At 38.6% G+C, this 106,301-nt stretch overlaps 7 protein-coding genes across 9 annotated transcripts in view; 4 read left to right on the top strand and 3 right to left on the bottom strand.

The window, feature by feature from the left end:
• dysf (dysfusion) overlaps window positions 1-5,371 on the bottom strand; it is a 25,425-nt gene extending 20,054 nt beyond the window's left edge. Inside the window, exons 1-2 of the mRNA XM_068297264.1 lie at window positions 5,279-5,371; window positions 2,924-3,334 (exon numbers count right to left, since the gene is read on the bottom strand). Coding sequence (XP_068153365.1) covers window positions 2,924-3,300 — 377 coding nt within the window. The 5' untranslated portion in view covers window positions 3,301-3,334; window positions 5,279-5,371. The remainder of the gene's footprint in view (window positions 1-2,923; window positions 3,335-5,278) is intronic.
• A 12,178-nt stretch (window positions 5,372-17,549) lies between these two features.
• On the top strand, window positions 17,550-37,182 carry Cipc (Clock interacting protein circadian). The gene is made up of 3 exons (XM_068297371.1): window positions 17,550-18,231; window positions 31,198-31,459; window positions 35,697-37,182. Exons 2-3 carry the CDS (start codon window positions 31,207-31,209, stop codon window positions 36,374-36,376), a joined length of 933 nt encoding a protein of 310 aa, XP_068153472.1. The 5' UTR covers window positions 17,550-18,231; window positions 31,198-31,206; the 3' UTR covers window positions 36,377-37,182.
• On the top strand, window positions 33,433-34,702 carry LOC137582719 (myosin heavy chain, clone 203). Its single transcript, XM_068297370.1, has one exon. It carries the CDS (start codon window positions 33,509-33,511, stop codon window positions 34,613-34,615), a length of 1,107 nt encoding a protein of 368 aa, XP_068153471.1. The 5' UTR covers window positions 33,433-33,508; the 3' UTR covers window positions 34,616-34,702.
• A 6-nt stretch (window positions 37,183-37,188) lies between the features above and the next one.
• LOC137582721 (thioredoxin-like protein 1) lies at window positions 37,189-38,704 on the bottom strand. Its single transcript, XM_068297372.1, has 3 exons — window positions 37,974-38,704; window positions 37,629-37,912; window positions 37,189-37,566 (listed from the first exon to the last, which is right to left on the bottom strand). The coding sequence occupies exons 1-3, from the start codon at window positions 38,337-38,339 to the stop codon at window positions 37,356-37,358; spliced, it is 861 nt and encodes a 286-aa protein (XP_068153473.1). The 5' UTR covers window positions 38,340-38,704; the 3' UTR covers window positions 37,189-37,355.
• An 86-nt stretch (window positions 38,705-38,790) lies between these two features.
• LOC137582136 (nuclear RNA export factor 2-like) lies at window positions 38,791-41,553 on the top strand. Its single transcript, XM_068296580.1, has 2 exons — window positions 38,791-41,349; window positions 41,418-41,553. Exon 1 carries the CDS (start codon window positions 38,791-38,793, stop codon window positions 41,344-41,346), a length of 2,556 nt encoding a protein of 851 aa, XP_068152681.1. The 3' UTR covers window positions 41,347-41,349; window positions 41,418-41,553.
• A 27-nt stretch (window positions 41,554-41,580) lies between these two features.
• tara (taranis) lies at window positions 41,581-105,006 on the top strand. 3 transcript variants are annotated; one of them, XM_068296910.1, is made up of 2 exons: window positions 41,581-41,601; window positions 101,462-105,006. In XM_068296910.1, the coding sequence occupies exons 1-2, from the start codon at window positions 41,596-41,598 to the stop codon at window positions 104,318-104,320; spliced, it is 2,865 nt and encodes a 954-aa protein (XP_068153011.1). In that variant the 5' UTR covers window positions 41,581-41,595; the 3' UTR covers window positions 104,321-105,006. The 3 variants fall into 3 exon arrangements, with proteins under 3 accessions (XP_068153011.1, XP_068153009.1, XP_068153010.1); XM_068296908.1 differs by lacking the exon at window positions 41,581-41,601 and adding an exon at window positions 70,767-71,203; XM_068296909.1 differs by lacking the exon at window positions 41,581-41,601 and adding an exon at window positions 88,473-88,993.
• Window positions 44,817-48,953, bottom strand: LOC137582762 (glucose dehydrogenase [FAD, quinone]). The gene is made up of 4 exons (XM_068297431.1): window positions 48,701-48,953; window positions 45,602-46,808; window positions 45,251-45,537; window positions 44,817-45,182 (listed from the first exon to the last, which is right to left on the bottom strand). The coding sequence occupies exons 2-4, from the start codon at window positions 46,794-46,796 to the stop codon at window positions 44,817-44,819; spliced, it is 1,848 nt and encodes a 615-aa protein (XP_068153532.1). The 5' UTR covers window positions 46,797-46,808; window positions 48,701-48,953.
• Window positions 105,007-106,301: the final 1,295 nt, after the last annotated feature.

The raw sequence follows: 106,301 nt of genomic DNA, 5'->3' as shown, positions 1-106,301 counted from the left end.
TCAAAGCAAGATAATATCGCATTTTTTATAACTTTTAGTTGCTGTTACAGTCAACGGTTTAGCATTATTTTCTCTCAGTGTTGTTGATACACATTTCTCGCTGATCTAGTGCAACAGAATTCACCTGAACTATTGGCTGCTGCACTATATATTTCTATGAACGAAGTAAATATTACTTTGCCGCCCGGCATTGGCATTCTGTGTTTCTTTTGCTGCCCCCGTTCCCCCCTCGATGTCCGTTGTATGGCATATACAGAATGTGTTAATGAAATTAGCAGCATAAAATGCTGCTGTTGCTGTTGATGATGATGAGAGGCTGCAATGTTACAGATACAGATACAGATACGAATACGAAATGTGTATCTGCGGCCAATGCTAATTGCCAAAATTAACACCATAGTTCAGTCAGTTCGGACAGCATTCAACCATATTCAACAATACGCAACGGTTTCGGTTAGTTTCACTTAAGAAAAAGAAAAGAAAAGAAAAAAATGAAGAGTTTTCTCAGTGCCCTTTTGCCTGACTTGGTGGCTTTTCCTTGACTTTGCTTTTACATATTGGTATTAGATCTTTCTTCCTATTTGAACTGGTTCGCGGTTTCTTGTTGATTTTTAGTTTGGTTATTGACTCGCTGCCTGCCTGTTGGCTACCTGCCGGTACCTGGTATATGTGTTAAAATTTTCTTGGTTTTAATTAGTGTAATTTATTATTTAGAGCATATTGATATAGTTTTCGTTGTTTAACGGTTCGGCCGTTGGTGCCCAAGGTGGGAGAGCGTGTTGTTGGTATTTGTGGTTTACTTAACGCCAAGCCAAGAAAATATTTATAGAAATCGTTGGGTTTTCTTCTTCTTTTACTATTTAAACATTACAGTGTTTGTGTGTCTGTGTGAGTGTGCGTAAGTTTGTGTGTAGAGGCTGACAAAGCGCGTGCTCAGAAGAAGAAAAAAATTAGAGTAAAGCGCGCGCGTGTTTGCCTTTTTAACAATTAACTTAACTTTTTTGGGGGGAAAAGAAAGATCCAACATTTTTTTTTTGTTCATTTCAAAGAAATATTTCAGATGCTAATTGAAAAAGCTTCATCGCTAGCCCTTGGGTCTATATAAAAGAAATCTTTTGACATGAATGAAGTTAAGTTTTCATTGGATTTTGTGTAAGAATCAAAAGCCATTTTTCATTCATGTTAATTTTCATTATGCTTTCGAAAGTGGTTTCCAGTTTAAACATGAAATGATTAGACTTTGCCCCTTAAAGTATGCAATAGGCGGGAAAAGTGTTTATTGTTTTCAAGAAATATCAAACTTTTCGTATGCCTTGCAACCTGTAAGCAATGTTTGCTTCAAAAATTTATGTTCAATTTCTTCATGTTTTTAAAAGTATGCTTATTGCATACTTTTGGGGTTAAATATTTCCTAATTTCACAGCAATAGATCCGCCACTGGCTAGATTATTGTGTAGTTTCTTATTTTATCTGGTTTACATATATGTATCTAAGAAAATTAATCCATTAAAGAACTTAAATGTTATACTCCAAAAAGAGAAAGGTTCAGAAAAGATATTTAATCAAACTGAATGGAACTCGTTTGATGGGGCCAATCAGGAAAATACCAGCGACTCCAAGCTTCTTGTGCAATTGCATCCTTGTGTGGAGTAGAGGTTTGTCTAGAAAGGATTTTACTTTTACTTATTAAAATTATAAAAATTAAACATCCTCGTTTCATAGGCTAACAAAAAGATAATAAGTGATCATCAACTGTCTTTGAAAAGAAGTGACGACGTCATCTAAATGATCTCATCACATAATGATATTATCTTAAAAGTTTCAAATAAAATGCTTCTGCTTCTGCTTATTTGTCACTTTACTGTGGCCTCTAGCTCTTGTCATTAGTTTCGCTCTAAATTTCCTAAAAAGTGGACTTCCGTTGGACCCAACACCCACCAGAAAGGAATAGCAACCAACCAAGAAGAGCCAACCCGACACAATCTTCACCCACACAGAAAAGACATACCAAAAAAGACGAACAGGAAAAAAATACTGGAGAAAAGAACAAAGAGCAAAGCCATCAACAACATCACACGTGAGTTTTACACATTTCAGAAGCAACGGCAGCCAGCCAAAAGATGTGCCTAACTTTTGGCATCGTTGTCTGTTTGTCCCGGAGACGCCTTTTTTGTTTTTTTTTTTTTTTGTTTCTGCTGTTGTCTCGTTTTTTGCGGGTCCATCGTGGTTGTGGTGGTGCTTGGAGGTTGGTGGCTGTTGTCGTCGCGATTGGCAATGTGGTAATGTCAATCGCGCACTGTGCGGGTTTAACTTATGGCAAAACATTTGAAGCACTAATTAATTGGAGCTAAATAAAATGGCACAGCATCTCTTTGGGTAGCAGTTAGCTAGCATTCTGTCTTCTACTGCTTTTTTCTCGGTTTTTTGGTTTGGCTAAGCGAATTGGCGCTGTGGGTACGCATGGCAGAGCGACAAATGGACAGACAACTTAAAGATTACGAGAGCCAGATAAATGCGAACTACAAGTTGCCAATACAAGAGGCCATTAAAACCGGCAGCAGAGCTGAGCCGAGAGTCAAGAATGAAACGAAACAAAACGACGAAAACGAATTCAAAATAAAACCAAAACATTTCAAGAAAAAAAGAGAAGAAGGAGTCAAATGAAAAAGAAAAGAAAACAGAAATCCCTGCTCAGAAATTGAAAGGAGCTAAAAGACACATACCTATGTACATATGTGTGTGTGTGTGGACGTACGGTTAAGTGAGAACTTGGTCTCGTATTTCAAATTCGAATTGACAAATTGAAATTAAAAGTTTGCATGTTTTGCGCAGTTTTTGATGCGTACTATGGGCCAAGAATAAAATGGGGAGGGGGAGGGGGCAGACGGTTGGTTGATAAGGTCTGTAGGCGCTAAGAACTTACCTTGTAAACATGCCGGCTGTCTGTTGCTGACTCGCCTGTTGCTGCTGCTGCTGTTGTTGTTGCTGATGTTGCTGCTGTTGTTGCTGCTGCTGCTGTTGCTGCTGCTGTTGCTGATGAGGTGCCGGCAAATGTTGTTGCTGTGACAATGTTGGCGATTCAATTTGTTGAAAATTATGATGCGTATGTTGTAAATGTTGTAAATGATGATGTTGTTGCTGATGTTGTTGCTGATGTTGCTGCTGTTGCTGTAAATGTTGCTGTTGCAATTGCAATACATGATGATGTTGCTGCTGCTGCTGTTGTTGTTGTTGCTGTTGCAGGGCATGGACTGGCGGTCCAGTTACCTTATCTAGGCCACGTTTATTATCCGCATACATTTTTGCACGTGCTCAAATATTTGGTCAAATGATTCTAACAAAAAAAAATGATAGAAGTTATACAAATGATGACACTGCCATTTTTGGATGTCTATAATGTGTTTTGTCACGTCTGTTTGCCCATCATAAATAATAACAAATATCAATCAGTATATAGATCTTAATGAAAGTCTGCAGACTCTTTTACTTATTTGCTAATGAAACGAAACAACACCAACAACTGTTGATTAGTTTCATTTTCAAGGCAGAAAATAGCCCAAAAATTTGTGTATATTGTTTTGAAGAAAAGCCACTGAGGAATAGAAATAGGATAGAGGTTAACGATAGAGATGGATATATAGTCTGAGGCGGAGAGTGACTCTAAAGAACTGATTTGCATTGTTATCTACAGACTATTTGAACAATTGATCTGTTGAAATACCCCTTTCCTTGATGAATTGGCAGTTTGTGTGTATGTATGAGTGTTTGATTGCATAAGCGGGGGAAAAAAATGATTTATGACATTATGATTTTCTGATTTCGGCTTTGGGTTAACTCCGGCTACACACACACAAGTAAACCAGAGGTTAATGAAATGCCTTACGTCCATAAGACGTATGTACTTACAAACTACTCAAGGGTAACCATATATAACCATGTGTCGATAATATTTGATCTAATGATGTAACAAAATTTGACTAAAAACAATAATAACTTGAAAAATTGTTATTGTATGGTTTAATTGTTTAGTTTCAATTGGCAAAGTCAAAAGCAAATAACTCAAAGTTAAAAGAATTTAAGTACATTTTTTTTATAGAGAAGGAAGCCACAAGAAAATCAACTAAATGAAATTACTTGGTAATCAATTTGGTAGAATATTTTCTTTGTGTTAGTGGAAAACCATGCATTTTTTGTAGTTCATAAGAAATCTACTTAAAATTTTTATGTTTTCTCAAAGCAAAAGATAAAAATATAACCAATTGAAAACAAAAATTAAAATTTTTGCATTAGAAACGAACTTTTATTTAAATATTTCTTATATTTTGTGAAATGTTTCTCTCAAATAATTTGCTTTTAAAGGGAATTCGTTTTCCTAATAGTTAAGTTTAATCTCACTTGAAATGTTCTAAGGAAAAATTAACTACCAAATGATCTCTAAAGTTAAATAAATAAAGTCGGGTTTATATCTCATAAAAGTTTATATATATTAGTTGCTAAGGAGTAACTTTTAATTCAGTTTTTCTAAATCCATTCAATTCTAGGAGATTCCTAGCTTAACCTAGTTCAAAAAGTTTCCAAACAAAAACTATCACTTTCCTTTAAGGTCTAAGAAGAAGAAGATATGAAAAAGGTTTTCTATAGCACTTGGGCTGGCGCCAAGAGAAAAATCTCAATACACTTTCAATGAGTTCTTCTTTTCTTTATTTATTTTTTATAGTATATGTACACAATGTTTACTCATTCAAATGCAACAATTGAAATTAGTTTTGTAAATGAATTTCAAATTTTCTACTTCAATATTTACTACCGGCTATGGCAGTGGATGGATGGATGGATGGTTCGGCCATCTTTGGTTGACTCTGGTTGACTCGTTGGCTCGTTGGGGTTTGTTGCAACTCATTGTCAAGTGAACTTATCATCACAGAGTGAAAAATTTGTTCGAGTTGACGTTTGGAGGGCCATCGACTTGATGCTCGAATTTGTTTGGAGTTGTTTGAATAGGGACCACCAAAAAGTCATTGAATGAAATGAAGAACGCCCGAGATCTACATTTACAGACATTCATACATACAAACATATAATGATTTCAGTATATAGTTTTTTTGGGCTTCTCTTCCTCCCCCCTCTTATAATGTTTTTCTTGTGGAGTCTACAGAGTTTTTTATTCATGGCTTGGGCTTTTAAGTATTTTGTTATTTGATTTCTATCAAAAGTTAATCATAAAATTGGGGTGCGGGTGCAGAAAACTAAAACCTTGGTGGCTTTGGGCTTAGCTTACCTTTTTGCTTTTTATACTTTATACAAAGATTTCATTTGCGATATCCATTTGATAATTTATTGAAATTAATATTACTTATTATCTTGACACAATGCTTTGACACTTTGTTGTATAACTTTTCTTGGCTTGAACTTGTAAGCGGTTTTTCTTTTCTTATTTTTTTTTTTTTTTTTGTTGCACAATACTAAAATGATTTTATTATAATGAATAATTACTATATATATGTATTTGTAATTTGTTGTTGGATTTCTTGTTTTGCATATTCAACACTGGAGATTTATGACCGGAGGCTTAATTCGTAAATTTTCCTTTATATTATTTGTCGAAACTAAAATTTGCAAATCAAATCGACTTGGCCCAATGACGCACACATTATCCACTTAATGGGGTTATCTGAATTAGATTCAGAACCAGAATCATTATCATCACTTAAACTCAAAACTCTCACTCGCGTATCCGAACACCGACGGCTTAATGGTATTTCTTTTTTTTCACTCTTTGGGCTATAATACGTATTATATTGTATTGTGTATTTTGGGCCTTATGGCAAATCCAATCCGTTTTATTTTTATGTAGATCGTCCGTACGTTGTTCGTGTGTGTAGGCAACAACCGTGTTGAATGCGCGCGTGCACCTTTCTGTGCGGATCACCGAAGCGACACAGAAGCAACAAACTTGATTTCGAAACAGGTAAGGTAGTTTTCGTTCAGTTTCAGAGTCGGCTCTGGCCTAGGCTAAGGCTAAAAGCCGGCCTCTGTCATGGTATTTGTATTCATGAGTCAGTGTGTGTGAGTATCTGATGTTATGGTATTTGTTTGACTCACCCAATGCGGTGAATGATCGTACACCAACAGAAATAACAGTTGACTTTCTATCAGCATAATATTACTATTTGATCGTTCTCTTTTCTTATACAAGGGGTAGTTTTATACCCGACAATTCCCTTAATTCCGATAATTCGTTATAGAAATCTATTTCTACATCTACAAATGATCTAATTCTTTGGGTTTTAGTTGTGTAATCAAAATATTAACTGTAAGAAATCGAAAGGATATAAAAAATGGTAAACAATTATGATTGATAAGTCTTAGAGGGTTAATAAAAGTAATTTTCAAAGAGGTTTCTAGTGAATTCTCCCCAAAATGGGTTCCACAAGCCGATCTTCAATGTATTGAGACTTAGTTCTCTAGTTTTTCTTGCAGTGTATACGCTTGATCATGCTCAGGTACTCACAAGCCACTTAACACACACTCTGACTTGTAGCAACCAGTTGACCAATCATTTTGTAGACGCCCCTTTCAGACACACACACACATACACCTACTAACAAACACACTATGAGTGTTGGTGTGTTTCTCATTAGCTCTTAATCTATTCAAATTAGCCATAAATCAATTAAAGCCGTTAAAAATTGTAATGTTTACATTAACTACTAAAATAAAAATCCCATATTATTCATCGAATAAAATTATTGTTAGATAAAATCTTTTAGCCATTATATTTACGTTCTTTTAGTTTTACTTAGTTATTTATTATTATACACTATGGAGATGCCAAGGCTTTTGCCATGAGTTGGCAACTCTATTCAAGTACCGTTTAAGTTAAGCTTTATGATTGTATCTGTGTTTTTGAGTGTGCGTGTGTATCTGTGCGTGTTTGTGTGTGTCTGTGTGTGTGTGTGTGTGTTGGCCTGCTTGCTGATTGGTCAGCATTCGTTAAGCTGTGTTAAACAGGAAAAATATATATTTACAATTTTTCTACTATTTTCTTGGCGTTTTTCTTGTCTTGTTTGACGAGCCAATGAGATAAAGTATTTTCACTTTTGTCAGTGTGTGTGAGTGTGTGTATGAGTGCGTGTGTGTAAGCTTATCTGTGAGATTGTTTTTTTATTATATTTATTGGTGTTCATTTTAATTACCATTAATTGGCTCATTAAGTTTTATGACTGGTAACTGATAACTTTTTAATGTTTGAAATTTTGCTATTTAATTATATGAAACAATAGATTTGCTCATTATGGAACTGTGTAATATATGATATTAGCAAAATGTGGCAAATCTCGTAATTGAAATGATGATGTCATTCATACTTCAATATCACATGATATGAATCATCTATGCGGCAGCTACTTGTTGAACTTTTCCCATATCCTTGAAAAAGAAAAGGGACATTTGACCTCTTGAGTCAAGAGCGTATTAGAACCGATTTTATACCAGAGAGCCGGGGCTAACTTCGACTGCCCCCTAGTTCTTATACCCTTGCAAGTTTATTTTGTTAATCTTTTCTTAACTATTTTGATCGTCTGTGTGAAAAAAGGTGTTTTTTCACGAAAGAACACCCTACAATCTTAGGCTGGAGAAATCCGGGAATGTATCGCGTCATTTTATCGTATGTTTATAAGACAGCTTTATAATAAATATAGTTTTCCGATTTTGATAAAATTCGGCACAGTTATTAAAATGTTTATAAAACTAACAAATTTTAATTATTATGACAATAGCTTAGAAAATAACAAAGTCATTTGTATGGGAGCTATATCATATAGTGGCCCGATTCAACTGAATCCGAGATATACAAACTGTGCAGTATTTATATACAAGCTTACATACATACATATGTACAAGCTCTTATGGTCTAAGAGGAGTTAACGTTGCGGAGTTACGACTGACATGGCTATATGAACTCGTTTGTTCCTGCTGATCAAGAATATATACACTTTATATGGTCGAAGAGGTTTATTTCTATGGGTTGCACACTTTTGACCACTTGAGAGTACAAATGGTCAAAATATTTTAAGTACAGTAGAATCCGGTTATAACGATGCTGAAGGGACCAACGATTTTCGTTGTTATATCCGGAAAACGTACTAACAGGAGGCTCTTTCATATAAGTTTGTCTTGGGACCAACCAAACACTCATAGAACTTTAGTCGCTATAACCGGACGGACGTTATAACCGGATTCTACTGTATTGTGATTATACAGTGACGGCTAAGAATTTAATACTATTGAACTTAAATGCTAGTTTTCTCTCTCAAAAGTAATTCTTGGTATTCTTGGCTTTCGCCTATTTTCCGTTTGGTGCATTTTTATGCAAGATTAATCCATTTAGGCCGCTCAGTTATCTAGCACACTTTATCAACATCCTTAATCTTCTATTGAGACACCTATGAGTCCTTTGGCAGAAATTATAGACCTAGTTGAACTTAACTGAACTGGTATTCAATCCAACCTGGATTCTTGTATTCATATAGAAGGTTACAGAACGATATTATAAATAGCATTGCGTCGATAAATGGATTGAGTTTTGTTTATCTACTTAATAAAAATTAAGTATGATGATGATTGTTGAAACCAAATAAAAGTAATGATGGTTTTTATGTCAAATCCACTTGTGTAATTTCTTAAAAAATAATTGACAATAAACCCTAAAAAAATATATTTATGTTGCGCAGTCCTCGGTAGATGAGTTGTCTAAATGGCCCAGCCTTCAGAAATCAACTGAACAACGAGGATCCTGGTTCGAATCCAAGGCTAGTGTATGGATGTAGTTTTTGTCTAACAATAAGCGGAAGGCCTTAGCTGCCAGTGCTTGTAAACAATATTAGGTTAGTAGTTTACAACTATATCCTATACTTAAAATAATAATAGTATTTATATTGCAGTAGATTATTAGATGATTGAAGTTAAATATTCTGTCCCTTTGAGGCTGAAATCTTGTTCTACCTTTATTTTTAAAGCCAAATTAGTCGAGTTTAATAAGTTATGAACTTAGATTCAGGAGCATCATGTTCGAGTACAATGAGGTTCTATGCGTTCGATATCCTATTCAAAAAATCTCCTGATTGATTCAATTGACATCTTTAGGATCTTTTTAGGGTACATATATTTTGTATTCATTCAATTTGTAAGCTGTCTTTTATATAATGCAAATTAGTAGACACCTAAGCCATAAACCAAATCGTATGAACAGAAAAACAAATACTGATCACGACTGCCCCCGAAAAATTTTGTTGTTACTACGTTCCTGAAACAGTAGTCCCAGAAAAATATCGAAATAACTAAAGAAAACAATGTCAATGACTTTAAAACAGGACTCGCGTGTCTTTCTCTCTTTTTTTTTGTTTTTTTGGGTATTTTATTTATTTGTTTTTTTAGAATTTGAGCTAGCAGACAATTTTTATGGATTATAATATTGGATTTTCATGAAATAAATAAATTAGCATTAAAAACCCAAATCGTGCAATTGAACAGAAGAAACGAGCAAGAGCTAAGCTATATGCAGGGAATATTTAATTAATCAAAAGAGGATCAATGATGGGCTAATTTGAATGGCGTTTCGGTACATGGAATACAAATGATGAACAAAAATCGCAACACTCCAAGTGAGAAGATTAGTGTTGGTAGCGGGAAATAAAAGTACACACTAAACTAGTTACTGACCAAAAGAAATGATGAGTCATTTACCCATATAAAAGGCCAATAATCGGACGCTCTTTGAACTTGTGTTGAGTCGCCGTTGCAAACGATAGTCGCGTGGCTCAGAAGCGAGTCACCCAAAAAGCGAATGACATGAGTCAAGCACCACGTCTGGCCTATTAGATGACAACATGAATATTAACTAGCAAGAGAAAAGAAAATTTCGGGTGTGGGGGAAACAAGGGATCACACTCCAAACAACTCACCGTTGCAGCGGAAGTCAGGCAGCAGCAGCACGCGCCTCGTTCTGAATTACCTTTTGATTTAACCGATTTCGATCTGACCATTAACGGACATACAAATATATCTATAAGTATATGTACATATGTGTGTTTATATGTACGACTAGTTAATTGCTATGCTGGTTTGTAAAACAAAAAAGATATCACGCCTCTTGCATTTGCTCTCAAGTCTTGAGTCGTCCCTTGTTGTCTTGCATACATGTTGATCCACATTTTTGGCCATGGGCAATCCCACGCCTATAAAAAACACAAACAGATCCCGCCCCGATGCGACCAACACCACCTCCACCACAGCACGAGTCAAATGTCGTATTTCATTAGGCTCAACTCATGTTAACGCAGCGGTGGGGCTCTGGTCCTCAATTCTCTCAATCCTTTATAGAATTGTAAACACCAAACACCAGTTCAATGCGCCCCAGAATTGAATTACATGAAAATGCTCGGTGCGTTGCGGAAATCGTACAAACTGGTCATGAAAAATGCATCAACGGCTGGCCGGCCGGCCGGCAGACTATAAAAACGTTGAGTTCCAGACGACGTCGACGACGACGACGACGACGCAGGCGACGACAACCGAAACGACAATACCCACAACACTTGGACTTGCGTTTGGCCAAAAGGGAGAATGAGGAGGAAGAGGAGCTCACCTAAGCCTAGTCCTAGTTTCCTTGCATGGGTGATGAAAATGTACGACTTTTGGCCCTAGGCGCTAAATGAGTTTATAGAAAATATTTCAAAGTTTTTATGCTTCTTAAAGGAATGCCTTAACTAGTTTCAATTTTTTCAATTTTATACTTTTGCCAAATTAATATTTACATATATATATTTTTTTTAAAGACTGCAAATGTCTTTTAGTTAACAATACAAGTGTGACTAATTGTAGTACGTTAACTAACCCTGAAGATCAATAAATGTTCAAAACTATCATTGGCCTGGTTTCAAGCCGCTAAATTGGCTAAAAAGACGCACTTTAGAAAGCAACGTTACCAAAGAATTGTCTAAGTTGGTATCGTCTTGTTCTATTTATCAATTCGATATTGATATTTGGTTTAAATTTTCTGATTTGCAATATTTTAGAGAAGCTCTTTCAATAAGGGTATTCAATATGCCATAAGGATCGTTTTGAAATGGACATCCTTTATACAATATTTAGTTACAGTTTCACACACAAACACACACCCAGATAGCTAGCCCTGGTCTGGTCCCGTACAGACGCCCTGGGGGCTCTCAAACTTGACCAAGACAATCTCAACAGAAACTCAAACTTCTTACCGACGACGATGACGACGACCAGCCGTCTAGGTGGTGTTAGGCCTGGGCTGAAATCAATCGATTCGACATTATTATTAATTTTTCATAACTTCTGCGGCGGCCAGCGGCTTTCCGCCCTGTTTCTGTTTCTGTGTGTGCAATATGGCGCCCCCTAAAAAGCCAAGCATCAACTTTAACTCCAACGCGACTCCATGCCCCCATGTGAAACTAATCTATTTGAGCGGCTAGACCAACAAGAAAACCGAAATGGGGGAGAAAAAAAAAAAGGGCCGCCTAGTCAGGCCGAATCATCTTATCCTGTTCCTGCACCGCCTGCATCCGTTCCCATTCTCTGCTCTTTGAGTCAGCCAGTTTCGACCTGGTAGTCTCTCTCTCGTAAGCGTGTTATCTGCTATCGCTGCGCTTTGATCTTTTACCGCTTCTGCTTTGCATAATAAATTCGCTATCGATGAAAACTAACTTGCTGCAGCCAGGTCTGATCTGCCAGGCAGTCAGGGATTTCCCTGGCAATTTGTTTGCAGCTTCAGAGCTCCAGAGCCAATCCTCAGCTTCAACTCTATCCGCCATTGGCCATGGGCTGTTTAATTCGATTGCCTTCGCGATTTCGGCATTTTATTACAATAGCATAATTTTTTACTATGCTTAATGAGTTCTGCTTTGATTAGTTTTTCATATTATTGTTGCCTGATCTTCGTTTTGCCTGTGTTTTTTTTTGCGCTTTTGTATTTCTTTTCTTACTTATACTTTGCTGGGGGCGCATTTGTTGTTGTTATTGTTGTCTGTTGGGTGTCTCAATCTCACTGACTGTGTGACGGAGCTGGAGTTTGGGGTAAGACGGTTTCAGATTACTTCGAGTTGTTAGCCGATTGGCTTATTGAAATGTGTTCATTAAGTTTATTGATATTGGCACTTTTATTGCAATAACTGATTGAAAATATTATATGTTAAATTTGATTTTAAATTGTCACCATGAATTCTTAATTGAATGGTTTATTTGAAAGTATTTTAAATTAATATTAAAACTAAAACTATGCTGATTAATAATTAATTTTTTAACTCAGTATTTGTGAAAATCTTTTACAATCATACTAAAAGAAGTTTTATTTTTACCATATATAATGTTGGATATGTTTAAATGTATATACTTAATCTGATACAATGTCCTTTTTACAAAAAATCGATTTCTTCCTTTTTTACTGTATTCTACTCTCTCGCCATAAGTTTTCATCATTCAAATTAAGCCGCCCAACTTTGAAAGACAAAAAGCTTTTTGCTTTGAAGTCGTCTCATCTCTCATATCAGTCAGTAGTCGTAAGCAAGTAAAAGCTATAAACAAAGCTCAGCTTATTAGAAAAAGCTCTACTTTAAACTGAGCGCGCAATTCGAATGTGATAATGCTTCAATTTCTAGAAATATGATCGAATGGATATAAATTTATTTCAGATAACGCAAATAGACCTAAAATTTTTGGCACTGAGTCTTAATTTATATTTAGATTTATCATGGGGTTAAAATTGTATTAAATTGTTGTTGTTTTCTTTGCCAATGTCAATAAACATCAACTTGTTGCTGATGTGTTGATGTTGTGCTAATACCCATAACCAAAAAAAAACACTAAAGAACAAAGTTTTTAAACCAAATTTATAAAGAAATAGTGGCAAATTTTCAAAACGTATCCAATAAATTTTCATTAAACATTCTTAGAAATGTGGGATATATAGATATATCTCTCTCTTATTAAATAACTTTAGCTAGTTCCTCACAAAAAAAAGAAAGGCATATCTCACATCTTTCTTTTACTGTCGTGTGTAATTCCTCAGGTGCGTGTTGTGTTATTTTTTTAAAAAGACGCGCTATCAAATCGCGAGTATCAACATTTGATGTATGTATTTTATATGTTTAATAAATGTATATATACATATATATGTTTTTTAAGTATAGCTGCTGGTGGTCCCCATTGGCGTCACTCGCGTGTTCTTTGTGTGCTTCCTTCCCCTTCGCATTGTTGTTGGTCTATATAAATGCGGCGCGTGGCTGTTCTGTTTGGACCGCCTTCTATATTTATGTGCTATATTTTATGTATGTATGTATGTATGTGTTTTACGCATGTGACTATATTATATTTTTGGCCAACTTCTACTTGGCCATCTTCTTCTTTATCATTCCGCAAGGGGCCTTGACATTGCGCGCATGTGTGAGTGCCTGCAATGACAAAAACCAAAAAAAAAAAAAAAAAAAACAACCAACAAAATTTTAAAAAAATAAATAAAAGTCACACAAAAAATAAAAACAAAACAAAGAAAAGAGCAAAGCAAAAAAAAAGTGCTGGCACATGCTGAGAAAAAACCGGTAATATTGTATATAACAACAACAAGAACAACAACAGTCATATTCAGTAATCGTATCCGTTGAATGTTTGTTTTTATTGTTGTTGTTGTCGTTGGTGGTTTGCATGTGTTACATACGCGACGTGATGCGGACACCTCAGAGCTGATATTTCTAAAAATAAAAATCAAAAATATCTATTGATAACTTAGCACGAGCGTGTCGCCACTTGCCGGCGACTCATTCAGTTGAGACAAAAACAAAAGAAAAAAAAAGCAGGAACAAAAATATTATCAATATCAAACCACAATAATAATAACAACAACAACGTTAGAATAAACCTCTTTACCACTTCCCTTGCCAAAAATTGTTTCGCTTGAAAGGGCATAAATAGTTCAATGTGTGTTAATGTGTGTGTGTGTGTGTAGGTTAGTGTGTCAAATTTGGGTTTTTCTAACATCCCCAGAGTGTGTGCTATCTGAAATATAACTATATATATATGTATTTAAAGGTCGTTCGGGGTTTTCCAACAATTTGTAATGTGTTTTGATATGAAAGAAAGTTATTTCTAAAGGCTTATGACTTTACCTGATCAATTTAGTAGTGAGTAAACTGAAACGAAATACAATTCCAAAATTTAGAGGCTAAAACACAGACTAAAAGTCAAATGAATTAAATAACATATTAAGTGAATCAAATTTAATCAAATACACAATCGAATCGAACACAAAAATTTGGTTAGGAACAAGTTTCATTAAGGAATTGATTCGAAATTGTCATTTCCCTACATTCAAACGACTGAATCAATTTTATGGCTGAAACACACCTTAAAATTGAAAATACATTTAATGATTACTTATTATTTTTAATTTTATAAATGTTTTAAAACTTGGCAGTACTGATAATAATTATGATTATATTACGCATACGCCGCATGGTACACTATTATTATGAAATTTCTTCGGTTTGGTGTGTTTATCAGTTCTTGGTACAACAAGAAGAAATCGAATTCTTGGAAATTCTTCTTTGGTTTGATTCGTTTGCCCATTGTATTTATTAAGTATACGTCATGTAGCAGAACTTGTAGCATTTGAATTTCGTGGAAATCTTAACAAATCAATTAACTCTTTCCTGTTTTCGCATACATTTGGCTAGAGTTTCCGTGGTCCAAATTGTTTGGGGAAAATAAAGTTGGCCATATAGACAGATGTTTGATTACGCACTTTATTTTTATGATCGTGTCGAAACTGTTATGTTTTGACGTAAATGGGGTGACGAACCACACCCCAGTTATAATTGTGTCTGTGTGTGTGTGTGTGTGTGTGAGTGTTTCTGATGTGCGGTTTGTTATGTGTACATATGGCAATTAAAAGACATTGCAAGGCAGCTCAGTTTTTATTAGACATTTGCTGTTTCAACCTCTCACACACGTGTCGGCAATTGTAATTGAAAAGAGAACAAAAACACAAAACAACAACAAAACAAACAAATGCAACAAACAAAAAAAAAAATGCTGTCTAACTTGACTGCCCCCAAGGAAAGAAAGATGAGGGAAAAAAATAAAAAGAAACAACAACTAAAACATACACCCACGAGCCCATTAAAATCACACATAGCCAGCACCCCCAGCCCCCTCACAATATCCCCCCATTTCCCCTCTCAAACACACTGGCTCCCCAACCATGTCTGTTTAGTGTCGACTCATGTGTGTGTTATGCTAATTTCTCTTTTATTGTTTTCGCTACGCTTTTTTGTTTTACTTTTTTTTTATTTCCTTTTTCATTTCTTTTTTTCTGTTGTTTGATACCCTCGAAAATAGTGTACGTCTACCTTTGGTGCACATGGTCAAGGAAACATCCTTTCACTATTTGTCAGTTTGGTTTCCTCTTGAACTATGCATATTTGTAAGTAGCTTCGACATCCCAACGTTTGTAGATTAGAACTAGAATATAGAATATCTGAAACTTCAAAGGAAAGATTCATCTGTAGGGTATAGAAACTTTGATGCTTTTGCCATAGTTGGCCCCTGGCATTTTGATTTTTATCTTTTACTCTTTTTGTGGGGGGGTTTTTTTGTTGTTGTTGTTGTTGGTTTGCCTTTGGTTTTATGGCAATGCTGCCATTCTGAGTATGTAAAAACCCAGACAGTCAACGTCATTTGAACCAAGCCAGACGGCAACAACAACAACGACAACAACAACAACCAGCACAACTAGCACAGAAAAACGACGACAATGACCGTAACAGGAAATCAGACATCGTTCTCTTTCTCTCGTTGCCACATTTTCAAAATTAGCCGAGGCCACCTTCACCTGCCAAAGGGCATTGAGATTGCCTTTTCATTATAGCCGCATCTACTTGTTTCTTTTCTGTTTGGCCAAAATATTTCACCCCTCTCAAGCACACACAAACACACAGACATTAACACACAAACACATAAAATGGGAAAAGGCATGGCATTGCGAGGCGAGGCAAGGCAAGGAAAGCAATCGGCCGTAACAAAATTTCCGACACGTGCGACAAAATTGCCTGGCCCCCAAATTCAAGGCAATTGAGGGGGTTGGGCGGCGGTAGACAAGGAACTTGGGCAAACAAAAAAAAGCTTAAATAGAATTAGGTACATTTAAAGCTTTGTTTTTTTGTCTTGTTTTGCTTTTTTCAAATAATGTTGCCGCAACATGATGCGCAAGTCGACGGCTACATATTAGCCGGGGACTTAACGTTGGCGTTGGCATTGCCGGTTGCCCATTTCAAATGTGTGTCAAATATGTCTCTGAAGTTTATCCGTCTGTCTATAAATAGCTAACTACCATTTATGCTTCAACTGTTTCGTTTGCAGTTTCTGCCAAGATAAATATGACCAAAAAAACCAAAAAATGTAGATAAGGGTCTTCAGTATACGTCAAGAGCAGAAAATTTTAAATACGGCGATAAGATTTAAATGCGAGCAAAGGTCAAGTGTTTGGTTAAGCGCAAAAAATATAAACTATTTTTGGCATACGCTTAATTAAGATAAAATATATATAAATAGAATGAAGCAAAAGTGTATAAAATGCAATATATACTAAGCATTCACTCGGGCACACATGGTCCGATCGTATAGGATCATTAAGTTTTATAAGAAATTCAGATTTCAAACATATTTTTGGCTTCTTCAAATCTTTAATATTTTTTCTTAACATTTATAAATGTAGAAAAGCAAAACTTTACTTAGAGTTAAAAATATTATATCTATATGATGGCTTTTCTATTTCAGAGTAAGTGTAAAAGAAATAATCATATTTGAATTAATAATCTGCATTTAGATAAGTTATTGAAAGGCATTAATGGACATCCTTGGCGGAAAGGTGAGGGATAAAACATTTGTTTGTTTATGTTTTTTTTGTCTTTTTTGCCATGGTTCTAAAGATAAACATCGTTTTTTGAAATTGCAATGGTTAAAATGGAATATTTTAGCCAAATCATCTCTAGGACTTAATAATCCTTTCTTTGGCACTACGGGTTCAGTTCAGCTTGATAAAATAAACGTATCAAATTCAAAAATAAAATAAACAAGATAATTTCAAGTAAATATTAAAATTTTAGACGTCGGCGGAAACTGAAGCTTATCTTTTACATCTTTGATTGAAACCTATAGCAAATCTGTGTATATCTTTCATAAATTTATTGAAATCTCTGTCTTTGTTGCCTTAATTGGAGGATTTGATTAAACTTTAATTGCCAAAAAATTTAAGTATAAGTTCTCACGATACTTTCTTTATGATCAAATTGAATTTGCCGCATTTGTGAGGTGGCCTTTGGCTGCTTGTGTTGCTCAGCTGGTTTGTATACATGTATACATTACCCATACATGTGCAAACTGATGTTGCCTGATGAGAGACTTTGTCGTCATTGGGGTTTGCCATTTAAACGACGCTCAACTAGCAACTCGCTTTCATTCCGCTTTGTGCCGTCGAACAAGTCACATCGCAGAGCTCTCTCTCTCTCTCTCTCTATATATCTCTACCCTTGCCGGTTTCTGTTACGGTTCAGAAAAGAAAAACGGAAATCGTGAAAATTTCGTGTGCGGAAAGCTCTTCACGTTCAGTTTTACGTACTTTTGGTTCGTGTTCGTTTACGTGTGTTTGACATTGTATGTTGCTCGTGTTGTCTGTGTTATATATGTACCTAAGTAAGTGTGTTTATATCTAGTCGCTGTTGCTGTGGAACTTGCTCTTGCTTTTGTCGTGGTTGTTGTTGTTGTAGCGGTCCCACGCGCAACGAAAGCGAAAGTTTTTCGTTTTGTTTGCGCGCGTGTTGCCATTTGCTAGGTCTATGATTGTGCTCACACACACACACACACACATACAAACACACAGACAGTCGGCAACACACACGTTTTACCTAGAATAGATTAAAACAATAACAAAATCCGCGGCAAAAAGAAAGCGTGCGAAAAAACAAAATAACAATAACAACAATAATAAAGATAGAAAATATATATTGCTCATTAGTTTCAATGAGCTTGCAGTAAAATCCAAAAGAAAAACCCGTGTATGTGTTTATGCTGCCAGTGATTTTATTCACCAATTGTTTATTTTTGCATCGAAGAAGTTCTAAAAACCAGAAACAGCAACAGAAACATTCCAAATCTTAGGTAAGTGTACGCCCACTTAATTTACCCGTACGCCGCGCCTTGGCTCGGCCATTGTTGCCATAAATCTTTGAGGCATTAGCATCTAACACTTATGTGCGGCACGTGGCAAGGCATAAAAAATTGCATTTGACAGGCGACTTCCGATTTGGAGAGCTTTCCGCTTTCCTCGTGCGTTCTTTCTTGCTATCTAAGTCTTGCTCTCGCGTTGTTCTCTTACTCTCTCTGTCTCTCTCTCTCTCTGTTGTGTGAGATGCTGTGGCAGCGGGTGACTCCTGCTCTACAGAGCTACAGCTTCGCGTACCTCTACGCTCAAGGACGAATTTAGGTCAGGACAGTGACGCATTGCATGCGCCCTTTGGCCTTTGCTTTGTATGACCCTGCAATTGCATCAACTGCCTAGCCAGCTGTGCCACACGGCGTATGCGCAATATTGATTTTGTTTACATTAGAAAATTAAATGAATGACTTCAGGAAGTTGTCAAATTATGTTGCAACCTTGATGTCATATAAAAGTGCAAAGGAGGCAGGCACACACTGTATAAAATAAACTAATTCAAAACTTTAAAGGGTCTAAAGAAACAATAATTCCTTATAATTAATAATTCTTAATTTGATTTACTTATGCATTATGCATCTCTCAGAATGTTTCTAGATGTTACGGTAACAATTCTTTCATTCTCCTTTTTGTTATTGTTTCATTTCATTTTAATTTCTTTTGTTTACCACTAAAAACACAAAAAAAAAAAATGACCCACACACATAGTTATTCCTAGAACATGTTTATGGCGACTGTTTTTATATTTCTCAATGAAATTTTCAGCCCAGATGCCCAGAAAACAGAGCGTGGGAATAAAACAAACAGCTGATTTTCTTGCTTGTTGTTGTGGTTTAGTTACGAATTTTATAACTAAACCAAAAATTTAGTCAGCATATGCTAAAGAAGTTCATTGAACGCACATGTCGTATACGTAATATTTGCTATCATTGCATTAAAAGAACGTATTTGGATGTATATTTGTATGGGCACACAGGAAATGGCACTCGTATATATAAAGAGATATATATGTACATATATACAACCATATTTAAGCTGAAAGCGCGTGTGGCTACCACCAACACACACACACACACACACACTATTTAGGAACCCATAAGCCATTGCCATTACCATTGCCGGCATTCGGTGTCGATGCCGTTGCCGCGTTGCCGCCCCATTCATGACACCCCATGACGCCCCATAATCATAGATTTATCATTTTTACTCGAACGCTCGGGCGCGCGTTTCGCATTAAAACTTCGAGCTCAGCAAATAATGAAAGCACAAGGGCTAACCTTGGATATACCATAGTTTTTATACTCTTACTATTTCAGAGATTAATTTGCTTAACAAAATTATCTGAAATCAAGAATAAATAAGTCTTAAGTGTATTAATCGCTAAAGACTGCCTAAATTATTGCTTTGAAAGTTTAAAATAAATAAACACAAAGTCTTAATAGCTCGAAATTGGTTTCTTTGCTAACTTTTCTGTTATTGTTTTTACTGTGGCTTTGTGGCTTTTCATGTCGAATGCACCCGGAACAAGATATGACTAAGAAAGAGACCTTTTTGCTTGACAACTTTTAAGCGGAAACTCACTTCCTGCTTTTGGCATGGCCAAGTTTTCTCTAAAACTAATACGCCCCGTTGGCCAGCAGGGTGAATGGAAAATAAAAACACAGCCCTACCATATAAACAAAAAGCAGCGAAGCGTTGCTGATACGTTGATCGACGACGACGACGCAAGTTTTTTTTTTTGCCCCAATTGTGGACATAAGAGAGCGCGCGCAGCTTGGTCGGCAGCAACACGTGCGTCGTTAATTCAATAAAAACAACAAGAGCAGGCCATGCACACACACACACACTCACACACACACCACTCAAAACACACAAGCACACCCTCTCATGGAGGTCTATACTAAGGAAGAGGAAAAAGTAGAGACAGTAGCATAAAAATTCATTAACGGCATGTGAGCTTATTCTTTTTTTCTTTTCTTTTTCGCTGTTGTTTGTGAGTTTTTGTTAGCCGACTCTCTCTCTCTCCCTCTCTCTCTCTGCCTCGGCATCCCAGTTAATCTGCTCACTCACTCTCTGATTTCGAATTCGGGGAATTTGACAAGCTACACTAATAAAGGTTGCTCTCCAATATACAATAGAAAATATACAAATCAAATTAAAATAGCAAAACCTTAACAAAAAAAAACATTTCAGAGTATAAACAAAATGGATTTCGATCAAAGGATCATTTTTTCAGTGAACGAAATCATTCATAAAAATGACTTTTCAAAAAATATGGAATAAATATTTTAAGAAATGTTTATAACGTTGTTTTATAATTTGCAATCTGTCGGAGTTATGACAATTAACAAATTAACAGTTACATAAATAGTATTATAACATTAAATTATAAAGTAAATTAGTTACAAAAGTATAACAAATATTTTAAAATTCATTAGATCTTAATTTTCAGCAGTTTGAATGTATTATAAAGCTTACATTAAAGCCATTAATCTTAAAAGATTTTCAATATATATAATTTATTTTTAAGCTTTTCAATTTTCTAACTATTTTATTCTTTCAATTAGCTTCAATAATGTAAAGTAGATTTATACATAATTTAAATTTGTATTTTTGGGCTTTAAAATTTAGATTCAATTTGTTAGAATTTTCAGGAACAAATCGTTTGAATAGATAAAAAATAATTTATACATAGAAAGGACAAAAGCAATTGAGAAACCGCTTAATCTTATGTCTTGGTTTGATGTACTAGAAATATGGCCAAACTTTTTGCTAATCGTTTTTTCTTCGAGTGTCACACACACACACACATACATACTTTTTCTCACAATCTGCTGTTTTTCTCTTCTTTTGTCTCTTGCTTTTTTCTCACTGATCTATGTGTTTGTGTGTGTGTGTGTGTGTGTGTGTGCCGTTGTCTGGGTCTGCTCGTGCCGCCAAGTGGGGTCTGGGTCTGAGGCTAACATTTAATGTGAACGATTGAATGACAGTCTTTTAATTTATGCAGGCAACTACAAAATTAATTCTCTCTCATTCCTCTTCCTTCTACCTTCACCCTCTGTCCCCTTATCGATATATTTTGCTCAGAGTCTCTTTCTCTCTCTCCCTCTCTCTCCTCTATCTCTTCTTTTTTCATTGTCGTTTTAGGTTTTTGTTTATTTTTTATTTTTCTTTGTATATATTGCCTTCAGCGCACACGTGTATGCGGCTGTATTAGTGTCTCTGTTTGTGTGTGAATCTGTCTGTGTGTGTGTGTTTGTGTGTGTTAGCCTATTTTAAAATGTAACCGAAAGCCAAATGGTAGCTACTGCTAAAACCCATTAAACTTAAATGCGAAACACGAGACGTGGGCCAAACACAAAGCGAATTGCAATAAAAAAACCAACAACTGTATAAATTGGCTAATTTTCAACAGCATAATTAATTTTCTTAATCGTTTATTGAGGGTCTGGGATAGAGAGGGGAATGGGTCGATCCGAGGGATTCCCAGCGATAAATTTACTTGATTGTGGGTGTAAGAATGTCGAAGAAAATCCAAATTCAAATCCCTTTTATGGCTCAAATCGGATATTATAAGCAAATGCCAAACCATTTCCGGCAAACAAATTACTTTTACCATGGAAAAGGACTGGAAACCATTCAAAAATAGCAAAAGTTTCCAAGAATTGAGAGAAACTAAGTAATCAATTTTCATTTTCCATTTCAAGTAAAGTAGGCAAATGGCAATAATTGCTGAAATAAAAAGGTAAAGAGGATAACGAGATCAGTATGTAGATAAAAGAAGGAAAATTTTGATTTAAATGTGTATTAAGAACTGATGTATAGGAATTTTCATTATCTATTTCTAAGGAAAGTGTACTTAAATTAAGAAATGCAAGCCACTCTTGAGAGATTAATCATGTAAAACGATTTCCTGGGAAACTATTAATAAATCTTGAACTAAGTTGAATTAACCCAGGTTCATATAAACGATTAAAAATCAAACACAGAATAGTCTCCTTTAAAAGGACATACTATTTATTCCAATTAGACCATCTCCTCAATGAATTGTCACTTTCTGCGGAGGAAGGGAGAGAGTGGTAGAGCAAACAGTACATGGCAATCCACTTAAGCTACCTCTTGTTAGGCGAACTTCCCCCCTCAGACCCTTGACTAGTTAACATAAAACTCAAACTCGGCTAATTGCTGACCCAATAACACAATGCCACACGATAGGGCGATAAATATATATGTATATATATACACACTTATGTACATATACATATACACACTGTAAATTAATGCACGCGCGTGTATTTATCGATGTTGTGCGGTGTGTTAGTCCATGATGTGGAAATACTTGCAAGTTCAATGTACACACACTCACACACTCACAACTTATACATTTTTGAGTGTGTGTGTGTGTTTATGTGTGTCTCTTCTTTCTTGTCTACATAAAAGTGTCACACACGTGTGCCATCATTTTGCCTTGTCAAGTAGAAACAATCGCTGTTATTGTTGTTGTCTTGTTACTAATTTTATGACCACATTAGCGAATTATTATTATTGTTGTTTTTTTTTTTTTTTGGTTTTTGCTAGCCATTCGCACCCATATAGAGCTACGAGTTGATTTGCTTTGAGTTTGAGTTGAGTCTAGGCAAACATAAATTAAACAAACACATGACAGAAAAGAGCAAACAGCCATAAGCACACGCGTCTGACCTCTTCTTCTTTGGCCAAGTCATCTGTTTCCCTTTGACCATATTGTTGGTGTGTAACTTGAACTAAATGCCAATATGTCTGTGTGTTTGTATGTATGTATGTGTTTCGGCCTTGTTCAAACGGATGGATCTGTTCTTCATTTCTCGGCTTACTTACTCACATGTAGGTACGAGTATATATATGTATGTATGTATATATCGCATTCATAATGATGGTGGTGATGACTTATCAACACACGCGCAGAATAATTTCATTTGTCGCCGTTGCCGTTGCCGTCGTCGCCTTTGCCGTCATTTGCTTACTTTGCTCTTTCTCTTTTCTTCTTTTTTGCTTCCCTCCCTACCCATTTTTTTTGTTAATAATAATAATACTCGAATTTATGGTTTAACGTTTTTCATTGTTATAGTTTGAAGTTCTTTTTTGCATTCGATTTCTTTGAATTTGAGCCACTTTGAAGTGTGACGACATGTGTTCGGTCTGTGAGAACTTGATCGTCGATTTGTATATTTACATTAGGTAACATCATGCAAACAATTTCTTGATAATTCTATTTCATTATATATATATTCAGCTTTTCAAATCAAATCGATGGATACATATGTATAAACACAAAGTTCTACTTATATAAAGTAAATGGACACCATTTAATATAATAAAAAACACATGTTCTAGAGTTTAGTAGAAAAAGGAATTTCAAACAATTTTCTCACTCACTTTACTCATGCGATTTTAGTAGTTAATTTTATGACTAACTCTCTCATTACTCATATCAAAACTTCTGAAACTATTCAGCAAATTAAGGCATATCTAAAAGTGCAACTAATTAATTTACACTGACTGAAATTAACTTATGCGATACCCTGCAATGAATGGTAACTATTTATAACTTACTTTATTTATAGCATTTTTGTTTTTCTGAAATATTATGGGAAGTAAATAGCAAAATGCCATTCAAATTGTATTGTACATATTTTTGTTTGTGTTTTCTTTCGTTTTATGACATCTAATTGTTGTCATCTTGTCCCACTTGTCCCCCCTATCCTAGACCCTAGCACCTTTTGTTGCGGAAACGTGCGACTAAGTTGGCAAATGACTAAATGGCATGAAATATTGAATAGGCATGGTGCACGCGCCAACACATTTTGTAGAAATTTTTTGTGGTTTTTGTTGTTTTGTTTTGTACACTGAAATCAGTTTTTGTTTACCACTTATTTAACAATTTGATTGGAACAATTGTGCACAATAACAATAGATCTAATTGTTAAGGTGAGCGTTTGGTTTCGTGAAACGTGTATCATGTATACGCCCCATACGCCATGGTCATAATCAACACGTGCCAGTTATTTCCACATAATTTATATCGAAACGAATTAATTATTATACACGTTAATAGTTGGGCGTCGCATTTTATGATGTGTCAATTAAATGAGCTAAATAAAAGTGATTATGCCATGGAAATGGAAATTTAACCTACATGCCTCATAAAATTTAGAACATTAATTCTAATCAAATCATAAAAATCAACTAATGTCAATGAGAGTTTGAAAGTCAACCAATTTACATAGTCTATAGATTGTTTTGCCTATATCTTATACAAAATTTGTATTTGTATAATTCGAAAAACACAACATCCATCAATTAGCAACACATTTTATACCAATTCACATTTATCTTTTATGGCTTTGGCAAACTTGTTTGGCTTTATTCTTTAATATAAACAATGCGGTTCTTTCTTTATTTAGTTGTTATTTCTTCGATTTTTATTGCACTTTAAAAATATCAAAACGTTTAGCTAATTTCGATTGTTTGATTGGCGCCACATGCCAGCTCAAAAGATTGTCTTGTGTAACATTTCGATTCTTGAATACCGATTGTAAAACAAAATAAATGCATTAAAGATTAGCTGAAATGTGTGGTAGGCAAATCAGTTTGACTTTTATTAGAAAATGGTATCTAATCGGGCTTTAAAATATTCATCATTAAATTTAATGTTGGTCTTAAAGAGCAGCTGTCGCAGAAACGTTAAGACTTTAGGCCACATGTTAAAAGCAGAGTACACAGTTTGCCTCAAGTCCATAAAAAGTTTTCAATCTTGCTAAATATTAAAGTTACAAATAAACTAACTTTATGAAGTGTTAATGTTAATGTTAAAGGAAAATTTTGCGTCTGCCTAATGGAATTATAGTAAAAGTTTTGCTACCAAATGGAATTATAGGTAAACTTTAGCTAGTTGAAGGAATTATGGTTTTGACACGTGAAATGAAAAACAAAATGTATTCAAAAATGAAAAAAACAGAAACTAAAGAAGACATTTTTCATTAGCATTATTATTATTATTTCTTGATTTTTGTCTGTTATAAATGCGTGCGGATTAAATAAAGATTAGACGAGGATTATATTCTAAGCTTGGCAACATTTCTTTTATGTCTCTGTCAATTGCTCTTTGGACCCAGTCGAAGGTCTTTTGTGTGTTGGTGATCATGATGATGTGGCCCATATGTGTGTGAGTGAGTGTTGTTTCTCTTCGTTTTTTTTTTTGCAACGTAATTAAATACAACGAGATGCTGTCAAATATGGTTAAGAATATTCCTCCACTTCTTCAAGTTTATTTGATTTCTGTTCTTTCCCTCTTTTCCGTTTCGTGCTTTTCTATTTATTTCTTTTTGGTGCTCATCATTTGGCACACGTGTCGCTCATTTAATGCTTTTCGCTTGGCTTTTATTTGCTTTCCTCACATTTTTGACATCATAAATTTTTTATCGCTTCGATGGCCGCAAACTATCCTGAAATCGACATCATTATTATCATCATCATTATCATCATTATCGCATGGGCAGTAAGTGTCGTTTGGTGGGTCTTTCTATGGTCCGGTCTCTGGGGTTCTCTGATGGTGTGATCTGGTTTGGTTGGGTCTGGCCTGGTCTGTATGCACCACCGAGCCCCTTTTGGCACGTTTTTGCAACTATTGCCATATCTAAATACTAAATAATGACGCATGTTCATTATGAATGTGTGTGAGTAAATATTTTTTCTTTTGCCTTTTTTGTTGAATTTTTTGTTTCGACTCACTTAATTTCTATATTAGTTGTTGTTGCTTTTGACCGCCTTTCATGCGCATGTGCTCAGATAACAAGAAAATTAGCACTGTTTTGCCATTGTCATTGTCTGGCACTGCCGTCGGCAACATTGGCAGAACTAAGCAAGTTTCGAACTAACTGCAAATAGGAAATAAACATTACGATATTTTTTTGTCGACTATTGAATACTCTACAACTTTTTTATAAAAACAAAAGGAAATTGTTGACTATAAGCAGGTCAACTTCCTAGTAAAACTTAAATTTAAACACAAATTCCTTTGTCCACCAACAACTTTGTTATCAAATATCTGTAAGAGTTTAACTATTTCTCAGACGGACCAAAATTTTTACTTTAAATCAATGTTAATTGTTACTTTACCATAAATTGGAAATCAATTTTGGTTTATTAGCAATGGAAGATTTATACTAACAAACACTTTAAAAACTTTTTAACAGTTAAGTTCTTCTGGTTAATAAAAAGTGGAAAACTTTATAGCCAACAGTCGTATATAAAGAAGTCCATGGGTATATCTATTGAATGGTTGCTCAATACTTATTTAAAAAATAAATAATATTTTATGGAAATTTCCACCTTATCTATTGTTTCTGGATCTTCTTCTGGGACTGGCCCTTATATTTATTAATCACTAATATGCCCATCAACTAAATGTTAAAGGGTATTCACACTAAAATATAATGCAAACATCAAGCAAATTGTAAACAAGTCTTGTAAGACAAAATAAAAAGCTTTTTCTACATATGCAATGGAAAGTTTTATCATATATTTGTTTATATATTTTTTTTATACATTCGCTGAATTTCAAACTAAATTATTGTGTCTCTGGTTAGCAGCGACGGCGCGTGTAAACTTGTTAGATAAGGTACAAGAAAGCAAAAGTCGGACATCAATGACACATGCTTATACAAATAGAGTGAGAGAGGGCGAGAGAGAGATGGAGAGTGGATTGTTAACAAGAGATTAGGTGTCAAATGTGACTATGAGATGAAATATTTAAAAAAAAAAAAACTCAGAGGCGAGTTGTCTAGTGCAAACTTTGCCCAGTTTAATCATTCGTAAGCAAACTATTTCTGTAATCAGGAATACTAGTGTTAAAATTCTGGGAATTATAAATAAGTAAGTGTATAATGATTTCTGATTGTGTTTTGTCCGATTTCTGTGTATGCACACGCAACACTGCGAATATTAAGTATACGCCTTATTGGTCGTACTTAATACTAAGTTGCTCCTTTATGAAGCTCATAAAAACATGAAAATGCTTAAATAATTCAAAGCTGGAGGTTTTCTGCGAAAAGGGCAGAGTTTTCTTTAGTTTTTTTAAGGAAAAACATTTAAACAAATGAGTCTCAAGTGCAATATAAAACGTTTTTCATGTGTGAAGTGGGTTTTATACACACGCAAAAGACAAAAGTTAGCCAAGGCGACGACGTGTCAGCCTTTTGTATGCATTAGTGGGTATACGTGTGTGTTAGTGTGTCTGTGTGGGTTGTCAGAGACCATTTTAGAACCCGCAGCGTCAAATCAACTTCATAACGACGACGCCTTCAACAAACAAAGCAAACATGAAAAACGATTCATTTAGCCAGTTGAGTGAGTTCCTTCAACTTACTTATTTTCTGCAACAATGTTGACAAAAAAAACAAAACAAAAATCAAAACATCAATACTGTCATTTTGAGTGTGTGTGTGTGTTGTTTTGTGGCCAGCGGATATGATACTTTTATATATATATGTGTCTGTATGTACATACTTACTTGATATATGGAAACGCCCCGACAATTTCAGAATTTCATTCGTCTTCCGCTTTTGTGTCAAAAGTCAATGCCGGTCTTCTTTTCTTTGTCTCAATCTCTTGCTTTCTCAGTGTCTATTTGTCTCTGTCTGTCTATGACCCTCCACCTCCGCCACCACTTTGGTGGGTTCTCTTTGACAGCTGTCGTGTTGCTTGTTGCGTGTCATGTTAAAACAATTATTGGCTAATTTGTACGCACGCAGCAAGAAATCTCATCAAAGTTTCTTTTGATTGGTTTGACCTCAAAAAGCCTCAAAAAGCCTAACAATGCCACAGGTTGCCTTTTGTCGCAAAAACGTGCCACAAATTGTTTTACATAGATTTGATTGTCAACAGAGCACACAAGATGTACAATGAATAATTTAGTCCTGGCCAAATTAATTATAAATCGTACCTGAATTAAAGAATTTTGATAGATTTGCTTTAGCCACTTACTGGCAAAAATATATTAAAGATTTACCAAAAGCTAGCTTACTTTAGTCCAACGTATAAATTGTTTATTAAAATATTATTCTTGATCATATTTCCTTAGTGTTCATATGACCATTCATATTTATATCCATTTCATTTATTTATGGCATTTTGTAACTTCATATTCGCTAGCCTAGTCCTTCTTGCTGCTGCCTGCCCTCCTGCTGGAGGATATTTTTCGGGTATATCTCATATCCCAACGCCCTCACACTCTCCCAAATAAGGATGGCGCGTGCACAACAAAATATGCCTTAGAGGTCATTTCGTTACGCACTACGGTTTTATTTCCATTTTGTGCTTTTCCTCACCCTCTCTCTCTCTCTCTCTCTCTCTCTCTTTGGTTTCTCTAGCCTAGCTGATGGTGATGGCTGTTGGTTGTCGGTCATGAGACTCCCCTTGGTATGCTAGATGACGGCATAAATAATAAAATGTAATTTCAAACGCATACATATTGACACATTGACAACAATTCTTGTTGGCAACCTGGACATTTCGATCGAGTCAGTGGCAAAGTGTGTCTGTCGTGAGGGGGGCGAAGTGTGTGGGCAGATGAAATATCCGCTTAGTTGCCATAAGGCATTTTAAACGAAAATGCCGTAAATTTTGTAGGCCACAGCATTTTAGGCATTTCATCATCATAAGGTTCTTGCTCGCGTCGTGCCACTTCGTCATCATCACCATCGACCTCATCCTTATCATCATCATCGTCGTCGTCGCGCAGCACTTTCCAAATGTAATTACACTCAAGAGATACACGTGCCGTCAACAACATTGTTGTTTTTGTTGCCGCTGCTGCTGCTTCAGAGGGCGTTTTCAATTTGAATTTATCTGCCCGGCTGACTGGCTGGCTGGCTGCTTGTCAGTGAGCCTTGAAGGGCTCATCTGCATGACATTCCAACCAACAACCATTTGTTGTCTATCAATATTTTTGCAGGCGTCACTTGGCTCACTTTAACTTTATTTACCTTTGCGAACAGCAATTGCTGTTGCCGCCTGTTGTGTTGCTCATTGCCATGGTATTAGTGAGGATTTGGAGCATGGTTAATGAGCTTCAGCTTGGGATTTGGTCTCAGCTTAAGCCCTGTGTCCCATCTCAATACTTGAACAACATGTTGCTGACAAATGTTTCGACTAAATTCTCATTTTTTTAAGTAACCTGACAATAGGTATTAACCTTGTTCAATTAGCTTAAGCTCAGATTTATATGTATAACCTGATACCATACACAATTGTGTCAGACAAGATCTCTATGTTTAAATAACGATATTTTTCTCTATCTTAGAGCTTATAGTGATATCTTCTAAACGGATGTCTAAATTCTCATGCTGATATTCTCGTAACTTGTTTTTTTTTGCTTCCATTAATTGCCGTACAAATTGATCGTATTAACTGCTGCTTAAGTGTCTTTTATTAATTAGGGGAGAGGGCCCAGTTATGACCCGGGTTTTGAAAAACCTCAAAATTTTTTCTACAGTTCCGGAAAATTAAAAATTAAGAAGTTTAACATTTAAATAGTAACCAAACGCAACTTTTTTCCAAAGAATGTATGTTTATTTGAGTTACTCAAAAAATTTTGGAACAGGTTTAATGTGGATAACTTTTTTTAGGCCGAAAAAAAAGTGGCCCAGTTATGACTCACCTTAAGAAATTCACTAAAAATAAGAAAATATGAAAGGAAAATCACACCAATTGTTGTGATTTAATGGTTTACTTATTATGAAGGCCTTCAAAGACAAAAATAATGAAAAACACAAATTAACATTGACTTAAACTATATAAAGTTTTTTAATTCCCAAACATTACTTAATTTGTGTTTTTACCAAATGAAACAATCCCGCACCTTCCCGCTCGAGATCTTCCAGAATATTTTCGGACAAACTGGTCTCATTAAGTAAATTTCCTTTCCTTGTTTTTATACAACAACAAAAATGTTTGAATTTGACAATTTTACATAATCCTATTGCAAAAAAAATATGGGACATAACTGGGCACCCCAGCTGAGTCATAACCGGGCCTTTTCATAGTTTAAAGTTTATATGTATATTTTTTATAGACACTACATAATCACATAAATCCTTATAGGATCACAAAATATACGGCAAATAGAATATTTTAATGCATTACACTCACATTTTCACTGTTAATTTTACAAAATTTTGGTACTTTGAAAAAAATCAAAAAAACTTTTTCGCACGATTTTCAACACGATGTTTGGTACGCATATATACAATACGATATTAACGTTGGGGTCTGTCCAAAAACTGCAGAACGTCTAACAAACATGATTTACAGGGCTCAAACTGTCATTCAATACTGCATTTCAAAAATATTTGAGAATGTCACAACTGGGCCTGAGTCACAACTGGGCCCTCTCCCCTACCTTTCATTTGATTATCTAACCTTTTGCAACTTTTTGATAATTAATATTATTGACAATAAGTTTTTGCACTATAAACTTGATTCTCCTCGCTCATCTGTCGATGCAAACCACCAATACAATATAATACTTGTGTTTGCCTCGTGCAAAACATATAAATCCAGTTTATGACTCTTCAAATATAAAATCGGTCATCAAATTTTACTAAATGTCGTCATCTTCAGACCATGCAAAGGCTTTTTGCAACCATCGACCCGCCCGGCCTGCCCCATGATGCGAGTTAAATGAACTCGTAAGAATTTTATCTTCTATATTGTTCACTTTTACAGTAAACACCCAAATATACCACACGTGTGCATTAAATCGTTTAATCAATTAATCAATCTGACGGCTAATTAATTTTGCATTTTAATCACATTTATTTCAATTTTTAATTGTGCTCAATTTTGTGGGTTTACTTTGTTTTCTCTTGCAGTTAACCAAAATGGCACCCACCATATGCTCGGATAAGAAACAATTGCGTGTGACGGGTCTTAAGGAGGCAAGACGACATCATGGCGTTGTTTCAACGAACAGTGCAAGCACCTCGTCATTGTCATCATCATCATCAACAACAACAACATCATCATCATCAACAACAACAACAACAGCATCATCATCGTCGTCGATGTCGTCCTCATCGCCAGCCAGAGCAGCTGCCAATAGAGCAGTACAAGCCAGCTCAGTGCTTAGACATGGTAAGTAAAAAAAAAAAGCTTTAACTCATGATATACACTGTGAGAAAAACATAGATAGAAAACTAATTGTCTTTTGATTCATTTTAAGATATTAAAATTGTCATTAACAAATTTCAAATTCATATAAACTTAAATTATTTTGAAAAAAGAACCTATTCTCTATCTCATTTTGATTTTGTATTTGTTTAGTGTCGATACAGACAGTTTTCACTCTTTTGCGGGAGCACGTTGCGTATACGTAACGCAGACAGATAGATTGGAGCGCTTGAGTTTTTCATTTTAAGCTACCCTTTTTTCTCCATTTTGGTTTCGGTTTGGTTCTTTTTTTTTTTTTTTTTTTTTTTTGGTTGTTCCTATCACGTTACCTGGTCATGTTTAATTAATTTATGTAAACTTGGCCACATCCATCACTTGTCCCTTACACCCTTCCGTTTAACACATTCTCACCTTGTCTTGCCTTCTCCTTTTTCCAAAATTCTCACGTGACCCTATGGCTTATGATGTGTGTGTGTGTGTGTGTGTTTCTGGTTACTTCACGTGTTGTTGACTTCAATGTTATTTTTTGGGTGGCGTTTGTTTTAAATGTGTAGTACCCTGATATTTTGCACGCGACTTTATTGTGTTATGCCACCAATTTGCGTCAGCAGGGCCACAAACACAGACTCCCCTTCTTGGGTACCCCTTTTTGCCGTTGTGTAAGACGATGAAGCGCAGCATTATTTGGGGAAGGCTGAAGGAAGGACGAGAAACACGAGCAGAGGACAATTTCTTCTTCCCTGTTTGGTTTTTTATATAAGCGATCAAAGGCCGCTTGACTAGATTCAGACAGGAGAAGTCAATGGGGAAAACCAGGAAATATTTCACAGAACCAAAAATTGTGAAATTATATTGTGGTTATTGCCCTTCGCCATTGACCAGGTCCGTTTGAAGGTGGAAATTTAATAAAGATTAAGTTGTAATTTAAGGCCAAAGTCCCTAGCCAGTCGTTGAGTTCAAATAACCAGATTTGTTTTAGTTTACCTTGCTTTTTATTTCCATTTAGTAATCCGTCCCTGGTGATGACAAAAAAACGTGCCATTTTGTCACATTTTCGGCTCTCATTTCGGTCTTATTTATTTTCTTTGTTTTGTTTTGTTTTTTGTCAAGTTGACTTTTTATTTAGGGCAAGTGTGAAACTCATTCAAAGCAAAAATTTTGCATATGGGCCAGAATTTCGTGTACATATTGCACAAACAATTGTGGTAAATGATGACTGTTCTGTCTGTCGCTGTGGCTGCGGCTGCTTACTGTAATTAAGCATAACTAGTGACTAATTCGTTTGGGGAACCGTCCCAGCCACGTGTGCTTACATCGAGGCCACAAAACCCAGACCCCAGATCCGCGCCCTAACACCTGCCTCCCAGCCCCCCGTTTTGGGGGGCCACACCCTAGTTAGCAGTTGTGAAATAAACAAAATGCAATGCCAAACAATAGCAACAACATTGAGATAAACGTAACGTAGACATAGACAAGTGCATGTGCCGCCTGCATCTAGCTCTCTGACGTTTACACGGTTCTCGTTCTCAGTTCTGTTGCCTTGCATAAGGCAGGAAATAAGTAACAGAAATAACAAAAACAAAATGAAAAATTAAACATTTCCGCATTATTGAATAAAAGTTTCGCTTCTCTCACACATTTTGCACATGTCAGAAACATGCGTTCAATTTTGTTAGATCAACTTGAATGTTTTACCTATAACGAGCTATGGCTAATCGAAAGTTATAGAATATAAATAGAAGCCCTAGAAATAGCATTTCTGTAATTCCAACTCTCTTAGTCAGTTTATTTTTATATCCTTTAACGTAATAAGCTAAAATTGTGTTTCTTATGTTGAAAAATCCTTGAATTTCTTTTCTGGGAGACTGATTTTTAAAGCTATTTTAGTTCACATCAAGTCTAATAACTATATAATTTGCCTTTCAGAACTTGTCAAATTAAAATATTACATTTCTTGTTATACATATGTGAAATAAAATTTAGGTCATTTATTTTCTAAAATTTAGTATAAGAATGCTTGCACCTCTTGATGATTCTAAAGATAATCTCTTGGAGAGATTGGGTGACTGTGCCAGTTTGCCTTTGCATCGCATTGATCTAATCAAACGGACTCTGCGATGTCGTAAAATTGAAATCTTTGACTATGAAGAGGATGTGAGTTTCTCGGCCGAGGAAGAAGAGGGCGAAGGGTTGACATTCACCACAGAAGATGCCACCGATGATGAGGAAAGAGCTCAAAAAGTGGTGAAAGAGATTGATTGCCTAATACATCGTATTGAGCTTATACAATTGGCCATTAAAAAACGTCAAGAAGAACAAAAACAGAAAACAGAAGAAAAAGAAGCCGAAGCCGAAGAAGTTGAACTAGTGGAGGAAGTGTTAATACCTAGTAAACTAGCTCAATGTCTTAGAAAAAGGGAAATGCAAGAGGAAAACAATAATAATGAACTTGAGACAAATCTAGTTGAAGAACCTAAGAGCAAGGTCAATAACTTAAAGTTAAGTTGCCAAGAGGAAAAGGAAGTCAATGAACTAATGTATGCCCATGATCGTTTACAATGCGAACTCGATGAAACGATTTGCCGCTATCAAAATCTGCGACACGAATTCCAAGGAATGCGCCTCCAACTTTCGGCTATTGACAAAAAACTAGGTCAACTGCAAGACCATGCCAAAGACCATATCAAATGGACCAAACAAGTGGCTGGCGAATTAAATGTCTGCTCTCAACGTTTCAAGCACTTGGAAAAGGTTAAATTATCCAATCGAAATGCCGCACGGGTGATAGATAGTAAACTGACACTTGCCTTTAATCAGAAAATGACATATTTGCAGGATAATCAATATAAATATGACCTGAAAGACTTTAATAGGGAAATTGCCGAAATGTGTTGCTTCGTAGAAGATTTGCGTAGCGAAATTGAATTTCGTTGCGACAAACTTGAACGGAGTGTCGCAAAACAAAGTACTCACGACAACGGAATGCGTGGGATGACAGCTTCTGCAGTATTGGCGATGCAAGCAGCTTTAAATGAAATGGGCGAATTCGATTCGCAAGCAAGCAAAAAAAGTCCATCCCAGGAATCATTCACAAGGAAAGATGAATCACAAGAAATGTAAAAATTTAGTTATAAAACAAGTATTATTTGCCTTGCCTTTGCCCCCATGTATTTATGACTAAATCATAAACAAAACAGAAACTGATAATGTTTTTTAGAGTCTTTGGCTTATGTAAATGTTTTACTCTAATTGAATGGTTAACCTAATCGATTTTTGCAGTTACCAAGTCGAGAGTAGAAACTTGTTTCCACTTTCTTGCAAAGTAAAACACGTCATCAGTTTGTGGTCAGTCATTTGAATTCAAAGCGCATATCATCGTCACCAGTTGTTGCTGTCCGTCCCGATTGACTTGCTCACTTTTTGCTCTCACGTTTCTTTGCACTGGTGCAGCGTATGATAGGAAAATAAAAGTAAAGTTCTATTTGCATAATGTAAGCAAAATGCTAGCAAAACCTTGTGCCATGTGCTCGACAAACGTTGACGGTTACGCTCAGGCTTAACGCTGACGACTACTACGGCCACATCGACGGCGACGACGACGACGACGACGACGACGACGACCCTGACCATAGACACAGTCACGGAAATGCTAATTGGAAAATGATTTGTGTGTGGGTGTTGAGATGGGGGGAGGCATGGACGGGATGGGATGGGATGGAATGAAATGGGAGATTGCCATGATTTCAACAGCTCTATTGAAGGTAGAAAGAGCGTAACAAAAGCCCTCATAGACTGCAAATGATGATGAGAAAATTGTTGTCAACTAGTCAGACGTTCGGTCAGTCGCTTGGTCGTTGACTGCTAACTCTGCCACAACTGGGCTCTGGTCACGTTTCTTTGCACACACGCGAGGAACACACAAACACATGGTCATAGTGATAGATGACGACGCCGTTGAACGAAGGCAAAGGCAAGGCGACGGCAACGCTCTGGTCTATTGACTGATTAGCACAATGCGGTCAATTGCACAGTGTAACTAAACAAAATGTCGTGGGGGAAATAAGTTAGCAAGGTTATTCATACGTATTTAGATTCTATTGTTTTTCAAATAACTAAATCCAATGCCCCTTAGTTCTACTGAACATGACCCCAAGTAAACGATGTATTTTAATTGAAATTGAAATTTTCTTTTGTTTTGCAGTTGCCAAAGGTTCAATAAACCCATCGGGTCGACGACGTTTTGTTCGAATGCCACGAAAAATGCCACAAATCTCCTTCAAAGATGATGATGATACATCATCCGATTACACTTCGATTTCTGCCATACAGGAAACATTATCGAGAGACCGTGCGAGTCTTGATGAGTATATGCATTCCAGCGACAGTAATAGCAGCAGCCTAAATACAACTAGTAGCAGCATTGACAGCGGCAACAGCAGCACCAACAACAACAACAACATTCGATCAGTATTACAACCTGCAATGGGCAACAACAATCACAACAACAAAAATAATAACTGCAATAGCAACAAATCCTTTGATTATGATGATTCACCAATGGACGAATATGTGGATGACAGTGATAGTGGCTATGATGTAACACCGGCACCCAGATCAATGGTTAAAAGTTTCCAACAACATCATCATCAGCCCAATTTTCAGCCACAGGTGCAACAGCCTCAAAATGCCGAAGGACTCCTATCGATAGCCATTAAGACGATTAAGTTGGTGCAACGGAACAGATTGCTCCAGAAACGTTTGGCTCAATTGCAATTGGAGACATCGGAGTTTATAGCCTCGGTGTTGGCCAATCCGGAGAATAGTCATTTTCATCATTCAAAAGCTGAGGCAAAGCTCAGCAACATGTTGCTAAGACATTAAAATTACCAAGAGAAAATTTTTTAAAGAAATCATAGCATACTTTTTGGCTGAAAAATGTATACATACATATGTATTTATTCCCCCATTGAGTTTAATTGCAAAAAGAAAGATTTCATTTTCGTTAACATAAGGAAAGGATTTCGTACTGATTACATTATAAAATAAAATATAAAAGAAAAAACCACAACAACAAAAACACAACACACACTACTTACAACACAAAAAAGAAAAACAACAGAACAAGAAAACAAAAGAAAATATATTTATGTATAACAGAAAAGAAAGAATTAATAACTATTGTAGTTTACATTTTCATACACACACACACACACACACAGACACATTTATTAATGCGTGTGTGTGACAATTTTTTTTACATCCAAACAATTAATTTATATATTAAATATTATTAATTTAGTGTAACCAGGCATAATCATTGAAAGACCTACGACGCTTTTGGCTTTTTACAAATTCTATATAGTTTTTAGTTTAAAATGATTGATGGAAAATGCAAAGCAATTTGTTCATTCAAAATCAAATCGATAGGAAACAAAATTATACGTAATATAGCATACTAAACTTTATGGACGATCGTCATTAGAAAAGCCCCAAATCAAACTTAAGAAATGATTAATGCAAATTGTTTCTATTCTAAAACTCAATTCATGTATTTCTCTCAAATTTCATTGTTAGACAAAAAAAAAAAAAAACAAAATATTTAATATTTTTGATCTTACATTTACATAAACACATCCAACCAAGCACACACACCCCCCTGCATAAAACAATGAATAATCATTTAGAACGCTAAATACATATTTCAAAATAAATTGATAACTTGTTTTATTTTTCAATTTGTTTAATGTCGAAATATTGGAGAACACAAAATGAAAATGAAAGGGATTCTCTTCTCTCCTCAGCTCTTGTTGTAGTCAGGTGTAGTAGGTGTAGTGTTTGGTGGTTTCATCCTCCTCTCGTTTTAATGACTTTCACCCTTTTTGCCTGCCACACGTTTAAAATCGTTCATTTTGGTCATAATCGGGGATCCAATAAAGCCAATATAGTCAATTTGTGTGACATCTCCTCCGGATTGATTATTCTTGACAAAGATTTGAATATTTTGGACATTTTGGAATTTCACATAGCGCAAATTGATGGGTTGGCCCTGGTCCAAGTCTTTTTGAGCCAAACTGTAGGATGAAGAATTGAAATAAAATTGAAACATGGAAAATTCACAACATTTTGAACATACGTCAAATCCTGAACACTGCTCATGGATTCGGCCATTTCGAAATCAATGGTGCGCGGTTGATTAATAAACAACTTCACATCCTTAGGTCCCAATTTGACGGGTGCCTTGAACTTTAGAGAATGTATTTTAACAACCTGATTGAATGTAATGGACATGATCAGTTGCTCATCACAATCGGACTGCAAGTAACCATCGGCCGAGGCCAGTGCATGCTTTAGATTATGATCATCGTCCTCGTTGAGGCATTCGCATTCTTGATTCAAGATGAAGGTGTTCAATTCCATCTATTAAAGAAAGATGAAGAGAGTTACTGGGAATTGCTTACTGGTTTAGTTGTTGACCCACCAATCCCTGGCCATAATCTTCGCCGGTTTCCTCTTCACTGCTCGAACCGATGTGCTCTTGTATCTTTGCTTCCAGACGATTGACATCCGCTCCCATAATTCTATCGATTTTGGACTTCTTTTTATAAAATATGAATGTTGGCATGGACGAGACACCCTGCCCAGCTGCCGTATCTTGACATTTGTCCACATCCACCTTCAGGAATTTGGCCTCGGGATATTTAGTGGAAAACTGCTCAAAAGTGGGAGCAATTCTCTGGCAGGGACCGCACCAGGATGCTGTAAAATCAACTACAACCAGTTGTCCACCAGCCTGGGTGAGCTCTGCTTGGAAATGCGATTCGTCATTAATAACGAGTACAGCCATATTTTTTTTTTTTTTTTTTGTAACCGTTTCTTTTCGTGTTTTGCAAACTTTGTAGAATATAAAATTCAATCTTTATTTTTATTTTAATTATGGGTAAATTGCAAATAAAAAGTAAGAACGACTTTTTTTGATCTGAAGCAGAAGCAATTATTTCACGTCTTTCACTTTTCTTTTTTCTGTCATTCTCTTAAGTCCTTTTTTTTGTATTTAGTGCTGGCCCTTTCACTGGTGATGAAAACTTAGTTTATCGTTTTTAGCGGTTTTGGAGGTTTTGGCTGACTTGATCAGTTCTAGTTTTAAAATTTGGCAACACTGTTATCTATTTTTGGCACGCGTGACGCAGCGCTTTTTCCTGCAAAACGTTTTTCTTGTCAAATAAAGTAAATTCTCTTACAATTAACGCCTATCTTGTTTTTTGGGTTTTTGACGTCAAAAAGTGTCATCTCTCATCATGGCTTGGAAGAAGAGTCGGTCTCAGAAACGCATCGTTGAGATTGGCGATGGATTTGCGCCCATTGAAGTGGATTATACGGGAAGAAAAATCTATGCCAAATGCAATAGTTACGGTCAAGAAGTGCCCGGCGTGAATTGGCACGAGTTTCGGGTGATTCATAGGAATCAGTTGCAGTATTCAGCAAATCCTAAGAAATTAATACTCGATGGGCTCTTCAATGCCATTGATTCAGAAGAATTCTATCCAGTGGCCTATCAAAGTGCTCCCCATGCGGACACATTTCTGGCCAGGAATTGTAAAGCGGCATTGGATAAGCTCTTCGCCAATGGCCTTTATATCACCCTATCAACGAGGGCCCAACTGGGGCTTAATGTCATACTGAATGTGTGCAAGCCCACTTCTGGGCACATTAATCCGCCCATTGAGATTGGCAGAGTCGTGGACTCGCTCATGGAGAACCTGGAGCAACAGGATGGTGTTACTGGATTACTAAATCTCACGAATTTCGGTTCACATCGTCGATTCAAACAGATATTGGTCAGTTTGGCCAATGTGAACACCTTGCGTCAGGTGTGTCAGAATGTCCAGCATAATAGTGATCGGTTTTATTTGGTGAATGGATTTATTTTCGCCAATAATGGCATCTCGAATCTGCTGCCCTTGAATCTATTTGGTGATACAGATTATTCTTTGTTGGATTTGTCCGGCAATCAGATAAAATCACATCGACGTCTTTGCTCGGACTTGGAGCGCTTTCGTGCAAAAGAGCTAAGACTTGCCAATAATCCCATTATCAAGAGCTCCAGCTATCCCAACTGCATGAAGCCGTTGTCTAAGAATTTCAAACTGGTCGACGGTGTGGCAATTGATAAGCTCCATGAAACTTACACGCCCCTTAACTACGAGATTGACTTGGAATGCGATGGTGTTCGCATTGATTGCTCCAATAAATGGGAATTGGTCACCTTTCAAGATAGCAAGGATTGGCATGCATGCAAGATACCCGATCCTGCCCATGCATTGACTAAGGATGTCCTCTTTGATTGCTTCTTCACTACAGTTAATCATTCTCTTGGTGAATTCTACCCTTGCTACTACAAGTTTGAAGAGAACGAGCATAGTTTTATAATGCGAAATTGTTATGATCAGATCCTTCACTTGGTGCAGGTATGTAATTTGGAATTGAAGATACCCCAATTGGCGACTGGGGAGGGTGAAGAGAATCTAGAACGGACATTACCCTATTATTTAAGAATGAATGTCAGTCCGTTTAAGCCATCGAGTCATGTGGACCCCCATAGCCGCATTGAGAAATGTTTAGATGCCTGCTTCAAAATACAGGATCGTGTTCTGAATCTAGATATGTTCCGTTCCACTCCTGGCTTGGAAAACGTTGTGGTCAATTTGAGTTTACCGCCAATTGTTTCCAACATCCTAACCATAGCGTCACGTAAATTCATGATCCATTGCACCGAATTGAAATTGTCGAACAACAAAATATTGCGTCTAAAGGGCCTCAATAGTTTGTGCCTGATGGTACATCTAAAGTCATTGGATTTGAGTCACAACTGGATACAAGATCTGGAGGATATACGTGCATTGGAGGTTCTACACTTGAAGTCATTGACGCTCCATGGCAATCCCCTGTGCCAGAAGTACCTCATGCCCAGCGAGTATGTGGCAGCTGTGCGAGAAATTTTCGTTGGTCTCACCATTTTGGATCATGTGGAACTGAGTGCCCACTCACATGACTATGTGATGCCTGCCAGTCATAAGAACTTCCTTTGCAATGTTGGCGCCTACGAGTTGTCTGAGGCTTTTCTCAAAAAGTTCCTAACCGAATATGAGTCGCTGGAAACGCGTGAGAATCTTCGAAAATATTATACGGATATATCCATATTCACATTAACCTGTGAGATCAACCGTAAGGAATATCTCCAACGTACTCGCTCATATGCCACACATTCGAGCAACATCAAGAGATTGGCGGACCTTTCACGTGCCAGCTTAGCATACCATGTAGGCGGCGATGAGATAATCAGTTTATTTATGCAATTGCCCAGTGTCCGACACGATTTTGTGTCTCTGCAAACGGATGTCATGCATTGCGATGCCAAATCAGCCATTATGTATGTCAATGGCTTGGTCAAAGATGACTCACCAAGCGCTCAAAATGCACAAGCTCCCTTTTATTTGGCCTTTTTCAGACAATTTGTACTTAAAGTTGATGCCACTGGCTTGGGTATTGGTAAGGATGCTTGCCGTTGGAAAATTACCAACGAGCATCTAAATATCATGACACCCTCACCGACTCAACTGAAGAACGCTTTCATAATGCCTGCAGCCATAGATGATCCGCCCCAGACGGTCGGCACCCAAGAGAGAATCGAGACCGAATTGCAAAAATCACTACTATTCGGTGAGATTACTGGACTGCGTCAACCGTGGTGCACGAAGATTTTGGAAATGGAATCGTATAACATTCAGAACGCCTTTAAGAGATTTCTCGATGAGGAGGCCAAAAATCAAGTACCTCTAGAGGCCTATACCTAGACCGTAAGTATAAACATACATACTTGTCCAAAGATAAATTATTTAACTACTTATTACTTTCTGTATTCCAGATCTGACCAGTCAATTGACACAACTTTAGTTCCTAATTAGATTAAATACTTGGATAACAAACTAGTCTAGTCATAGTCCGCTGGGATTGAATAAAAGGAAAGCACGTAATGTTGGTTTTGTTTGTTAAAGATTTTGAAACGTGGAAAGAGAAAAAAGAAGTTAAACGGATAATAATAAATGAAGGTAAGAAGTTGTTCTGATTTCCTTTTTTTCTCAAGACGAAAACTCCATAATTATTGGGCATTGGAAACACTATTGCCTTAAAGTAGAAATTTCTGGAGAGATACTTGCTTAAGATGCATTCTTTAGCTGCAAGTGCTGTGCCTTAAGTGAAGTCACCTCAACTTAATGTGCTGCAGATTGAGTTAACCAACCAACCATCCATTCCAATTATCTTCACGCACATAAACACATTAGACAACAAGTCAATTGTTTCAAGTTCATTCATCAGACTCTTCTTGGTGGGGTCTTATACCTTTCGAGAGCATGCCATCGAATGGCTTTCGGTGATTCGATGATTATAATTCATTTTTTGGTTGGAATCTTGAGTTCAATTGTGTGGCTTTGTCTGAGCCACACTCTTGACACTTTCAGCTCTCCGCAATCACTTAGTCAGTCAGCATTTGTGTAATCATAAATACAAATTGTTTGATATGTTTTTGATTTTTATATTTCTTTTACATTCCTCCCACCCATTCTTATGCCACTTGCCTGGCCTTTTGCACCTCCTAATTTTTTTTATGTGCCTCAACTCACGTCTGCATATATTTATTGTATTATTTTTATGCTTTGGACACGTGATTTATAAGCATCAAACAAATTATAGGTGTCCATTGTAAGAGGGGGCTTGAGAGAGAGAGAGAGACAGACGGCGCAGGGGAAATGTCCGAAATTGAGATCCGACCCACTTGACACTGAGAGAGTTTTATGGCCCAGGGAGTACCTACAAAATAACAAATTGTTGCCACAACTACCACACAAACACACTTACAAGCTTTGAACTTGATTTGTGTTTATGATTGTGATTTATATACATATGTATATATATTTGGCAATTTGTACCTACATCGTGTTTTTGGCTGTGTACTTTTTGATATAGAGTAGCGTGCGAATAATATTTGGCGTTAAATTGTGACGACGTTAGACACCAATTAATGTTGCCTTGACAAGGTCGTCGTTTTTTCTCTCTTTGGCTTTGACCGATTAACCGATTGTGTTTGGTCTACATTTATAGATCTAGGAATTGCAACTTCAATTAACTGACTAGCAAATATGTAATGCAAAATTCCACCTCCTCCACCTCACTTATTTCAATATTAAGCTTTTTCGCAATGACGTGTTAAGATAAACTAAATGCTTGTTGCTTAAAACAAATATTGACAGCCATAATATAGAATTTGGATTTGAATTTGAAAACAAATTAAAGCCAGGGAGTGCAAATAATAACTTAAAAAGGTCATTTAGATATTAATAGCATTCTTTTGAAGGTTTCAGATTCATAGAACCCTGGGCAATTAATTTAACTTAAGCTTAAACGCGATTCAGTAATATTTGCCTTAACACAAAGTCTAATGCCTAAAACGAAAATTGTTTGCCAGTGTTAAGACCAGGGGAAAGTTTTTTCTGGTTCTCTAAAAGTCAGTTGCTCGATGGGGATGATCTACTGCCCTAAAGACGGATGAAATGGGAAACTTTGCTCCTTGAAGTATGCAATGGGATGGAACTTTGTTTGTCTTTATTAAATTTCTAATTTCTTCTATATTTTTCATCCACAGGACATTCAAATATTGTCTTATTTGGTGTTTACTATATACTTTAGGGATTAAAGATCAGTCCCTATCACAGCCTTAGATTTGGCACTCAGGATACTCAGCCAAATTACCGAAAGTTCTTAACAATCTCATCGTGTGAGTTTTAAGTAGCACTCTCTAAGGCCATTTGTTGGGTGGATTTTAATCTCGTTTTTATCCTCTCGTTTATCTTTGATTTTATTTGCATACATAAAGACGCAAAGTCATCATTGGCTCTGGGTCAATTATATTACAAGCAAACTATCACTTTTTTTTATCACATACTCAACTATTATTTAGCATTTAAATTTTAATTAGCAGTCCATTTTGTTTTCTGCCTTTGATCTGTCTAATCGATTATAAAGCAGGAGAAACAAACCGACTATGAGCTAAGGCACTTAAGAGTGTGGCCACTTGAACGTAAATCAAATAATACACTAGACATATGTATGCATATATCTATATAGCCTGGGCAATTTTGCACAGTTGCCAAGTCATGGCAAATGAATGTGCATAAAAGCTGAGCAAATATCAAATAAAGGTAATGCAAAAAACAAAAAAATGGTCGAAATTTAAGCGAAATGCATTAGACAAAAAAAAAAGGTGTATATTGTCAGGCAATCTATTTATATATATATACATACAACTCAAAGGTACTCAAGGTTAAGACAAATGATTGTGAAAGTAGACTGCGAAATCGATACTGAAACTGCAAAACATTTTTCATTTGTTCATTAATAAAAGACGTTTTTAATGCTCTTCGTATGCAAATATATTTTTGGCATTTCGTTGGTATGGGTCAGCATCATCATCATCATTATCGTCATCGAATGAAACGAACTTGAGTCTCAACATAATGATCATTTGATTTCGTGTATCTTGTAATATTTTATGGAGATTCCAAAAGTTGTTGGAAATAGCTTAGCTGGAGACATGACATTGAACTTCAACCGGCATGATGTGAATCGTATAAAACCGGAAGCTCTTTGATTTGTCTACTTGATGAAAATTTTATTTGTTAACATCTCAGTGCTAAATATATATAATATTATTGATTATTATTATCACCATGATCAATAACCAATATATGTACCATATGATTATGATTATGGGCGTTTGATTGTACATATGATTGGATGCTTGGTCTGTTTGTGTGCTAATCAAAGTTCAATCAAATATGCAAAAACTTTACAGCTTTTTTTTGCTGGTGACTAACCCAAAAATACCAATATATTTTTCATAAATTGTAGTAACGAAGTTTGTATACTCTTTGCATTTGAAATTGTAGTATTTCTGGCTTCAAAAATTTCGATCCAGCTTAAGATCATCAAAATAGTTAACAGATTTGCCAAATGTGCCTTTCTTTCTTTTACCTTTCCGCCCTTCTATGGGTAAATACTAAGAAAGTACTACTTTCTAAACTCTTTCTGAGGAAACCTCCAGTTATATTCATGCAAAACATTTATTTTATTTTATACTATTTATTAAACATTTAGAATTATTCACTTTTCTTAATCTACTTTTCACTTAACTATCACATGCATTTTCCTAACAACTAGAATGACTCTCGAAAAATTAAATAATAAATAACAAAACATTTACATTTGGCTAATTTCGGACTGCTGGATCAGTTCTCATTCGCCATGAATTCTTAATCATATCCGATGCCTTCTCGGCAATCATAATAACAATCGCGTTTGTGTGACCCGCTGGGACATTTGGCATCACCGAAGCATCGACAACACGAAGATGCTTCAGGCCATGTACACGAAGTTCGGGATCTACCACAGCGCTGGAGTCAGTGCCCATCTTACAAGTGCCCGATTGATGCTGTAAACTGCTCCCGTATAGACGCAAGCAACACCGCCAATAATCCTGACTGGCAAATGGCAAATGCTGACAGCCTGGAAAGGGACGATCATGGAATCGTGTGCCCAACTTTGTCATAGCCTGGGACTTGGCCAATTGTAGGATCTAGAATGATGACAACAACACACACAAATTAGAGAAAATTTGTTGGTTTCCAATGGAAAAGTTCATACCATTTCGATGCCTTCGATCATAGAGCGTATATCATCTGGATGCTGCATAAAATTGGGTTCCATGCGTGGCCAATGAAAAGGATTACGACTACGCAACGAGATGCGACCACGACTTTTGGGACGCAAAAGCACTGGGACCAGGCCAAATGTTTCCTTATTCTGTAGATCCCCAAACATATAGTCATAGAACTCATCAGTTATGCCCAACAGATTGCGCATGGTGCCAAAACGATCGCCACTGAGCGAGCCGGCTCCCAGGACTAGTTCCATATCGGTATAGTCCTTGCCTACAGCAAACGAAAACCTCAATTAAAAGGAAGAGTAATTAAAAGAAAGCAGAGTAAAACTCACCATAATCCGAACTAGGAGTACGCACAAAGGCAAAACCCTCAGCTCCACCTGGTATGGTATAAGGACCTTGTCCAGCGAATATATAGCGGAATATATCAGTCGGATTCAGCAGACGGGCATCATTCACAGTCGATGAATCATTCACCACAAACACCAAACCATTCAAGGTGATGTGATCCTGAAGATTATAGCCCACTGGAAGATCATTTACCACGCTGATATTCAAATCCTGCAGATGTTGCCGTGGCCCCACACCGGATAACATCAACAATTGTGGACTGGCTATAGAACCGGCTGATAATATGACCTCCTTCCTGGCACGTACCACATAACGCTGACGTTGTTTCATAAACTCAACACCCACAGCGGTTTTTGTCTCAGGATCAATGATCAATTTGGTTACCCAACTCTTCATCGATATATGCAGATTCTTACGTTGCACTATGGGCTGGATGAAGGCTTTGCTGGTGCTGCAGCGACGGCCATTTCTTATGGTGGCCTGAGAACGTGAGAACCCCATCAAATGCTCACCATTCGGATCTGAGATATCATAGCCCAATTCTCGGCCAGATTTGAGAAACGCTTTGAGTAAATGTGACTTGTAATCCGTGTATTGAACATCTAATGGACCATTTCTGCCATGATACGGTGACTTGTAGAGCTCTCGGATGCCAATGCGCTCCGATTTCTTGAAATATGGCAGAATCTCATCGTACGACCAACCCGTGTTATTCGCTGCCGCCCACTCATCATAGTCCCTTCGATGTCCTCGCGTATAGAGCATGAAGTTAATAAGGCTAGTGCCGCCCACACCGCGGCCCTTGGGCCAATTGCAGACTCCCTGTTTCAGGCCTTGACAGGCATTCGGAGTCGGCTCCGTCTTATAGCCCCAATTGTAGCGTGTCATTTGGGTTAGGGCCGCTGTCAGCGGCACATCACTGATGAACGTCTCCTGATCGCCAGCCTCCAAGAGCAAAACAGTTGCCGATGAAATCTCACTTAACCGATTGGCCATCACACAACCCGCCGAGCCAGCTCCCACAATAATAAAATCATATTCAGGCAAAAAGTTTGTGGTGTCTGGTATGCGATTATTCAGCAACGAAGTCTCAAAATCCCGAACTATGTCCACCAACAGTTGAGAAGCAGCTCGTTGCATTAAAAGCCACAGGCAGAATATCCACAAAGTCCTCATCTTTGGATGACTCTTTTCAAATGAAAAAGTTGCTAATTAGTCAAATGAAATCAGAATGTTATAGAATATATTCACAAGTTATATACATATATGCAATATTTAGCATGCTTTTGCTAAATTGCAGTGACCTTGACTCAGAAGTTTCACTTTTGTTTTTCGTTTAAAGGTGTTCTGGCCAATTTCATGCCCGAATGCCTTCCTCCTATTCTCCTTCTGCTGTCAGGCAGCGCCTCTGTTTCTTTTGTTATAACGCGTTTTTAGCTCAAGTTCAACAAGTTTTGATGGTTACATCGATACAGATTAAGATACTATATACATATATGCAGAAATGCCAATAAAAATAATGAATTCGCAAAAAAAAAAACAAAGAGGAATGGAAAAAAAAAATAAATGCAGGCCACTAACCAACCGGTTAGTGATCAAAACAGAAAAAGCAAAAATCGCTAACGATCAACAAAAATAAAAAAAACACAAACTATTTTTTGACCCATAAAACGCACGCGGATGTTTCAACTAAATTGAATCCCCCTTTTTAAATTGTGGGCGGTCTAAATGGTTTTATATGCAAATCGCCAAAAAAAAAAAAAAAAAACGAAAATCTTCAATGACTTGTCAAAAAATTGCACAAATTTCGATAAATCAAATCAATTAACCCCGATAAGTTTTTACATGACAAAAACAACAAACACAAAAACCCGTTTACATTTACATCTCTTCACGCATTATTCAGCCTCTTGTTCTACGTGATTAACCTTCAAGCCGAGTTACAGAACCCGACCTAACTCAATTCCTTTCAAGGTTTTCGTCTCGTTTTCATTGCCCCGATACACCAAGGGCAAGTTCTGATTATAATTATCATACAAAAGAGACGAGACGGGTCATTAAACTGAAACCAAGCTTAATTGGTTCGAGACAAATATCTACATCTAGATAATTGTTAGCCAAGAAGTTGAGGAAAAAAGAAACATAATTTTTTTTTCAATCAGATATCACCTTTAATTGTGTTCATGCTCAATGACTAACACATTTCGTTTATTAACTGTGTCCAATTAACAGAGTTTAACAAATTTTTAACAATCTTTCTGTTGTAACTTTACTCTGAACTAATTCGAAATATTTATGTTAAAATTTTAACATTTTGCAAGTGGGAAACAAATTTTGATCATTTCTGTGGCATATTTTTAGCAGACTTTTCTCTAAAGTGGCTTATAATCTAAACGGATGGCTAATGTGAACAGATATTAAGATTTAGAACTTTCTCTTTCCCTCCTCGAGCGAGATATAATGAGACCCTTTTTCCCCCCATTTGAAATTCACGTTGTTAATGAATGTCTCCAAAAGAAAGCTTATTCTCAATTTTCTTTAAATTTTACTTTTAATGTTTTATCTTTCAAATTGTCTGTTGATTCTTAAAGTTATCCTTGCATTCTTTAGAAGCACTTCAAAAACTTGTTGAAATCCTGCAAGATTCTTGCTCTAATGTTATTAATTTGCATATGGACTTCAGCAGAGGATCCTAGATTGTATTCTTTAAGGTCAGTTAAAACATTTCCTAAGAAATTTAAAGTACTTTCAATAAAAAGGACAAAAGCAATAGCACAAAACTGCAAATGTTTTTAGTTTATTTTTCACTTCAAAAACTTGTTACTGTTGGCATTTTTAGTGTAGTTTTCGTTTTAACGAATTTGTCACCCGGTCTATATTTGCAAATAATTTATCACTAAGTGTAACACACAAAATGTAATTAGACTTAACGTCTTGTCGTCCACAGATCCGGCTGCAATTGGCACACGCGTTCACGCCTTACTTGGAATTCTCTTACGAAATTCTAAACACGTTTTCAATACTCAATCAGCAATTTAGTCAATTTTTTCTTTTCTTTTTGCTATCAAGAATGCACTTACGAAATGTAGGCGTCACTTGTTACACGTTTGGTGGGAGTGGCAGGGTAATAACGTATCACTTTCTGATGTCGAGCGAACTGAGTTAATGAAATCAAAGTCGAATTTACTGATCGATCGATCGATCATTGAGAGCATGCGCGACCGATGATGTTCGCTGGTTAAAGTTAAATGAATCGCCGCTGCCAGAGCATGCAACGTTGTAGCCTACCACCGACTGCTGCTACTACTACTACTACAGAGCATTGGAGGAGGAAGGGGGGCACCAGATGAAACTGAACACTAGTAGCTGCCTGGCAAGTCGAATGGGTCTACGTTTAAGTCGTCACGCCAGGTCTCTCGGGCAGTAGCCCCAAATAAAAAACAGGCGACTCTAACATCAAAATCTGTTTATTTTGTTATTGTTGTTGTTGTTGGTTTTTAACTGGTCGGGTGCGAACGTCGTTTGCTAATTTCTGTTTCAAGTTCACTGGGTGAACTTGCAGATTTTTCGTGTCTATTTACATTTTATCAGCTATTTTTGGGAATTTCGTATGATTTGTTGTTGTTATTCCTATTATCAATTGAGTTAAGGGAGGGGGACGGGGTATAATAAACTCGTTAATATGCATGGTGCAAACGGAAGAATTGTTATCACAGTAGTGGGCCATAAATTGGTTAAACCCAAAAAAAATTTCAATTTTTTTAAAATCTTAAAGAAAAAGTTTCAAAAAAATCACAAAAAAATTTTATTTTCTGTTGTCAACAGAATCACATCGATTAGTTTTATATTCTTTCCAAAAATGGAGTTATTTTAATTTAAGCATTTAAGAGAAGTCTCTGACGAGATGATCTGGCCAAGAAGGTATGTATGTCCATTCCGTTTCTCAGAGTCTTTGCATGTCAAGCTGACCTTTTTTTCTGAACTATTTCCTAAAATGTTGAAGCCAAAATGCTCAAATTTTGCCTGCAGGCTTCTGCAGCCATTAAATCTCTTAGGGACAATGATTTCATTTCATCACATGCTAAAACTAGCTACAGTAGAATCCGGTTATAACGAATCCGCTTATAACGCCGTCTGGTTCTATAAGTGATTGGTTGAACTCAATACAAACTTATATAAAAGGGCATCCGGAAGAGTTATCAAAAAAAGTTGAAGGGTATATAAACTTTGATGCGGTCGAAGTTAGCCCCGGCCCTCTGGTTTATTTTCACTCATATCAGTACGTTTGATTCCAATTCAAAATATTTTCAATTATCAATCTTGCTCAATTTGGCAATAAGCAAATTAAATGTAATCATAAAATGGGGATGGAATCAACAATCCGTCTCTGGTCCAAATGGCAAGTCAAGTGGGTAACTTCTAATGCTATTGTCCAGCAGTTAAGGTCTCTGTGGATGGGTAAGTCTCTATGCTCCAGAGTTGTATGACATAAGTCCATACAGGCTCCAGAATGGTCTTCTAGAGCAGCAATTTGTTGCAGGTGCTGAGCTCGGTCTCCTGCCGAGTAATCACTGTTTTTGTACAGTTTTAAGTTTAGCTGAGTTCCCTTGACCTTGATGTGACCTTTCTAGATTAAATAACTACCAAGGGTAAGACCAAGGTATTTTACCAGTCCTATTTAGGCTGACTCTGGGGTAGTTGCTCTTGCAATAGGCAAATGTTATATGCAGCGTCTTATCCGTGTTGACTGACACATTCCATCTTTGCGGCCATAATTCCAAAAGGTTGAGCTAATCCTAGAGTATTTCCGTTGCCAGCGAAGGGTCTGTAGCCAAGGGTCTGGCGATTCGGTGGTTAAATAGCATAAGGTATAAAGAATGAGGCCCAAGACGCTACCTTGAGGGCCTTATAGAGCAGCAATAAACAAATAAAAATTTAAAAATCTGCTAAAAAACGTTGAGTTTGACGTTGTCAAATTTGTTCGACTTATCGGTGCGATGTTGGAGCTTTCAGGTTCGACAACTCGGTTGGATTTGCACTGGTTCCTAATGAAATGGTTCCAAGTTTTAAAGCTTTTACGAACTGGCTCCCTAGAAACAATTTTTCACAGCGTGTCGCCACTGAGCAAAGCAGCCACCGGGTTTCGCCACCATCGAAGTTTGAGTAAAAGTGAGTCGAAAGCGCTGAAGACAGTAAAAACTGAGCAAGTGCTCAGTGTCGCCACTTAATTTAAATCAAAACACAGTTGGCAATTGATTAGAATAAAATTGTAAAATTGTTTCAGGATTTCTTTATTGTCTTCAATTTGTTTCTAATCTTTCTTAATTTAAATATTTGGCTAAACTATATCCTCATTAAATAATGGAAAACTAATTTCAACATATATAAAAAAAGTTAGTTAGTTCTTCCAGATTTTTATATTTCTATTAAAATACAACTTGCATATCTAGTATCAGATCAATTCCAGGAGTCTTCGACATCTTCTGCAAGTCAATATTTGCAATTTGTCTACGCAAATGTCGCGTTTCCTTTTCTTCTTCTTTGACTAATCTCACTTCTTGACTTAACCGAACGTTGGGAACCCCCCTAGAAGAAATGTTGCAGGTCTTAGCCAGGCTAGGCTAGCTCCGGAAGAAGAAAATAACCATTTTTAAATTTTTGTTGCAGACGAGAACAGCAACAACAATCTAGAAGCAACGACATTGCATTCAAATTCAAGCGATGACGACAGCCATCCAGCCAGCTAGCTTCAAACCGACATCGTTTGTATCGGCATCGGCATCGGCAGCGGCATCGATGGCCCCCACATTCAGTCCCAGGCAATTCCGTCAGTCAGCCAACCAACCAACCAGCCAAAGTCTTGAAGCTATTTCAAATGTACAAACATCACATCACCAACAACAATTGTGTGAGGTAGTGCGATTAGTACAGAAAACCTTATGGCTTAATGAAGTTCACATACTCATATCTAGATATGGAATAAGTTACTATATCCCAACCTTGTAACAGTTTTTGAACTGAAAATTCTAATATAATTTGGGGAATTTGGCTAAACAAAGTTCCATTCTCAATACAATGTCTCTCTAGATAGCTACACAAACTTGTGTATATCATTTCTATCTATAGTAGAGCATTTTATGCCCCATCATAGCCCAATCTCTCAGTCATTCTTCATGCTGTCGTTTTCTAGTGTCGGTTCAGTCGACCCAAGCACAGTGGGACCAATTTCGAAATGTTTTCCTTCAACCAATAATAAACTATTTTCAAAATATTTGAAAATAAATTACATTTTATTAAAGCGACTAAACCAATTAGAATCCTGGTAAAAAAAAAACAAGCATCTGTGTTCATTATTAGAGCAAATGTTTAAATTGACTGAGTTTTTCCTTCAATATGTTTACTGAATATGATAAAGGAAATGTATTAGGAGAAATTCAGAATGCTTAATTCCAAAATATAAAAAAATATTGGTTTAAGCCAGAAACATTCAGCATATGAGCCACTGTGCTTTGGTTGGTTGGTTGGTCGGTTCGTTTCCAGCGCGTGTAGCTGCGCCTTCATATATTTTCTGAATATGTATATATACTTACGTACATACCTACATACATACATCTGATGTACACATATATGTTTAAATGTGTATATATAAATATAAATATGACTGTGTGTTTGTGAGTCTCTGCGTATCTGCTGTATGAACCTCTACATTTGTGCTTAAGGTAAAGAAGGTAGTGGACGAAAGAAGAGAGGGGGAGAAGAAGCAGGCTAAAGTGGTTACTGGCTTTGGTTGTTATTGTTGGGCTTGTCGAGGACGTTCGCCGGTTCGTAGGTTCGTTACTTGGTGCGTGTCAAACCAAATCAAAACCGAATCCCGAAACACAAAAAAGTTTTTAAAAAATTTTATATGGAAACTCAAAAAAACATGAATTTCAATTCGATATTATTGGCCTGCGCCAAGGGTTTTAAAACCAAAATCTATATCTCTCTTTCCGTTAGATGTGCCAAGTTTCTGCCCCCAAAAGTATGCTTTTAGCTAACCCATAGACAAGCTGTTTGCGCATTCACAATTTAAGCAAAGAAGAAACTCAAAATTTAACAGAGCCACAGAAACTGAAACCCAACCAAATGAATGTTCGCATTAAAGTTTATTTCGAAACCAACTTACGACAGCAAAAGAGAGAAGAGAAGCGAAAAACGAAGAAGAAAAAACGCGACCCAGCACAGGCCCCACACAAAATGAAAAACGCCAACGAACCAGCCAGAAAACAGCAGCAGCAGCAGCACCAGCACAAAAATAAAAAGAAAAGGAAAAAAATCAAGTAAAATTACGACAAGCAGCGGCAACGACGTTGAAAGAAAACAAGAAACTCCGCCACAGCAGCAACGCTGGATAAAAGGGGCCTTGATGAGGGGGGGACCGGCCAGAGGCATGGGGCTGGGACGAATAAGCGGTTGGTGGTGGTGGGACGAAGGTGAAGCATGCGATGGCGATGGCGAAGACGACGGCAACGACGATGAAAAAAAAAGAGAGAAAAAAAATACATATATCCAGCAAATGAACGAACCAACGAACCAGCGTCAGCCCCAACAACAGCAACAGCAAAAATTTATAATAAAAGCAGCAACGACAACAACAACAACAGCAGCAACATCTCATCCAGCAATAGCAACGGCAGCAACAAAAGCAGCAAACGTTGAAGGCAGCTTGCAACTTGCAACCAGCCAGAGCCAGAGCCAGTCAACTATCCAACAACCAGGCAAAGAGCCTCAACGTTGGCATCGGCAACGGCAACGGCAACATCAGCAGCCACCAGGCAACAGCAACCATCAGACCAAGTGAAGAGCCAAGAACAAGAACCAGGAGAATAATGCATTAAAATTTACATTGCCAGCAACGAAAACTGTATGCCCTAAACTCTCTCTCTATCTCTCTTAAAGAGTTTCTCTTATTATTAGTTTTTTATTTGACCGATCATAAGATTACCATAAACAATTATACTCTCTGTAATAATTCTTTAAACCAAATTCAAGAGAATTTTTTAAAGTCATAGTACGATCTGATCTATGTAAGTATTCGAGGGTTAAATCGGTAAATATATAGGATTTGAGGAAGAAATTGGGAAACTTTCTACCTTAGAGATATACATAAGTATAAAAAAGAACTTTTAAGAAATTACTTCAAATATGTTATTTAAGCCAAGAACATGAAATATTAGGATATTAAGATCATTAACCCGAACTACCTTTAAAAGTGCGATTTTTTCTATAATATCAAAGATATAATAAGATAAAGCGAAGATATATCAAAGATATACAAGAAATTATCAAAGATATTCAAAGAATTAGATTAATTTTACTTGAACCTAATTTAAACATACTTTTTTGGCTATCATCCATATCGTTTAGATGTGTCTTTAGTGTCACTAATTACTCTTTCTATAATAATTTCAAATGAATTTCCCTTTAAATCCTTGATTGAAGAATCTTATTTCATTGTTCCCAATTCCATAAATATTCGATATATATATTCGAGATCACGAAGAGTATACAAAAATGAAAGAGCGAACATCGTAAGAGTCAGAAACAGAGCCAGAACCAGAGTCAGAGTCGTCGTCGTCATCGTCATCGTCGCACAGAAAGCTTTCAGCCAGCACAGAGAAACAGAACCGAACCAACATTAAAGTTAAAGTAAAGTTGGAATTTGTGCTTGGCCTCCCCTACTCTGGGCACAGCCATACCCCAGGTTTACCCCATCTCTATTCACTTGCCACCTACCCATTTACCCACCTACCAACCCAACCACCCACCCAACCATTCGGGCTCTTTCCATTCGCCTTGCAGCTCCTGCCTGCCTGCTCCCTCCTTTTGCCTTGGATGCTCGCCTTTTGTAATCAGAATAAACGAAAATTCGCTTAAGCGTTCGTACAGTGGTGCAAAATGCAATTGGATTGCAATCGAGTGGAATAATGGGTAGAGAGTGGCATAAGAGAGGGGATAAGTTCATTAGGACAGAAAAAATGCAACAAAACTGAAAAATACTTCTCTGATTAAATGATCAATGAACTATAAAGGGTAAGAATACTAATATGATTTCAATACCTTCTAGATATAGATATTATTTTTGTTTTCTAAACCCTTTAATTTGAGTTTATCTTAAACTGACTGACTGTTCCACTGTTCTTTCGCTTTGGTTTTCCCTTTCTCCATAAACTTCCTTCAACTAACCCAGGCAGCAGGGCAAAACGCAAATGTCAAGACGAACAGACGAGAACAGAGAACGAAAGGTGTGGGCGGCCGGCTGTAGTCCAACTCTTGGCTTGGGCTTAGGGGGGAAGGAGGAGGAGGTCAAAGAGGAGGCTCGTCGACCAGAAGAAGTTGAGTGTGCACAGTCCTAAAATATTCGCCTCCCTTCCACTCTGCCTCTGCCCCGTTGAACATTTTATGCGATAAAGGAAATACCATACCACACTGTGACAACGCACACATTTTGGTCTGTAGAATCACAGAACCTGAGAGCACTGTGCTGGAGCCGAGACCGAGACCAGACCCTGAGTCAGAGAACAGAACAGAACAACCTGCAAATCGACAACGGCAACGACTACGTTGAGTCGACGATTCTTGTACTTGGATTTGGTTTTGTCGTTGCTTTGTTGCTTTGCGTTCCCATTTACAGCGCACTGGCTGGTTGGCTTGGTTCGTTGGTTGGCTTGGTTGGTTGGCAGTTGGTTCGCTCGTTCGCTGGCTGGTTGGTACTTTGGCATTGGCTCCGGCTCCGGCTAACTTCTGTTGTTGCTGGCTGGTTTTGTTGGTTCTGGTTCTCAAGCACATGACGCTCGCTGCTGACGACCAGTTGCCATTTGCGCAACGCAACCGAAATACAACAAGAACAAAAAACACATCGACAACAACAAAAAACCAAAAAATAAGAAAGAGAAACAACAACAACACCACTGAGGCATCGATCGATGTGTGTGGACAGAAATAGTAGCAGCAGCAAGCAGGCCTTAGCCTTTAGATTGGGTTATACACATACATATACATACATTCTATATACTATACTAAACTATGTACATACATACATATATATACCTATATATTTGTATGAACTGGAGTAGATGGTTGGGTGGTTGGGTTGAGGATTTCGGTTTTCCTTTTGCCTCTTTGCAGGTCCTCCCCATTTTAGCATGCTAACTAAACAGAAAGCTAGAAACTTTATCGAGAGCACATTAAAGTGCGAGTTTAAGTAATTAAATGAGCAAATGGAGCAATTGCCCCCAAAAGTGATCTTAAATTGGAATTTGCTTTTTATTCTTAACCTAGAAAGTTTAAGAGATTAAAATTGGCTACTTTAAGCTATTCCTTATTGCCTTATTTTTGTTAAATTTTAACTCGAAATCTTTTTTATATGTACTGATCGTTATTAAAGTATTAAAACTTCTCAGATTAAGTATTGTTTTTCTTCTTAATGCACTTTAGTTAAGGACCTTCTTAACTAAAACATTGCAACTAAAGTTTAAACTTATCAAGTCTTCTTTCCAATTTTTGAAAGACGACTAATGAATTTAGTCGTTAGTTAATGTGTCACCTAAAATTTGAATTCTACATTGATTTTTCCATGATTCGAAAACAAAATCGGGACAGTTATTGATTGACTTTTCTGCATCAAGGTTAAGTTTTATTAAGAAAACCAATTAAAAAGCACGATCAAATCGCCAAAATATTCAATTTCTTAAAAGTATGGTTAAAGATCATAACAATTAGATCTCAAAGATACCTAAATCAAAATAATAAAGAGTTTAAAAATTTAAAGAAAAAAATCTCTATTAAAGACTCTCAGAAAGTTTAAAAATGTATCTAATTTTTAACTTATTTTAAGTTTCTATTGATTAGATTAAATTAAAAATGAAGTAAGTCGTCTCGCCGACTTAGGTATACCATACACCAGTAAAGCAAATATTTAAATTTTATTAAACAAATGCATTTTTACGTGCTTTTTACAAGCATATCTTAGTATCTCGCTCACTCAAACATACGAGCACCCTAGCGCCCCCACCAGCCAACGGCCAACTCCGGCCTTATGGAAAAACGTTCATATGCATAACTCGACTATTTTTGCTCCGATTTTGATCCATTGGTATTTTGCTGGATATTATTATTTTATTTAATTGAATAATAGAATAGAAAAATACGGAAGATAATCGAGTTTTTTTAAATTACGGAGGCGGAAAGGGGCGTGGCAAAATCTACTAAGCACATATACATACCAAAAATAAAATTTTGAAATAAACTCGACCAATTTACATACTCTACGAGTCTACATACCAAACTTGGTGGCTCTAAATTTTATAGTCTCCGAGATCTAGGGGTTCATACGGACAGACGGACATGGCTAGATCGACTCGGCTGTTGATCCTGATCAAGAATATATATACTTTATGGGGTCGGAGAAGCTTCCTTCTGCCTGTTCATACATACATACATTTTGGCGACTTTAATATACCATTTCACCCTATGGGTGTATGGCATAAAAAGCAAACTTGATTAGAAAATATAGTAATTTAAGCTCAACTTTGATAAGTTGATCTTTATGCAAATGGTTTATAAAAATAGTTACGATTAAAACAAGCAAGAGCAACTAAGGCAATTACCATAAAGTTAGATCTAATAACAATTAACTTATGACTTGGCTCACTTGGAGTTCATGTGTCTAGGGCAGATAAGATATATCAAAGTGATCGCCTAGTTAGTCACACACTTCGATGCTATCAGTGGTTATTTTCTTTACCCATGAGGATCGGTTTTTGGACCACAAATACATATGTATGTATGTGCGTGTGCCACTTTGAAATTCGGTTCAATGGGGCCTAGCCCCTCAATTTTGAGTTGAAGTAATGCCAACTTGCGAATATTTGTTGTATGCCTTATTGTTGTTGTTTTTATTTTTTGGGACGTTCCCAAAGTTCGAGCTTATGTACATATGTGTGTGTGTGTCATCAAAGCAAACAGCGCAGCGCAAAAAAACATTGTTTTTTTCGTTTTTTTATTATTGTTGTTGTTGGTTTTGTTCATACTCAAACGATAAAACCAGAAATCGCATGCGTCATATACCTGAGTTAAATATTGAACTTAAAGTTATAAATGTGACTGTTTTTTGAAGCAAGAAATGTTATCGATTGTTAAGTCGAAAAAAAATCGAAGAAAAAACGCAGATATATGCACATGGAGGAGGAAAATTGCCGCCTGATCGGACTAAAAGACTAAAAACCAATGCGCCGCCGCTAGAGCTAGAGTTCAAGCCAATGGCGCCTGCAGCCACATGCCAAATTCTACGCATTCAACATGCAAACCAACCCAACCCAATCCACCCGTGGATCTATCAACAGCCCCAGATTCAGCTCCGGCTTCAGCTTCGACTCCGGGCTCCCTGCCACCCATTCTCTTCCATGGACTCATTCATTTAGTTTTCGCAGAGAGCGACAGGCAACAATAGTTTGTTTCGGGGGGTCCTGCATGAAAAAAGCCAAAAGGGACGCACAATGAGCATTGTGTATGTATATATGTTGGATAGAGGATGCCTCAATTGGTGGCATTAGCTGCACTAGGCAATGATGCCAGCAAAACACCCTGTATAGAGACATTTCAGGCCGTGCGCTTGCCTGTCAGTCGGTCGCTCACTTTGCTATTCAACATGGGGCCCAAACTCTCGCAACACCCACGGCCGCATGGTTGAGGGTGACTCTCCTCCTGCCTGCCTGCCAGCCTGCCCGTCCGTCCGACCTCCCCCTCGTCCGTTCAGCCGACCCTGCGTCGTTGTCGTTTGTTTGTCACAATAGGGCAAAAGTTTCACTGTAACCGTTATGCGACCCACAGACACACCAGCCACCCAGCCCCAGCTAAGAGCCAAAATGTCTGACAAGCAGCCACCACCCAATCAAGCAACCCACCTACCCACTCAACCACCCAATTCGCCTGCCCACCACCCACCACACGAGCTACACAGTTCTACGTTGTCGGCATAACGAACACCAACAACACACACACACACACAGAGACACATATACATAGCAACAACAAGATTGGAATTGAAGAGAGTTAAGAATATGAACGACCAACCAAATGCTCTAAGAAATAGAAAATTAGTGGAGAAAATCCAAGGGAAAATTTCGCAATTGAAGAAGTAATGTTTTTAGACATTCAATATTTTATAAACAAAGCTTTTTATTAACTAAATTATTAATAACAATATTGATTAAACATCTTTCGATTCGAAGATATTTTCTAAAAGACAAATGTGATTTCCAATCCTAATTTACTTCTAGAAATCCTTTTATAGTGTCTAGATTCTCCTGAATCCATTAAAAGAGTAAAAAATCTTGCTGATGGATAAAATATTTCTTTGTATCATACTGAAAAACTGATATTTGTGTAAAGTTTTAAGTGTTTTTTTATACTTTTTATTAAAGAAAATTCATTGGAAATTCTTGTAAATGTTCGAAAATTCAAAAATCAGACTAAATATGTATAAAGTTTTCAAATATTATCAAAAAAGTAAACGTAGCTAAAGTTAAGTTAGGCTCAAATGTTCTCATTTCACTGCTATAGGGTATAAAAACTTGCTCTGAAATACGATGGGCCATACATATATATGTACATATATATGTATACACACACACACACTTATATATATACACAACGGCAAAGCATTAAGCTTTCATGTATGTGTGTGTGTGTGTGTATACGAAACTTTTATTGTCAGCACAAACAGACATACACACACAAATACACATACACTTATATATATATATACATTGGCTTGGTCGGACGAAGGATAAAATGCTGCAAATTCACGGCAACAACATGGAACAAGGATGGAAAGACAGGCGGTTGAATGAAGGAAGAAAGGAAGGGTGCTGGGGGGGTAAGTGGTAGACAGGGGCTCGGCGGGTTTTTGGGGAGGGATAAGGCACACGGTACGTATACGTATCCATCAGATAGAAAAGGCATCGAGAAGCAGCAGCAGCAGCAGGAACGGCAGCAGCATGCTGAAATAATGAAGCAGCAAGGACTCGACGACTTGGCTTGGCTCTGGGTCTGTGTCTCTCTGTCTCTGGCTTGGTTTTGGCCAGAATGAAAACGAAAATGGAAAATGTAGATGGTAGATGGTAGTGGGGATAGATATAGTATGGCAGGGATGTTGCCGGGGCTGAGGCTGAGGTTGTGCTTTGAAAAGGACGACAAGGATATTGCGCACGAGGACAGGATGGCTGGCTGGCTGACTGCTGCTTGCTTGTCCTGGCTGGCTCATGGTGTTGATGATGATTACAGAGATGCGCAGATAGAAATGAAGCTGAAGCTGAGGCACAAGAACAGGCAGCCAGTGCCACCAGTCACAAGGGCGAATCAAGCAAAAAGCGTTTGCTTGTTGTTGTTATACTCCAGCTCTTTTGCTCCGGCTTCTGGTCCTGCTTCTGCCTTTGCTTCAGCTTCTGCTCCTGCTCCTGCTCCTGCTTCAGGTTCTACTACTATTTCTACTTGGTCTTCTTGTTCTTGTTGTTGCTAAAAGTCTAACACGCCAAGAATGTACGTTAGTGTTGTTGTTGTTGTCTATTGTTGTTGTTGTTGTTATTGTAATGCGTCTTGTTTTTGTACAAACAACAGCAGCAGCATCAGCAGCAGCAAGCAGAGACGCTCCTAGCAAAAGTATCTTTGTAGATGTATATATCTTTTGAGTGTGTGGTGTGTGTGTGAGTGTATGTAGGCTTTGGCTTTGGGCTGGGTAAGTGTAGGGGGTAGAATGAAGGCAGGGGGGTTAAAGTTAGGTAGAACCCCAAAAATATATATTCGCACTAGAAATGTTTATTAAATTTCTTGCATTTAAGCTTTGAGTTGTGTGTTAGAAAATTAGAAATCCTACGACAAGACATTGACATGATAAAAGGACAAATGCTAAATAAATGATATGCTTATTTCCATTGTGTAATTAGAAAAAGGGATTTTCATATGCATTCTAGATAAACACACAGAGTGAGTGAGAGAGTGAGAGAGAGAGAGAGAGAGGGGGGGCGTATTGAATTCAATTTCTTTTTGTTCTTTGCCATTGCTAATAAGTATTTTGGAATTTTGTTTACTACAATTACAAAATATGTAAATGCACAAAATTCTGATGAAATGTTTAAGACACGAATGAAACCTTTATAACCGAATATTGCATAAAAGGATTAAAATACAAATTGTGATTATTTAATTTAATAAAATTTGCTACATTAAAGAAAATACTTTTAGCAACCTCTTCACAATATTGATACTTAATTAACAAATCTAGCATTAGGCTCGATATAAATGAAGCTATCTTTAAGTAGTAAAAGTAATGTGATTTATTTCTGTCAAAACAATTCCTTTGCTCAATTCTAATTTAACTCATTATTTAGTGCTAAAACTTAAGTTGCAAAGACTTCTAAGTAAGTAATTGCCATATTATAGAGTAGATCAATTGGACCAAAGTAGATCTTTGTACTGTGGGATACTGGGTTAGTAGATGAACTAAAGTTATTTAGGTAAATAAACCTTTAAATTCCAATTCTTGTATACAAATTATTAAAATTATTATGCAATTGGTCAGTTCGTATAAGTTTTATTCTTATCAAGATAACATTTCGTTTTTATCCTGCTTTGATAGAAGATCTCATAATCTTTATGTTCTAAAGGTTAAAGTTTCAAATGAAAGAAGAAACAATTAATTTATCTATGTTCATTTAATTGTTATTATATTATATTAAACCCATTTGTATTTAGGTACTAAACTTTCTCAGCTTTCAAATTGTTTAACTAAATATTGTTATTAATTTCTTTCTTCGTTTGTTCCTTCTTCAAAAACTTGAGAGTAAATTGATATTTTTGTTATTATATCATATTCTGGCTGTTGATAATTATTTCTATTTATATTAATATGTTGGGCCACCAACCAATACTTATGACATGACCCACTAATTGGTATTCAAACAATAACAAAAACAACAAGTTGACCTGCTAAAAGTTTTGTTAAGCGCAGCAGGTGATGCGATGACACCTCATGGCACGGCCATTTCGCCTCCGACCCCCCAACCCCAACCCGCAAGTGGTAGTAACCTGCTGTGAAAGGTCAGTCGAGAAAACCGCAGGCTGTGTGCAATTTGGTGAGCCTGAAACTGGGAGGCTGGTTGGCTGGATGGCTTGGCTGCTGCTTTTAAGGATGTGTCTGGGCGCGCAGTGCGTGTGCCATGCATCTGACCCAAATACATATAGACACGCACACATACACACACACACATATGCATATATACATATATGTATGTATGAATAGAAGAGGAAGGAATGTTCATTCAAAACACTTGACTGCAAAATTTCAACCAGCCACATGTCAAAGTGCGTGGAGGAGTTATGCAAATGCAAATGCAAAAGGAACAGCAGCAGCTCCTGCTGGAGAAGGAACAGGAGAAAGAGGTGAGGATGATGGTGGACTCAGAGAGCAAGGTGTCGTTATTGGTGTTGGTGTTGGTGTCGGCGTCTGGCAACCGCAGGACAACAATGCACAGACTGTAGACTCTGACTTAATCAGCAGAAATGGCAGTGGAAGTGGAGGAGACACATTCTCATCGTCATCATCATCATCATCATCATCATCATCATCATCATCATCTTCATCGTCATTGTTGACGCCGGCGTCTCTGTCGCTGTTGACGTTGCAGTCACTGTTGCCGTTGAGGTTCAGCGAAAGTTTCTTTAGCAATTTTCGGATTTTTATTTCTGTTGTGCCGCCGTGAAAAGTGAAAAACTTTTTGTGCCAACCCCTTTCTTAACAAAGTCGACGTTGAAAGAGACTGCAACGTCAGCAGTGGCAGCAGCAGCGGTGCTAACGTCAGCAGCGGCAGCAGCATCGAAGGCAGAGCCAGCGTATTTTCAATTTATGGTTTCGCACATACAAACACACACACACACACACGTGTGAAGAGCAATCCAATGCCAATGCTCTTCGGTTTTTTGAAAGAACATAAAGGGGATGCCACCACCCGCCCGACACACGACAACAGGGTGCGTTTTGGGGTTTTTAATACATTTTTCCAGCTGTTTGAAGCTGCTGCCTGCTGCCAGCTAAACTAAAAATCATGCATGTCTGGGCTCTAAAATTTTTAGAAAGGAAAATATGGTGGAGGAAGCTGAGCTAAAAGAGGCGTCCACAGGGACGAGCAGGACGAGGGTGGATGGGTAAGAGTAAGAGTTGTAGGCGGAGTAGAAATTCACCACGTGGACTCAACTCGCATGTGAATTATGACAGACTTTGTTGTCCTCGTCGTCGTCGTCGTCGTTGAGTTTTGCCATGGCTCAACCGCTGTTAACGTTGGCATCGCCGTTGACGTTGACTTTGCCGTTTGCGTCGACGTTTGTTTTGCATTTTTCATGCTTGAAAGCAGCAGACAAGCGGCGACCTTGAACAATTTATTGTTGGCCCCCCGCCCGAGCCATGCTCCATCTCCACCTCCAACTTCTACTTCTCCTTCTCCTTCTCTGGCATTCCCTTACTGGGGCTGCTTTTTATTTATTTATGTACGCTTTTTGTTGCTGATGTAGTTGTTGCTGATGTTGCTGCTGTTGCTGCGTTTGTAATGTATGCAAGGCAAAAGGCGGGTAGCCAAACCTGCCGCCTGCCATTCAAAGCCATCTATCCATCCATCCATCCATCTATCATTAGTCAATGTTGGCTGCTGCTGCTGCTTGTGTTGTCGTCATCATCATCGCCCAGCGAAAGTGTTACGTTCAATGCTCTCGCAGCTCCACCCTCCCCCTCATGCTCCTCCACCTTGCTCACTCTCTTTTGATGTCTCGACTTTGACGTTGGCGCTTTCCCAAAAAAAAAGTAAAGTAAAGAAACACAGAGGAAGCCAACAAACAACATGAAACATGGTAACAAGTGGTTCTTCCCATCAGACACCTCTCATCGCATTTTTTTCTCTCTCTTTTTGCATTTAATTTGGTTACCTTGTATTTAGTAGTTTGTTTTTGTATTTAGTTCCTTTTAATTAGGCATAAAATATCTGCAGAAATCTTAAATGAATGTCAGGAAACCTGTGAATAGAGTCAAGTGTAAGTACTAGTAAGTACTTTGCTTTGATTGGCAACATCAATACCCAACGCAAACACACACTCATTCGCACATCTATTTATAGATGTATTCAAATAAAAGGTCAGTTACGCAGAAGTTGATTTTGCTGTCAGAATGAAAGGAAACAGTAGGTAAATGGAATACCAACACATTGAAGTCACATTAAAGGTTGCACTCAATAGATTAAAGAGTTCAAATTGATCAATGACTAAGGGAAGAGGTGAGGTAAAACGCTTTAACTTATAAAGCATTACCAATTTCTCTTTGTTAAATTATCAACATTTTTATGAAATGGCTGACATTATAACAGCTAAGCGAATCATGTGTAGACCATGTCAACTAACTTTAGTAGGTTAAAAAACAGCTTCCTTTCTAGTCCTGTTTTCAACTGTAAAGCAAAGAGCCTGTAAATATATACCTAAGTTTAGTTAGCCGTTCATTTAAAACAAATCTGTTTAATCAACAAATAAGAAAAACTTTTCACAACAAAATCACGCTCAAAATTGAAGCACAAAGCTTTGAGATTCTAATAGATAATACAAATGTGAAAACTAAACTAATGAAAATTGGTCAAAATTAGTTTCATTAGGTAATGCAAATAATGGACGGAAATTACTCTAGCTTTGTGTATTTGTATGCCGTTTCACAATTTAATATATTCCGAATCACCTGCAAACAATTCTAGTTTCAATCCTTATAGATAGACAGTCATGCATGATCTAATTTGGTGTTAGTTTTTTCGGGTTGCAACCAAACCATGTACTTGGACTCCATTTAAGGCCTAGACCACAAGCTTAATGTTCGAAATTTCGGCTATTCTCCTATGCAGGGGTCAATATTTCATATGCACATGTAACATGCGCATACATGTCTATATCTTTGATTGTCTGTGTGTGAGAATGTGTATTTGCATTTGCCATCATCAGACTGACTACAGTACGTATACGTAACATGCAACTGAGTTTCAACGTGACCATCCTGTTGTAGTCGCTCCACTTGCTGCTGCAGCAGAAACTTTAACTTGCCTCCAGGCTCTGTTTATGTCCATCTCACTCTCTGTCTCCTTTTCCCTCTCTCTGTCCTTCTCTCTCTCTCTCTTTTGCTATCTATTAGCTTTCAGTATTTCTTCGTTTTTGTCTGTATCCTTGGTTCTATATCTCTGGTGCTGGCTCTGGTGACCATTGGTCGACTGGTCAACACATATGGCATTCGTGTATTCCCTAGCAATTCGCATTCTATTTCAGTTTTGGCGCCGAGTTCAGTGTCCATAGTCCGGTTCGAGTCACACAAAATGCTGATAGAGTTGATTCCAACTCAACGGAGCAGCTCTAACTTCGGCCAGCAACTCTCTGATTCAGCTCTGGACTTGGGGCTATTGGCTGGGAAACAGGGCATTCTGAATGGCAATGGCAATCTTTTATTTGCTTCTTCATTTTGTTGTTGTTGTTGTTGCTTTTAGTGCCTAGATGTTCTTGCTGTTGTTGTTGTAGCTTGTTTCTAAAGTTGTTGTCATGGCAATGTGTACACTGTGAGAATATCCTGAAATTGTCAATCAAATACACTGTTAAAAGAGTTTAAAAGGTTTTGGTATGATAAGATCTCACAAAGGGATCATTGTGTTAATGTTTCTGAATCTAGCCTGAATCTAAGGTTTTCTATTGAAAAGATTTGTTAATGGAGTGATCTTTTAACATTTAAAATAAATATTAATTGCAATACATTCACAATCAATAAGCAATCCTATGTGGACTGCTTTGTTATTAGTAATTTTCTAACACTATTGCTATTCCTTCTATGCAATTGTAGTATAAGTTACACAGATCCAACTCCAGCTCTAGAATCTCCTGCCGCCCTCCTAGACCTATAAGGACGGTATACTGACAGTTCAATTGTGGCGCCGTTGACGTCGTCGTCGTTCATAGTAGTAGTAGTAGAAGCGCACAACAAGCATACACAATGGCATACACACACACACACACATATGTATGTATGTATAGCCAAAGATACACTGGGAAAAGTAGACGAACGAGACGAGAAATTTATGCGGCTCCAACTCAACCCAAAAAGCAACGACCCAACCCATTGCCCATGCCCATGCCCATGTCCATGCCCATTTGCCCATACTCATACCCGTACCTTCTGCCATAGCATCATGTCATTGCTCATGCCGCGACCAAGTACCACCAACCAACCACCCAGTTCAGTCCCAGTCAAGCAAACCAGGGCCGTCCCGACCCCGTACGTACACCCCATTGCCATTTCGTTATTTGTACGAAACGACTAACCGACAAACAGACAAACCGACAAAACGGCATACAGACGAAGCGACTGTCTGACAATTTCCTCCTCTCTACGTACTTTGGGCGGATTTTCACTGTGAGCGTGTGTTTGTGTGTGTGTGTGTATGTGTATGTGTTTGGTTGATGTCGTAGTCAGATAGATTAAATCGATGGAAATGTAGGACTGTATATATACATACATCCACACACATACACACACACACACACACAGCCAGAGATACAGATACACACAGAGCACAGTCATCTAACGAACGAATGTTGTTGTTGCTGTTGGTGTTGTTGTTGCTGTGCGGCAAAATACAACAACAGGGCAGCCAACGCATCGCAGCAGCAGCAGCAACAACCACAGAGGCGCCCCAACTTGAAGAGGGAGCGATCTACCTATTCGATTCGATTCACTAGTTCATTGTTAAAACGTTTATTAGTTTTATAGATAAACTATGGAATTTCAATCGAAAATCAGTAAACCAATTAGATTGAAGCCCATTTCTCCAATTCTCCAGTTCGATCTACTCTCATTATATGCTTAATTTAAAGTCCTAAAACAATTTTGAGAAATGCTAGAGAAATATGTAGCTTTATTGAGTCATATTTAAAAGTATTCTGCAACTAAGAAATACTTAAATATTATTATTAATAAGTGAAACTATCTATTACACACTAAAAGGAAGAGATTCTCTGCCTAGTATTTACCTCAACGAAGAATAATTTACAAGTTAAAATTCAAATATCAAATCTAAGGAATAATCTAAACGAATTATTCAGTTATCTACTAATATTTGTATATAGATAGAGTGAAAAGTGGAAAACCCTTCTAAGCCCACCAGCTCTGACTTACCGCATTTTCAGTTGAGTTTTGTTTGCTTTCATATATGCTTACTTATAGATATATGTACATGTGTGTGTGTGTGTGTGTCAGTGTGTGTATATATGGCTGTATATATGTGGTCGGTTTGTGTATATTGTTGTCTGTTCATATAAATGCATATGTATTTGAGCATGTGTATATGTTGGGGCACATACAGTGAAGGCTCCTAACCAATGGACTACCAGGGCTTTAACAGATTATTCAAAAAATGCAAACATGGTAGAAACTAAACGTAAAAAAATTATTTAAAAATGCTTGAAAGTTAAAAAAATATATAAACAAATAATTCTTAAAAGAATATTCACTGTCTGCAACGATTGTGTGTGCACTGTGTGTGTCTATGTGTGTTTGTGTGGATGGGGTTGATAAGCCTGAACAACAAAATCATCAAAGCATTGGGATCTCTCATACCCGAATATCAGAATATCAGCCCCGAAACTGGATGGGATTTTAGGGTTCTTTTTTAGGCATGAGCAATGCGTACAGAAATTGGCCTATGGCAGAAATAAAATATCAATAAATGATTAATATTTTAAGGAAATAAAGAAAGCTTCATTCAACAATTTCTAATGAATATGCACAAACACATACAAACATCGTATGTATATACATATGTATATATTTTTAAAGTTTTGCAAACATATGGATGAATAAATAATAAAAGAATTAAACAATTCTGATTTTGAGTTTGAAGATAAGCAGGAAGAATATATTTCTATATCATGATAGATATCTATCTAATTTAAATACCAACACCTGTATACTCCCCAGAGTAACAATTCTTCTGCTAACAAGAGAGAGAGAGAGAGAGAAACGAAAAGAATTTGAGAATTGATATACAAGTTCTAGATTCAAATAGTTGCCCCAACCCCCTCAGCAAAAAGCAATGCATATTTGAACTTTAGCAAAAAAAAAAAAAAAACGGACAATGCCAACGGCAATTCTTCCCATGGGCTTCCGAGGCAAAGAAGAGACCATCGACCACAGAGAACGCAGTCTCATTGCTCTGACTTCGTCTTCATCTTTGGACTCTAACTACTGCGACCTTTCGTAGACAAAAGCAGAGCCCCAACTGGTAACCACGGCAACTATGGTAACGGTGTTGCCGCTGCCGCCAATTGATGTTGCTGGCGTCGCAGTAGACGTTGCTGTTGTGTGCCTCCTTCGTCGTTAATGTTGCTGATACCAATTGCTGCTGTTGCTGTTGCTGCTGCTTCTACTGCTGCCTGCCTCAGCTTCAATTTCTGCTAGCCGTTCAGTGCGGCGATGTTATAAAAGTATCTTTTTTTTATCCTCCTTTTTTTGAGTGCGCACAAATCAGCCAACGCACAAAAAGGATACGCAAAGTGTATGAAATAAAAAAACAACAGCAGCAACAGCAACATCGACAACAGCAACGGCAACAACAACAAATGGCATTTTCAATGCTTTGAATACCACACAGAACTATAGTCAGAGACCGAGTCAGAGCTGCGGCCACTATCGTTAGAGCTTAAACAATCCCTCTGTCCGACTCGAACCCCTTAACCATTCCAACCGTTTCCCATCTCTTGAGCTACTTGACGACCCTCCCAAAAGCCATTATCCCCCACCCCCCACATCTCTGCCCCGTGTTCCCATCTAGCGCAATTTGTGACGCTGCGACGCTGCCTCGCACATTTTCATTGCGCTCTTGCCTTCGAAACGGTGGAAAATGCGCGTCCGTTGTTAGTCGGAAAACGTCGTCATCCGTCGACGGTTGTTTGGCTGGCTTGGACCAGGCCTAGCCTGGCCTCCGCCTGGCTCTTTGGTCTGGCTCGATGGCTCATGGCTCTGGCTCCAACGACAACAACAACCAGTCGCAATTTATATTGGCAAACGACGAGAAGAGAAGGCATCGCACGAATGAGCATTCGGCACTTCGGCACATTTTGGAGTCGGTGTGGTTTGGTTTGGTCTGATGTGGTGTGGTGGCAGGGACGTTTGGAATGGTTGGTTATACAAAGGGGGGAAGGGGAGGCGTGTGCAAAACAAAGAACCACCCAGTTGCCAGCAACAACAACGCAATCTTTCACTATGAATGTTGCTACTCGTACATAGACGACACACACACACACACACACACATACAATCATATACATGTGTGTGTATATGCAATGCCATCACGTCAGCCAGGCAAAGCAATCAGCAGTCATTCGATGGTCTCTTACGGGGCGGAGCGGGAGTTGGCTTGCGCAGGGAATAGATTTGTGTGAGTGTGTGTGTGTGTGTTTGAGTGGACGTGTGTGTGTGTGTGTGTTTGTATGTCTGTGTTTGTAACGACTAAGCCGACGCCAGTCGTCAACCGACAACCGACAGCCGCTGGGTCCCCCCTCAAAACTCACCACCAGCCACCCAATTTTATCAGTCAGCAAAAGGTCGTTCGACTATATGGTTGCTTCAGTCCTCAACAAAGTTCCATGGTGACTGTCGTCGATGCTGATTACGTTCACAGCGCCAACAACAACAACAACAGCAACGAGAACGACGACAACAACGTCGTTGAATGATAGTAGAAATATGCATAAAGGCTCTAAACTCTGAAGCACCTGACTTGGTTGACTTTCAAAAATCTCAAGATCAGGTGTCTGAAAGCTGATTAGAACTATCTCATTATTGAATATTATCATAGAAACCTTTAAAATTTTTACCTCCATTTCTTATAAATTATTAAAATTATTATCTTTCTACTTCTTTTATTTTTATTATCTTAAAAAATTAGTAAATTTGTTCAAAATTTCATTAGAGTTTCAAGCTGAAGAAATTGATCTTTTGACCTACTATTCGGATGTTATAGCCAGTTTAATTTGGATAATATAACTAATATAATATTCGAATTTTCTAAATTATATACATACATAAATATAAGGTCCTTGAAGTTTTATTAAACTGAATTAATTTAATTAAGAATATTCTGAATTCTATATATGCAATAGAATTGCAATTTTAAAATCTGTTCAGTTTATTTCTATGATTCCTAATCAAAACCCGATTTATATACTATACTATTATATGTACATACTATTATATATTCAAAGAAAATTAGTTTTAAATATCTTTCCGTTATATTAATTGCTAAAGGCAATGTAGGCAACACACATTTCACCTGTAAATGTGAAATAGACATATTTTAAAATTCGTTTTGGCCAATTTTGTGGCATGAAGCGGACCTAGTTTAAATGAATGGATGTTAAATGATCCTAAAATTGCAATAACAAATCGATTTGTTAGCTAAGATACCCAACCAAATATCGATAACAATTCGATTAGAACCGTTAGCAGGCAATCAACAATATCGAATTTATGAAACGACGACAACGACTTAACCAAGCCGCTTCGCCGCCTTTGTTTGTCATGCACTAAAATAGTATAAACTGTCGATTGGCATAGAAGCAAACAGAGAGAGACAGTCAGGGGGAGAGGGAGTGAGAGGAGGCCAGAGTAAAAGCTGTAGGGAAGGGTTTCATTTCGCCCATTAGGCTCCAACATCGAATTGAGTTTTGGGTTTGGGTTTGGGTTTTAGGGTTTTTGTGGCCAGTCAGGCTGCCTCGCTTGGCCTGGCTTGGCGGCTTTCCACAGCGCAACTGAAAATACGAAATGGGAAAACTCATAGGGGCAGCAGCAGCAGCAGCAACAACAATAACAACACGAATGTAATATGTTGTGTGTGCGCATGTGGCAGGGTTGTCGCTTAAACAACGAGTTTTCATCGTATTCATTGCATTCGGCAGGCAACTCTGGCTCTGGCACTGGCTCTGGCTTTGGCTCTGACTGCTGTGTGGCTCATGGCCCAAAAAGCGCCAACACCATTAACTGTTTTTCAGTACGAACTCTGCACTTCGCACAACAAGACCAAGACCAAGCGACAGCGAACCGACGACGACGCCAACGGCGCGCGGCCAAAGCCACAGCCAAAGCACAAAAACTACGTAAATTATCCAACATTGTCACAACAAAAGAAAAAGTCCCTCAAAACAAAACGAAACAAAATCAAATTGTGTGTGTTGTTTGAGTGAAAGAAAGAAAAATAGTTAAAGTAAAAAAATGCATTTGCAGTGAACTCTTTGAGTAAATATTTAAATTATTTGGGGGCTAAACCAACATGTGGAAATCTATTGACAATTGGTAGTAAAGAAAAAGGCGCCAAAAGAAAAAACACCCACACGTACACACACACAAAAACAAATTCTACAATATTACCTCCAACTATAAGTAAATTACGAATTCTGGCAAAACAATGAAAATGTGGACCGAAGTCAATGTAAGTAATAGAAATTCTTAGTTTTGTTTTATCTATTCCAATTCAATGATCACCTTACGCTCGATCGATTTAGAGCTAATGATTAAGATATGGGGGTTTATCTCAAATGCTTTTGCTAAGGATTATATGATCACGTTCCGTTAGATGATGATCACATTTTATTTAGGTTTTTGACTTAAGTTTACTCAACCCTTGACTTTTCAATTGAATAATCGTCATAGAACGATTCCTGATTCATGATCATGATCATTCATTTGATGTCTCGAATTGAAACTCACCCACAGCTGTTAGAGTTCTGTGTTCATTCTCTTTGTCTTGTGTTTTTTTTTAATTTGGTTTTTGTGTGTTTTGTTTTGATTCTTGTATTTTAGCCGCATTTATGTTTTGCTCTCTACCGGCAAAAACCAATTGAAAAGCCATTTGGGGAATGGAAATGGTGAATGGATGAATGGTGGTGGAGTGGGTAAAGAGAAGATGGGGGGCAGTACAAGACAAAGACACGCATCACCATCACGTCGCTGCTGCTATTGTTGTTGCTGCTGTTGCTGTAGTCGTAGTAGGCACGCACAGCACGCGCCTGCACCTACTCTGCAGCCAAGCCGCCCCCCTCTCTCACTCTTTCCACCGTCCCCTACCTCTCTGTCACTCTTCATTCGTACAATCGAAGCAGAGTAAACAAAAGCAAATGTACATATATTTTTTTTTTTTTTTCTCTTTATTGCTCACAGCAATTAAATGAAAGTTTTGCTGTGGCAGGAAGAAGTTGAATTGTGAAGAGGGTGGGTGGTGAGGGGTAGGGCAGGGGAATCGCTGAGCCATTGTAGAAACTGGCGAGCAAAACAAAAACTGCAAAAATGTCATATGCTTGAAGAAGGGTGACGAGGTTGGGGCCATCGGGGGTGTCGGCAGCAAGGGGCCTGGCCATGTGGGCCGTAAGTGCTGGCTATGTAGGCCAGCCCCAAATTGCTGAAAGTTGAAAGCACTGCCACTACATAAAATTTCTCGGAATGAGTTGCTGCCTCTAATCAAAAATGCTCTGATATAAACTTGACCCACTATTTTACCCATGTATGCATTCGAAAACATTTTATTTATACAGATTTTCCTTTTGTTTTTATCAAAGGCGAGAAATAACAAGAACATTAACCTGTTTTCTATGTCTTCTTGTGTATAATTTCGCCATTATCAATCCACATTCTAAATCAAAAATATGTCGTAAAATCTTTATCAATATCTATTATCAAAATGCACAAGCAATATGCATAAGGTTTATTTTATAATTTATAAGGTTTCTAAGAATCATTTGTAGATTAAGAGTTTGATCTTTGGTTTTCTTAACAATTTGTATTAAGTAACATGCAAGAAACTTATAAGAATCGAACAAAATAAAGAAATTCGAATATTTCTGAATGTAGAAACAGATAAAACTGTCACGAAAAGTTCCTAAGGATTCCTTGGGAAGTTTTAAGTTCTCTTTTAAAGTCTCTTAAGATCTTTCTAAAAACGATTGAAACAAAATTTAGAATTCACTTATTTGATTTGCGTATTTTCAATTGATTCCATGCTGACTAGTATAGTTTAAGCATTCATTTAGTTAACATTCAAAAAATATATTTAAAATGCATAAGAAAGGATTCAATCTCTCTTTATTTGAGCATTTTCGTCAGATCTAAGTAGGTATTCCTTGTTGTCTAAGTGATCGTGAGTCGAATCCCAGGATAGAGTTGGATTGTTGGATGGATATAGTTTTTGGCCATAGTTTCTACTGCTAGCAAAATATATTTTAGTTGTTTATCCTTAACTGATATAAATAATATTAGATAAATATATGACTATATTTAGTGTTTTCCAATTTGAATTCTTCTCTATCTTCTTTTCTATATTGAGTAATTTGTGCATACGAATTGATGTTGTTCCCTTGTTAACATTGACCTACGTCAAGAAGATTGGTAGAACAAATTTGCTTAGGCCATTAAACAATATATTTACATACATACAATATCCGGCAGGAATCCACTTGTCCTTGACACAGTGACGGACAGCAACAACAACAGCAGCAACAATAACGACCATGATGACTTGCGCTTGGCAAGGGAACAAACGAAATACGCACGTCTCGTCTCATGAGTGGGATTCGTGGGGGAAGGGCTGGTGGGGGTCTGAAACTGGTGGTGGAATGAAGCTACTCATTTCCATTAACAACAATTTGTACTGTCCCGCATGCAAAACGTCTCTTAACATCGCGTCCTGCCATAGCTTAGGTCAGTTTTTCCAAATCAAATAAAAAAGGAAAACAATCACAACAACCGCAACATAAACCCTTTCTATACCCTCTATGCCACAGATTGAAAACAGGGTGTATTAGCATCTTCCTAAATAAATAGCAACGGGGCGGATGAAATCCTAAGCAGCTTGTTTTGTTGTGATAAGCTTAAGTGGGCTTTAAGTTTCTACAGCTAACTTAACCAAATTAAACCTCAGATATAAGCAGGTTATAGTATTTGTTTTAAAGGTACCTAAGTTACTCTTTCAGGACCTTAACCAGGTTGATTTAATATCTTGTTTAATACTAATGAATCTTAAAGTTCAAGTTGTCGTTTAATGGAATGTTTTTATTTAGTATATTCATGTAGAATGATCCGATCTAAATCAAACATAATTAAATTATAAGGAAAGAAAACAGAAAATTTCATTGGCAATTTTTAAGAATAGAGTTCAATTTTGTTACTGGGTATATCAAAGTCGATTTTCTCATGGTAAAGATGCTAAATTTTTTGCTGCTGCTGTCGATACGTGCGCCTACACACGTACACATTCCCGTACATACATACATACACATAAAATTGTAACGGTTTTATGTGTATTTTACCATTACGCCTTCAATGGGCAAATAATAATAATGGGCTCTCTGCTCACGCTCTCTCTTTGGTTCTCTGTTGACTTCTTCTTGTGGCCTGAGCCCCATAATTTATTGGCCACTTGTTTCTAAGCGACTATGCCACGGCCAAAGAAGAGAAGAGAAGCGAAGCGAGTCATGAATGAATGAGATGAAAGGGGGTGGGAGGGATGGAGAGTGAATGGACGGAGAGGAAATGAGTCAGTACTCACTGACTGTGAGCAAGTGACTGAATGGCATTCGCTAATAAGCATCAAGAGCAAGAGCAAACCAGACACAAAAGGGCACAAAACCAAAGGCAGCCCCTGACGCCGACTAAGTGAGTGCGATATATGTGTTTCTATATAGAGTGGGTGAGCGAGTGAGACGGGGGACAGAGCAAAAGGCCGTAGTAGTAGTAGCACGTGCTAAACACATTTAACGACAACTACAACAACAAAGACATAAGTAGACAGACGGAGAGAACCGGAGAGTGGAGGACAAGGCAACAGGGGCACAAAAACGATTAAATTAAAAACCAAAACAAACTAAAAGAAACGAGCAGCAGCGGCAGCAGCAGCGACAGCAAAGCCAGCGTCAGCAGCAACGCCAACGTCAGCAGCGACATCGACGCCAACGGCAACAGAGATACCAACTTGAGTACACGAAAAACACAAAATGAAAATACAATAAAACAAAAAGGAAAAAGAAAAAAAAAACAGACTCTGCCGCATAATAAACGTCAATTTAAAATGCTAAAAGAGCAGCAACAACAACACCAAGAGAAAAAAAAAAAACAATGTTGCTGGCAGCGCAGTCGCCGGCGACAATAAAAATAATAATACAACGCATACAACAACAAAAATCGCCGAAAGTTAAGAAGCAAATACCAACAGAGACAGGCACACACACACACACACACACACATACATAGACCCGCCCCCCACCCATACGGCAAATGTGCAGAGAGCTATGAAAAATACAACAACAACCAAAAAAAAAACAAAAAAAAATCATAACCCTTTTTTCCGGTTTTTTGTTTTGCTTTGCAGTTTCTAATCAAGAGAGAAAAATTGTCGATGTCGATGCCGACGTCAGCGACGGCCGCCGTCATGACGACTTTTGAGATACTTTTTCAACTCTTTGCATAATCCTTTTTTTCCCTCCTTCTCTCACTCAGTTTGGTTTGGTTGTCTCTTTGTCAAGCATTTGAGATGAATAAAAAGGAATTGAAATTGAGTTTTTAATAGAAGGAAACATATTCTTGTTAATTGATTTTAAAGACCTCCCTGTCCTCAAGACAAGACTCGATCAAGTAAGAGTCTCTTGGTAAATATCTGCATAGAGTTTAAAAGAAATCATTAGAGACGATGCCAAAACCTTATTGATCCTTAGAAAGTATTTTAAAGAAGAAATCCTTATTCAAGAGATTTGAAGAGATCATTCAGAATGAATGGCTTAGTCAACCGATTCTTGTCTAATTTCGTTGGTTTTCACTTTTGATTAGTCAAAAAACTAGAGAAATTCAAATGTTGTTTTAAAAAAAATATGTTAATGCTATCATAAACCATTTATTATAAATAATCTCCAATTAATGCTTGACAATTCTTTAAAATACTTCACAAATTACTTAGATTGACACACTCTATTGCAGTTGATCTTTTTTTTTTTTTGTTTGTTATTTGCCAAAACGTTTATAAACAATATATAAATTGCTTTCATTTGCCCACCTGATGTGAAAGATTAGATCAGCTGTTAGTATTCAGCGTTCATTGAGGTTTTATGAGAACCAAATATTTACTATTTCGAGTACTTGCACACACGAGACACACTCATAGATGCAGATACACCCATACATATGAACGTGTGTGTAGTTGTTGTGTGTTTTTTTACTATCAACAACTACCCACGCGATGATTATTTCATCTGACTATGACGATAGCAAATAATGGAAACAATAAAATCATCTCACAGATCCATTTACATAGCATTCAAAACCGAAAGCACCACATACCCAAACACACACACACACACACACACACACACAGAAATAAACGACAGATATGCATACATATATACAGACACACTCCCATCTGGTTTAGGAGGCCCGGCGATTCATCGATGATGCCGGGTGTCATAAATAATTTCGATTTGACTTATATTATTAGCTAAATAAATATATATATACACACGCGGATGTATGTAGTATGAATGAAAAACAAAAAAAAAAAAATAATAAAATGAATTAGCAAGAGTGAGAGAGAGTGAGAGGAGGGGGGAAAAGCAAACAAAACAATCAACGGGGCAGAAAAGGCATGAATGAATATAAAAAGACAAACCGGCGCCAGAGTAAAGCCAACGTTAGCTGTGACGCCGACCGAGGCTGAGACATTGGCAGCGACAGCGACAGCGCTGCTTAGCGTGAGAAAACCCATTCAAATTGTCAAAGCAAAAGCCAGACCAAGGCGGCAAGATACACACACACACACACATACATACACGAGGGAGATACATATACATAACAATACGTAATAAGTGTGCCCCTCCAATAAATGGCAATCAAAATTTGTTTTCTACTTAACTTCTACACGATTCTTAAATTGTCAGCGAAAGTGTTAGACATCTTTGTGGTTAATACAAATTAACAGAATGTTTAATTCTTAAGTAGACCAAAGTTTCTAAGATTTCTAACTTATCATCAGATGAATAAGAGATATATACCTTAATACTATGGTTAACTACTTTGAGAGAGAGATGGAAGACCTTTCATCTATCTGAATACGACTTAATCCCGTCGGACTAACATTATGACGCGTTTTATTAGTGCAAATTCCACAAATATTTTAACTTTCTCAGAAATGGCGAAAAAATGTTGGCAGCTGAGAGTGTTTTTAGACAGACCTACAAATAGATTTGAATGCCAAATGTATTCAGATATGGTTTTTGTATTCAGCTTAGCTCAAATAAATGCTTTTAACTGAAATGTTCACTATAGACTATTCGATTCCTTGGTTTCCAACTGCCTCAAGCTGCAATTTCTTGAGCTTAGCCATCAACCCTTTTACCTTTTTTTCATTCGCCAACACCACAAAACACCTGTTTAACGAATTCGCGTATCACAACAAAGAACCAAACCAAAAAATGCGAGAAGAAGGCAAATAAGAAAAAACAACAATCAAGAGAGGTAACCACCGAAATCGTCTACATTCTGAGTACAATTAATAAATTATACTACAGACAGCGGGGCGGGTGGGCAATCGCAGTCGGCGTCAACGTCAACGTCAATGCCCAGACATTGTCCAAAAGGCAGTAAAAAAAAAAAAAAAAAACCAAAGCAAAGGTAAACCCCGCAGACCCAGAGCCCGTGCAGAGGAGGGTTGGGGTAGTGGCAGTGGCAGACCCCGGCATAGAGTCACGTGGTGTAGAAAGAGACGATGACTGCGAAGCGCGAAACAAGTGATCAAAACAAAAACCGAAAATAAAAACGAATTTATCATTACAACAAGCAATAAAATTAATCAGCAATTCAAAAACTGCAAGTGGTTGGTTGCTTGTTGTTGTTGTTATTGTTATTGTAGCTGCTGCTGCTGTTGATGTTGCTGCTCTGACTGCGGTTGGTTTAATAACCCGAAATAATCGCGGGACAAACCAAAAAGTGGCAGAGCAGAGGCAAAGGCAGAGCCAAAGGCAAGCGGCAGGGGCAGAGAAAAAGGCAGATGAAGTAGAGCAGACGCTGTCGACGTTGGCGTAGACGTCGTCATTAAAACAACATAAAAAGTAATAAATAAATATGAGCTCGTCGAGCATGTATGTGTGTGTGTGTGTGTGAGAATGAACGACCTTCAACTTCCTACCCCTGCGTAAGCCAAAAGCCAGTGCCAGTGCCAGTCTATGACTTGGCTACTCTACCTGTCTATCTGTCTGCCTGCCAGTTGCGTCTCCTCTCATCGTCAGTTGACATTGATAGCTCTACATAACGGCGCTATATTTAGGCCTAGAGTGTAGTAAGTATCTCGTGGCAGAGGCAGAGAGTATACTGCGAGCACATAGCACGGATTGAGATACATAAATTAAAGGCGAATGCAACATGTGAGTGAGTCTCTTCGGTGACGGAGATTTTCGGCTAAATATTTTGCATATGCAAATGCCAAAGCACCAATGTCCCACCCGCCCCCGAATCCCCTTTAGCCACAACCTAGCAGCAGCGCAGCAATGTTGTCGTCGTCGTCGCGAATTTCGAACTTGTTGGAAGACCATAAATGTCTGTGTGTGTGTGTATGTGTGTTTTTGTGCCTCTTTTTTCTTTTCTTTTTTTTTTTTTTTTGTTTCAGCGCAGCATGTTGCATGCTGCAACGCCAACGCCGCAGCAAACAAATTAAACTAATAACCGTAAAAGGAACAACGAACGTAATCATAAAGCAAACTTGCCAAGAGAAGAAGTAAAACACTCGCAAACACACAGAGACACACACACACACACACTTACAGAGAGAATTGGTGCTGCCGCCGCTGCTGCAGTGCAGCCAAAGCCAACTGCAACGTCAGCATCAGCTCCAACTTCGTGGAGCACACAGAGTAACTTGGACTGTCGAAATCCATTATAACCTCAATCGACAATGGCAATCGCATTTCTTCCTTCGAGTGGCGCGGACATGGACAACGATGCGAATTGAGAACGGCGCATGAAATTGAAGGAGGTTGCGAGTTTTGAAGTTGCAGCAGTTGCAGCTGCAGCTGCTGCTGCCTTGATGGCTGCTGTGGGTGGGTGAGAAATCAGAAACACACACACAAAAACCAGCTTTTTCTTTTGCTTTCAAACTCTTCTACTCTAATCCGTCAAGGGAAATAAAACTGCCGAACAGTACTGAATAGCAATGGAAATGGGAGTATAATAAATGTGGAATTTTTATTCAAATTGAAACTATAGTTTAGAGTCTTCTCTTAACTCAACTTTCACTTGATCTTCACATTAGAGATTTGAGTTCATTTTAGGATCCTTGAAAAGGACACTTCGAAAGTAGTAAACTATAACAATAATTTGCCTAGTAAATTTAAATAACACCATGCATGCCTATTACGGTAATATCTTCATTTCAAACTGAGTTTGGTTTCACCATTATTACGTTTCATATTTTTATAGCATACTTTTTTGGGCTCGTATACTTAATTTCTAAATTTGTTAAAAATATCCCTAGGAGCTAAAATTACTTAATCTATTTGATTTTCATATTAATTTTTCAACTTTTATAAAATACATTTTAACATTTATCTTATTATTTTAAATTGTAAACAATGTTAAGAAATCTTTTTCTAATGAAACGGTTAGAAAGTCTATATATATTAATTTGTAATGGATACAAATGAAAATAACTAAAATTTCTATTTGATGATCAAATTGCCAAGTCTTTGATATGTCAGTTAATTTTGCAAGCAGCTAAAATGACTAAACTTCTTTCTAAAATTATATATCGCTCGTGTTTGAGTTCCAAGCGAATTTCGAAAGTGTTAAATTCAAGGATTTCATTCAAAGAATTCGTTCAACCTCAATTGCGCCATAGACAATAGACAACGACCGTCGATGTCGATGTCGACGGTGATGGCGATGGCGATGGCGATACGCGAAACAAATTTTCTTTGTCTATGGACTGCACCTGATTTCATTTATCAATGGTTAGGCTATGCTCATCGCCTCGAGATATGCCAAAAAAAAAAAGACGAAAACAAAACAAAAAACAGCTAACGTCAGAGCAAGAGTCATAGTCAGAGTCGGGGAGTCATTATTATTATTATTATTACTCGTTTGTTGTTTGGATAAGTTTTGCTCAATCGCAAAAGTAGTCAGAGAGTCGACGGAGAGTACCGGACAGCGATGATGATGATGATCCGTCGACCGTCTCCAAAAAATAATGCGAAGCAACCAAAAAAAAAACACATCGAGGAACAGAGCAACATCAACATCAACAACAGCATTAACAGCACAAGGCCAACAGCTGGTTGGGACCCGATGAATTGGAATCCCCTTCGACCATCTCGGCCTGCGTCTCCATCTTTGTCTCGGTTCTCCAATAGTCATCTTCATTCGCGTTCCACATTCACATTCACGTTGCCGAACCTGCAACATTTTTAGTGATATTTCGAGTAACTAGCACAACAGCAGCGGAGCGGCGGGCACCAAACCGAACATGTTGAAAAAGTTTCCTCGGATGCGACGACGACGACTACAAAAAAGACTCGCACACACACACACACACACACACAATCGCATAAAATTTTAATACAAAAATGCTGCCAAACATTTGCCCACCCCCGCAGCAAAGAGCCCATTACGCACGGTCCCCCTCTTTATTCCCTTTGCTCAACACCCCCTGCCCCAACCAACCTCTATCTGACACTCAACCCAGCGTCGTTTCGACGTTCGTTGCTGCTGCCGCCGCCGTTCAGCAATTTCATTTCAACATGTTTCTAACAGCCAGAGCCGGAGCCAACAGATCTCGCATCGCATCCAGCGCCCGGTTCGCTTCAGCGCCAAAGTATCTTAAATTTTTGTTCCCTCTCCGCCCTCGCCTTTGCCGTTGCTGCTCTAGCCCTCACCATAACCATCACCGTCAGCAACGCTGTGGCCCTCGCTCTGGTGTACTTTATAGTCTTACTTTGTTGGTTTTCTACCCACAAGTCTTTCTCTTTTTTTGTTTTTTTCGTTATTTTGCCGTACCAGACCCAGAGCCAAAGCCAGAGCCAGAGCCATATAGCTAGAGTCAGGCAGGGGCAAAAAAAAACCGAGGGAAAAAGAATTTTTTTTTATAGGTATTATTTTGTTCCCACATACGACGCGCCGAGGCGAACGTCAGTCAGTCAGGCAAGCAGGGCCAGGCCAGGCCAGGACGGGCCGGGCCAGGCAAGGCAAGCGACCGAGAATGAGCTGTGTGGAGGGAGGATAGCGAGTGGGAGAGTGTGAGAGCGGAAGAGGGAGGGAGGGGATGATGACGAGGAGAGTATGAGTGGTTTGGTTCGACAATGACGATGGATAGAGAGAGCGGGCATAGAGGAAACGAGGCAGAGGCCGTGACAGCGTCAGCGCATGTACATACACACATATAAAACCCGATACTACTAAAGCAAAAACAGGGTTGTCAAGTGGCCATAGAAATAAAGGAATGTGAAAGATGGAATAATTGGGAAAAGGATATCCTTATGTACTTGTAAATGAATACTAAAGAAACAAGAATAATATATATAGGAGAAATTGACCAAAAGCTACAATATCATACTTAAAGATATGAAAATTAAATTCATGATATGTAAATCTAGAATTCTAAAATCTCGGCTACAGTTTGAGGTTTATATATTTAGCTAGGAACATTGAAATTGTTTTTAATGTAATGCAAAGGTTCTGCGTGTGTAACCCCTTTTGAATGAGAGTTCAATGCCGTTGGCAATTTAGTGGAATGCCTGGTAACCCTGTGCACTTGTACTGCTGATGTTATGCCGCCTGTCTGCCTGGCAGCCCCCTACTCTTATACCATCCATCCGACAACTCTGACAGCCAGCGCATCGTATCGCATATACACACACACACTAGCATTGGTATACATACATAGGTACAAATATATATACTCGTTTGTATGTATCTACAAGATACTTCGTACCCGTACCATAGCCAGCTATATATTTTTGTAGGTTATGTGTATATAACAGAGGCAGCAGCAGCAGCAACAGCAGTGTGAGTCAAGCGTTGCGATTGTGGGAGAACAGCAAACGAAACGAAGCGAACGAACGAAAACGAGCTCTCTGCCCTCGCTCTCTCTGTCTATCTCTCTCTCTCTCTTTCTCTCTATGTTGTACGTAACGTATGTACTTCTGAGTGAGTGTATGAGTGGGTGGGGGAGGTTTGTAGTGCTGTAAATACAGTGAGACCTCAAAACATGTCTCTACATATAGTGTTCAATACAAGGGCCATCTCTTATAGGCGGTCCTCACTGCCAGTCGCACTGTACATAAAATGTTAAAACTCTGATTATGACGATGACGTTGGGCAAGACACAGAGACAGAGGCAGAGCGAGGGTGAAAGCAAGAGTGGGGTAAAAGGAGAGGTCGTACTTCGAATGGAATGGTTGGTGGTTGGTTGGTAGCCAGAGCGGAGCGGACCGGAGCTCACACAGCTACAACAAAAATAAGAGGAGAAAAAAAATAAAGAAAGAAAAGAAAAAAAGTTTCAAATGGAAATTTTGAATTAATGAACGAAACGAAACGAAATGAACTAAACTGGTTTCATTTGTGCTCTGCGCTGAGCCAAGCTGAGCTGAGGCTCTGAGACTTTGAGTTGTTTTTTTACTTTACTTTGCTTTACGTTTCCATCTCCCCATACCCCCGTCAATATGCCCTGTCTCTCTCTCTCTCTCTATTTTCATCTTCAAGCTACTTCAACGTCGTAGTCTTCGACGTAGTCGTCGTTGCTGCTGCTGTTGCTGTTGTGCCGCTTTCTTGACGGCAGCCTGCTGGTGCGTTTTCTCATTTGAAAATATTTTCGCCCCGAACGAAAGAGGCTAATTAAGCCAAAGGAATTTCTCTGCAATTTTCAGGCAACACACAGCAATTGAGTTTTGAAAACTTGTCGTCGTCGTCGTCAGCTGAGAGCACTACTATTTGGCGAAGAGTAGGAAGTGGCCGTCGTCGTTGTCGTCGTCGTCGTTCACTCTGAGCTTAGAACATGCTGTGCTCAGGCCAGGAGACGGCGATTCTTTATTGTTGTTGTTGTTGCTGCCGCTGATCATCCAGATCGCTGCTGCTGATCACTGAATTTTGTATGGTGAACATTTTTGCTCCATTGTTTTTATTTTGATTCGCAGTTTCGGTTTGTTGTTGTTGCTATTTTGTTTTGTTTTCAAGGCAATCAGGTGCAATATTTTTTTGCTCACTCAGTTCCGATTGGGCGACTTTTCCTCTCTATCTCTCAGTCTCAGTGTCTCTCTCTGTCTGTAGGCAAAAATAATAAAAAAGAAAACGGAAATGAATGGCAAGATCGATTGGGTTCGCTCTCTCGAACGTGTTCTCTATGGGTTCGATTCACAATTGTGAGTATTATTCTTAGCCGTAGTTGTTGTCCCGTGACTGAGACACTGAACTGAAACTGAACTGCTTCCTGTTCTTATCAGTCTGTTGGACTCGTTCTTGAGATACAGATACAATGAGCAGATACAATTTAACTGCCGGTCAGGGTCATCAGAATTGTTGATGTTGTGGTTGTCTGTTTTGAGTGTGTTGCAGGTTGCTGCTCCTGTTGACAGATTGTTTAATTGAAGGAATGTGAGAAATTCGTTCGGTTTTTCATGTCAAAGTTATCGACTTGTTGTCAAATCTAAATATTAAAATAGATAATTTAATTTAAATTTCATTTTAATTGAAGATCGCTTCCTAAACGCTTTCTTTAATTGACTTTAAAATGTTCTAGTCTAATCAATATGCTGCTCACTAACTGTATTATCGCATTCATTAGCTTATCATTTTGGCATGGAATACCTAGCTGATGTTTGCCATTTTCATTCTTGGAAAATAATATATTTACAGAGGTACATATGTACATTTGTAGATAAGAAGACCTACTTTGATATTAACCGCTTGTTAATCATAAATTGTCATACCAAAATGACAAATATTGTTTATATGTATGGCTAAAAGTGGGAAAATGCCCACTTAGGAATTGGGAATTTACTTCTACAATTGAAAGAAAGTTTATAAAGTTAAAGAAGAAGTTTTTATAGATTTATTATAAATTTTATTTTTGTTTTTGGGCATCCATGGAGTGGCATCAATGGAAACCCTTAAAGTGTATTTCTTATTAATCAGCATCAAAAGCCAAGTTGATTTAACCAAATTTAATCTGTAGACTTATGTATGTATGTATAAAGTGTGTACTCTGATCGGCACTTGTAGGGAATGAATTCAGTATAGAAATTTGTCTTCTTCTTCGGTGTATCAAAACCATTTAATTATTATTCAATTCCATGCAATTTAGTGTGAAATTTATCTAGGGAATGCCTTAAATAGATTATATTATTTTATATACATAAATATTATGCGGTATTTTCAAAGAGTCACCAACAATTGTGATTGTTTTTAGAATGTTACCAAAAAAAAAAAAGAGTCCATGACTTCAAATGTTCTTCCCCTGTTTGTCTATTATTATTATGTTGAGTTTTTTGTCTACTCCCATTGTAAGCCCGGTCATCTGTTCCCATGGACAAAAGCTATTCTGCTTAACTGCTCAACCTGTATGTAATCATCATAATGAATCATGGCCAGTTCTTCTATTCCATTGCTTCTATAACCGACCAACATTGCTTGGCCACCTGTTTTAGTGCAACACGATCCTCGAGCACATTGCAACTCCTCGCACGGTCCAATGTCCGCATATTTTTACAAAAAATTACACACTCTCATACACACACACACACACCGAGTCAAAGCTCTTCTAAATCTAAAAACGAAGCAACATGTGTGCTATTTGAGAGTGCCGGCAAAAGCGGCCAGTCTAGCTATGAGAACTCTATGATAATGGGAATGGGACATGAAACATGGGCTCGTGGTTCTTTAGATGAGGCGGAAGGGGGCGGCTTGCCTCTAAAATGGGTGCGGGTGCGTTTTCCCAAAATCCTAACATATGTACATACATTTGAGAGTGTGTGCGAATGTAGCGAATGTTGGCAAAATATTTGCACGACGCAGCTTCACATATGTGTGTCTGTGTGTGTGTGTGTCTAGAGTACGTGTGTGGAAAGAGCGCGTGTGGGCGGTTGCGCAACGTTGCGCCAAACAACGACGGCAACGGCAACGACAACGCCGACGCCGCTTGCATTGAACTCGGAAGTAAACGCAATAGAGAATAAAATAAAACCAGTTGGCGAGGCGACGAACATGCAACAACATCAACATCATAACATATTCAAATCGCTGACAGCGCAGCCGACGACGACATTGTAACAGGAACAGGCCGCAGCAACAGCAGCAGCAGCATTAGTAGCCGCAACAGAGCTTTTACTCTCACGTGAAAAGTTGACTTTTTCTCGCACTTCTCGCCCCTTGTCACGAAATGAACTAAACACAACAAACCTCCGATTGCAAAACAAATAAAACATAAACAAAAACCGAAACTAAATATGCAGAGAACTTTCAAAAGCAGTTTTCAAATGGCCTCGACCTTTCAGATACCCAGCAGAAGCAGAAGAAAGAAATATCTTGCAAATAAAATTAACATTCGCATTATAAGTGCTTAAACCTTTTGCATTAAGCTGTCTCAAATGGTGTATTGACAACGTTAATTCATTTTTTCCTGCAGGACATTATCATATGTGAAAAAAGTATTGTCATAGAGCACAGGGGAAGGATCTTTATACACTGTTTACTATCCTTCTTCTCGTTACTTCTGTCAAATCTTTATTTGTAATGTTCACTTTCTAGAAAGGGTTACATTTTTTTAAGGAACTATTAACTGGTAACCTCTTATCCTATTTTATCTTTATTTACCCATCTTAATCTTCCATCTTATATCTTAATTTGTCATATACCTCAGACATAAGAAAGGGTTCATCCAATTATTTTATACCCAATTTCACTTTTAATCGACTTGCAAATCGAAATATTACGTATACGTATTGATGGCCATCAAGTCCTTCTTTCATGGCAAATTTGCAGGGGGTGTTTGAGCTTAAATATTGCAAGCCTCATCATTCCCGTATTCTTGGCAAATATAATGACATCATGTGAGAGCGACGGCAACGCGGCGACACAAAAATGACAACAAAGGCGACTCTTCTGCTGCTGCTGCTGGTGCACGCAGTCATTCAGAGCCAGAGATACCAAACAGATAGAAAACAAAAATAATATACCGCAGAAATTGGTTCAGTTCCGGCGCCAACGACGACTTCAAAAAACAATCAGTCAGTCAGTTAGCGTTTGTCCACAGCCTGTGTCGGGCTGTGACTTCATTTGGTCTTCGTTTGGCTCGCTGACCTTCAATCAAAAATCATTCGCTTGGCGAATTAGAATTTGGCGCGCATTTTGATTTTCCGATTGGCCGATTGCTCTTTGGCCATATGTATGCAAGTTTTTCGGGCCAACAAGATAAGCTGGCCAACAAGAAAAAAAACAGAAACGGGCAATACGGCAAAAACACAGCAACGGGGCGAAACACTCTGAAACAAAAATGTTTCAAGGCGAAATTCGCACAGCGACGCCGACGACTGCGATGTTGCTGTTGCTGCGTCATGGTTACCAAAAAGTAGCAACAACAACGGGCCAAGTTGCTTGACAGTCAGTCAGTTAGTTCGTCGCATAAAATAGCACAGAGCGCACACGAAGCGGTCTCCAACACAAAAAAAGAAGAAAAACAACAACGAAAAACCCAACCAAAAAGTACCTGGCACGATGACGACGACGTGCCCAAAGCCCAAGCAGAAGCAGATATGCTCGTACTCGTACTCGTACTCTTATAGAGCCCAAAACAACATCTGAGATACAGATACGAACGGAACGGAATGGAGCGGAGCGCTCTATACGCTGAAAACTGAAATAAACAAAATGTTGAACAAAGGCAGACCATATAGCTAGAGCTAGAGCCAGAGCCAGAGCCCGAGTCAGAGCCACAGTCAGAGTAGTACGAGTTCAGTTTTAGTTTTCGTAGCGAACGTTTCAGTCATTTTGCTTCAGTTTGCTTTGTTGTTGCCTTCGCTCGCACATACCACAGAATTGAACACAGAGATACACACAGCCCCATTCCACCCCTGTACATGTGTGTGTGCGTGTGTATCTGTGTGTGTATGTGTGTGTTGGTTCGGCGCATGTGGAAATGTACCTTTTATATAAACGAACGTTCAGTTGCGAACACAAACGACCCAGGCCAGGCCAGGCCAGTACCAGACCAGACCAGTCGGTACAGCCCGCCGCACACTACACAAAATCCCAACTGACAACCTAAGAGACTGACTGACACATACACACATGCGCGCAAGTGTGTGTTGGTGTATTGGTGTGTAGACTGTTAGTCAGCCAGCCAGCCAGTATTAGCCGCCAATGGCACCTAGAGTTGCCATACCTTTGCAAATTTCTATTGAATAATATCTGATATCTATGTATATAATAGGAATGAGATACCTTCCTGAAATTCACTCACTTTATATCCAAAAACAATGATCCCATGTGATGTTTTTTCAACGGCTATATTTACAGTCGTAAGCGTAATCGCTAAGTAAATCTGTCTCTAGGTCTGACATTTTTTCCAAGAATTCAAAATATGTATGACTCAACCTTGCTTTAAAAAACCCTTGATCCATTTAAAGACTCTAGCTAAGGAGATATATATATGCACATATATTATATAAAGAAAGCAATAGGTATCTAGAATTATAACTCTAAAATGAAGAATTTTCGTAGTTCTGAATAATATACATTAATGAAATGGAATGGGAAGTCATTTTAAATATTATGCTAAAATTGTTAATGGAATATAAGTTTTTATAATTTCATTTATTTTTCATTAATATTTTCTTAAAACAATCTTTTATTTTTTGGTCCCAATTCTTTTTGAGGTTTTTCAATTCCATGCGAGAGATATCACATAGACTTTCATAAAAAAAAGTGTTGAAACTCTTCTCAATTTCAGCACGTTCTGTTTGTTTTTTCATTTTTTCTCCGTGTATTTTGTCTACACTGCAATCTCCAGATAGAATTTCATAAGCAAGTTTTTGCACTTCACTTTCTTTTTGAGAACTACCGAAATTTTGATGGATTTCTATATGAAAGTTTAACGTCTTTTGGACTGCCAGTTTATCTGGCAACGCTAGCAAACATTTTGAATTTCCCACCCGCCTGCTGCTGCTTCTTCTGCTTACTAGCTGGTATGCCGCCTGCCTACCACTCACCACTCCTACAAACGGGGTCGTTTCGTTTGCACAACACACAACAGCCACAAAATACAGCGTTTCGCTGTACGATTTCTGTATTTCGTTGTTTTTTTCCTCTGTTTTTTCCAATGAAAATGTTTTCCCACTGGCAACTCTGGTCTGGCTGGTACAGCTGGCAATGCCAGAGTATTGTATTCGTTGTCGTCGTCTCTGTTGCCGCCGCTGTCATTTTCCCTTCTCTCTACCCCAGAAACTCGTTCAATTTCAATGCTTTTTACATAAGTGCTCGATGTGTGTGAGCAAGATGGCGGCATATTGTTCATCTCTTTCGCTCTCTCGCGTAAATATGAACGCTCAGATACAGGGGTGCATTTACTAAATGTGCGCTCGTGTGTATTTGTGTGTTGTGTGTTCGTGTACATGTGTGTATCTGTGTTTCGTTCGCTTTTGCTTTAGCCAGAGCCTGCTGCTTGCTTCTTGAGCGCTGGCCAGTTTATTTGTGATTTTAGCATGGCACATTGAGGTTCATGACGCTCTGCGTTCGCTCTTTTTCGGTGTCGACAAACGACGAAAATTTTTGACGTAAATTTCTCAAATAGAAAAACGTTAAACACGGCCATCTCAATACAATCAGCGCGCGTAATTCAAAAAATACTAAATAAAGAACGTTATCAAATATCTTAGGAAAGAAAAAAGTGCACAACAAAAGTAAAAAATTGTTGAAAGTGAAATATAAATTATAATTTATAACAAACAACAAATTAAAGAAAATATGTCATATATTCAATGTGAGACCGCCACTGTGGGCCATACGGATAACTCCGGATCTGGCTGAATCCCTCCGCCAAATAAGCAACATAAAACATATAGGAATCAAGGATTTCTCAAGAGATTTGAATTGACAGCGACTTGATAAACTTCTCGGTGTGATAGAACATCATTATTATTTTTTTTGCGCTATATTAGTTAAATTTTTTGGATAAACATTGTGAACGGCCCAGCCGAAAATGTGCACAGAGGTAAGTCACTAGACAAAGTTAAACTACAAGATAGAAATAAATCATAGGGGGATGAACGATCGATCGGATGAGATTTTGGTTTTGTGACCAATTGGCCAAAACAGGTTGGGACAGAAACTACCTGCTCTTAGAAAACAGATAGAGTGAAACAGGGTAGTTTCTTGTAGTCCTTGTTCCAAATGGAACTTCATTTTTGTTATTGTAGTATTTATTAATCTTCTAAACATTTCCAATTATAAAACGATCTCAAGCGAAGGATATCTCTTTACCTTAGTCAGAAATCATCTTATTCGTTGGAGTGAGCTTATCATTGCAGCAACTTGAACTTGAGGCAAGTTGAACTCAATTCTCAACTGATAAGGCATTTCTTTCACATACATTTCTTTCTAGCCATCTCCTCCACCCTACTCCCTATTGGCGTGTGTAGTCAGAGTATGGTCTTTTCACCTTTCTTTAGAAATTGCGCGTAAAGTCTCAGACTGAGCTTCAACATGTGGTTTCACAGCGGAATGCGTAGATGTTAATACGTGGGTGGGTTACCCCATATACACCACCACATATGTGTCTCTGTATGTGTGTGTGGGTGGGTGGGTGGTTAGCTGGGGCAATGACGGAGCGAAAATGCATGCACACATATATGTATATATGGGTAAACAATGTTGAACAGCTGCCAAAGCCAAAAGCACTAGCAGCAACAGCCACAGCAGCAGCTAGCCAAGTTAGTAGATGCAGCAGCAGGATAATAATAGACATGCATACATACATATACACCCTCAATTCTTGCCTCGCCGTGCATGCAACATGAACAGCATAAAGAGAGGAATCAGCATAACATGTAAACAATGCAAAAGTTGCACGTGCTTGCACCCAGACGGCGACTCCTTTTGCCCCCCCCCATGCACCCCCTTCCTACCCTACCAATACTTCCCATTTGGGGCTAAGGACGGTGTTGTTGTTATAGTGTAGAAGATAGGGAGACGAGAAATAGGTCTCCATCATCTCTATTGGCACACATTTGCAATATGCTAAATAGCCGCTGACGTCGCTGCTGCCGGCTTAGCTCAGTTGGCGTCGTCGTCATCGCCATCGTCGCTGTCGCCGTCGCCGTCGTCGTCGTCGTCGTCTAATGCAACAATTGGACGTCGCAGCCACCTCCACAGACAGCTGACTTTGGGTCTGTCTGTTTAATTAATTACATACAACACTTAGCCATTTTGCTGCTGCCGTTGCCTCCCCCCTCCTTTCCCAACGACCATCATCCCCACGAAAAGACCAACAACAAAAAAGAAAAGAAATAAAATCCGAATCCAAACAAAACTTTGTTTGGCATCGACGTTGGCGTCTGCTGTTCTTTAGGTTTTCTCTTTCACTTGCGCTTCAAACTTAACGCAAAGCATAATATTCTCAATGCAATCTTTAGTTACATCTACAAATTTTAAGATACAAATGTATCTTAAAGAAACCTTTTAACTTGCAATGCAAATATCAAGTCCTTTTCGTTAAGAGTTTATCAAAGTTCAGGTAGATATAGCCAAATCGTTGACAGTTTTCTCAGAGTTCATATAGAAAAAGTCATCAAAACATTAGGCCAAATATTGAATTTTAGTAAAACTTGGCATATCCTTTTAATCAGATCTTATCTATATCTAGTTTAAGAAAACATTAATCCAAACATTTCTCTGTATTCGATGATTCAGTTTCTTTATAATCTTTCTTTCAATTCATATAAATGTCTGGCAAAAAGTTTCTGAAAGCTCTTTCGAATATATTTTCTGTTTTTGTTTGTTTATTAGAGAGTATACATATTTTTCTAACGAAAGGGCATATCAAATGCTGCTATATATGACACACTCTGTGGCATGTTATCATTATTTTTGCCTTGCTCTGGCTTTTTTTTTAATTGTTCTTTATGGCTCTTCGCGTTCTTTGGGGTTTTTTTGGATTTTCGTTGACCGTGGCGGGTTTTGGGGCGGGTCGGACTGAGGCGTAAAGAGATGACGGGGTGTTGGTGCAAATTCCGGCACGAGACTTAATTCACTTAATTGAGCAAGCAGCGACGCTGGCAGCAAAACGGATGGCTAGCAGCTGAGTCTCTCTCGCGTTTATACAACACAAGAGTGTGGCCCACAAGGCAAATAGTTTGAAGTTGGCGCCTGACCAGCATGGAATGGCATGGCATGGGCATCGCACACACACACAGCACACACAGCGAGCGACTCGGGTGATTTTGATTTCACTTTCAGATACATTAACACACAAGTGCGCTGAATGCGCGCGCCTTTTGAGTTATTGGTAGTAGCAGCCAACAGGAGGAGCAGCCAACAGGAAACAGCAGCAGTAGCAGTAGCTGTAGCATCAGCCTCCTGTGCCATTTTCTTTGCTCTTCGATTTTATGAATGAAAACGGCGAAGGCGAACGCGAAATTGGTCGGTTAGTTGCTTGGCTTGGTTTGCTGCATTGCTTTATTTGCATGCACACACACAGGATACGCATACTCACACACACACAGAAACACATACATATATGTCTGGGACCTGCCATAAAAAGCCTTGGGGGGCACGACATCCTCGACGTCTTTGTGAGTGTGAGTGGGCGTAGAGGGACTGGTGTGGGGTTTGCTCCATTAATGCCATTATCCTTTATTGTTGTTTGTATGCCGCTTGCGTTGCCTTTTAATTTGCTTGGCATCTTAACTTGTTGCTACCAAAAAGCCGAGCCGCGTCCTCGTCGTTTTGTCGTCATCGTCATCGTCGTCGTCGGTCAAGTGCACCCAAGGAAAACACCAAAAAAAATAAAAAACACAACACGTTAAAATAATGATGATAAGGCACAAGAAGGGGTTGGCTCGCGCCAAACAATATAAGCTTTTGTTTCGCTTCTTTTTACTTTTTTTTTTTTTTTTTGCCATCTCCTTCTCCTGTTTTCCGGTTTTTCGTTCTTTCCTTTTCTTTTTGTAGGACAAAAATGTAAACAAAAGCCGCATGTCCATGTCCAGGTAAAAGACATGTCGCGGCACTTTTTCGCGCATGAGTAATTGGCCTAAGTCACGATTTGGCTGAGCTTCAATGGATTGAACTTGGTGCAGGCAAAAAGAACAAAAACAACACCGGAAAACAAAAACTGTGCTAAATCTTTTAATAGTTGTCAGTTTGGCTAACTATTACAGCACTTTATTAACTCATATTAAAAACGATAAGAAATTCACAATGAAATACAGTTTAATGACCTCCTCTCCTCTATTATTATCAAATATCATATCGACAAATGTCATGACAATATGGAAAATATATACGACGAATGAATATTTGTAGATATTTTGTCTATGACAGGCCTTAATGGGAATTGGGGCACTCTTTTGTGTGGTTAAAACCAGCCAAAATCCTCGCACAGCTGATTGACTTTAAGCCAAGTTAAAACAGACATTGACCATAACACAGAAGACACCAAAAAGCAACTGGAGAGACAGTTTGTCCTCAACTTAAGTTGCCTCCTCCTCTTGCTTCAATGTTGACCGATTGACTTGTTAGTTGTGAGATTTACAAACTCGAAACGTGCCACATGCTTATATGGGGATTTACTACGACTACAACAACAACAACTACGATGACGATGACGCGATGTGCAACTGCAACTGCAGCAACTAGCGGCAAGTTAATGTATGCCCAAAGCGCACACACACGAAGACAGAGGGATACTGGATGAGAAAGAGACCGAGAGAGAGAGAAGGGGGAGAAGAGCCACTGCATCTGAACGGACATACGTTGGTTGTTGCACAAAATCTTATCAATGAATGCGCATCACTTGCACTTGTTTGCACTACCTACAGGGGAATTACCTCGACGTAAATGGTGCGATGACTACAACAGCAACAACAATGAAGATGATGATCATAATGATGATGATGATGATGACGACGATGACGTGACGCGCCATGGATGCAACGCCACACACACACACACACTCACACAGACATGCACTTATACCATTACAATTATTAAAACGCCTTTTGCCGCAAATTTGCGGTTGCGTCACCTACTTAGCACGCGGACCATGGTCAGTCAGAAGGCAGCAAGCAGCACCAGCACCAGCATCGTCTGACTGGTAAGGATAGAAAGCATGCTGAACGTTTGGCAAAAATTTCCATTAAGCCAAATTAAAGTTATCATAGTAACGAGCAAGGCTAACACACACACACATACACTCACAGAGAATACTGAACACCCACACCCACAAACGACGACCCCGCGTGTTTCCCTTTTGGCCCTTCGTCCCTTCTTTATTCATTTCCCTGCGCCAGGGCTTGACAATCAACGAGGACAACGTCGACAACGACGACGAGGACGACGTCGTCTCTGCCCACGTACTACGTGCAATTCGAAAAGTGGTTTTCATACAACCACCACCACCACCAACTTCGCTACGCTTTTGCTTTGCTCTGCTCCATACCGTACTACACCACAACCCGCTATACATCCATATCCCAGTCCAAGTCCCATTCCCATTTTCACTCCCACTCCCAGCCCCAGTTTCGTCCTGTTCGTTGTCGGCTTGGTAGGCTTTATTATGTCAGGCCCAAAGCCAGCATAGGATAGCAGGATAGAAGTAGCAGCAGGAGTAGGAAAAGGAGCTGAAACACAGGAGGGTGGGCCAGAGTGAACATTTCGCCCAATTTCATTATATTTGCCAACGTTTTTAGCTTTTTATACGTCATGGCATATTTCACCACACCCACACACATACACAAAGACATACGAACACACACACACACACACACATACGCATACACACGCAGAGAGAATATATAGAGAATCCACCACCGAAATCCTTCCTATAAAAGCCGGTACGACTCGACTCTAGTGCGCAGGGTCGCCATATACAACGAGGTGTTGGGTGGGTGGTTGTGGTGGTGGGTGGTGGGTGGTGCCAACCCATTATTATAACAAATATAATATTATAATAATGTCAGGCATAAAGTACGAGCGAGAAAGAGAAGCAGTGAATCGAGTTGAGTGAGTTTTGTGAGAGGGAGGCGGGGAATATCTACCCACCAGTGGTGGGTGGTGGACCTAACGCCATAGCACTGTATGCGAAATAAGGTTATTTTATAAACAGAGTTCGGGATGACAGGGAGGGTGTTGGGGGCAAAGGGAAGGAGAATGGAAATGGAGTGGGGTTGTCGGTCGCTTGTAGGTTGTATCTCTCCCACTCTGTGTCGATGGGGTGAGATGGGCAAACGCAAGAGCAGCCCGAAGGGGAAGTCATGGCTGGGCGCACTGCTTTGGTGGGCGGGCTATGGTTAAAGCGTTGCTTGTCATACAGAAAGTACCGTTAAAGAAATGTCTAAACTACCGAAAGAGAGAGTATCGCGCAGATAGTCTAATGTTTAGATCAACATCATTTTTTAAGGATAATGGCAAAATATTGACGAAATTATTTAATTTATTTACAACTTCAAATTGATATCGAATATGTTGAAATATTTTGTTTGCTTAAATAGAATTCAATAACATTAACTGCTTAAACTGCTTAAGTGAATGACAGTAATAGTGTTGGAAAATGCATATTGAAATCTTCTCGCATATGGCAGGCCTTGATCTATTGCCTTCTGATTCACGCTAATTCCAAATCTGTCAATTTACGCGCGCAATCACACAAAGGCACGAACTGCAGCAGCAGCAGCAACAACAACAATGCGATGTAGTATCTGTATATCCCACCATAACAGCAACAACATCGGCATCTATAAGAGGGGCAACCTTCGTTAAATCGACCATGAGCAAGTCATACGGCAATTTCAATTTCAACCTCACCACTGGCGGCGCCACTACTAAAAACGGGGTGGACATACACCCAAATCTCTCCCCTTTCCTTGCCACATTTAAAAATACCCCCAAAAACGAAAAAAAAAACAACAAGAAACAGCAGGAGCTATCCACCTTCCCCATCTGAGCCATCTAACCAACCACCAACCAACCAATTTTTGCCATTCTAAGCGAAACGCTGTAGAAAACGGTCACCGTTCTTCTTCTCCAGCTACTGCTACTCTACTCTGGTATTCTTCTTCTTCTTCTGCTGCTTTTAAAGTGTTTTCGAAAAAAAGAAACGAAACGCACAACAGAGCAACACCAACATCAACAACAACAAGAGCAAACGGTGAAAAAAATAAAGAAAGAAAGAAAAAAATTGTTTTTAAACAAAAATCGGAACGCAACACTGCCAAGTCAGTTTTGCCGTCGCCGTTGTTGCCCGCCATCATTTATTTTTCGTTGTTGTTGTCGTCGTCGTTGCCGTTGCCGTCGACGTTGTTGTTGGCTCTTTTTTTTCTGCTACCTACTACAAAATTAAACTCAAGTCTCGGAACGAACGAACTATACGTTCGCTCCGCTGTGCACTTAGAGAAAATATCTCAGGCGATACTTTCCAAGATATATATTTCGATCTTTGTCTTTTCAAAGTATCTGAGTACATCTGAAATTTACTTTCTTTAACCCATTAGAGACGATCGATTTTAAATGAATTTTGAAAATCAAATGTATCTAGTGACTGATATTTTGTTGCAGTGTACGTTTTTTTCGAACGGCAAACGTTGCGATATTACGTCCCTCGCTATCAACGGCAACAGCAGCAACAACAACAGCAGCAGCAGCAACTCTTACCCTGGGTATATAGCGTCGAATATACGGACAACCCGAATGAACAACGAACGTACGAAACGATTTTAATACATGAAATTTTACTGTGCACACACAGATACACACACACAGTGAGAGAGATACACACAAAGACAGAGCAGCAGTGTTGTTGTTGCTGTTGCTGCTTTTCCATCATCATTATTTACCAGCAGCAACGTTGCTGCTTGCCTGCCTTTGCTTTGTTGTTTTACCCTCCGCCATTGCCTTCCTTTCCCTCTGCTGCTCTGCTCGCACTCTCCGCCATGGCCCACACTTTATTTTTAACTGTGCGACTGTACTTCGTGTATTCGCTTCGGCTCTTTTGGGTTTTATATGGCATATTCTCCCCATTCGAGTCAGCAACATTGGCGCTCTGTGTGTGGATGTGGAAATTGTGTTGTGTGTGGAGTGGAGCGTTGTCGTCGTCGTCGTCGTCGTTGCTGTTGCTTTTGGTTGTTGGGGCCGTGCACATACATATATGTATGTATATATATGTGTGTGTATGTGTATATATATACAGACATTTTTTCCATACAGTATTTTTCAGAGTTTTTTGTTGTTGTAATTTTGTGTTTACCAAGCGGCTTGCTTGGTGAACGTACGCCTTGATAGCTGGCGGTCGTTTTATACGTACGTACGTACACTGCGCGACGTGCAATTTGCGCAGTGGCGTTCGTAGCGACAATTGTTAACGGCAATTGTTGTTATTATTATTATTATTTTGCATTGCTTTTGTTTTTTGCACTTTGTCGTTGGTAGCCCTGGCCATAGAGAGTCTGGCTATATAACCATGTATTCGCATGTCTTATCAGTAGTTGCTCGTGATAAGCTAAAGCAGAAGAAGCAGCAGCAGCAGCTACACTTTGCAAATTTGCATGCCTTGCGGTGTGGGATTTATGATGATCATCGTCGTTTCAGTAGTTATCAGTAACTAACTCATTCACTCAGCTCAGACACACACTGAGTTCTCATTTGCTATGTAAAGAGGGAATCACAATGGTTCCGGGTAATCATCAGCGGGCTTGACAGTTAGAAATTCAAATAATGTATCTCTAGGATATTCATATTCCTATTCGCAAACGAACTACAGGTTGATTCTGAATTCACCTTTGTCACACTGAATGATGCATTAATTGTTGGATCGTTAGTTTCCAAGAGTTTGATGGATCGGCTCACTCGCTTTCTACCTGCATGCACACCACTCAAGAGTCTAGCCAAAAGATCGTTACAGCGTAGCTAATGCATCCTTTCGCCCTTTTTTTCGTTGGCAGAGGATTACTACCCGGCGTAGGTAGTTTTGTCCTCTCTATTTCTATATTTCTGTCTCTGTTAGCGGCTTAGGACAAAAAGGGAATGTGTGTGTGCAAGGGGATTTATTGAACTCTCGAGCTCATATTACTACTCACAAAAAAGGAAAACAAAATTGTGGTATGCATACATGTCCTTGCCTGCCACAGACTCTCACAGCTGATTTCAATTTCCGTTCATTGACCAAAAAAATAAAAGCCAAATGACATACCAAACCAAGCACATGAGTGTGTTTATCCAAGCGACCTCCTTCCTACTCCTCCATCTCCTTCTACTACATATACTACTTGCAAATTTTCAATGTCACCAATTGCGCCAACTCCCCTCCGTGTGTGTGTGTGTGTCTGCCTCTGCCTCTGCTTCGATTGTCGTGGGGCTGGTGTTGCTTATAAATCTTCGACATGGACACAAAAAAAAAACGGCAAAAAGCGGCGCGCATTGAAAATTGCTCTAATTCGCCAAAAACAGCTGATTTTGTCGTCGTTGTCGTAGCAGGCCGCTTCCTGCTGCTGCTGCTGTTGCCAATCGACGGCCTTTCGGACTCCTCGGGCTTTTATGTATTTATGTATATATATTTTATTCTTTTTTGTCAGTCGTGTGGCGAACTTCTCGTCGTGCGGCAACATAAAATGGTCGAAGTGGAAGAGCCAAAAAACCAAAAAAAAATATATGCGCGCATATGCACCTAAACTACCCCCCGCAATAAGCCAAGTTAACGCTAACCTTGCCACAACGTTTACGTATTTCAGTATTTGGGCTAGCTGGCTAGCTGAAACCGACGCCTTCCTTTCCATTCCCATCATCAAAAACATCAGAAGCCTGTACCGCTAGATATAAAAGCAAATAGCAGTTAGTTCTCTTAACCATTGTTGTTGCTGCTCTTGTGGGTGTCCGAAATTTTCACCCATGGGTACAACAACCAGCATGGGAACTATCGCCCCATATCAAGCTTCATCATCTCGCATCTACATCTCTGAGTTTGGCTCTAGCTTCAGCTATTTAGCTCTAGCTCTAGCTCTATAGTGCAGCACTACGCCCTCGCCCATCTACACACACACACACACACACACACATACCCGTCATAGTCTCTCCATTCCCCCCATCTTCAATTCAATTCATTTTTATTATGATGAGCTCGTCGTAGTCGAAGTTGCCGTCGTCGTGGACGTTGTCTTCGTTGAACTCCGCGGTCTCGGTCTCTAAAACTCAAAGCTGGTTTTTTTTTTATTATGTTTCTTCTGCTTCTTCTCCTCCCACTCCCCCGTCTCCATCTTATGTCTTTTATAAAGTTTCTTCTTCCTCTTTGGCTTTGGCTTCGTATATTTAAATTGCTTGTGTGAGATCGGCGAACGACTACGAAGACGGCTTATAGCCGTAGCTTCAGTCAGCTCTCGAAAGCTGAAACTTGGTTTTAGGTTGGTTTTTTTTTTTCATTATTTTTTTTTTCCTTCTTTTTGTTGCTATCGCTGCGTTGTTTCAGCTGAAGAATTCAAAGTGGCTCCGGCCAGAGACTCAGACTGAGACCCCAGACCCAAAGAGCCAGAGACATAGCCAGGCGCAAAGGCAAGCGACCGACCGACTTTAATGCTGAAGTCGACTTTTCAGCGGTCTAAGCCAAATGGGTTACAGTGAGTCAAATATGCGTAATAATGGTTGGAAAATTTACAGAGTTTTTCGAATTTGTATTTCCAAATAATGTAATTAAATTCATTTGTTGAAACTTTGTATAAATAAAAATATATCAAACAATTCCAGGATTCTTATATACTTAATTTTCCAACTCTTCTAAATATTAATTTGAAAAGTTTTTCATGGCATTTTTGACCACTGTGCCAGTGCTAAAAAGCGGACATCGAAACGTTCAAACTGCTGTTGCTTGGGCTCTGGCTCTGGCTCTTGGCTTTGGCTTTCGGGCAAACATTTTGTGTCGTTGTTGTTGTTGACGATGACTGGCTCTCAGGTTGGTTGGTTGGTTGGTTGGCTGGTTGACTGTTCGGTCGTTTTGTTCGTTAGCTTGGGTTGGCTCATAACCTGAAACTTGAATATTGTGGAATTTGAAGGTAGCGACGACGACGACAACGACAACGACAACAACGATGCAGCCAGCCAGCAACCAGCAACTGCAACTGTGGCTGGCTGCGTGCGAGCTTTAGACTCGAGCCGTCAATTTGGAGCCAGTGCCAGTGCCAGTACTGAAACGAGTTGCTGGCGAAGCGTAAAAACAACGAACGCTTGACGGGCTCCGGCTCCGTCTCCGTCTAACTTGGACTTGGACCGACCAGAGCCAGAGACGACGGTGGCTGGAGACTGGCTTTTCGTTGCTATTGCTGCTGCTGCTGCTGCTGTTGGTTGGTTGGTGTGGCAATAAAAATGTTTAACTTCCAGAGCCCCAGAGTCAGAGTCGCGTCGCAATCGCGGCTCAACAATATAAAAAGCAGCCACAGCAACAATAACAACAACAAAATCATCATCTCTCAACTTTCGGGACCGAGCTCTTAACGTTTACTCTTGCCGATGTTGTTGTTGGTTTTGTTGCTTATAATGATGGCAAACTCGCACCTCAAAAATACATAATGAAAAAAATTAGCGTAGAAAGTTTTGGATTTTTAATTTTTCAAAAATCTTCACTTAATATCCGTTTAAAGCTTTGAACGTTGTCTTTTTGGTTTTGTTTCGTGAAAGCTTTTGTTGTTTTCATGCAGTTTTAGCTTTTTCCACCTTAAAGTGGCGTATGCGCAATGTGCTTGGAAAACCATTACACATACGCCGCGTGAGCAATAATCAAATCAACTCAACTCAACTCGGCAATACCGTGAATTGATGATGATAAGCGCACACAACGCGAACAACGAACATGACTCAGAGTCTCGGCAGGGCCGCGCAGAGTATACGTACTATATACAGAGTCAGAGACAGCAACAGAGACAAAAGAAAGCAAACAGCTTTAAGAGATATTCAGGCGAAAGATGAGGCATGTCTAGACTCTCGACTCCAGCCCCTATGCATATGCAGTTTGTAGTCGGACAACGACGACAACCCAAAAATATACCAAATATACCAGCTGCAGAGTAAAACGAGGGATGAAATGTGCCAGCAAAAGGAAAAAGGCAGACGGGTGAACGTTCAGACAGTCAGGCTGGCTGGCAGGCAGGCAGGCAGGCAGGCAAACATGCTGACGATGCCGACATAAACAGGGAATGGGAACAGAGAGTTGAGTGCAGGGAAAAAGAAAAATGCGAAACACATGCGACTCAGCGACGACAACGGCAACGGCGACGCGACGACCTCGATGACGATAACAAAAAAGAACTGAAAACGAAAACTCACCCCAAAATGAACAAACGAACGAACGGGCAACCACGATGATGCGCTCCTGGCTCTGACTCCGGTTCCCCCTTTTTGCTTTGCTAAATGGAAACTGCAGCCGGGGCCAGAAATATGCTAGCATATGGCAACCCTTATGAGACAAAGACCAACAGCAACAACAACCCGAACCAACTTAGCTCACAGCACAACGGAACACAACTCACAGATGTTGGAAAAACTCGAAAACTCTGTATAGAACTAAGAGGTTTTATATTGGTTTTGTTTTTTTTTCGGATATGAATGTAAATTGAGGGTGGCAACACTGCCAAGCTATGAGAGGGAAAGAGACCGATGGGGATTAAGATCGATGTTGAGATCGATATTACTTGAACTGCAAATTATGTTAAAGAAAATCCAAATTGAGCAAATTGATTGGAAAATCCGTTTGGAATTTTTAGTTTTGATCAAGATAAATGAAATTCTCTCAAGAATCATACGATTTTATATTTGATTTTCGAGAAATTCTCCATTGTTGTTCCATGATAATTCCATGATGTTTTCTTCGATTAAAAGATGAACAAATTCGAAAAACGAAACGCCAAAAATAGTTTTCGAAAAAACAAAAATAAGAAAACTAACAGCAAAGGCAAAGCAAAGAAAAGAAAAGAAAATTTCCCATCAAATGGCGGAAGTGAGGAACGCGAAGCGAACAACATGAAGAAGGCAACGGCAGGCAGCCAGGCAGTCAGTCAGCAGTACCCAGTACCCAGTCCCACGCTCTCTTAGTAGATTCAGTCGTCGTAGTCGCAGTGTGTTTTATTTTAAGAAGATTTCGAGCAGCAGCAGCAGCAGTAGAAGGCATGATGATGATGAGCAATGCCATGGTGGCGAGGGTGGCTGGCATTTTCATTTTCATGAGATGCGGCTGTAGATTGAATGGGTAAAACTGATGGGTGGTGGATGGGTGGGTGGATGGTATGTATGGGTGGGTGGGTTGCTTGTTCTGACTTCAATTTTCTTGAAAAGTTTTATTTTTTGTGCTGCCCTTTGTGGAAATATCGTTGACTAGGGGGTTGGCGGAAAGGAGACAGTGGAATGTTCTTGTTTTTGTTTTTCATTTCTCGTTTTTTTGGCGCCAATCTTTTCTAACCAGAATTTTCACTTTCCATTTTGTGCGTTGCAGGTGAATTCAGCCATGGGTCTTCAAGCAACAGCCGCCACCAAGCGGAAGCATGAGTTGACCTTTGATAGCAAAGATGCCAATACCACCTATACGGGCAATTGTAAGCCACCGCCCATGAAGGCCAACAAATGGGCGCTCAACAACAACAACTACCTGGAATCCCTTGAAGCAGAGGAAGAGGAGCAACAGAAAATGGAGTCCAATAATAATAATATTACTGTGGTGACTTCAGTGGTCAAGTCAGAGCAAAGTATTAGCAATGGTGATGAAGTTACTACAACAGCAGCAACAGCAACCAATCCTACAGCAGCAGCAACAACAACCCAAACGCAAACGCAAACCCAAACAACAGCAACAACTACGACTACCAAAAGTCAAGCGGAAGTTCCATTGCCGCCAACAGCGAGTGCCACCATACCCGAGGACAGTATAGCCAAACTGGAGGTAGTTGCCGCTGTGCCCTGCCCAGAGCCATGGTCGTCGACGACAGCCAACGGATCGACTATTGTCGGCGCAGGAGCAGCAGTCAATGCCAATGGCACCACGGCAGCGGCAATTGCTGCCACCGTTGAGCCGGTCGATTGCATTTCCAAGCTGCAAGCGGTGGCCGTGCCCAGTGATCCTTGGGGCAGTATAGCCACTCGTTCGACACTGGCCACCACTTTGCTCAGTGCCGATGAATTGGACGACGATGACGATGACTTCGAGGATGACTATGAGGAAGAGGAGAGCATTATACCCACGTATTGCCCCATGCGATATCATCCCTTTAATCAGCAGCAGCAGCAGCAACAACAGCAGCAGCAGCAACAACAACAGCAGCAGCAACAACAACAGCAGCAGCAACAACATCAGGCAGCCCAGCAGGCAGCAGCAGCAGCTGCCGCGCAACAACAACGCAGCTATAATCCCGGCTATGGCAGTCGCCCCAACTACTATTCGGAACCGTTTCCCCAGCAGAATTGCTCGAGAACTGGCAGTCCGCAGCATATGGCTCCAAGGGTTTTCAATGGCCCACAATGGACAACGGCCAACGGAGGAGGAGCGCCCGGTGCAGCAGGTGGAGCCACAACACCAACGCAATTCTATGAGGCATCCAATACTACCTACAATCCACCACCACCACCAGGTCAACAGACGATACGCTGTGCAGAGAATGGCAAATCTTATTTGGATCTGGGCAGTGCCTCGTCATCAGCCACCTCACCGCTAGCAACTGCCACGCCCACAGCTGCCAGTCCGGCGGCTAGTGTGCCAGCGCCGCCCTCTCCTTTCCATGCCCTGAAACGCTGCTGTGACGGCCGCGGCGGCAGTGGCTGGTGCAATGCGAATCGATCCTGCTACAAGGACACACGCTTGAAAATCCGAAATCTCTCCATGTTCAAGTTATCCCGCTTTCGTCAGGTTTCTGAGCAATCGCTCTATAGATCGGTTCTCATTTGCAATACCCTGAAACGCATTGATCGTGAAATTGAAGTCGAAGCCAAGGAGCTGCATCAAGCCCATCAAGCGGCGGCGGCAGCTGCAGCTGCTGCACAAGCGGCCCAGCAATATCATCCAGCCTATCAGCAGCAGCAACATCCCCAACAGCAGCAGCAAGAGTATGTTCCAGTCTTAAACTGTGCGAGATTGGCCAATATGGAGCACTATCAGCAGGTGGCAAATGGTTTTCCCAGCCAGCAGCAGCAACAGCAGCCACAACAGCAGCAACAACACTATCATGAACGCTTGGAGGTGACAACTGGCTATCGAGGAGGTGCAGGAGGAGCAGTCGGCGGAGTTGGAGTGGCAGTTGGAATAGGAGGAGCTGGTTTTCCCCTAACGCCGAGCAGTTGTGATGGATCTCCTGGTCCGGCATTGCATCCGTATGATCATTATCCATTTCGGGAGTCACAATCGGGTAGAGCCACGCCATTTCCCACCTGCCCAGCAACAACAACACCACCAACAGCAGCAGCAGCAGCAGCTTCACCCACAGCAGCAGCAGTAGCAGCCGCAAGTCCAGTCATAGTCAGCAATGCCTCCGTTTCAGTCACTGCGAATAGCAGTTCCAGCAGCAGTTCCTCAGGAACTCCAGTGGCAGTTAGCAATAATATTATATCATCGTCCGCCTCCTCCACATCCTGCGCAGCCTCCTTATCAGCATCGTCAGCAACCTCAGCATCATCATCGTCATCTCCATCCGCATTGTCATCATCGTCGTCGTCATCGTCGACATCGAGCAGTCATAGCGATGCCACCAGCGATTCGGGCTATGCGGATGATGATTCCACACGCTCAATCAATTGGAGTTCAGTTCTAAGTCTTAGCTCACAATCGGCTCTGGATCCATTGAACAACAATGATCTTTTCCACATTCTACCTGCCGCCTCTACGCCCACAGCTGTGCCTGTGACCATAGTGTCTTCGTCCTCGCCATCATCTGCCTCGGCGGTGAATTCAAACTCCTGCTTAGCGTCGTCCTCCCCATCGCTGGGGAACACAACGAGTTCAACTTTGGCCTTTAGCGGTAGTTTCACCACAGTTCAGGCCACCTCCAACTGCAACAGTTCGAGCTCAGCGAGTCAGAGTTGCGGCGGCAGCTCAACCACAGCCACCTTTACCACCCTCTCCACCATTTCATCCACTTCACTAACCTCCTCCTATGTGAGCAGCATCAGCTCGAATGTGACGGCCGGTGCCAATACCTGGGAATATGGTTTCCTCGACATGGAATTCGGTTTGGGTTCCGAGTTCACCGAGTTGGTGCCCAGCTGCAAACTTAGCTCAGCCGATGAGCTCTTCAAGAGCAGTCTCAGTGGTCCTGTGGCCACAGCCAATGAGCTAGAGCAACCCGCTCACATTATGGTTGGCAGTTAGTATCAGTTTTAGTAGGCAACAACAACAACAACGACAACAACAACAAAAGCGAAGCGCTGGTCGCGACGCCCCTACAAAAACTGATTACCAAAAAAGTCTTAAAAATCTAAACACAAAAAAAAAAACGAAAAAACTATTAAGAACAATTCCAAGCAGTATTCAAAATGAGAGAAACAAACAAAATAAAAAAAAATGTGGAGGAGATTGAAACATAATTTCGAATTATGCTCAGGTTGTGAACGTAAATGTGTGCATGAAAAATCATCCCAGAATATGGATATATCCATACATATACATACATATATGTATGTATATTCGATTCAAGCAATATCCACTAAAAAAAAAAAAAAAACAAAATCATCGCCCCAAATACAAAAACAAAACAAACAAAAACCAATTGCAATTTTTGTCGTCTAAAATATTAACGACAAGACAAGAAATGTAGTAGAAAAAGAAGCATTAAACACGTAATGAAAATCGTAAACTATTAGCAAATTTTTTAAGTGTAAATATTGTAATAATAAAAAAACAGACAGAAAAATAAAACAAGATACATGAACTCTTAGTCAATAAGTTGAAAAATTAAAAACAAAAATAGAATTATATATAAATATATATATATAACTTTAGCTTTGTTAGTTGCAATTGTTGCAGTGTTTTTCGATCAACCCCAACAACAATTTAGACAGATCAATTAATGCAGAATACAAACAAAAGCAAAAACTAAACAAATTACATTAAAAAAAGTGTTTGGCATAACAACAACAACAAGAACAACAACTACAAAATTAAAGCAAAGTCGAAAAACGTTTACTATAAATATTATTAGCCATAAGTATTATTATTTATATACAAAACAAGAAAAAGAAAAAAACAAGAAAAACAAAGAACAACTTAAAACAAAGTTTTATAAAAAAAAAAAATGAAAAAATTTAAAAAAAAATCTAAAAAAATCATAAAAAATCCAAGCAAATATAAAGAATTTGTTGAAAAAAAAAACACTCACTTGATTTTGTTATTAACAAGAGATTTGAAAGGTTTGGAATCGGCCATCAAAGATCGTAACAAGGAAGAAATTTATGAAATCCTGGAAAATTTAACGGATTTTGATAGATGAACATTGCACTGTGGTTAAAAACACCAATATTTTGGCATTAATTAAAATATTCCAAACAGGATAATTAGAGTGCCCTTAATGACTTACGCTTTGCCAAAGTCAGCTGCTTCAGGTTTGCACTTAGTTATTGAAAAAAGGCACGAAAGCTTCTTCGATTTTCAGCGTTCATTAAACTTTACATTTTGCAATTGTGACAAAGTTTAATTATGGAAAACATTCAAGAAGGTATGTCAAATAAGGTATTTACATGGGTTTTGTGGTCATTGTGATTTAGTGCCCAATGTGTTGCTATGTGAATTTCTAAATCAAAACTAAAACTTATTTCTGCGTTTCGTGAATTGTAACTTTAGAGTCGAGAAAGGTATTTAAAATGTCTTCGCTAAATCCAATATTGAAAAGACTTCTTGCTCATTTTTGCCCCTTTACGAAATAATCGACATGTTGCACGAGTTCTGCAACTCCATTCTGCTAAAAGTGCGGAGCAGCAACAGTCGCCAAGACAACGCATCGGAAGATCAACTTAAAGTAATTGAGCTTAAAGTCAAATAATTTGTTAGATTTATTAATTATAATTTGCCAAAATGCAATCGAGTGCTGGAACGGCTTAAAGATAAGCACCCACGTATAGTGGTTCAACCGAAAGCCTAGAAAAGGAAGACGATTCTGAAGTCACTGATGAAGACTCTTATGATTCGAATTGTATTGAATTGGAAGGAGAAGAAAGTGATGACTAAATTAACATTTTTGTCCAGATCTTGAAAGCAAATCGAGAAAAATAAAATTATCTGTGATAGCCTATGCTTATCTGTTACATTTTTTAATGTTTCCTGCAGCAAATAAGATGGATCAAAACTAACGTTATTG

The sequence above is a fragment of the Drosophila tropicalis genome, unplaced genomic scaffold (assembly GCF_018151085.1).
Source record: "Drosophila tropicalis isolate 14030-0801.00 unplaced genomic scaffold, ASM1815108v1 contig_859, whole genome shotgun sequence".
Taxonomy (NCBI): domain Eukaryota; kingdom Metazoa; phylum Arthropoda; class Insecta; order Diptera; family Drosophilidae; genus Drosophila; species Drosophila tropicalis.
The sequence above is the reverse complement of the archived record's forward strand: the minus strand, read 5'-3'. Positions and strand labels throughout refer to the sequence as shown.

What these genes read in the sequence shown, in the direction of transcription:
- LOC137582136 (XM_068296580.1), top strand. Translation starts at nt 38,791, where the DNA reads ATGGCTTGGAAGAAGAGTCGGTCTCAGAAACGCATCGTTGAGATTGGC.
- Cipc (XM_068297371.1), top strand. Translation starts at nt 31,207, where the DNA reads ATGGCACCCACCATATGCTCGGATAAGAAACAATTGCGTGTGACGGGT. An exon ending in CAGCTCAGTGCTTAGACATG is followed by an intron (nt 31,460 to 35,696) that starts GTAAGTAAAAAA and finishes TTTGTTTTGCAG; the next exon opens with TTGCCAAAGGTTCAATAAAC.
- tara (XM_068296908.1), top strand. Translation starts at nt 71,180, where the DNA reads ATGAAAATGTGGACCGAAGTCAAT. An exon ending in AAATGTGGACCGAAGTCAAT is followed by an intron (nt 71,204 to 101,461) that starts GTAAGTAATAGA and finishes TGTGCGTTGCAG; the next exon opens with GTGAATTCAGCCATGGGTCT.
- LOC137582721 (XM_068297372.1), bottom strand. Translation starts at nt 38,339, where the DNA reads ATGGCTGTACTCGTTATTAATGACGAATCGCATTTCCAAGCAGAGCTC. An exon ending in AAGATTATGGCCAGGGATTG is followed by an intron (nt 37,913 to 37,973) that starts GTGGGTCAACAA and finishes TTTCTTTAATAG; the next exon opens with ATGGAATTGAACACCTTCAT. An exon ending in AGCAGTGTTCAGGATTTGAC is followed by an intron (nt 37,567 to 37,628) that starts GTATGTTCAAAA and finishes TTCATCCTACAG; the next exon opens with TTTGGCTCAAAAAGACTTGG.
- LOC137582719 (XM_068297370.1), top strand. Translation starts at nt 33,509, where the DNA reads ATGCTTGCACCTCTTGATGATTCTAAAGATAATCTCTTGGAGAGATTG.
- LOC137582762 (XM_068297431.1), bottom strand. Translation starts at nt 46,796, where the DNA reads ATGAGGACTTTGTGGATATTCTGCCTGTGGCTTTTAATGCAACGAGCT. An exon ending in TACTCCTAGTTCGGATTATG is followed by an intron (nt 45,538 to 45,601) that starts GTGAGTTTTACT and finishes CGTTTGCTGTAG; the next exon opens with GCAAGGACTATACCGATATG. An exon ending in TGATCGAAGGCATCGAAATG is followed by an intron (nt 45,183 to 45,250) that starts GTATGAACTTTT and finishes TCATCATTCTAG; the next exon opens with ATCCTACAATTGGCCAAGTC.